Here is a 144,179-nt window from a genome sequence, read left to right as displayed (position 1 = left end):
ATGGGAAAGCAGAAGGGTTTGTGGATCCGTCCTAATCTGCTGGGCCTTATACCTTTTATAAACACCACCGATTTCCTTCACATAAAATGAGAGAGCTAGTATCCATATTTACCCATTTCCAACTCTATCCCAATCTTAAGTACGCCTCTTTTGGTCCAGACAAGGAATAATTGTGACGTTACAAACCTCAGTCCCAGCAGCATACATTATCAGGACGGTAATGTATTGAACATAACCAGGGGAAGAGGAGAAATCACAATTTTTACACCGCCCATCTCCCTTTCAGGGGCCAATACTTTGCAGAACAAAAGTCAATGTCTCAGCCCAAATCTTGTCTGACAACGCGTAGCAGCCCGTGCTATTTTGGGTTCTTTGTGGTGCCAATCTCCTATCTCTCCCGTGACATTTTTTCAAAGAAAGAGTAGATTTCCTAGAGACTCTGCCCTTTGCAACTTCCACAGTGTATTCTTGCACATAGAGTGCAGACCCTCCTCCTCACTCTTATGCCATTGCTCTCTGCAGTGACCTGAGAAAGGGAAAATTAAGACAGCGTATCAGGCTAAGAGCCCTATCTTTAGCTGGTGGAGTGAAAGGACATTATACAAATGCTTAATTCTCAGTTACACATTTGGAATAAAAGGTGCAGAACCTGGGAAAATTCTGTCCACGAACTACGCTGTAAACAAGAAGAAAAAAATATTTAAATTGCTGAATAACATTTGATAAGGATCTGTTTCCCAAATCAAACCTGGCAAGACGGCTTTCAGCTTGTAATATGTCCAATTTATAATAGTCTCAGAAGTTATTCGCCAACGCCACCCTTTAATCATCCTGTGTTCTGCTGAGCATTAATTTACAGCTTGTACAAAAACTTGCCTTCATGCTTTTAATGTCCCCATTTTAGATGGACTGGCTAACTGGCAGGCCACCAACTTCACATTAATTTGCCGCAGTGTCTGAGTGTTATCTGGGCCTGCTTTTATTCAGGGTGAAAAGCTGAGTCGTTCTAAATAACGCAGGTCTAATTGGCGATGTTTTGCAGTTAATTTCCATAAAGAGCCTAGGAGACTGTCACCTCAGCTTGGGTGCACAAGGTGCCGGAGCTGGAGCCACGTACCTCAGTCAGCCGTTAATCAGGAAACACACTTTCGGCTGCTTCGCAAAGGTCAGAGGTCAAGGAGGAGGGGCCGACACCATATCTGCACCAGAGCGTTATAATTGCAGGAGTGTAAATTGCTGCAGAAAAATGCGCTGTCTCTGAAATCTAGTGAAAATGCATGGGGTGGCTCTGTCCAGAGGGTATAATGAAGGACCAAGTGTCTCTTTGTGTAAGCAGAAAAGTAAGACTTGAGAAACTTATTTGGCACGCTTTGGATATAAACCAAAAAGTGGAATTTCATGACTTGCTTTCCTTTCTGCACTCAAATAATTCACAGAAGATGCTCAAAAGCAGCAAATCTTGTCAGAATTTCAATAAAACATTGCAACATTTGGATGAAACATCTTCAATAAATCATGACTGTGAGCCCAAGTCCTCTGGTTTCAACCTGTGAAAGCAGCACTGCAGCTTCGATTAGAGTCTAAATTCTCCGCATCACTGAGAAGATGCATTTTCCTTTGGTTTTCCGTTTGTACTATACCCTTGTTTGAGGGCGGATTCTTTCTCCTAATGTGGCGTGCTTGATCCCACAGCTGTGATTTTTCGGCTGCCACTTAGCATCCAGTGGCTCCAGGGCCATGAATAGAGGTGGTCTCAACAGAGTCGGGCCCCTTCATTTTATGGCTGCCTGCCTGTGGTCAACAGTCCTCGAGATCACAACAGGACCACAAAAGGAGGGGGGTGGCATCTGAACTCAAGATCCCCTACTCCTATATTACATAAATTCATGGAGATATATCATTATTTCCTTTTATGTATACAGATTCCCTCTCTGGTATGCTTAAAAATAAGATCTGCAGTGCCTATTATATGTTTACCAGACTATGAATAAGTGCTGAATCAAGTTTAAATGCAAAAATTGCAAGTTTAAAGAAGTCAAAACCTGACTTTTCAGTATGCAATCAATATCTTAAGGACGCAAGTAGACAGGTAACTGCTACATCAAATCATAACCAAGTCCTAGAGGTATGCTTCACAACTTCCTAGCAACACTATCAACATGAAATTCTGCTAAATCTAAGAGCCGTTTTCTTATCACTGCTTCCGCCCAAAAAAAAAAAAAAAAAAAAAAAAAAAGCAGCACCGCCTAACTAAACTGGCCTTATTTATTCAGTTTAAAGCGGCCATAATGGGTCCATGGAACACACTAACCCCCAGTGGTATACTTAAGTGGCTCACAAAGAGATGCAGAGGATGGTGCTGCCAAGAGTGGCTTTATAGGGACAATTTAACATAATGGTCAAATAAATACTGGTGTAAAAAAACACCTGTGAACAGCGGTGGCAGGTTGACGCCCATTACTGTATTTTTGTGTGACAGTTCGGCATCGTACAACAGATTTCATTCCATTTCGCTAAAGTAGACGGCAGCTTTCCGGGTTTTATATGCTGAATCAGAAATGCGGTGCAGCTCACTGAACCCGGCAAGGTGAACACGCAACGGGACGACGTGAGAAAATAACGAGAACTTCTACTCTTAGTTCCGTATTATTCTGTAATCATTGTTCTCTTGGTAATTCCCCAGCAAAAGTCGCAATTTGAAACATCAATTTGACAACATGAGATCATGTTGCATTGTTCTCTGCTGGTTCAAAAGTTTACGTCACACCCAGTTCTGCGATGTCAGAGCAATCACATAAATACCAAAGTCGCATTTAGAACACAAGGTGAGTGCTACGTAATAAGGGGAACGTGGTAATTATGGTAACCGTCAGAGGACATAGACTTGGCACTAGGCTCTATGTGATTCAGTAAGAATTTAACCCTTTTATACGTCCTTTACAGAAGAAAATACTCATTCATTCAAATCAAGTGCTTCAGCAGATAATTCAAATATGTATATATGTGCCAAAACAGTTTAGTGTTATTGTGGTTTTTCTTACAAAGGTTGATAAATGTTGCTTTTAATGATCTTTTAGTGGATGACAAATGGAAAAATGACACTTTCAGACTGTGCAAGAATGCAGGTTAAAACAGATAAACAACACTTAATGATACAGGCTCTGATTACTCTGTTTTCGTCAGGATTTTGGCACTCAGCTCAGTCTCAGGAGGTTCAGAGTGATGACTGAGTATCTACAAGCTGTCAGGGTGGGCCAGAATTATCGAGCAAAAACTGAAATCAGTGCAAAGCCAAACGGTAATAACGGCTGTCATTAAAATTTAGACTTTGCATTAGTACCATATTTTTATTTTTATTCTTCTTACCAATTGTGTTTGTTTTTGAGCATTGCTACAGGCTACATTAAAAGAAGCAAAAACGAGCTTTAAAAAAGAAATAAGTGGTTTTCCTGTTAGAAAGTATCTTTAAGTAATCAATCATTCACCTTCTGATGCACAACATGGTTCAAAAGTGACTCAAATCAAATGGAAACTTCTGCCCCACGCTGAGGGTCAAAGGGTTAAAATATCACCTATGAATGCTTTTTAACAAGAATGAGCTATTTTAAGTATTACAATCCAATTTTCCAAATTTATGTAGCATTTTTCAATCTAGTAATAGTCCGACAAGGTCTAAAACTTGTCTAGATAGTTAATTTTGGTGATTAAGTTCATTTGTGGTTAAAATTCACGATTTGCAGTTTCCTAAATGTAAATATTTGTAATTTTTTTTTTAGCCATTTTGGCATTTTCCTCCATATATTTGGAGTTTTAACTGCTAATGGGATAAAATAAGACATTTAAACATGTTTATTTGGATTTCTAAAACTATTTCCAGTATCTTCTGGCATCTCATGACCCACAAACGATTAACTGATGAATCAAGAAAATAACTGTCAGTTTGAGTCATCATGGAAAAACTCCTACTTGCAGACCTAATGTGTCTCTATAATAGATTAAAGCACAACAGAGGAAGCTAAAATTGTATCTGGCACGATATAGAGCAAATTAACAGGTTGTTCATGGCCATAATTTGACTTTAATGATAGGTTGTTACTCATACATAAAGTGTGAACTTATTAGAAAACATCTAAAAGGTACACCCTGTGCCTGTTGTTCCAAAAGACGTTCTCCGATTTCAGTTTATACTATGTTGCATAATGGTGACTTTAAACAATAGCTCTTGTCAGAATTCTGCTATATGAAGTTGCCACGTAACCAAAGCCCGCTCCCACTGCTTGTCATACTTCTCCCACTTTGCATAAGAGGAATGACCCTCGCTTCACCCTTGTAGCAGGGTGTGATCTGAGTGTCCCAGTCGGACCTGTCCTGCTGAATGCCTTATGGCAGGTTGTTTGTGAAACTCTTGTGTTCCGTTTGTTCCCTCTCCCCACCCTGTCCTTGTTGACAGTGTCCCCATTGTGCATCTGAAGGGCCCTGCTTTGCTTTGCTTGCCTCACTGGAGACAGTGTTGGTCTGGAGAGAGCTCGCACACACCTCTGCTCATTCTGTGAGAGCATCTGTTGACTTACCTGCCTTTTATTTAACTTTACCTGCCCCTTAATTAACTTTTCTTGGCGGTTTAACATGCAACACATATGATGTCATCTTTTAAACATTTGTGCCGGTGATATCAGCGCTTAAAGAAAGTTATAGGGAGGTAAGATTTAATATGCAACTCACATTTAAAGCTAAATATTTTTGGAGCGGAATGATGGCGCTAGAGTAAAATATGACCACTAATTCAGGAAACACTTAAAATTGTATATCTGGGTTTTATAGAAAGTGATATCATACTTTTTGCATGTTACATCATCTTTTTGGTAACATGCACTTTTAAATTTAACATATGCAATTTTACAGTATGCATATTTTGAAGTCTTGGTTCAGCATTTTCTTCATCACAAGGAATGCATGCACATAATTGATTGAAATTTATAGGCTGCACACAAAACAAGACCTCATTGGATGTTCCCTTATGGTTCCCTTTTACATGCACATAAATCGGTGATTTGGGGGGAAAAAAGGCGTTGAATAAAAATTCAATACAATCAAATCTCGCTTCATGTCTACATCTAGCTAATCCCCCGACCAGACTCCCCCCACTCAAAAAAAATCTCCTGTTCCTAACATCAGCAGGGAGCGTGGCTAATTTACGAGCGTGGGCAATGCCAACATACTCTCTGAGGAGGGCCCGTTTTAACACCTCCAAATGCTGTAATGCATCCCAGCTGACCTTAATTATAAAAGCATGTGCCTCCCCTGTGCTCCCCCTCCCCTTCCCCACACACACACACACCCACACACACACACTCAACCACTCCCGCCCACCCCCAACTCCTCACTATATACAATCCACAAGGCCGGGGGTGTGAACCAATGCTCTTACCTGCGGAGAACAACACAGCAGCAGCTACCGTAGCAGCTCAATGTTAATAGTTGCATCCTGAGAGGAAATCAATAAAGCCATAAAGGGTGATATCACAGTGTCTGGGCCCCCACGCACACATTCTTCCCATCTCCCTCTCTCACTCCCTCCCTCGGTGGGACCTGTTTATGAGGGGTTCTGGTGGATGGTGGGAGCAACTGAAAGGTCAGTGGTATGAGGTTTTGATCCAGGGATGAGACACCCTCCTTGGGAGTGTGGGCTAAATGGTGGAGTGGGACCCCTGACTCATCTGGAGAAAAGTGGATCTTTTAGAGGGCTTATAGCTGCTGTGTGTTGTCAAGGTAGCGAAGCATTAGTGCCTGTAAAGGCCCATCAATGCCGCCTGGTTACGATCAGAGAAGAATCCCAGGAGGTAAAACGAGGCCTTGCTAAACTGCTGATGAACCGAGGGAGATATTAAAAGGCCGACTCTCCCTCTTCTTCTGTCTGTATTGCAGATTTTTGCCCATAATATTGATATACGCACAGCACGGGGCCCTAGCATCATTGGGCTGATAAACTGCTCATACAATAGATAATCTTTTATGTACCTCCCGTGCACAGCACAAATATTATGACTATTAGTACATTAATTAACTCGCTGGCCTGGGGGTCCTCTGCCCAGCCAAGGTTAAGAGCTTCTTTAATTAAAGATCAATACGGTTTTGCAGTATATTTCTACAGCACCAAAAGAGACGTGGAGCTCTTAACTGTCTGCATGTCAGAATGATATAGAAGTTCACAAGGTATAGACAGAGATTCAAAGTGCAAAATGAGACCATTTGCAAGTACAGAACAGTGAGCTGATATATGTCAAAGTCCTGAAGTGATAGTGTGACAGACGTATTAGTGCCTTTTTTTATGGAGTGAGTTATGTTTGGAGCAATAATGTGAGTTCCTTTTCCAGCAAATCTAAACTCAATCTCAGACATTCAAACTCTTTTAGGTCAGAGCTAATGGTAACAGCAACAATGTCCAGACAATCTTTCAACCTTTGTTGATATTTGCCTGTCTAACACCACTTACTAATACACCTGTGTATTCAACAAAGCAGGTGAGCAGCCACAGCGAAGGTGGAGATCAAAGCCCAGACTGCTTTCTCTACTGCCAGCCAAACATGTACACCTTAGGATTTAGTCGTTGTTTGTAGAAGGAAAGATGGCAGGGCCCAAAGAGCACACCTTCACGCTCAAGGCTCCAAAGTTCCCCTTAGATCACTGTAATCCGCCTGGATTATGTTTGACAGGACAGGGATCCTCCTGCTGGTCTGCACCCCTGTCCGTTCCGGAGTACAGCCCACAAAGGGTGGCTGCAGCCAAAACCCTGACCCTCGACCCAAACCGAGCACCACCCTGGCTCTATCCCTAAGCAGCTTTGAAAATATGGACCTCTTTAATTTTAGGACCCTCACAATGTATCTGTAGCAAACTGTATATACAGGTTTTTTTAATGTCAATTTTGACGGGTTGTTTGCATTGTGAATTTTTCTGAAATTTACCGATATGCTTACCTTGACAAACCTAATTTCCAATTACCTAAGGGGAAAAACGCATGCATCTTCAACTTGCTGTGTTCATTTAAACACAGCATGAGCTTAATATAGCCTAATATATTTTATATTATATAACAGTGTATCTATACCATACCCAAAAACATGCAATGCAACAACTCAACCTGCAGCAAGGAAATACTTTGTTAATTTTATGTACCAATATTAGGGTCAGACTTGATCCAGAGATCAGTCTGAGGTCCTCATAATTGGCACCTCACTGGCCCATCTGCAAAGCACACTGTAGTGACATATTTTCACATGTTGTGTATTGCAGGCAAGAAATGAGGGTTGGAACCGAAGGAGGGCCAACACGATTCAGATTTATTAGCCTGTGATACTCAGGGGAAGCCACATACACAACCTCTTATACATCCTGAGCCTCTCATTTACACTATACTGTTGCACTAACAACTCCGCTGGAGATGCGATGGCCTCACTCATCAATGACTGACTCGGGCTTAACCCACCTGGGTCTCTCCGGGCCTGTTGACCAGTCTCTCTTCAAACCTTGCTTCCGCTCCCTCCCACCACCGCCCACAGCCCCCTTTGCCACACAAGACTAAGACAGGTTAAACAGTTAAACACCAGCAAATCCAGCACTGCCCTGTGGGAAATTTGCTTCTAATCCCTAACTTATAGGCACAGAATCAAAGCCAAAAAGCCTGAGCAACAAATCTGATCCTCCCCCTAACAATCTTGGGCCTCTTGGGAGGGCAGGGAGAAGCTCCACAGACAAGGCTGAGATGGATAAATACCTAAATGATGAGACAGTCTGGGGACAGGGGAGTAGCGTCTGGCTATGGCCGTTCACCTCCAATTTGGCATCCGCGCAATGAAAGGCAATTGGGCGGCAGCCCCCACACAGCAGCCAGTCCTTATTATTATATGTTGAAGTGTGGCTTGGGCAATGATTAATGACAGTGTCAGGGAGAAAACAAAGCACAGCGCAAGTTATCTCCAATCCACCTGCTCCTGTGGCCCGATTGGAAGAGAATGGAAAAGAGTGTGAGCAGAGGCTTGATAATGGGAAAGAAAAGGGGAAGAGAATGGAAAGGAGAAAGAAGAGGAGGAGGACAGAAGGGAGAGTGTGGGTTGGAGGGTATAGCAAAGACACCACAGCAAGGTGAGATTAACTTCAAGAGACAAACTAAAGGTATAGAAATATGAACACAGGAATTTACAAAGAGCAAAAGATTGTACATACATTGTATATTACAAATTCCGTTTTACTTTCAAGATCAAAATCATTCCAAGCAACCCCACGAGGATGTATTCTTTGTGTCTTTAAACTAACCAAATGCCAACTTGCAGGTAGTTTCCATGTGAGGTGTGAACATGTAGCTTGTGGCTTGCCTGGGTGATTGATTTGACAGACAGAGTGGACTTTCATGGCGTCTGTGTTTGTTACATCTAGGCCCACTGTCCCCTGCTGTATTGGTGTTGACATTTATGAGACATGTCGGAGGGGGCCTGCTAGACCTCACTAATGAGAGAGCTGTGGCTGACAGCGGGTAGCACAGCCTGACACTGCCATCCAGAGGACACTGGAGATAAAGCAGCCATGGCACGGCGCTCAATTACCATGTTTACACTTGTTCCACCTCTGGGATTCTTTGACAGTGTACTAAATTGTGACGTCTTACAGATAATTCAAGGAATTGCATTTAAACCGAGCTTAAAAAGAAAACATACAATAAACAAATAATTAGCTGTAGATCTCTTCTGTGCAACCAGCCAATTACACACCAGTTACAGAGTGTGTATGCAAGTATGTTCTGCCTTAAATGTGAGTTTATGTGCCTGACTGCCAACCTCACCGTCCTCCAAATCAGGTCACCGTGTGGCAGCGAGTTGCAGGCATCACTGCTAGTGGAATTGGACATTGGCTGGAAAGTGAAGCCACCCTAGATAATGTCACGGTAGTACAGTATTTTATTTATGCATGCAACTCAGCCCAGAAAGCCCTTGCTCGCTCACTAACCCGGGCAGAGGGGAAAACGGCGATTAGTAACCTGCTCACATACAGAGAGCCCGCACTATAACCAAAGGGATTAGGACGCTGTCTGGTATCAGTCCCTTTCAACGAAGAATCAATGCAAGAAACAGTCATTTTTCCATGTTTTAAGCCCCATCAGATGACAACGTCTGATCCTTACTGACAGTAAAAAATGACAACAAAGTCTCTGAAACTACCAATTACACGGATACACAATTGCACAACAACTATTAACTCCAGCTAAAAATATTTAAAAACCAGGGATTTCAGTCCCACCTCCAGGGACTGTCCTTAAAAGCTGCTGGAAAAGAAAAGATTAAATGAAGACTCATTTTGACCCATGTGTGGACCCCGTGAGTCTCTCCAAACCAGGAAATGAAAATGCACCACCCCTGGCTCCACTAATAAATGTCTCTGCACTTTGCCATTCTGAGTCTGTTGTGCCCCCTAGAGTGCTGCAACAAAAACATTTCAAAGCAAAGCATGGGGTAAAGCTATAAAATTCATCACCATAAAATACTTAATTTCAATTGATATTGATCATTATTAGTCATTTTATTGACCTATTTATTTTTAATAAAGATCAGCAGAAGAAAAGGTTTGTTTTGGATTTAACCACTTTGTTGTGATTAAGCCTACTTCATTTATCATGAAATACAGGTCATAATAATTTTCATATAGTAAAGAATTAAAATAAATAAGGATGAAGGAATGATCTTGGGGCTGCACCGTGACTCGGTGGTTAGCACCTTACAGCTAGAAGATCCCCGGTTCGTGTTTGCATGTTCTCGCTGAGCATGCGTGGGTTTTCTCCGGCTTCCTCTCATAGTCAGAAAACACGCTCAGGTAAAGTGATGATTCTAAATTGTCCGTAGGTGTCAATGTGAGTGTGCTTGTTTGTCTACCTGCGATAGACTGGTGACCTGTCCAGGGTGTCCCCTGCCTTTCGCCCCAAGTCAGCTGGGATAGACTCGAGTCCCCAACAAACCTAATGAAGAAAAAGTGGCACATAGACAATGGATGGATGGAATGATCTCATCTTGATATAAATAATGCAAGTAAAATCAACTTTGAAGTAAACTGACCTCATTCAGAATAGCACTAAGATGCAATAAAATAAACACCATTAACAAAACTATTGAACTTAGGAAACAAAATGTCACAAATTAAGTGCAGCATAAGTGTTTGGAAATGGAATACCATGTCTGAGGTGACCGAAGTGCATATATATTATATGAAGTTGGTGAGAGACACAAGGTCCCAAAAAGTCCATCTCACAAGAGCAACTGCTGGGCACCACCATGCCGCAGACCAGCACACCTTGCCAGACCTGCACAAAAGCCACGGGTGACGCAACAGAGGGCGAATAGGCTCCATGAACAAGGTGATAGGGCAGGCTGCTATGAACCAGGAAGGGAGCACGCTTTGGATTTGTTCATGCAGCTGAACTTTTTATGTTTTTACATCGCAGTTTTCAACTAATGCATTTAAGTGAAACTCTCCAACATTCAACGGAACAATTTTCCTATTGCTATTCATGAAGTGTCTGCCGCTGGTATACATCGCTACCATTTTATCGCCCAGGCCTAAAAGAACACCCATAAATGTGACAAGGAATTTATGTACAATGTGCAAGGTACTTCATCACTGCTACAGCTCCATCAAAACTTGCAACATTTCAATTGCATCTTCAAGACTGGACGTTATAGGTCTTAAAACATTAGACTGTGCAGAGTGGTGCACAGAACCTGCTGATTTTAAGGTCCTGCACTTCAGTAAATATAACAATAGCATCCAAATACAAGTATAAAATGTACATGAAAGGCCCCACATTCACAAATGGCTCCCTCAAAATGCATTTGTTTTCATTAGACAGACAATGCTGATGACTTTTGAGTTATTTAATCATTAGGATCTGTTCCTACCTTGACCAGGTGTAAAGCACAGCAATAGGCTGAGAGTAAGCAGCCCTCACAAAAAGGCTAGACATTTCTAAACATCAAGAAAACCCAGATTTCTCTGTAAACAACCTGTCAATCATTTCCATTAAAAATGTTTTGTCCTTTTATTTTTTGTGAACAGTATTTTTTTTTTATGAGATTCCTCCAACTGTATGCTTTATTTGACAGTTCCAATCATGTAACAGTGCATCTTTCAGCTGTGGATGTGGCAAGGGTGTCTTCCCTGTGTAGTTTTCCCAAAGCACTGTAATCTGTGGAGGAAACAGTAGTGTTTTAATGAGAAGCCATGGTCTCCTCTTCTCCATAACAGCTCTTGTCTGTCTGTAGCACGGTGCAGCACAGCACAGCATGCGCCAATGAAATGTGGTCTGTCTATGTGGGATTGCAGGGGCCCCTTTGAAGTACTGAGCTGCGGCTGTTTCCTTTGTGTGTAACAACACTAAAAATCAAACCTAAAACCAAAACACCCATAAGAATACCTGAAAGGGGTACAATATAAAGAGCCATATGTATATGATGCTTTACACATCTCTCCTTTGTTTCATCCCCTCCCCTCTGCCATGATTATGCATGTCTTCTGTGAAGAGCTGCACTGCGTCTGGAGAGCCCCTTGAATGGAAACTGTGAGGTACAGAGAGGCACATTAAAATCCTCTAACGCTCTGAAACGAACAACCTAGGGACAAAACATGAATTCCATGCGGTTTCTCCCCTTGTAGTGGTGAGGCGCAGACAAGCTCACATTTAGCACTGGCTGCCATCTCAGACAGTGGGTCCAGTGGGATATGTAGCTATGTGTTTATCAGAGGATGAACTTCCTCTTTTAATGTGGCGCGCCCCCTCTACCCCCAACCCACCCCATTATCTCCTCCCTCCTTTCCTTGTTCCTTCCTCTCCCTCCGTCTCCTCTCAGACTGTAGTTGAAGGTGAAAGCGCCAGAGTTCAGAGAGCAAAGAAGAGCAGCCATCGCCTGAGTAAAGCGAAGCTCAGCTGTTTGGGAGCTCAGGGTTTTGTCCCTGTGTTCATGCTGTGGCACACTTACAAGAGAAAGAATGTAGGATGCTTAAATATAGAGATTATATGATTGTGGCCTACATAATGTCTGTGTTTGGCAACTCAGGCTGGTAACTGGATAAAAACCTTGATTTTTTTTTTTTTTGCTTTTTCCTACACAGTGATGAAAAACTTTAAATTAATTACTATCACATCATAATATTACAGCTACAAAATATGACGGGAAACATGATGAACATGGAAGAAAGAAAGAAAATCCCCAAAAGAATATATATCTACATATATGCACCTCTAAAGTCTTTGCAGAGTGATGCTGCAAAGTGATGCAAGCAAATCTGAATATTCTATAGGGCTGCCCCCTGTAAGTCAATGAGTCAAATCACCTGTCTGACACTGGCCCTCAGTCTAATGAGACTCTTCAAGTCAAGCAATCATTTATTTAGTCAGTCAGAATGTATTACAACAACGAGATAAAATAGATAGAAGCTTAGAAAAATGCACTGGGATATCAAATTTCAAGATTTCTTTCTGCACAAAAGAAGATCCCTGTGACATTTCATCCACAAACAAAATGATAAAAATTGAGAGGACAAATTGTAACTACATTTTTCTGACCAGTTTTGCTAATTGGGATTTTATTGATTCATAATTGACATTTTAAAAAAAGAAAAAGAAAGAAATAACAGGAAAACATAAGCATTTCTTGTCAAAAAGAGAATGCAGACTTTTTGGCTTTCGTGTACGTTGACTGAACATTGTATGTGGCCCATTCTGAGCCAGGAAAAGGCCCGTTTTCAATGAGGAATTATAAGTAAGGTAAATTCTAAATGCATTTTTATATTCTAGCCGAGCTAGCTGGCGCACTTGCTTTCGGATGACACTATTAACAGACTTAAATGCAACTCCTTATGTGAGAATTTGCTGATTATTCAGCAATAATGAAAATGGCAAATCATTTGAAACAGGTAGATTCATGTCAGTTATTTCATAGCAGGAAACACTGTGAATTTATTTCTATATTCATTTACATGTTTTTAATGTTTAAAGTGAATTTAAAATTAGGCTAGAAAAGTGTGAAAAGCTAAAAAAAAAAGATATGTACTGGCTGTGTAATTTTTCTGACAAATACATATACCAGTCTGACAAGATGTGCCAGCAATCTTCTATCATATGAATCTGTCTTTTATCATGCTTCTATAACTCTGTTGCATTTATTTACTGGATGTTAATGTATTTCAAATCATAACTGAAACTCATGGCAATGGAACACATACTCAAATCTTCTGATTAAATAGCCGGATTTGATTCAACTAAAAACATTTCTTAGGATACAGCCCTGATTTTACTGCTGACTACTGAGTAAACTAATGAGTGCACAGCTTCAGACTGGCTCCATTTAGTCGCATAACCCATTTCGCTGCCATTAATTAAAAAAAGCACCTTACATTCACTGTCAGTCATACGACCGGATGTCACAGGTTCTTGAAGGCAACAGATTTATAAACTCAACTTAGCAAAGAAGCAGCTAGAAAACAACCATGCAGACATTTGTGAAAAGGAAAGCTAATGTTACTGCTACAGTAACATCTGATTATTGGGCAATGAAATGACAGCGGTATGTATAGAATATTTAATAGTTTCACTGAAATGTATTAGATGCAAATCGCCATGAAAAACACAATGCGAGTTCAGCTGCATGAACAAATCACCTTAGGGATGGTAGCGAGCGACCACCTGCCTCTGGTTGGTTACCAACACCCAAATCCACCGACCTCCTGGTTTAGGTTGCAGCTGGCGGGAATTGCAAGACGGGCTTTGCAGTCTAAAAACACCCCTGACCTTGTGTTCCCCACAACCTCTACCTAAGTGATGCACTCCCCATACAGCTTTGCCCTGAAGGTTGATGGACTTAACCCCTCTGGTGATACCCGGTCCAGGCCAGACACTTGGAACCTTAACCTCAGCGTGGTTCAGCAGCTTCACTCTGGATGTCCCCGTGCACTTTTAAGTTTCATTGTCTTTATTTTTTTAATGTGAATGAGATTGAGATGATCTTTTTACCTCTATTTTTATTTACATGTGCATTTATTTGTCTTAACTGTTGTTTAACTGGTTACATTCAAAGTAAAGTAGTTAAATTCTAACTGGCCCTTCCTTGTTCTAGTCTTTATTAAAAACTGGTCATTAAAATTACTAATATTTATCGATACACTTGAATGAAACATTTTATCATGATATTCTTTTCCACCTGTATCATCCAGTTCTAACGAAATGATGGGGTTGCTATCAGAACAAATTAAGTTCCATCTATATCGTTCTCTGGACAGTCAATATAGAAATACCACTATACTACTGGTGTACACTGTATGAATGTCCCAACAATTCAACTTCTCTTCTCAAGAAAATTCCAGACAGATCCCAGCAGGATTTTAGTGAAGAAGTGAGGGAAGCATCTTCTAAACAAGCTGCTGCTCTGGAGAGAACAGATAGCTGCTGTAATGTTGATGTAGGTGAGAAGGACAGACAGAGCAAGAACAGTACAGTTCAAACGGTCAGAGTTTAGAAATGATAATTTGATTTAGTGAGGATCTGCTGTATCACTGCAGAGCAGAGGAACATGGACCGTCAATACATGCAACTTATGTCTTACTAACTTGTTGTGTTTTGTAAAACACAACATTGCTTTGTCTTTAAATTGTATCTATTACCCTACCAGTTCTACAGTTAAGATGGAAATAATCAGAGCATGCAGCTTTACATGACAATTTAAGTGGTGCTCCTAAATTTTGTTCTGGTGCTTCTAACATTTACAGCAAGAAGTAGCGTTGTTATGAATGTGAAACGTTAGTTTGGAGCCCTGGAGTGTTCATTATATCGGCACATGGGGTAAACATGGAGATGATTTAGTAATTGATATTTACATCATAATGCATAAATAAATAAGCTAAATATTTCATTGACAGCATATCTATATACTGTATAATAAAATGGTAAGTTTGAGCAAATATGAATGTAAAAACTATCATTAGTGTAATTCAACTCAATTTCAATGACGCTCTCTAGTGGACATTTTGCCTCATTGCTGCTAATGGTACTGAGTGAAAGATTCAGACATTTCAGGAAGATCTGGTGGTATAAAGTCCAGGAACTATGAAAGCACAACTGAATATCCAACTGAATTTAAAGAGCCATCTTTGGTTATTTTTGTCACTATGGATGAATGAATGCGTAGCAAAAAAACAGCCATGTTACTACTTGTCATTGCAAAGTGTAACAAATACCTCCTAATATAAAACTGGTTTTACATAAGGCCCAGCGATACGCAAAAAAAGACTTTTAATAATGAATCATTTAAAAATTAGCATTCATTAATCCAAAGCCGTTGGACATGCTCATCTATTTTGCTGGAAAACCAGAGTGTGAAGCCTTGTACGTAAAGGTGTCTTTGCTGCTTATCTTCAAACTATAGGCTGTACATGATGATGAATAAAGTGCCAACTATAGGTTTCCAGAAGAGTGATTCTGAAGTTCAGCGTGTAGACCGTCGCCATTTTAACAGCGCCTGACTCCAGGCTAACCCAAATACAAGCAAAGATGTGGAGCGTGAGTGAAGCTGAGGAGGCCCATTGAGACATCTCTGAACCAAAGACTGTCCAGCAGCACCCACCTGTCTCTCAAAGCAGCCAAACTCTCAACTATACATAACCTTAAGACATACAACCATTTGAACAGGTAAGTTATATAAAAACTCAGCCCACGTTTAGTCGTCATGAATGACAAAATTGGCTACAGAGAGTGAAATCATTTTTTGGAGCAGCTGAACAATCAATCAATTTAAATCAAGATCACAATATGAAACAAGACAGTTAAATCACTGAGGTTTTATGATGCACATTATGAAGCTGATGCAGGGTCAAACTGTCATGCCAATGGTTGAACAAATTCATGCTGTCTTTGTGTGACAGTCGTGCTTTTGATGGCATCTCATTGCATGTTTTATATCTACCATACAATGAATATTAAACTGAGACTTAACTAAAACAAAAAAAAAACGCATTGCAAATCAAATCATAAAAGGAATATCTGCCAAAAAATAAATAAATACATATTTTCCTCAAATCATGCAGTTCTAGTGTAAACATCTTAATTTCTTCTGTAAAGTAAAACATGGGGATTGGCTCACCCTTATAGAGCCTCAACTGGCTTCATTCTTCAGTCCCAGAAGTTGCCACCTGCCATCATTCCAGCCCGTACATTTCAATACTCAACTTGTTACAAGTAAACTACAACAAGAATCGAGAACCATGGAGCATCAGCGCCTCTGTGGCTGCCCAGTCAAATTCAAGGGATGAATTAATTACAAACACAAACGGCAACATCCAAGTCTCAGATTTATGGAGAAGCACAATATTTCAAACTAAAGTTTTAAATCAAGGCTAAATATTTCAAAAAACCATCATCAACCTAATTTTAAAAGCTTTTAAAAAACAGAAATAATGCCTCAGACCTCATAGTGTATGTCAGCTTTAAAGTCTCGATGCCCCAGGGGTAAACAAAACAATATTTAAGCCTCATATGAATCCAAATCTCTCTTTTGGTAAACAAATACGCACCCATTCAAACAAGCTCTCTAAGTGAAGCCAAACTGCTGCCACCTTTGTGCTTCGTATTTGCATATTTTTTTGGCAAACAAATTCCTCCCCTTAATTTCATTGAAATCCCAACAATTCCCACTGCAGACGCTAAAAGATGTCACATTTAATTCCTTACACACACAATTATTTTTCACATTTTTCTTCATGTCAATCATAAACCGTGTTGGTGAGTCACGGGCATTCCTTAATGCCATCGGGATATCAAAGAAAGTTAACAGTTAAAGCAGAAAGAAGTAAGCCTTTGCAGACTAATGCATTACAGTCCACTGGCGATTTTACTTGCGAGACCAATATTTGCACTAAATCAGTCGATAGTTCAGTCAGGCTGCAAGTGAGCCACTGCCCCAATTTTGCTTCACTATAAAGGCCCTGCAGACAAATGTAGGTGGCTGACTAGATTTCTTCTCAGGGTAAAGTTACACTGATCCATGTACAGAACATGCATGAAAACACCAGTCATTATACTGACAACAATAAAAAAAACAGTTGTCCCAAGTTTAAAAAAAAAAAAAAAGTAAGATAAATGCCAGTCAGGCACACAGTTCTGAGCAGAATAAGTGAAAGTATCTGTGTGGCTGTACTCCGAGTCTGTCAGAGCTTTAATCATCTATTTCACAGGAGTATAAAAGTATTTTGAGTAGAGCTGCAACAGTTAATTAATCAGTCAATTTTAAAAAAAAGGACAAAACTTTAATTACCCTAATAATTCTCTTTCAATCATCAAATTAATTTCCAACTATTTTGATAATTAATTGATTGGTTTGAGCATTTTTTTAAGAAAAAAAAGTAAACATTTCCTGATTTCAACTTCTTAATGTTTTATATATTTTCTGTGTTCTTAACATTTCTGTGGCAACAGACTGGATATCTTTAGGTTGTAGACAAAACAAGACATCTGAAAACGTCCATATCAGGCTTTAGGAAACTGATCCACAATGTTAAATTGACAATTAAAATAATCGTTAGGTGCAGCCTGAGTTGTGAGTCTACAGTTTACTCAGCTTTTGCATGCAGAATTACAAAACAGTCACAATTTGACACAACTTTATATGCAATGTAAATGCCCTATTGCACATCTGGCTCACTGCTGACTGAGGGAGCAGTGCTGATGTCTTTTTAAAGCAAAGACAAAGAAAATCAAGCAAATGAAGGAAGCACGTCACAGCAAACAAGCTATTAGTCAGCAAACTCGAGGATGCAAACAGCTCTCTTTTCTTCACCAACATCTAAAAACAATATTTCTATTTGTGGCATCTACAGTCAGCCAGGTTGGAACACAGTAATATTATTAAAACACTCAGCATTCCACACAGTGACAACCTTCTTAACCTTAAGCTCATAAAACAGAATGAAGTCGATGTGGGATGACTCAGGCATCAAAGCAGACTCACAGATAACAGTCCTGTCTGCATCTTCTCTATAAATACTTCACCTGGTTGCATTTTCTCTGCATCTTTCCTGAATTTAACTGATCGATTATTCGGCATCTGGTTCGCTGATCCTCGCCCTCCTCAGCACCAAAGTTCAAAGAAACTTGCAGAGGCTTGCTCATCAGGCTATCAAAGTTTACTTGGAACAAACATACATAAAACTGCAGGAGAAGTTGGAATTTTCTTTGGCATAATAATCAGCGTTATGATGCCAGATATTCATGTAATGGGCAAATGTTTTGCCAAGAAGGTGCCACAAACTATCTGAGTTGACGGTGGAATCACAGTTCCAGAGCATCCACATGTGCTCAAACAAATACATATATCTGGGATAGACACAGTTGTGTTCCTTTCCAGCTTGGTGTGTTAAATGACAGTGACACTCATCCCTTCATGGCGACAGGATGAACGCATCAGTGATCAAAGCACTGGTGACACGCCTTGAGGAGACATACGTGTGTTAGGGTGTGGGCTCCGTATCTGCAAAACAATTCGAACTAAGTTTTTCTCACCAAACATGTGTTTGCCTCTGATAAAGTCATCTGTCTGTCTCTCAAACACTCTTTCTTATTTGTGTCTGTGTATTGCTACTATATGTAGAAAACTCTTCACTGGGCCCACAGTCACCATTAAGACAGTGACTGGATATGAAATTATTCAGTTTGCCTTGCAAAACTAACTGGTAAATGACTCCAAAAGTAATACTCCATCAAAAATCTACCTTTCACTGAGGTGACTAAATAAATGCTCTTAGTAATACACACACTGATCACCAGCTACTGCAGCCTCAGTAGCTCCTGCTGCTAATAGGTTGTTTTCTGTAGTGTCGAGCTGCACCTCCAGTTGTCTCTTTTCAATACGCTTAGATACACATTAGACATCAGTCTGTTTGACAGATCAGTAGTAAGATGCTTCTAATTGCTGGTAATTGTTGTTAACTTCACAGAAATCATAATGTTTCGTTTTTAAAAATGACATTTTTTGTTTACCTTTGAGTATTTATGAGTTGACTTTTTTTTTTAATTAAAAAAAGGAGCACTGCAGACAGACTGCAGACTTACTTAAGCAGACAGAGACAATAAAGACACAAACAGTGTTCAATAAAAGTTTGTTATAATTAAGCTGTTGTACTTAATCAGTTGCAAAATAACTTATTTATGGCCTTATATAGGTCTATGGGCCATCCTGTTCTCTAAATATCAGTACGGACCACTAAAAATGTATGTAAGTCAACAACTGCTCATGTCCAGTAAGCTTGAAAAGAGTCTTCGAAATAGCTGTGTCTCTGAAGTGTTTTGAGTTGAATTTAGAATTTTGCATTTTTGTTGTTGTTGGATAAAGTGCAGACCCATGACTTAGTCTTAAATTTCCATGAAAACAACTACAATTATTGTCTGAAAACAGCATAACAGGTATGAAAGTAGTTTATAATGTGTTGCTGGGGGATGCCATGCTAGCTTCTAACATAGTTTTATGTACAAAATTAAAGCTAAAATTGAATCATTTCACAGTTACTGCAAATGCATTTTAGACTATGGCTTGTCTTCAGTTTTCTTACTTTTCTAACATTCATAATGCCCTTTTTTTTTCATATCACACTGTGCATCAGAAAAAAGGCTGTAAATCCGGAAGAGAAGCTGTAAGCTGTCAACTTTTTTTTCAACACAAGGCAAAATTTAATCAACTAATTGATTGAGCGCTGCATCACATATCAGCAGTGACAGCTACCCAGACTGATAAATCAGTTTCTTCATGCCTGTCAGAAATCATAGTTAGACATTTTGGACCACACTGCGGAGAAAATTAAGAATACAGCATTGTGCTGCCAAGGCATCACTTTATCAAGATTAACTAGGTGCTTTATATTAGTAGCTTTATTAAATTTATGAAAAGCACCACTTTTTTTTTAGCATCAAAGTCTGATTACCACAAGGCATGTACTTTGGGCAACTTTTGCATTAATGTGAGCCAGTTAAGGGCATAATTTTTAGTCAGACACTGGGTGAGCCTCAGGTTTGTCTGAGCTGCTTTGACGTTCCCCTCACTAACTCCAGCTTCAGACCACAATTAAATCACTGAAAAATACCCGTATTGACCCGTCATGTTCGTAGAGGAAACTGAACATAATTTACCGTCAGAACCTGTGTCCGTGAAGTTACCGCAGCTGTGTCATGTGCGTAAATGCGCACTTCGCTCACTTTAACGAAGCACTTATCGTTTCTGCTTCTGTGTGATGAGCCAACCAGCAATGAGCAACAAACAGAACTTCAACACCCAAACACATGACGATGCTCAAGCAATCCGGCTTTACTGAGAAAGCCTGACTTCAGTTAGCCTAAAAAAAATGGACCAGGAAATATGAACACCACGGCGGGTGCAAGCAAACCACACAACGACTGGAAATTTCCAAGGCAGGCAAAAGACAAAGGATGTTGCATATTAACTTAGGCCAATGCTACGTGTGAACTTACCGCTAACAGGCCCAACAGAAGCCTTCTTGTTGAAGATGATTCACGGATACAAGCCAGCTTCTTCAGTTCAGTAAACGTCCTTCTCCAAAATATCTGTTTATAATTCGTATTCCACTTTAGTCCGATAAGGATTTTCGTACTTTGTCATGTCTTTTCCACCTTTTTCTTCAAGGCAGCGTCACCGTTTGGAGGCGTTGGTTCCTTCATTTGGTTCACTAAAGTCAATAATGTTTGGGGGACAGTTCAGAGAAACATTGTTCAACGAAGGTAAAACAGGTGCCATGTAAAAATGACTTTAAACGTGATCTCTATGTTGTGTTCTTTCTTTGTATATCCTTCAGGGAGGCCTACAGTCTACAGCAGGTTAAGGTTACCTGTCCACAGGTGGGAAGACGGCGCCATGACACCTACCCACCTGGTGGCCCAATCAAAATTGAGAGCTGTGCACGTGACCCGGAATTGGGCGGCTGTTTTTAAAAGACGACACAAAACAGAAGAAAATACAATACAATCATCTGGACGTGTTTCTGACATTTGGAGAGACAAACTAAAGGAATTAAATTGCATCTATGCAGATTTGGCACAAGGGAGAATATAAGTGACTGTCTGGTGCTGTGAAGGTTGGAGAGGCCTTTTCAAAGTGGACAAACAAGTATCGTAAGTAGCGACCTATAGTCTTTGAGAGCAAGTTTTCTCAGTAATGAACATTAATAAAACAAAACTGTGCACAAAGCTCACACATAAGCACTTAACTGACATGCTGAAGTTGGCTGCTGCTCAGGACATGATGTCTGATATTGATGCACTTGTGCAGGCTAAAAGATGTCAAGTTTCAGGAGCAAATACGAAGCAAGAATAAATCCTGTAAAATGCTGCTTTAAACATTGTTGCCCTAGGGAAAAAAACAGTTGCTAAATGAAAACTTGCTGTAGTAAATACTATGAAATTCAGTGTTGGTCATCAGATTCATTACAAAAGTGTTTGGTTGAGTGGAATATTATTTCTAATGGATGCATCCATGTTATGTATGTAGTTTTTTATGTATATTTTAGATATACATTTTATACATAAACAAGGCAGGTGACAACTTCACTTTCTTAACTATCTGTATAAAATAGCTGCTACTTAAGACTTAAAGGTCCATCCATCCATTCTCTATACACCGCTTTATCCTCACTAGGGTCATGGGGGGTGCTGGCTCAGGCGAAGGCAGGGGACACCCTGGACAGGTCGTCAGTCTGTCAGATTTAAAGGTGTGCAGAGTTAATTTAGGTGTTAACAATTACTTTCCAGATGTGGAAAACGGACTTCAAAAAATTGCTATATCTTGATAAGATTGATTTTTTTTTTATTCCAGGACTATGTTTTTAAGTTACACATACCTGTGACTAAATATGTTGTGCCATTGTACAATGACTGTGATCAGTTTTAATGCATAATGCACACAAATAAATGTTAAACAGTCATAGTGTTGTTGAAATTGCATTTACTTTAATCTCTGGTTGTTTCTAATATAATTTTTTAAAAGGACAGTTCATTACATATAAATATTTTTCTAATATACTTGTTCTCCTTTGCACTAAAAAAGTTGGAAAAACTTAGAATTATTGTTTCTTCTTGGTAATTATGCTATAAGTTTACTGGTCCGGCTCCTTTGAGATCAAATTAGGCCGTATGCGGCCCCTGGACCAAAATGAGTTTGACACCCCTGCTCTAAATGGTGAGGAAATGTCGCCATATGCTTCCATTTCTGTGCACTTTTTTTGACAGTAGTCATTTTGACATGGCAAAGCAGGATATGTACAGGTGTGTTAGTGGTGGCTGGATTTCCTTCAGGGAAGCTCCTGCTATTTTTCACTCTGATTTCTATCATGACTTCCTGGGACTCCTAGTTTACTGTATGAACCGTTGCAATGTTCTCAATTCTTTCTGTGCTTTTCCTGCTGTGATAAGTCAATATATAATATCTGCTTTGAATAGGGTCTGTATACTTTAGCTTTGCAAGCACAGGGCCAATGTTTTAAGATAAGATACACCTTTATTAATCCTACAGAAGGGAAATCTGCAGTGTTACAGCAACAAAAAGGATCGTCCAAAACATCACAGAGAAATTAAAAATAAACTGTTGGTATTTTACAAATTCCATCATATCTAGAAATGCAGATATTGCACAGATTCCTTTGACTGTGCAAAATTACAATACTGCACAGTGTTATTATATATCTAGAAAAACGTTGGAATTGCACAGATTTTTCTTTCATTCGTAGAAAAATACTTCTGTTATTATTACTGATATTGCATAGATTCCTCTATATGTATAGAAAGCTTATATTGTACAGAACATTTTGATTGTAAAACATATTCATATTGTACAAATAGAATGTGCTACTAAATGCTAGATTAAATGTGAACAGAAGGGAAGAAGAAAGGCTTAGATTAAGGAAAGTCAGACCTGTGAAGATAAGTGAGAGTGATGAAAAGACCCGGTATGGACAAATTTACGTGGATGCTAGTATCAACAAGTAATTCTCACTACTAGGTAGTCAAGTTAAGAAAAGTTCCTGCAATATGCTGTAAAACTAGTAGTCGCAACAGTTTGTAATATTTTCTAGACTGTGCAGTATGTTTTGAACATTTTTTACTGTCATTGAGATATGTTCTGTGCCTTGGCTTTTGCAGTATAACCACTGTGCAATCTCACTGGAGCAAAAAAGTATATTCAGAATTCCAAACAGTCATGAACACATGATGAAATGGAATTTGCACCGTAGAGCTTGTATTTAAACTCAAAAATAAGCACTAAAGTACATTGTCCATATTAGGATACTGACTATTACTTGATCAGAAAACACATTCATGAGGTCAGGCGACTATTGATCAACTTTAACAAATAATCTGCTGAGTATGCATTTAGATGTGTTTATTTATTTATTATATCAGTCTATAAAAAGAGTGAAAACTGTGGAAAATGATTATCACACTCATGGATTTTAAGATGATGTAACTGACCATCAAAGTGACAAAAAAAAGCAAAAAAAAAACGTTATAACTGAACAAGTTCAACAAAAAAATATTTAGCTTTGGAATAAACAATTATTTTAAAATCAAAAAGGCTGACAATGATATGGGAACTCTGAATTAAATATTCAGTTAAACAGCTAATCGCTGCATGTTTAAATCACATAAGTTTCCAGAAATGGTTTCAGACAGGAAACAGATTTAATGTATGCTTTATTTATCTGGCAAACTATTATCTTGTGCTGCTTAATATCAGTGAACTACACAAACATCCATTCTCTATACATGCACAGGGAGAACATGCAAACTCCATGCAGAAAGATCACAGGACCAGGCTGGGATTTGAACCGGGGATCTTTTTGCTGCAAGGTGAAAGTGCTAACCACTATTCCATTCTCTATACACCGCTTTATCCTCACTAGGGTCGCAGGGGGTGCTGGAGCCTATCCCAGCTGATTCGGGCGAAGGCAGGGGACACCCTGGACAGGTCACCAGTCTGTCGCAGGGCTACATATACAGACAATCACTCTCACATTCACACCTACGGGCAATTTAGAGTAACCAATTAACCTCAGCTTATTTTTGGACTGTGGGAGGAAACCAGAGTGCCTGGAGAAAACCCACGCATGCACAGGGAGAACATGCAAACTCCATGCAGAAAGATCCCAGGCCCACCCCGAGATTTGAACTGGGGATCTTCTTGCTGCAAGGCGACAGTGCTAACCACTTACTCCACTGTGAAGCCCCTACACAAACATCCATATACCACTTTGTCCTCACTAGGGTCGCAGGGGGTGCTGGAGCCTATCCCAGCTGACTCGGGCGAAGGCAGGGGACACCCTGGACAGGTCGCAGGGCCACATACATAGACGAACAATCACACTCACACCTACGGGCAATTTTAGGGTCATCAATTAACCTCAGCATGTTTTTGGACTGTGGGAGGAAGCTGGAGTACCCGGAGGAAACCCACGCATGCACAGGGAGAACATGCAAACTCCATGTAGAAAGATCCCAGGCCCACCCCGGGATTCGAACCAGGGATCTTCTTGCTGCAAGGTGAAAGTGCTACCCACTACGCCGCTGAGCAGCCCCCTACGCAAACATGCCCTTCTAATTTTGCATGTAGTTGTTGTAAAGACATCATCAGCCACAAGGGGGTGCTAATAACTATTATTTTACTACCCTGTCTGTGGCGCTAAATAAGACTTTATTGGTAAACTTGGGCTGGTTTCATTTCACTGTCATTCTGCTTTGGGGCCATATTTCAAACATGTCTTAGCCCCTGTTTTACATTCATGTTTGGTGTCAAATAAGCAACTTGAAGAAATTCTATTAATTATAGTTACAATGCAGTCCTACAGTATAGAGCAGGACCTTATCCTAACCTGACCAGCTCTCTCTGGAGTCTTTACTTGACCTCCTATTAGGTGGGACCTGAAGTGAAACAGTCTGGATGATAAATTTGCCTTCAGCGTTGCATTTTGTTGCACATTACATTTGCAACAATATCTGCAGCCACTTGGTGGCAGCACAGGCCAAAATAAAGCACTGACGAGGAATAGATTCAGATTTCACCTAGCAACAGGGTTGCTGCTTGTTCATTCACACACCTACATAGTTACACGTGATCCCCTTCCTCTTTCACATGTACAAACAATCCATTACAAGAGCATCTCAGGCAACTCAGGTACAAGTACATGTAAATATATGTATATATGTTTTTGCGCAGGCTGAGAATTACTTCACAAAGCCTTATTCATCTGCAAAACTGTGGTATTATATATGCAAATAAACACTTGATCTACATACACATAGATAACAAACAAAATCATTTTAATACATGAACATCATACTATACAAGTAAAGCAGGCCGCAATGTTAAGAAGAAGCTGTGTCCATGTGACACCAGGGCCCTGTCATACAGCCCAGTGCTACTGTCAGCCCACATAAAGCCACTTTCATTGTGAATGGAAACCCTTTGATTTGGCTTTCAGGCCACGGTCAGAGTCAATACAACTGTCTCTAATTGCAGAATTACTCTAGCCACTTCCACCCCTTCATCTCCCACTTTCCTCCATTCACCCTCACACATGTCCTTTTTTTCTCTCACAGACACTGTTTGTCCCATTTGAAAAAGGCAGTCCAGAGATCCCAGTGCTGTGGAAGGAGTCAAAAAAAGCAATGCAAGAAATCAATTGGCTCTGCAAGTCTCAAGACTGCCATGCATTAAATTGTCTCTGAATGACAACACTACATTGCCTGTCTTTTTTATACTTCCTTTTTATAAATATAAAAAGTAAACATAAACCTTAATATATTTGAATAGCACAACTGTTTTCCTTTCTCTAAAATCCTGCCAGGGGACTTTTGACCAAAAGCATGTGATTGGTTTTGTGGTGTCATCATTCCCTAAAGTGGCTGAATTTACAGAAAGCAAAGCTTCGGTGGTTTTTCATTATGTTTATGGGAATAAGTAATAGTTGTGTAAACCTTAAATCATGTTTGGGATGATTCCACTCAAGCATTTTTTTATTAATATGGCTTTTTAGCGGGCTGAACTTCACCATGGCAGTTCAGTTTGTGTGACAGGAGGAAACAGACTAATTAGTCCAGATCAATTAAGAGACCTAGTTTTCCAGTCAGCATGCGTGCTGGCGGGTGACAGACATATAAACTATAAAAGCCAACTTCCCCATACTTCCTACGCTCTTTAATTAACTCTTTGATCTGAGTGTGTGTCGTGAGGTCAGGCCAAAGGCAGCTTTGAGGGCCAAGAAGAGAATGGGCATGTATGGATTCAAAATGAAAGTTTTGATCCTTTTTTGCTGTCATTCTAGTGTATTTTAAGCCATCTACTATATTTATACAGCATGTAAGATCAGCACAATGCATGTGGATACAATATTCAGTTGTTCTGCAATGTGGCTGCATCTCACATCTACATTTCTATGCCATGTAATAAAACTGCATGACACTGACTGGGTCACTCTGGTGCCGTGTGTTTAGGACTCGACCTTCAGTGGGGTGCACTGAGATTTGAAAGGGGGCTGAAGTGAAGGGGCTGCAGATCTGGCAAGTTTTAAAAGGAGCAGCAAGCTCGCTTTGTTGGTTGGAATTTGCAGCACCATGGAACGACTTAATAACAATGCGTGAAGCAATGAAAATTACACAGTTCCCGCTCAAAAGGAAAAATTAATTGCTCTCAGGTTGCACTATGGAGAAGTTTGTTCATTCAAGCACTTGTGCGCACACACACACACACAAGAATACACACACACTCCTAGGCAGGCAGAAAAGCACATTTTCACCCTCCTCAACACACACTGATAGGACACATAGGTGCACGTGGAACTGTGGCTGTGAGCAAAACCAGGCCTTAGAAGTGTGTGTGTGTGTGTGTGTGTGTGTGTGTGAACCTGCAGCTCTCCTGTGCTGTGCAGTGAAGAGAAGAATTAGGGCCTGGGCCACATTCCAGCCCTGCCTCCCTGGGCGAGAGACAGTATTCAGCATTCCTCTGCCTGCCTATCAGTCCAGGTGCATTCCAGAACACACACATACGCACACACATTCGCAATTCACATTTAGACCAACACTACACAGTCTGACAAACACACATTTATGCACAGTCACAAATGCAGCGTGTGTGGGCACGTACATGTGTGCATACAAGCGCTTACAGGTGATAATAGAGGACAGTTATGTGTATATTTTGACTTTTTTTTTTTACAAAGCTTCATGACAACATGACATGTCATGCTACTCTCTGTGTATACACACACATGTGCTACCTCGCTGGCGTGACTAAACGTAGACTTTAGACTAGCATATCCAGTGCAGTGATGTGCGCTACATTATGTAAAAACCTGATCTCTGCTTCTTTAATCCTTGTGTGATTCAATGATTTTTAAATGCATGGATTTTTTTTTTCTGTTTGGAGGAGGCTGATCTATTTAAAGAGCAGGGGTTGAATACAGTGTGAATGTACAGCCAGCCTCTTTTTGAAGTTCATACGGTGCTGCGATGCACTGTGAGTCACTCATGACAGTGCAGACGGGGGTGGAGTGTGTTAGTGTGTGTGTGATGCATGTGTGTGTGTGTCCCCATCCGGGTCTTTCCTTTCATTTACCAGAGATTTGTTTCGGCTCTGTTCTCTCTAGACTTGACAAGAATAAAACAGAAAATGCCAGGTTGTCTTTAAGTGAACAAACCCAGCACCAATTGAAAGAGTGTGACAAGAATCACCTCTTCTCAAGGGTGAGGAGGTAAAAATGGATACTGGGAGAGAAATGGTGAAGCTGCTGAGAGGAAATATGCCGATGCTTTCACAGATTCATTTTAATCGACGGGTTTGGTCAAATGTAAAGGCACAACAACCCCCAGAACAAAAGCTCCATTCAGTGTTAATGGGCTGCTTCCCTTCTACAATATTCCTCCATCCGACGGAGAGAACGGCTGCTGGTTACGTGCTATTTGACAGGACTCCAATGCTTGACAAGTCCTGAATCACACCATTACTCTTTGTCATTCCTCCCTCACCGTTACGCTCACTTCCCCTATTCTTGCATTCCCTGTCGCTATCCTTATCCTTTTTCTCCGTCCTCCTCTCTCATCCTTCACCTCCCTCCCTTTCTTCCCCTCTTTTTTTTTTTTTACATCCCAGTTCATGTCTGCTGGTTGCGAGCCAATTCCCGCCCTTCTCCCACTCACTCAGCCCCCCCCCCCCCCCCCTTCCCCCCCGCTCAGCCCACTTCTCATCCATTTCCATGTGGCGACTTTTCATCAGTGAAGTGCCTTCCTGGCCCGACTACCCCCACCCCACCTACTCCCACTGCCATTCACTGAATGGATGCAGCATGAAGGAGAAAGAGAGAGGCTGAATCCGTCCTTCCTTGTTTCCTTTAAGCGCCACCCCCTTGGCTGTCGCAGAAGTGGTATGTTCCACAGTCGAGGACTGCAGAAGTTGAGAGAGCACATTGTTTGTAATCTGGCATTGCAGGGGTCACTTCCTGACTCGTGTGTCCGCTCCCTGAGCCCCACGCCGCTCCCCCACCCCACCCCCCACCCCCCCTGTGTGTCCATCCATTGGCCAAGTAGCCTAGGGCTTTTGGACAAGCCCTGTTCTTCCCCTTTTGTGTAGGAATGCTCCAACATCTGAAAACAATCAAATAATCTGGGCACAATACGTCTCTTTATGGAGGGGTGCTGGTGGTTCCCAGATGAGCGGGAGGATTAAGTGGAGGAGGCCATAGGGGAGAGAAAGCGAGGGAGATGGGGGCTACACAGCTGAGGAGGGATGGGAGGTTAAAGGGAAGGGGGAGTTATTGTTACAAGAATTTCATAGCCAAATGTGTGTGTGTAGAGATTGTGAGTAAAGGGATGTTTTGGGAGAAAAGAAGATACATGAACACTTTTAATAAGAGTAATACGAGGAATGGTGTCAGACTCAGTTTGTCAGTCACTGATTCCTTCTCATCTGATGTGGAAAGGAAACAGAATGAAAAAGAATCATGGTTCTGTCTTTTTTATTTTTTTGCATACTTAAGGTATAGGCACATGACAACAGTTTGCAATTTTAGGGAAATAAGCTTCTAAAGTGAGAGTTACATGATACAGTCTATGACGATATGAAGGAGCTAGTTGGCGTTGCTGAGCAAAATGACTAGAAAACCAAGTCCCCAGAAAGGACACTGGGTTGAGAGGCCTTTGTGTTGCACTGGGCATACTGGGATACCACAACTTCCATGTGTATTCCCATGAAGCCTAGTGGCCCCAAGAGCATTTCTTTCAATATACAATCATTGGAGAAGGTTTGGATGAACTTTTTTTTTCTCTGAGGTGACACAGTACGCAGTGGTTAGCATTGCTGCCTCGCAGTTTGGAGGTCCTCGGTTTGAATCTCAAGCTTCTCCATGTGGAGTTTGGATGTTTTCCCTGACATGCACGATAGTTGAACAGGTGGTTCTAACTTGACCTTAGGCATTTTGAGTGTGCATGATTGTCTGTTTCTCTGTGTTGCTTACCTGTGCAGGGTGTACACTGACTCTCAGCCCGTGTCGGCTGGGATAGGCTCCAGGCCACCTGCAACTCTCCACAGGATAAAACAGGCATAGCATATGAATGGAGTTTTTCTTTTGCATTACTAACCCCCAAAATTCCATTTTAATTGTCAGAACTGAATCCATTTGCTCCAATGATTATTCATTTCATCCCACTTGTGTACACAGAATGCCAAAGGTAGTCAACTGGGTTAACCAGTAGGACTCTCCATTGCACATGCTCCCAACTAGCTCAGCTGAAGGAGAAACTAACAAACATGTTCTATGGGCCCAAAACTGAACAATTTTCTGTTTTTCAATCTTTATACTGCTGGTGGTAGTTTTGTTTTTGACATAAAGTCTTAAGAGTGGTATCAATCTTTTCATTTAACTATTAGCTATAGCGAATGTTTTTCAGCTATTTTTTCATCTTTATTGTAACAATAAGAAATTGTAGTAGAGAAAACTGCTTGTCTAGCCCTCTTTCCTCTGTCTTTTCTTAGAAACATACATGCACACAGGCACCCACATGAATGCACGTGTCCAAACTACTTCTTCTGTCTCTCGTGCTGTTCCTCTCATCCCCATGAGAATGGTAAATAGTCATCTGTAACTTCCCCTCCAACATATTCATTAATCCCGTCTATCCTGTGGGGCTGGATGATGATTACAGGGAAGCCAACTGAAGCCGCCCAAATAAACACCCCTCAGGCAGTAACAAAGGCCTGTCCACCTCACCCTAAACACAGCTTCCCCAGCAAGATCAGGTTTCAATCAAGCCCACGCACAACATACAAACAATAGGAAGTAACGGAGTCTTGAGCGCCGAAAAAGCCAACTGTGGCTGAAACCAATTTAGTTTCCCGTTTTTGTAGTCGAGACATTAGCGACTGCCACAAATTTACTGTACAACAGATCTTGAGTGTCAGCTGCAATCAGGCATGGTTTTAAACAAATAGTCGATCTAAAGCAGAGTGATTCACTGCTCAGCCTTAAAGCTTGTAATCTACAACATGTACATAGATGCTCAACGTACAAACACACTCTACGAAACACACAGTGTGTTTTTTTTACATTTACGTGGTTTAAATTCTGTCCATTTAAAGGGAGTTTTGGAGGACGTTTCTGTCGAAGGCTTTGCAGCCATCATGACCTCCCGTCTGAACCAACATCCTTGTGTATGGTCACAAGACTGACTCGAAACTTGGCACTCACCTACATTCAATTCTTTGATAGATGTGAGTCAGTGCAGCTTAAATAGCACTAAAGTATTCAGAAGACAGTAAAGCAATATAATAAATGTTTTCATCTTTAGTTCCATGCACTCACACAGTCAGAAAGAGAGAAAGAAAGAGAGACAGCTAGTTCACAGCAGATCAAACATGCCTGAAGGCCCTCACACTTCCTTCCCCTCTAGCCACTACACCTTTTCTACTCACCACCCTGCAATTAGCTTGCCTAAAAGTTGCAGGCTTCCGAGGCCAGGCCCACACTAATCATAGGTATGCATTGTTGTGTTCAGCTGCCAGGCCTTTAAAAATCAGCACCTCTTGTTTAAGCCACACCTCTTGGCCCGGATTGTTAAGATTCTGCTGTCGTCTTCCGATAGGTCTCACAGATAAACCGGAGAGGATCCTTTCTCGAAACTCTACTGCTGTCTTTTTGAAGAAGAAGAAGAAGAAGAATGGGGGAGAAAACACACTTTGCCACCCACCAATAAAGTTACAGTCAGCTGAATATTGGCGAAAAATAACTAACTGATTGGGGAAAAAAAGAGGGATGTACAACAAATACATAGCGTCAGAGTAGGTTGTTTACTATGAGCTGTCATCAGCTGTCTTTGGTCATTCTTTCTGGAGACCCCCGGGGTCTCTGCAGACTGTCTGGTGGCAACTACATAGGCCTTCCCATACTAACTGTACAAAGAGAGGCCTTCATTTCTCCTCTCTTGTGACCAGAGGTTGCCTATGCTGCTGAGAGCTGGTGATCACATCACCTGTGTTTTGAAATCATCATCTGATTCTAGTCATTATGGCCCTAAAGTAGAAATGAATCTTCTGTGCTACAGTGTCCATAAAAATATGAAAACAATAATGTATTTGGACAGTGTCGGATCCATGCAAGTTGAATTTGGACCCAACCAAAGAAAACCCACATCTCAAAAAGCTAATGTTTCTCTGTGCATGATCCTTTGAAAATTTAATGCCGCCTTAGTCTTAGAGCTTATGACTGGTTTCCACTGTATCACTCTCCTTTCGTGCCCATATTTGTTGATCCTGTTTCAATGGTCTGTGACCTGAGTTCTGTCTGCAGAGATCAGCACTGCAGTTTCTTTCCCGTTTTTCTAGATTTTTTCTCACAATAATGCAGCTGAATCTGCTTCTGGTCTTTCTGGGTCTGCATATGCAGCATTTATTCTCAGACACATTCCCAGTATTCTTTAACGTACTCACAATATACCCAATGTAGGAGGATGGATGGTTGAGTTATTTGATGATCTGACAGGACATTAGCGCAAACAGATAATGCCTGGCCTTTTCTCTTAGCTCCTTATAGTGTAGTTCATCACATTTTTAATGGAAAATGACAAACAGAACTTGTCCAAATACTCTGCTTATGCTTATTTGATTTATTTTTCTAACAACCGAACATCAGTTTATCTGACATTTAATGAACTATAGTATGAGCATTATGAGAGTTACCTGATAGGTTCATGGTCTTAATACTTTTGTAATCTGCTGTATTGCTGTATTTTACGTTTAGTTCAATAATCTCATTCTGTTCATAGCACCTTGCAAACCTACACACCTGCACAGATCTATACAAGTGAATTAGACTTCCTGCTACAAAGTCATTAGTATGGTTTAATTTGTACATTTTAGGTCTCAACTGAAGTCCCAAGTCAGAAATCAAAGGTTTCACCATTTTTAAGTTAACAAGAGGGCAGAACAAGCAGCAAGAACAAAACGAAATATGTTTTCAAAGTTTGCAGCAGTGCAGTAGACACATAAAAATTGAAGAAACATGACATAAAACAAATCATGTCACACTATTGTGATATACAAATTGATTCAGCCGAGTTTAGTGAATGAAATTTGTGTTGAGCTTGTGCTGACAGTACTGGAATGCAAGAGAATTGTGATGACTCTAATTGCACATAGTGAGTAAAGTCAAGGGATGCCTCTGTTAGCTAAACATCCTGTTGCCTTGTACGCCACACTGTTTGGCGTCCAGTGTGTGAAAAACACAGGAAATGCACTGCGGTCATCCACATTTGTGAGATGAGAAAGAAGACTGACTTCCTGAACTCTAAATACTCTAAAGGATAAAGGCATGCTAGTGGGAAAAAGTTCATGGACCGTGAAAGATGGAGACAGTCTTCTATAAGTGATTAGCCAACATGAGGCTTTATGCAGATTGTTTGCTTAAATGAGTGCACATAACATGCTTCCCAGGCTAACATTGGTAGTTTAGATGAGAAAGCAACTCTTAAGGGACGTTTTATCTTTGCTGCAAAGTGGTCACTAGCACCGCAGCGCACACCTCAGACAGAATATCTCATCAACTACTAAATGAGGTCTGCAATATGTGTCAAGGTCTGCACATGTGAGTGTCGTGCACGCATGGGTTGTCTATATACAGTGACACAGAGGGGTGTTTTATATGGCTTGCAACATAAGGCTGTGGCACAAGCTGTATGAAAGCCAGAAAAATACAAAGAAACTTCTCACACAACATGCTGTCACTATGACAACCAGGCAGAATCATTTAGGCTGATCTCTTGCCTTTCCCACACAGCACAAAAATCCAATAGCATTTAAGTCTTACGCAACCAGGCCACCAATTCACACTGCACACTGCAAGGCTTTCTAACACATTTGCAAATAAGATTTTTTTCCCCCCTCCTTTTTTCTGGCAACTTCTTAGATTGTTTCATTTTGAAAGGTGCTACAGCTGCCTGGAAAGAGTTTGGGGGTGCAAGGTGGATGTGTGTATGTGCATGTATTTTAGTCCTCAACTCAATCAAATGTGCGAGTGTAGCTGTAACCTTCGTTTTGTTTCTTGAACAGTAATCTCATGCCTAGTTTATTTACTGTCACTAATACCACGCTGCCACCCCCAACTAGCAGTGTGAAAAATGCCCTCATTTTCCAAATTGCATTTTCTCAGCATTTTCAATGTATGTTTGAGTTGTTAATCAAATAAATATAATAATGAAAAGAGCAACAGTCTGAGATTGAAATACTACATTGGCTTCAGAAGGTGAAGGGGTCTGATGTAATTCCACGTGCTGCATGCAGCAGTCTTGGCTGTGTATATCTACAGCACTTCCCCTCAATTTCGTATCAGGATTTTTTTTTCTTGAGTGGCTCGATAGCATTAAAACTGCTTAGTGAAAAGGTATAATAAGAAATTGTTAATGGCTGAGTGTGTGTGTGTGTATGTATCAGCCAAGTCCTTCCTCCAGATTATTTTCTACTTTGCGTGCTATCACACAGACGCTTCCCTCTTGTACAATGCGTGATTGAAGGGAAACTTCTTTTGGAAGTGCGGGGACTACTTTAGGTCAACTTTTGGAGAAGAATCCGTCAAATTCATAGAATTCGGCGGTAAAGGAGCACAGTTTAGACCATATACGCCATTAGTTTCTGAATATAATATAACTACGCGCTGGGTGAGCTTATTTCACCGCAGGAGGGCTATGTTTTTACTACGGTCGCGAAGGATCTAATTTCTCAAGCGAGGGTCGACACATCCGCCCAGTTTTCCGATGTTTCATCCCCCCGAGTTGAAAATGGAGTTCGATTAAAGCAGATGTCCACCAACTTCTCAAGGAAATTTGAAGTCCGTACGCTTTTACTTCACGCGTCGGTATTAATATTGAAAACAGCTGAAGGCTTTTTTCGGCTTTTGGATGCCTTTGCTGCAAATTACTCGGACACGTTGACGGAGCAACGCGCACAGCGCTTTTTCAAGTGTTGTCCTGGACCTGAAGTTGGGCGAATGGATGCTCGACAGCCAGCCATAAAATAACCAGCCAAACGATACAGTCTACAGCCAATTTCTACATTTTTTGAGGATCATACTCATTTTTGTTTTCTTTGCCAAAGCGGGGATCTGTGTTTGTCGACGAGGATGATGCCGATGGCCCATTTGTTGTGGTCGGATTTTACTTCCAGGGAGGATAAAATGAATCAACGGTTTGTCATTCCTCCTCGCGATTTAACATTAGTCCCAGACAGCAGAGCTAACGTTAAGCTAGCTTCACTTGGTTTTTTTCCCCCCACAGGGACGCTTTAGTCAGGCATGCCCTTGTTCAACGTTTACTTACTATCCAGAATAGGGGGGTAATTTCTACATGTGAAGGAAAATGGTGATATTCGTGGTATTTATCCCGCCGTCACTGCGTCGTCCATGCTATTGCTAGGATTTGGATCCCCGTGAGGAAAAAAAATGAGTGAAGATTCAACAAATCCAAACAACGAGTGAGTGCTGTTTAGCTTTATATTTTTCACCTTGGGCACACATTTCAGCAATAACTACTCGTGTATTGCTGTTTATAGCATATGCTTTACACGCTGAGCAACCACAGCTCCCAATGACATTTCTAACCGTGCAACGCTGGTATTTTCATCATCTCGCTTAATATCAACAAAAAGGTTTGTTTTGGGTTTGGATACGTTTGTAGGCAAATTAAAATGCTTCTGTTATAAGAATAGAAGGAGCACTGTTTGAGAGACGTGAACACAGTAAAAAAAAATAACCTCCCTCTTTGTGTATTTGCTCTTATAATGCAGCTAACTAACATATAAGCTGTGAGAAATTCATTTTTAGACTGCGTTTGCTAATGTTTGCCTGTGTTTGATTCAATTGGGTGGGAAATTAAATGCCCTGGATGTATATTAATCTGCAATAGATTGTCAGTTATATGTGACTCGGAGTGGACTCTTAGACAGTCTAAATATAATTTTATATGCATGGCCTGTTCAGTACATCATGATCAGATAGCGCATTATATTGACAACCCAGTTCTGTGTGTAACTGCTGTCCGCCATGATTTCGGAACATACTCATCTATTAAAATCTACACATTCATGTTGTATTTCAGTCCGGGCCCGTCTTTAATGAAAGCTCTTTCGTGCTTATTGCGGCATTGAAAAGCTCGAAGATGCCATTTTTTCTCAATCACGCTCATTTACATATCACAATCTCCATTCATAAAAAAACGCTTAAAAAACGGCGTCGCATTCACGCCCGGATCGCCAAAACGTGCGGGCAACCGATTGGTATGTGTGCAGTTGTGCTTTTGTGCACGTCGCGTCCGTTTCCAGTTCGCGTTTTGGTATTGTTTTAATGGGCTGATCCCTTGTGTGCGCTTGTTGACAGTCAGTGAGAAATATCTGCTTCGGGAGGTGCTGCGGTCACATGATCCCCTCCATTCATAAAGTACCTGCCTGCCCATTCACAGCACTGTACACTGTTTCGCATTGCACCGACGATCACACAATGAATTTTCTGTATTTGGCCGCACAATTACGTCGCATGTAGGGCACATGTGCTCGACTACTGACCGTTTGTTTTACATAAGCGTGCAGTTTAACCGCCGTTTCCTCGCCATCTCGGAGGATTTTCTTTGATAATGTATTTGTCACCGTGGAAGTCATATGGCCCCCTTTCAGCCATTTAGTGTCATGCTTTAATGCTCGAAACACCCCATGTTTTTCCCCATCCATCTAATTGTCGCCTTAATGGGTTGATTGATTGAATGCATGAAGGTTTTGTCCTTGAACTACACATCTGTTTTTTATGTAACATATGATATGGAGTTCTTTTAAATTACAATTAAAACCAATCACACACATATTGTTCATCTTTAGCTGTAGGTCTTGATTCAGCTTAAATTGTGTACTAACATGCTCGATGGTAAGACCTCTTATTTGTCTATTTTTTTGTCGTGTTAACCTATAGATAAAGAAATTGCTGTTAAAATCAAAGCATTCCTCAATTTGATGTGGCTCCCTGCAATAACCTCAGAGACTCCTCAAGGCCCCCAAAGCCCCACTTTGGGAGCTACTGCAAAGGCTACATATCATCAGTGGTGTGTAAGCTACAGTATATGCTGGGTTTGTTCCACACTACATGGATGGCAGCAGCTAAGATGGCGAAGTGATCCAACATTGTTGCTATGATTCCACCACCTTTCTGGCTGTTTGTATGATCATAGTAATGGAGCAAACGGAATACTGAGCATAGCCGAAGCCATTTATTCTTTGCTGAGAGAGTCTCTTTATTATGCTTTTATAATGACACATATATTCACTTATTTTTTTAAGCATTAGGGATAATAATCAATCTGCTTTTCACAGCAGTTTTGTCCTTTATTACACCGTGACATGTCCTCTCCTCCATTGATAAGATAAATTTTGCGTCTTTGATGAGTCACTTGCTAGATCTTAAAAAAAAAATCTGCCTTTTCTATGGTACATAGAAACTGTGTAATCCTGGTTTCCTAAGCATGTAGAAACCATAATTAAGGAGAAAAAAAAAACATGTTTGTCCTCTTGTAGCTTACATTTAAACGTTTAATTTGAAAATCTCCCAAAAATTTGTAACGAGACAGCCCTGAAGTGGTTTTGTCTGAATGATAGGTGGTAAGCCAAGCTGGTGTACACACAGCACACCCTTTGCTGAGAACATGTTACTGGCCTTGGTGCAACGATGTTCACAAGGCTGAAATGACAAGACGCACAGAAAGCCTTGTAGATTTTGGTTTTCCGTCTTGTCTGGGTTGTGTGCTGGTGTGGCGTGATGTAAGGCTAATGTGAATCCTGTCGACGAGAACTATGGTCACGCTGGGAGAAGTGGAAGATTTGTGGGAAGATTTATGAAAGAATGTGCAAGCAGTGTCTCTTTGAATGCCACATTATCTAAGAGGATATTTATCGTCATCAAGCGAATAGCAAGTTTGAGATGCAGCTGCATGTATATCCTTTATTTTGTGTTACTTGTGCTTTTCTACATAGTCCAGCATGGAATGGTGTTGTCTTATTTACACCTTAAATCTCCTGTTTTGTGATTGTGTGACAACTCAAGATGGCTTTTTTTTTTTTTTCGGTTTTCAGAAAAATGGACTGCCATTAGATAGCTAGAGGTTCCTCTTGTCCTTTCTCAATTTTTAATTTATCAGAACAGGCTCTTCATGTAGATTTAGTCATTCTGGGGCCCCAGAGTTCGATTTTGCTAAAATTATTCAGCGCCCTCCATCCATTTCTATTGCAGCAACGGTCAGTTGCCTCAATTGTTCCTTGGTAGATTCCCGTATGCACTGTGTATTGTCTGTTTGCCAGTTCAGGTGAGCTTCCGTGATTCCTGTCTTCTGTGTCCTCTTCCTATTCTGGGTGATTGATTTGACAGCCAGCGTTTTATTCTGCCAATGTGGGGTGTCGGTGAATCTTATCACCTGTGGGCTGTTTTGCATACCCATTCCTGTTGCAGAGCTTTCCAAACACATTCCTCCTAAACAACCCTCATCATGTCCTGAAACGACAAAGGGAGAAGCTACTTCAGCTGTTAGGGCTAGTGCTTTATGGCCCTGGGTAATTGCCTATATCCTCTGTGGCCTTAGTTAAGCTAAATAATTTCCTGGACCTTTTTATTAGATGTATTATTTGGGGTTACTGCCAGTTGTTGGATATGACCTCCATGAACCTTAAGCTTTACTAGCTAGCCTAGTCTGAGCTGAAGGCACATCTTACCTTTGAAAAGTCTGCTGAGCTGAACATATGTTTGGTTTTGCTTCTGTATTATTTTGGGGAAGTGTTAGTTGTTACTTGAGTGGTTTAACAGTTGCGAATGTATGAATTTCTCAAAAACGTGTGAGGGCACTTGCAACTTCATTTTACATTATTGCTTGCTACACGTCTTCTCATTTTTTAATTTAGATTTTGGTGTACGTCTAAGGTGTGTGCATATTATCCCAATTACAAGCTCTTTGTATTAAATTTCATTCAGTTTGTCTCTGTTTCAGCTTATTTACTGAGGTTGAATGCTTGATAGTCCTGTAAGTTATTTTTCATTGCAGGTCATTTATATCCCAGTTTCTGTTTATTTTATTTTAGGCTGTTTTAATGTTTGTCATTAATGACAACGATCCCTCTGTATAATCAGAGGCTTGGGCTGTCTGTAAATGAGACAAGCCAACAAGCCTCAACATAGTTGGTGGACTGTTCCATTCCCATGGCCAGATTTTGGGCCCGGATTCTGTGTATTTTAAACCTGAGCCACTTCCCTCTTATGATTTTCATTCCTCTTCAAGTATTTTAGGAGTATGCATAAACTGGCGTAAATGTCAGCAGTGTATTTGGAGCATTTTTCATATTTTTTAAGACAAAGCCCTAATGTGGATCCACACTGCGTATGTAGGCTCTTAAGCCAAACAGTAAACTTGCAGTTTTTTTTCTTCTGCTTCCATCATAACGTTCCATATAAGAGGCTTGTCTTCATTTCTTTGTCAAGGAGGGCCTCTGATGTTCACAGACCATATCTTAATGCTTGTAAGAAGTGCTTTTTTGCACTAAGTGTCTGAATTGAGGATTTTGTTTTCACTTGTGCTGCATGGCGGGAGCATGAAGGCTGGGCCTTGTTGTGAGCTCTTTGCTGCAGCTGGGCTAAGATGTTCTTTCCTGTGAGGCCACAGACATAAAGGGCACAGATGTAAATCCTAAACCTTGTGTCTTTGATTGAGTTTCCAAACGCTTTGAAAACAGGAAGGGGTTTCTGCATGTGCGTCGTGCACAACTCGAGTGTTTATTTCTCTGAAAAACATTTGGCATGTGTATGTGTTCAGGGAAAGATAGGGCTGGATCCTAGATGAGGAAATTTTAAGCAATGTAACATGTTATCAAATAATTTATTTTATGAGTCAAGCTTTCAAATACAGTTTAAAATTGGACGCCTGTCCATGCATTTAGATCTGCTTTATAAAATTTTGATCACATTTGGTCCTCTCTAAAATGGCTATCGTCATAACTCAGAACAGACTTTTATTGGTTGGGAAAAATGATTCCTGATTTCTCAATTCCAAAAGAGGGATTCAGTGGAAAGTTGCCTACGGGAGAATGTAATTGATTTATCAAGATGGCCTAATAGTTTGGGTTGTTGACCATTTATGGTGATGGTAGTGTTATGGTATCCCCATCAGCCGACCATGTTGTGAACCGTTTACTACTTGTCATAGCAGTGTCTCTTAACATGCATGGACGCGGTCCTGGTTTGGTGGTTATCCTTTCCGAGTTGCTCCTGAGATGCGTTGATGGCTTCTCCCACAGTTAGATGGCTGCCTTGTCCCTCAGCTCCTGTTTCCCCTCAGTTTCAGAGTAGCTATGATGAGTAGATGCTGGGTCCTGGGGACTACTCTTACATCAAAGCAGACCAGAGACGCCGCAGCAGTCGAAATTTGTGGTTCCCCTTTTTTTTCCTTTTTTTTTTTTTGTATGGCAAGCGCAAGGTTTTAATTTTCCAAATGCTTGTGGTTCAAATTAAGATCATCTCAATATGTGGCTTTGATTGATGTTTGAGAATAGTTTTTTGGCATTTGATACAATATGGAATTCTTTTGATTTATAGTACCACAGCACAGCGGCACCTAGAACTTGCTGTTGGGGTTGCAATCCCAATCCAGTAATAGAGGGGTTGGTTTGAAAATCAGTGTTAGAAATGCTGTCTAAGTGAGCAGTTGTGACATTCGCTGTACTGGGTAGGTCTATGTATGATTTAGGCTATAGCCTAATTTTGACCCACTAACTGCTGTCTGTGACAGATGCCACCAGACGTGACTATGATCAGTTAATTTGTCGTCATAATAGGTAGCATTTCTGTAAAAAAGATGGTGGTACATTTGAAGTCAAGATTCACTGTGTGTGCAGCAGCAGAGTAGGCTTGTTCTGTTTTTTTTTTCTTTTCCTGAGTCAGTTGGTAGCTAAGCTGAATGTTCTTGTGAGGGAGATGACTCACCAGCAGCCTGAGGTGTTGAGAGGAGATAGGGCAAATTTCTCTGTCGCTTCTCTTTCTATAGCCAGTGTATTAGTTTTCACTGCAGCTAATGTAGGCAGGCTTGTGATGCTGGCTTGATGTTTCTCAAAGCATTATATTTCAGTTTTATTAATGGCTGACCGACAGCGCCTTTTAAAGTATTTTGCTCTGACCTTATGTCATAATTTGCTCTGCATCCATGTTAGGCCATGTGGTGTTTGTTTTGGGTATGTCTGTGCCCTTGAGTTTGCCTGTGGTTATTTAGGGGATTTGAACCGTGGCTAATTGGCTAGCTAGTTTGCACCGTTCAGATTAGATGCACTGCTGGAATCGACGACTGAGTCCCAGATTGCATGTTGTTTATTTCTTCAATGAGGCATGATCACAGTGAAAGAACGTGCACTACTTTATCATCTTATAACTTTAACTCAGAGTTACAGTTAATTAAAGTTTTTTTAATTGTTTGGTTTAGACTGAAATATTTTTGGTTGATGAAACTATTTTTTTTCCATCGCTGACTGCGTTTAAGTATAGCATACGCTTTATTATATGTACCCATGTGTGTCTTTGGCTAGATTTAGCTGTATTGAATACATACAGGCATATTATATTTAGATGAGGCTGAATTTGCTAAGGATATGTAAAAATAGCACATTTTATCTATGGTAACAGCTGTTGAAGACAGCCATACACTTTAATAAGTAAAGTGAATGAGTCACACCCAGAGTTGCTTTTCACGCCGTCCTCTGTGGCCCAACCTTTCCTTGTGATTGCTTTCCTTTCTGAGGATAATCTATCGAATCGGATTGGGATAAGTAGCTTGTGTTTATTTTCCCAATGATACTTTAATGATTTCCCCCCTCCTCAAAAGTCCTACTAGCCAAAGTGGTCCAGTGGAGCTTGACCAAGCTTGACAGCCTTCGTCCGGTTTTGATATAGGAGAGAGATGGGGAGGAAAGGGGGCGATGGAAAAAGAGGTGGTGGTGGGGTTTTCTCCCCTTTTCTGATGCTAATGAAAGGAGGAATGGTTTTCCAGCTTTTAGCTTGCAGAGTGTGTCTCCCCTGCAGCATGCTCCACTGCCTGGACATTGTGGGAGGACAAAACTCCAGGCCGGGATCCAATAACGTGAAATTTCAGCAGAGAAGCGGCCATTGTGTAGAGAGAGGCAGCCAGGAGGGGTTGGGTGGAAGGGGGAGACAGAGTGGAGGAAAGGGAGGGTGACTTGGCGAGCACCCAGGGCTCAGGCCACATCCTTTCTCTCTCCCTCTCCTCCTGCTCTCCCTCTCTTCCTTCTCCTTCCTCTCCCCCTCCTGTCTTTTTCTCAGTGCCCCCCCTATTCCTCTCCACCACTCCTCGTTGGGGTGGGAAGCTTAGGCCTAAGACGGGAGCAAAGCATGATGGCATGCTGGAACCCAGTGAGCCATAGGCCAGAGCAGCAGACAAACGGCCACTTTGTCCACTTTGGAAATGGTTGTCCCAGGATCCCCCTTCTCCACCACACACTGGAGCAGCCGGCCTCGAGGCCCAGGCCTGCCTGGTCTGCACGTGCTCCCCGATCATGTCTCTCCTCTCCTCTCCTCTCCTCTCCTCTCCTCTCCTCTCCTCTCCTCTCCTCTCCTCTCCTCTCCTCCTCCTCTCCTCTCCTCTCCTCTCCTCTCCTCTCCTCTCCTCTCCTCTCCTGGGGGTATTGTAGTAAAATTGTTTACAAATAAGTGTACTGCATTTCAGTTTACACGTTTTCACAGATTTGAGAGCAAAATCCGTACATGTGTAGTGTGATTTGTAAATGTGAAAGTGAATCTACAAATGGGTTTTCAGATTTGTACTCAGATCTGTAAATCTGTACACAAGTCTTTAAATGGGAATTAAATTTATAGTAGATGGTCTTTTAATAATGACATTATGTTCTATTGATTATGAGTGACAACTTCAAGTCAGGCATATCTGAGGTGAAAATAAGAAATTATTTGTTTGTTGTAGTCACCACCACTGCTCTCAGTCATTCTTTTTATATGCAAACACATGTAAAAGTCTTAATGTACCCACTTACTGACATTTTTCGTTTCTTTTTACACATTGACAAATCTGAGTACATTTTCAAAATCTGATTACACATCTACAAGTTTCTTTACGCATTGACAAAATTGATGCCCACACAGACAAATTACACATGCTACACACATACAGGTTTAAATACACTTTCACAACTCTTCACGTGCATTTGCACATAATATTGCTACAATACTCTTCTATTTTGTACAGATTTTAGTAATGATATTTTTGTTTCCACTTTGCTGTAAATGATACTTAAATCTCTGATTCTGTATTTTCTACATTCTAGAACAGATTATACACATCAATTATGTGGACAGAAAAAGCATGGCTTTTCCCTCAGATATCGGTGGTGGGAGTCGTTGATTGTCACCTTAGTCTCCACCCTGTTCCTATCCACAGCCGCCTCCCCCTCCTCCACAGTCCTCTGTTACACTTGCACCCCCTCCCTCTGTTTTTCTCTCCTGCTTCGGTCGGAAATGAAGTCAGTCATCCAGCAGAATAACTTGGAATATTTGGAATTGGGGGCTCCTTTCTTTCTGCCCCCCCTCCCCTACAGGCCCAGGCCAGCTGATCTGCTTCCGCTCTCAATTGTGTGTCCAGTCGACTGTGTGCTCCCAGCAAGAGGCTTGGAGGCCAGCCTTTGTCTCCACCATCCCACTCTGAACTTTGTGTGTGTGTGAGTGATGTGTGTGTGTGATGTGTGTGTATCCGATCTGTGTGCGTGTCTGCATGATCAGTGGGATATCTTTTGGACCCCCATTTGTCCTAAAAAAAAGTAACCATTTTAATTATGAGGGGAAAAAGAAGAAAGAGGAACGAATGGAACTATTTAATTTCTCTGTTGTAAAGGCTTTGTCAGATGGCTCTAATACTTGATGGTTGACTTGCGATTAGTTCTTGATCTGCAAGTTTTTGATATGTACTGTCAAGATTTGAATTGAGTTCCTGCATAAATAAGTATCATTTGTTGTTTTAGGTGTGTCTGTGGTTTTTAAAACAACGTTGTCAATAGTGTTTTAGGCCGGATGCAAACATGCACATATGCATAGTTCATTTAACTTCCTCTCTGGGCCTAGCCCCCCTCCCTGTGAGTGTCATGGTTGCTGGCATGTGTGTGATGGTAGGTCTGAAGGGTCAGGCCCTGGTCATTGTGCCCTGGTCATGGCTGAGCGACACCACCGCCTGCCTTCTGTTCACCCCAGGGACCCCTGTCTGACTGACAGCCCCTTCTGCACCCATCACCCGCATCCTTTATTGGGGCCATAGAGGGGTGTAACAGCAGCAGCATTTTCCTCTTTTAGTGCCTGCTATACTGCTCAAAAACAATTTTTTTTCCCCTGGTGCGGCAGAGGTTCTCATGCACTACTTTGGCGGCCCTGCTGTAACAAGATGTAACCAGAAAGGGTGTTTCTGTGAGGTTGCAAGGGGAAGTTAGCTGTGGTTGTGTCAGTGTCCTGCAACAAGTTACTGTTCAAATAAGCCTGAGGCTGCACATTAGAAAGAAAACTGACAATTGTGCTGTGAGGACATTTAGGTTCACAAAAGATACACATTGTTGGTAATTCAACAAAAATATGTGTCTCTTCTTGTCCAGCCTTCTATTTCTTTTTTACTTACCCATATTTGTTTGATTGGCAGAATGTTTGCTTATTTTTGGAACAGTTGAATCAGTAAGTGGCTGTAAAATCACAGTATAATCTTTGAAGTGTCCTTGGAATTGTGATGATTATAATAAGAAAGTAAAAGTCTTCCAATGTTGTCCATTTTTTTGCACCCTGATTGGCAGAGCTTGCTGAGAATATAGACAGACTGGCACGGCATCAGTTTCCAACAGGCAGAAGTGTGCACAGCTCTACCAAATTAAACACCACCAAAGGATTTGATAGCCGTTCAGTCTGACTAAAGGATTGTTTGGTTGTATTGATTTGTGACTAATTATGGGAACATCAAAAAGAGAACAGATAATAAGGACATAAAATATATTTAATAAATTATGGAAGGATATATATTTCTTAAAGGGGAACTTTGGTTTTTTTCAACCTGGGGTCTGTTTTCATTTGTCATTTCATACATGTGAGTGATGGAGAAATTAATTTTCGACATAGCTCCAGTATTTAGCCAGGCAGGCAGCTTAGCAGCTCAGCTAGCAGCTCGGCTAGCGAAAAGAATGGGGCAGCTGGCCCCCCCGCGTCAAAGTCCGCCCTAACGTGCTTTTGCCCCACACTGACCGGCTCAGATAGTCTCAATGAGTGTCCCACAACATACTAGAGATGAGAAGTGAACGGAAACCTCCACATTACCTGGCGATCGCTCTTTGTTGTGGTGTGTATCCAAATCTCAGGACGCTAGAAAGCAAATCTTGTTCCAAAATCGCGCGAGAGCTCACGCCAAAACACTGGTTTTGGCGTGAGCCATGCTATTTTCCTAGTTACGTTTTAAAACTGTTTATTTGGTTAAAAAAAAGTTTACATTTGTTTTGCAGTAGCTTATGTTAGCAATAATTCTACACCCAGCAGTTATAGAGCCAACATCATCCTTAATTAGCAGCTTTTCTGGTTGCCAACACAATACAAGTCCAATATTCACTTTTCTTTTACATCATTCTGATAGCCTAGCCGCGCTAGACCCAGTTCTGAAGACACAAGGGTCGAGGAACTCTGGACAGGGAGGGAGGCGGGCTAAAAGGTTGTCTTTCAAATCACTCTGCAGCGGTTGGGTAGGTATACAACCAATCAGCTTAATGAATAGGCTGACAGAGTTCCTAAAGTGCCGGAAATCAGACAATGCGGGAGTTCGGTGAAGCCTTATTTATACTGTCAAAGCTCAAGTATATTACAGACATGTTAACAGAAAGATTATTCAGACTCTGTGCTAATGGAGGTCGTTTTTGTTGTCGACCCTGGCAGAGAATTAAATTCGTTGCTGTGGGTTGTCTAGGCTAGTTGTTTCCGGTTGTTTCTGTCAGAATCGTTGCACCTCTGTCGTCACTTAGTTACGTCCGCCTTCTGACTCTACACTTCATGGTGACTCGTGGGCCAGTTTTAGGAGCATCCAACCTCGCGGCTTACCGAGGGTAACGAGACCGACCCTGGCAGAGAATTAAATTTGTTGCCATGGGTTGTCTAGCGTGGCTAGGCTATCATTCTGAGGGAAATGCCTGGCTTTTTTGCTACTAAGCACTACTTTATCATCACTAGTAAGTCACTGTCTGTCTGTCCACGATGTGGTATTCATCAGTTCGTATGACTCCTTTTACATTGCCATATTGTTTTTTTATACCGTTGCTTTTGACACATCATTACAAAAATGTTGTTTATCACCATAAGGTCTTCTATTAATCATAGTTAGTTGCAAGCAAGAGGGCAAGGTAGCATATGTTGTTATGAATAAAAAAAAATCAATATTTTCATATGTTTTGATGAAAATGCACATATGTTTGAATTTAGTCAGTTAAGTAGACAATCTTGTACTTTTGAGCATGTCTGAACAACCTAGAATTAAGTGTGCGGTTTTCAAAAAGCCAATCTGGTTTGTAGGTCAGTTTATTTTTGACTGACTCATTTATATCTATTTATCAACCCTTTGAGGAAGCTTTGGTCAGCTATTACCAGGTGCCAGGATTTGAATGGCTTCCCAAAAAGACAAAGATATCCTCAGATTTAATGCTCACTGGCTCTGAGATTAATTACTAACCAATAACCTAGACAGTGAGGTTTGCCAAGGGTGTGGAAGGCAGCAGACCAAAGGTTACCCTTATGTAGCTGGCCAAGAGGAAAGGCAGGAAGGGGGAGGAAGCAGCTATTCTCCTTTTGGATCGAGAGCTTCAAGTTACTATTTTTGTATAGTACATGTTATTGTTAGTGACATTTCTTTCCCTCAGTCACTGCTTCAGATTTGGCCACAGGTTGAGAAGAAATTCTTTAGAAACGTTTCAGACTCTGTGACATCATCTTCATTGGTCAACGAGGATGTTGGCCAGAGAGCAATGTGTCACAGGGAGACATCCGGCAGTCACATTCTTAAGTTCTTCTGCCCATTTCTGTCAGCTCTCTGATCTTTCCAAGTCTTTAATATGTTACCAGCAGTTTGTGCAAAACGCTGCCCTCAGCAAGCCCTGACCTTTGTCATTTCCGGTGGCCCAATGCAGTGTTATCTAATCAGGGAAACATCTGACTCCAAGTAGAGAGAAAAGGAGAGGATTAAATGAGAGACAGATTTAGAATTACGGTGTGTCATAAATAGTTATTGGAATTATAATTTGTCATAAGTAGTAAGTATATTCTTATGTAATATTTTATTGATACCCTTACACAGTATAGTGAATTTGAGTTCTGATTTGTATCAAATTTGTGAATAGAAATCTTTTGTTCTTACACTTTGAGATCGTTTGATATTTGAATGATGGCACATGCATTTTTTTGTCATTGTATGTAAAGAAGAAAAAAACGCCTAAAAACCTGAAGCTCTGTGCATTTTTGTACAAACTGCGTCATGATAGCTGTCCATAAACTCGCTGAAACTGAATAATTCACTGGATGAGAAAGCAAATAATCTACCCTATGCTTCATTACTGTTTCATAAAAAACACACTTTTTGTATCTTTTCCTTCAGTTACATAGATAATGTTAGGTATTACAAATGACTGATCTACAGTGTTTACCCTATGATTCAAAGGACAGTCCGCGATGTGAGCTGGAGCCTCCGTCATGTGCTGTGTTGTTTAAAACCACCTGCTTTAGGGGAAAGGTTGGAAATCAGCAGTGATCAGAGACTGAACTTGGCCCATGGTCAGTCACCCTCTGGCTAGGGCTAAACATGCACTGATAGTTCAGACAGCTTATAGTCGATTATATCATGTCCCTAAAACCAAAATGTGCAATCTCGAACCTTACTTTTTCAGTCTTTCTGTTTTAATAGATGCTTGTAGGCTAGCTTGTTTCTATAGTCTTTGCCTCCACCAAGATTTCCCTCTAGTTAAGAGTAGTTATAGTCTGATGTGCTGTGTTTTGAACTCAGTTTACACGTTCAAATTGTTGAACAAATGTGATGTAGTAATTGTGAACCTATCTTCTCCCTTTACCTTGTCTGTATATTTTGATCTTCACTACACATTTAATAACCATATTGTGCATGCTAAAGGTACTGTATTACAACTTGTTTATCCTGAAATTTAGCTGTGTTATGTGGGCTGACATTTCATGTAGGCTGATGCTACATAGTTCTCATTATGCTTTTGTAGTCCAGGTTATATACTCAGATCCTGAAAGCGAAAAATGTAAATATGATAGTTACTGCGGATTCTGTTCACTAACAGCGTTATTTTCTCTTTTATCCTTCTCTCCTTTTTCCTTGCTCCCTCTTTGTTTTCCTCCCTTTTCCTCCACAGTGACAGTTATGCGCGTGTGAGAGCAGTGGTCATGACTCGGGATGACTCCAGTGGTGGGTGGCTTCCCCTGGGGGGCGGAGGCCTTAGCTGTGTCACCGTTTATAAGGTCAGCCGGGCGGAGGACAGCGGCAGCACCCACAGTGGAGGCAGCGGAGGAAGCAGCGGCAACCTCAGCCCCTGTAGCCCAAGTCCTAGTCCCAGTCCCACCCCCAGTCCCAGTCCTACTGCTGTGGAGTTCCACATCAAGGGCGAAAGGCTCAAAGACAAACTGGTAAGGGAACCTTGAGCCCATATATGGGAGTCCTGTTATGTGCTACTCTGCATAAATTAATAATAATGCTGGATATATAACCAGCTGCTTGTTGCGCTGAACATCTCTCCTTAGCTGTTCCTTTTTATGCCCATATACATGTCAGAAATGCTGCGTTCTCTTGAATGAGATCAACATGAGTCCTGCTTTCTTGGTCTCACTCACACACTCTCACACAGGAAGTGGTTGTTTGGCTTTCCTCCATAGCGCAGGTATCTGAAAATAGGAGCAAACTGCGTGATGCTGTGATGCATGATGACATCATCAGGGAGAAGGGCACATGACTCAAGAGAAGAGAATGTGGGATGAGGGATGTGGGAAACAGACAAAGAGCATGGAAGGGACCTGCAGGATGGAATAGGGGCTGGAAATTCACACTCACTCTGGTTTTCCATGAGTACACAAGTATTTGACTACCTATTTATAAAAATTTCCTCTTCTTTTTTAAAGTGTGTTATAAAGACTGTATGTGTCAACAAACTACATTAGGAAAATATATCCGGGTTAACCTGGTGTGAAAGTACAAAATCCGAAGCATGTTTGTGTGTGCAGCGCGCTATAGTTAGTATGATAAAACTGAACATAGGTAGTGTCCTGTGTCTGTTGGTATTTAGACACCAATAGACACAGGACACTGAGTATATGTAGTTTCTGATAAACGGTTAAACAAATAAAGCCATTTAAATTAAGATGTATGCAGAAAAACTATGATCTAGCTACAAAAACATTGTGTAGTATGGCTTGCTCTGTCAGTTACTTTCATAATATATTTATATGTGGATTACTTTTTCAGTTTTAATCAGAAAATGTCAATGTCCAACAAAAGGTTTCAGAGCCAAGGGGACATATTCCTATTTCTTTTTTTTCTTGCTACAAATCTATTATCTACTTGAACCATCAAAATTTTGAGATTTTGCTTGAGAAAAAAACTCAAATCATTAGTTCATTATCAAAATGAGTAATTAGGTTTTTGTCAATCAGTTGATCAATGAAGCCACTAACGCCCTGAGTGCAGTGTCTTGAAGATCATTATCATACTCAAACTGTATTGCAACTGTTTTTCCCAACCTCTTCACACACATTGCATATCCGTTTTGGATGCAGTGGTGGCTGTAGCTACACAATATAGTAATATGATGCTTTCAATGATTAATTGTTATCAAACCTTTTGGCTGATTTAATTCAACAAAATAAAGATTGGTATAAAATCTCATTTATAAGGAGCAGCAAGGGCTTGTAAATAATAGAGAATTGTTATTTTTGTAAATATAACGGTGGAACATGTTTAGTTCAGGCATTACTAATTTTTTAACCATTGACAGGTTCAATAGGTTCTTGCTCTATACACCTGTACCCTGCATTATATCCACATAAAAACACAGAACTTACAACTGTATGTCTTTGTCTGTTTCTTCACAAAGAAAGTAACAGTGAAGCTCCACAACATCCAGTCATACTCTAATCTGTAGGGCTTTTACTATAGTTGCTGTAAAGCTCATGACCCTCTTGTCACACTTCATTCTGTGGTGTAGATGTAAAACAGATCCAGTACATGCACTGGGATAATCCTGTATCTGTGGTAATAAGAGTGTAAATCTGTTTGTGTGAGAACGAGAACTGTCTGTCACATGCCAGACGACAGAGGAGGCCACCATGATGAACAAAATTTGGTGGTTCATGACGATATGACGTTAGAGGCTTGTTACAGCAAGGCGTCTAAATCACCTTTTTTTTTTTTTTTTTAAATCTTCTGTGACGGAACACATTTTATGTGTGTTTTGTGTTTACGGCGTGTTTGTGTTTTGTGCGTTGCTATCCAAGCATGTGTGTGGCACAGGAAAGGGTGTGACGGGAATGCTGTTGTTCACACAGGGTATAGACATGGTTCAGAGACCCCAGCAACTGTTCTGGGATGTGGTAAAACACCCCTGTCACTGCCAGAGTCCCCAGCCACCACAACAAACACCCAGCCATATGTAGGTCTGTCGAGATGCCACCCAGTGCCAGGGTGTCGGCATCAACCGCAGCGCTACCGACAGTCTGAGGGCATCAGAAGAAGAAGCAGAGCGATGAGTCCAAGAAAACAACAGCAACAAACAAAACCACATAAGAATATGTTAGCCATAGTCAGGAAAGACACATGGCAATATCAGCACTTGTTACCACTGTATTTTTCTTAACAATAACATCAGTGTTTTGATTTCAGAAGTAAATGAAAGACTGTAATTATGTTGTATGAATGAAAAGAGGCTTCGGGAAGAGCTCGTTGAGTGCTTGATTTATTTTGGTATGTCTAAAACACAGAAACGATAAATGGTCTACCACGTTTTGTGATATATATATATATATATATATATATATATATATATATATATACGCGTGTATTTGTCTTGTCAAAGGATACAAGTCCGGTGCTTTTATCCATCTGGAAACAGACATAAATTTTTTTTAAAAAAGCGATGACATCTCACATCCCTGACAGGAACCTGCGCTATACAGAGGAAAAGAGATCAGAGATGCAGTTATTTTGAAATCAAAAAAGACACAGCTTTGGCTGTTCCAAATTAGTTGATTGGGATGCATGAGATATGAGAGGAACGAGGGGAGAGTAGTTTGTAGTCAAAGAGCAGGAAATAGAGGTGGAGCCAGAAAGATGGGAGACGGAAGAAGAGAGGTGGAGGGGATCTGTCTATAAGCGCAGTGATGCGGCACAGAGTGTACTGGTGATGACTCAGCTGGCTCTCCATATAGCTACCAATCACTCTCCTTCTTTCCCCCTCCCTCCCCTCACACTCTCTCTCTCTCTTTCACTCTCCCTCTCATTCTCTGACTCTTTTAAAACTACAGATCTAATTGGTTGCTGATTACTTACCATACTGGCTCTCGGATTATGACAAATCTCCAGCTAAGCTCCCTGCCACTCCACCTCTCTTCCTGTTGTTCGTAGTCTGCCACTCCCTCTGATTGATACAGCTGTGAATGTGGTGTAGTCCAGGCTCACTAGAAATAGCTCTGCCTTCAGGCTAAGGCCTATTCGATACAATTTGTCTCTACTGTTAGCATTGTCATTCGATTGTTTTGGCTTTGTTTTGGCTAGCAGATATACTTAACTGCTTTTATTTTTTGGACAAGGGGGAAAAGCTGTTTATCAATTTCAGTGTGTCCTACTAAACCCTCAAATCTCAGTGTTTAAATATCAGTGCTTACCCTTCTTTGTGTTGTGTTTTTTCATGCAGTGACTTCTCTTATATCCTCAAAACAAACAGATGCATTCCAAGACAATTAAGACGATAACATATTCTTTTATTTCACGCATTTTTGTTGAAATGACTCAGGTTGTCATTACGATTTTTTCAGCAACAATATTGTGTGCTGTGTAGCCTGATGTCTTTCACCTGGTTTCTTCCTCCTCTCACACTGTCTTCACTGCTCTTTGCATGTCTCACCTCCATCTGTCTTTGTCCCTCTCCTCCTTTAACATCTCCTGCCTATGTTCCCTTTCTGTCTCTCTTTCTGTCAGGGTGGCTCCTCCTCCTCCTCTCTTTTCTCTGAGCACATTGTGGAATGCGGTGTTAAGTATCATCCTTCCATGCAACTGTGATACTTCCTCCTCTGTCGGCCTTGCTGTGCGCTCACCTTACCTGCTCCGGCTCCATTCAGTCTCGCCTCCACAATCACCCCCAGAGGCACAGCGGACCCCTCCTCCTCCTTCTCCTCCTCCCTTCCTTGCCACCCCATCCTCTCACATCCATCCCTCCCTTCATCCACTGGCTCTGGGTAAACACACAGTCTTAACCGTTGCCCTTCCTTTTCTTGTTGGAGGCATGTACGCAACAGTGACATGAGGACAGACACTGTGAGCTACGTTACGGCACACTTGCATTGAGCGTACGAAGCAACTCGCACAGACAGAATGAAATGTAGACCTGTGTACTCCCCCTCCGACACACGCATATCACATATCATCAGCCTCTTGTACAGCTGCCACATATCAGCCTCCTAAAGTGAGCATGTTGACTGTTATCCAGATCCAGGGGGAACTGTGCCATCTGCTTTCAGCCATCGAGAATCGGTTTTGTGACTGTTATCCTCCGACAAGGCGTTTGCGCCGCGAAGATGCACGGTGAAGCACTTGGGTCATTGAGCTTTTCATCACACCAGCTCCTGTGCTCACGCGTTCTCTCACGCAGACCACCATGCACACGCTCGCACATTCACACTCCGTTAAGCCACCTCTCGTGCACGTCAATAAAAACCTCAAAGACTGTAATGGCTGTCTCTCATTTCATTTAATCTGCCTAGAGGAAGGCCGGGAGGCGGCCCAGTAGCCCTGATTAATAATAGGCTTTGGAAACACAGGCTCTCTCTGCCATACACTTGGGCTTCCTGGCTCCAAAACACCTCCACACACCCACACCCTCCTGCCACCGCTGCTCTTCAAGTTTAACATCATCTGTAATGAAAACCCCACCATTTAGAATGTGTTTTACAAATTATCCCTAAAAGAACGTGAAATTATTGGGTTTAGGGTGACCTTTTTTTTCAGTTTCTATTTTAGAAACTCTGGAGTTACCGTATGTGTAGTTCAAGATGCAGAAATCTTCTCTCATACTCTTCCTTTTTTTTTTTCTTTGCTTGTGTTGGATTGATTGAATGTGACGCATTAAAACGGCTTAGAGAGTTAGATGAAGGATTTATATGCGTGTTCCCCAGCGAGTTCCATCCTCAAACCCATTAAACCACACCGTTTAAAGTCTGCATCCAGTTTGTATACTAACATCATGAAGTGCAAATATACTTCTTTTTATTCAGGCTGTATGTGTGTGTGTTTTTAGGTGGTACTGGAATGTGTTCTGCAGAAAGACCTAGTCTACAACAAAGTCAACCCCATCTTCCACCACTGGAGGATCAATGACAAGAAGTTTGGACTGACCTTCCAGAGTCCTGCTGATGCCCGCGCCTTTGACCGGGGCATACGCCGGGCCATTGAGGACATCCACCAAGGTGGGTGTGTTGCCATGGTGTCTGCCTGTGTGTGTGTTTTGGGTGTTTAGAGCAGGTCAAACCAAAGATAACAGCAGCAACTAAGCAGAACGTACGTTAACTTACAAATCAGTCAGCCAGCACTGACTATTGTTTCCTTATCAGAAAAATCAGTGCAGCCCTGAGTATTTTTGTTGACTACCCTCACTGCCTTCTACCCTCTCAAACTAATCAGCAAAACATCAGGTTTGTTTGGAACTGCCTCCAACAGTTTGCACTATAGTACGTGTACTGGCAGCCATTCAACACATGTAAAATAATATATGTGTGTGTGTGTGTGTGTATGAATGCTTTCTACTGGTGGGCTTCTACAGCCTTTCTTCCTGCTTGTTTATCTTTGGCTCGTAATGGCTGACCTGGCATCTGTTCTAGGAGAGATGTGTAGCGTTGATTAGCGTTGATGACTCCCCCACCACTGCTACCTGCTCACTCACCCAAGCATGACCCCTCCTGTGTTATCTTATCAGTCCCAGCTGCCCAGATAAGCTTGCCACTTCCTGTAGAGACTGGCAGTGCAACACTGTGCCCAGACAGCGGGTGATATAGGACATGAGACGATTGGAGCATAAGGAGAAACACGTAGAATGGATGGCAACCTGAGATAGGGGCCGAGCTTTAGTACGAAGAAACTTGACCACCAGCTTTTGTGCTTTTTGTACTTTGCACAGTCTTGGTAGGTAGGTTTGAGGACTGGCTAGACTAGTTGAGGAAAAAAAAAGCTGGCTTTGGTGTGGCTATGTACAGTGTGGCAGTTATGCTTTTTTTTTTTTAAAGAGCTAAGCTAGATATTAGTCTGGTGTGAAGTTGAGTCTCTTAGTTGAGTTGGCAGCTTTGGGTCCTGATAAGCATTATTTTTCTGTACAGTGCCAGAGGTTGCAAAGTCATCCAATTAGAAGGAGAATCGCCAACTCAGCAATCTGCCACCCAGCCCCGTGTTACACAAGAGGCTGGCTGGCTGGGGAGCTATAATCTCCTTTACTCTCTAGACCTGGGAACCCTGGGGAGCATAGAGAAGGTACAACAGAACATATCATAAAAGCTTATCACTGCTGGGCATCAGTTGCTTCTTGCCCACAACCATTTATCTGAGATTTGAACTTCCTGGGCAGAAGTCCACATGGTGTCTGGGTTAAAGGCAACCATGGACAATTGCAGGGCAGGCTTTGCGAAATGCTTTTCCTCTGAATTTTGAAGAAGCAAGAGAACAAAGACAAATGAAAACTATAAACTTAACACTATTTTATAACAATGTCATATTGAAGGTACACCCCCTGTCATAAGTTTTAGGACAGATTCTAATTTATTTGAATGAGAAAGTGTTCTAAAACTTTTGACAGGGGGTGTAATTTTTCTGGGCTTATCAACTGGTTGGCCTAAAATAGCCAAAACTTCCAGTTTCCTGTTGGGGGGGATTTTCCACCACAGATATGCCACCTTTCACAATTTTTTTGACATTTTACAGACCCATCAAGAAAAACATTGTCAGTATAATTGAAAAGAAAGCTAATAGGTAGTGCTAGTTCACATAACACAGTGCTTTGTAAAGAAGTTTGAACATCTCTAGTAGCAGGGCATTGTGATTATACACCTTCACCTCAGACTGTACGGTTTTGGTCTCCAAGTAAAGAATTCTATTCTTTTGTGTGAATGTCAGCTACAGCAGGTGATGGTGGATTTCAACTCCCTAGAGCCAGCCCTTCTCTCTCTCTCTCTCTCTCTCTCTCTCTCTCTCTCTCTCTCTCTCTCTCTCTCTCTCTCTCTCTCTCTCTCTCTCTCTCTCTCTCTCTCTCTCTCTCTCTCTCTCTCTCTCTCTCTCTCTCTCTCTCTCTCTCTCTCTCTCTCTCTCTCTCTCTCTCTCTCTCTCTCTCTCTTTCCACTCATGTCTTCTCCTCGCTCTGTTTACTTCTTTCTTCTGGTATCTACTGTGTTCTGCCAGTGTTGTGTAATGCTCATCTCTTCTCTCATCTCACCCTGACCGGTCGAGGCAGACGGTCGCCCACCCTGAGTCTGGTAGCATCTGAGGTTTCTTCCTGTTAAAAGGCACTTTTTCCTCCCCACTGTCACCAAGTGCTTGCTCAAGGGGGAATTGTTGGGTTTCTCTCTGTTATATTGTAAGGTCTTGACCTTACTCTATAAAGTGCCCTGAGATGACTTGTGCTATGATTTGGCACTATATAAATAAAATTAAACTGAATTGAATTGAATTAATGCCTCTCCTCGGCACAGGCGGGCGAGTTCTTTTGTATTCCTGTTGCATCGTTCTGCTGCTGGACTGCTGCGTGAATGTGTGTGGGGAGAGAGGAGGCAGCAAGAGAGAATATGTTTGCCTGTGTGTATGTGTGCACACGTGTGTGTATCAGTCTTGCAGTCCTCTGTTGCCATGGCAACGCCAGGCACATGGCTCAGGCAGCTTCGCGGCCCAGCACTGCCAGAGTCGTGCTGCAGGAGGCCTCTTTCTCTCAGTTGTGGAGAAATGCATACACGCACATATACACAAACACCTTTCTCCATGTGATTCAGAGACAGACAGACAGACTGATGGACAGACTGTGTCTAACACAAGCCCAGTGAATTCTTCTGTCCTCTGTGACAGAGACAGCGTTACCATGTATCGCTGTATTCTCTCTCTGAATGCAGACAGGAAGACTGACACCTCCGTGCTTCAAATGAAGCCTCAGTGATCCTAATTAAATGAACCAAAGTATAAAAAGAACCTCTTGATGCCCCAGGTACAAACAGTTTCCCCCTCATCCCAGTGGAAATGGTTCTATCCCTGTTTTCTGCAGCATTGCCTCAAGAATTTTTTTCTTCTATCAATTTTCTTTAACATTTTGAATATAATGGCCGCTGCTACTTTCAGCGGAGATGCTGTAGTGTTGTGTGTTACCTGAAGCTGGCTAAAACTACATTATTGTTTAGGTTTAGTTTAGTAAATAGTGTTTTATTTAAAACTTGACCTTGTGTGCAAATGTAATTAGATGTGCTTTAGTATGACATGCATCATTCTGACCTGAGATAGTATCCTTTATGTAATCCAATTTTTTCTCAAACCATTCACCTAAACTGTCATTTAGCAGCAGCATTGCTGTTGAACTTGAAGCACATACTAGTATATGTCTGCTGTTTCTAGAGGCAAAAAGGTGATGCCTAACTGGTGGTTTTTTATCTTCAGTTTTGCTGATTTTATTCTCTTTTGTTCTTGGACTTCATTACATCTCCAACCGTATGTAGCAAAATTACAAATTGCATTGACTGTCATTACCATCCGGCTTGGTAAAAATTGTTTCAAAGACTATACTGAGATCACAGAGTTCTGACATCTGCACTAGTTTTTACTCAGTCTTTTGAAAATCAGATATAAATATCAATACTTACCGTGCTGTATGATCTCACTCTGCAGAGGGTGTTTTGGTTTTTTTTTACCCACAAATTCATACTAACCTGACATCTTGACTGAATTCAAATTGCTGGCATGTATGAACCCAATAAAAGTAACAGTGTATATATCGGATTATAAAAACTAAATCTGATACACTAGTACTACTTCTGGGTAGGTTTTTCATTGAGGAAGCCATCTCATAAACATTAGTGTTGTGAATATGAATATTTTCACCTTGCTTTATTAAAACTTCACTTCATGTAGAAATATTAGTAAAATTAGTGTCTGTCTTCAGATAATGGCATCAACAGAGCTCGTTTTAGGCTGTGAAGTAAGAAAAAGTGGTAACATGGTCAGCCTGATACCTGAAACATAAGCTCTGGCTCCAGTATCAGCAAGCTAGGTGTTTTGGATGCGGAAATGGCACGTGGCATTTTAGTCGAGGTCGGGGTTACATTATTCTAGGCATGCATATTTCATTAACTTCTGTGTGCCCCACTAAAACAAAGCAGCTTTCGTTTCCCCATTAGGCAACCGGCAGAGAGAAGCAGAAGTCTTGACCTATTCTGGCCTGACAAGAATCAGCCTTGTAAATCTCAAACATGCTTAGCAGTGGAGATGGCATCCGTTGACATTGAAGTAGTTTTGAAAGATAGAAGCTGAGGTTTAAAATCAGAATTTTTTGTTGGTTACATGCATTTGTGCAAGGAAGTTGATAAATGTACTGGATACTGGAGTTTTGAGTTTTTTGCCCTCTAGTGGTTAAGTTCCGTAAACAAGTCTTTCCAATCTTTGGGCAATGAAGTTTATGTATCCAAAATGCTAAAATACTGCAATGTGTAAGTGCAAGTGCTATTATACTGGTTTTGTAATGTATAAACGCAAGTATGCCTGTCTTGGTCTGGGTGCATAAACAATAAAGACAGTCCTAAAATCTTTTCTCATTTATGTCCACCCTCTCTTTCAGGTTGTCGGCCTTTTGGAGAAGGGGATACTCCTGAGGATGGACTACCGGTGAGTGAGCGCAAAGCATTTCTGGATAGCAAATGTAGTATGAACAAAATGTGTGTGTGCATACTGGCAGGACATGTTTGTCTTGCTGACTTTGTGGAGTGGGTTTACTCTGTTTTCTTCCTCACTTTTAAAGAGCAGGCAGGTCATAGCTAGAACTTGAGCCATGTGCTTGAGGCTTGATGCGTCTCAGCCAGGTGCTGACAACTGCCTTTGTTTTCTAACAGTTGTTCTTTGAGATTTACAGGTGTTTAACCAGTGCCAGCCAGACCCTGAGGTGAAGCTGGGTGCTGGCCAGCAAATGTGATAGAGCAAGCATAACTGTCTCTGTGAACCTAACCTAGTAGCTGTCAGTCTTTTTAGGATTGATGTTGATATAATATCGCCTCAGGAGCTGGTTGGTAACAGGTGGATTCATGTACATTGTGATTTTGATGTTCTCCAACTTGAAGAAGAATACTTCATGAAAGAGGCGTTGTGACCATTTTTCTCCTTCAAAACAGCACAGATTCTCCTCGGTACAGTTGTGTGCATTTCTGAAGGTACTTAGCAGGTTTTTCTAAATATCTGTACATGTAGGCTGTCTCCGTTTCTTCTGTTTGACAACTTTCCATCTGTTGCAGGACTCCTTGTTTCTCTTGTCTCTGAAGATAGATCTTTATTCCTTTTGACTACATGTTTGGGGCTGTCTTACACTGCAGAATAAATTCTGGACAAGCTGACACCTTCCTGCTAATAGGGTTAGGAGCCGGGCGTTTGGCAGGGTTTTGACTGTCAACGTGCTGTTAAGAATGTTGTGTTCTCTTTAAGAGAGAAAGGCAGCAGTTATATAGTTCAAACCAACACGCCCATGTTAATTTGTTTTAGATATGAGGACTTTTACAGGAAAGCCAGTCACCTGTTCTACTTATGATGGTAAAGTAGGTGAAAAGGCTCCTTTGTGAAAGGAGGGGCTGTAATGTACACTTAGTGACATGAAATATAGAACCTTTCTGTGCACTATAAAGCAATCCAACCTAACAGACTTGCATTAAAGGCTACCTTGGTGAAACACGTGTGCTGATTCAACTGGTGTTTCTAGTTTTTGCTGACTCTGTTTATTGAAAATGCCCCACCAGTACAACACGCTGTCCATATGAGCTGATTTTTGATATCATAAAGCACTCCATGTGGCAATAGTTTCTAGCTCCGAGTTCATTGCACTTCCCAGAGGCTTGTCATTATGTCTGACCTGCCTGGTTTCTGACGCCCTGGATGATCTGGACTGGAAGAGCAGCCAAAGAAGGAGAGCTGCGTTCCTGTTCCTGTGGCGAAGTTCCTCTTTAAGGAATCAGCCCGAACATACAGGAAATCCAATGGCACCACTGTTGCTAGGCAGCAGGGGGTGGAGGGGGGGTGCAGCCAGAGAGGGGTAGAAGGGGGTGTTCACAAGGTTCAGTGAGCCACCGAGGGTGTCACCATGGTGATTTGGCATCCGAATGTTGCGGTCGGAGACCTGGGCTACAGAGAAAGAGAAGTGAACCAGAGGCAAGTGCTGCAGCTCGAGAACCAGCAAATGCCACCACACAGCAAGGTGTAACATTAGCTGAGCTGCTCGATGGTTCGTCATGAAGCCACACCACTGTGTGTACAGACAGAGTGCTTACTAAAAACAAATTGTTCTGATCGGGCCTTTAGTTTTTGCTATTGGTTGGGCCTTTGGAAGCAACAGATCTACCTGTAGTAGTTGTGACCTGACATACCAGAGTCACATCATCATCAAGCCTTGTTCAGGTCCTTGATTAGACTCAGACATCTCTAAAAGTCTTTTGGTGTTAAAATGTACTGGAATTCATGCTAGCCTTGTATTGTTGTATGTGTGAGGAGAGTTGTTCATGCATTAGTGTGTGTGTGTCACTGTACATGCATTGAAGACGGTCTTCTCCACCCACATCCTGCCCACTGAGGCTGAGCACCCACATGTATGCCCTTCACAAGCTTACCACATTCTTCCTCACTCAAAAATACACTCACAACACACACAAACACACACACACACACACATGCATGTACGATATACACATGCAACATATTTTACCCATAAAGAAAAGTGGTTGCGCAACACCCTACTCAGCTGTGATGACCCACTGCCGGGAATTATGCTGTACGCCACAGTCCTTCCGCTAGTACAAAGTAAAGTGTGTGTGTGGGTTTTTTTTTTTTCCGAATGCCACAGGAAAACATCCGCAACTAATTTAGCACTGGCAGGAAGTTTTCTCTTATCAGTTTTGTACACATTGGTTTTGTTGGCCAGTTGATTTTTGCAACCTCACTCAGTCTCTGTGACTGGTTTGGTGTGGCTTGATGTTTCTCTATAAAGAATCTTGAAAGCTAGGATGATAGTTAGCCAGAAATTTGGTATTTTGGCAAATGTGCTTATTGGCTTTCTTTGCTGAGAGGATTGATAACACTTTCATCACAACATCCAGCAGTTAGTTAGCATAGCTTAACATAAAGCCAGCTAACCTGGCTCTCTCCAGATGTTAAGAAGACTGAATTAGATTTTTAGATCATTTCTAAAATCTGTTGCTAAAATTAGCCTCTTGAATTTTTATCGTTGCTTGGCAACAATGTCCACTGCTAGTGTGATAATCGTAACCAGCTTGATTTTTACTCCTGAACATCAAACATGTTTGATATTATTGGGGGCATTCTGTGAACAGATCAGGAAGTTTTAAGACTTAATCTGTAAACTTCTCTCATTAACAGATAATCTAAACATCAGCTCAGACCATATTTCTCCTTCAGTTGTCAGGAGGATTGAAATAAGTCAGCCTGAAGCACTGGTAGTGTGATTCTGGCCTGTAGTGTTGGACAAGGGCAAGCTAGCTCTTTTCCTCTGTTGCCAGTCATTTTGTTAAAGAAAGCTCAAGGCCCACGAGCTGTGGCTTAGTCTTTGGCATCCCAGTATGAAAGTAGTATTAATCTTCTTCATCTCACTCTTGGGAAGAAAGCAAGTTATCTCATTTCCCTAAATGTCAAACTGTGCTTTTAAGCGATGCATGACTTGGCTGTACTACTTCTTTTTTTTAAGTTGGCAAGATCCAGAGATAAGCACTACTCATGATTTCTGGAGTGTGAGGAAAATTTATACAGATGCAAACCATTTTATGTTGGTATTGGTAATGTCCAAACGTGCACATTGTATTTAGTTCTCTGGTCTCTTATGTAGTGCAGAGAGCTGGTGTCTTGAGTAAGATCTTTAGTGGGCCGACCCCAGCCTTCCCTGTCCCGAACCCCTGTGCCTTTGAGGGCGGAAGTGCACGGATCCCTGATGTTGGTATGGAGCCAGGTTGCCCCTGGCTCCCACCACCTCCATTCCCCCTCTGTCCCTCCCCTCCTCCCCTCTCCCCTCCTCCCTCACCCCGCCACATCTCTAGGGTCAGATCAGCTCCAGATTGGCCCCCACGCATGCCTTTGAATGGTGGGGCTTAGGCAAGCGCTTTAAAAGGAAGCCCAAGTCTGTTTCCCATTTCGCCCCCCACCTCTCCACCCCTCGCCTCCTTTCTCTCTTTCTCTCACATACACACACACAGCTGTCATCTGGCTTTTTAAGTTCTGTGCTGCATTTCTCCAGCTGGAGCTGGTTTATGACATTCCCTCGGCAGACTCTTTGGCCTCTCGCGCTCTCTCTGTTTCTCCCTTTCTCTCTCACACACAGACACACACATGAATACAGCACAATCTCATTTTTTCCTGTTCTGTTCTTTCTCTTCCCTCTCCCTCCACTGTGTTCTATTCCTCATATTCCCCTGCAGACGCCGTGGATGTGTGTTACACCACTTGGTATGTTTGGAGGCAAAGAAGGAGCAAAGTCGCACACATACACGCACCATGTGTTAGCAGTCTGGGGGGGTGGAAGAGGACGGGAGGGGGGAAGAGAGGGAAAAAAAGAAGTCAAAGGAAGCATCTCTTAGCAACCACAGGACAGTAATTACTGTAGCAGCAGCTGGGAGCAAACCAGATTTCCGCTGTGCGTTAAAGCACTGGCGTGGGCTACTTTACACACGGCACTGACTAACCAGAGCCAGCAGCCTCCTCCACACGCAGAGAAGAGAGAGGGAGAGAGGGTGGGAGAAGGAGAAGAGAGGAGGACTAACCCTGCCTTGATGAGGTCGGGATGTGTGTGGGAAAAGAGGGACAGCTCGCCAGTGTGTACAAGGCTCGAATATGGTTGGATCGAACTCGTGTGAAGATACCTCGACATGTGCTCATCCATGTTTGTGTGTTTTCGAGTGGGCCTTGAAGAGAGAAATAACCGGCTTATTTGGATCTTTTTCAGACATCAATTTTTAGATTCATATTAAAAATGCTAATATTTAATTGTTTTTGAAGCATGTACAAATTGGCACATTTTTGAATTGGGGGTTTAGGTGTGTTTAGTTATGCTTCCAATTTAATCAACACCAATTCTCGTTATTTCCATTTAATTTTCATGTTCCGCACACTAACCTGAACTTGTGAAGATGGTTGTACTGAAAAAATCCTGCACAAAACGTCACAAGGCTCTTCATGTAATAAACGACTATCCTCCCCCTTCTCTCATCACCTCTGCATGCATGAATCATGAAGTCGCCAATGCTTTCCATTTTGTTGCTGAGTGCTAAAGTATCAGGCCTTTTCTCTTGGATTTTCTATTTATTTCATTTCTGTAGATGTGTAGAAATATTTTGTCTTTATTTAATGCCATCTGTGGCATTCACAAGATGTTATTTATAGACGTCTCATCCTGATTGATGTCGACATTGATCGTTCCTCTTGTAATTATGAGATTATTTGGCGGGAGGTGGAAGGAATGTTAGCGTACATTCCCTTTTCTTTGCATGGTCTCCAACATTTTTCTCGTTTTAGTTTTTTTTTTTTTTTTTTTCCCTTTGCAAGAGCCTTTTTTTAGGTCCATGTTTGTAGATTTTGCATCAGTTAAAATGTTTGTGGGAACACATGCAAGGCTGATGGGAACTCAGAGTTCTTAACAGAAGGGCCTTGAGTCATCACCACACAGCACAGTCATTTGGCCGAGCGTGGGTGCAGGATGCCCCCTGGTGGTTAAAGTGGAACACACACAGCCTACACACCCTGAGTCAAAGCTGTTGTGGTCATGAAAACTGAATTGATTGACCGTTTGTGGTTTTGACATTGAAATAGTAATGCAGAATGTGAGAATGACAAGTGTTTTGGGCTGGAACTCTGTGTATTTACGCTGTTTGTTTGTTTGTTTGTTTGTTTTTATATATAAATTCTTTAAAACATTTGATGCTACCTCGAGACTAAAATGGAATCTTTAAATTTTTTTTCTAGATGCTGTGACTGTTTAACAAAAAATGTCAAAGTATTGTTGCATCTTCAGTGTTTAAATCTATCATTTTTGTCAATTAAATCATGAATTAATCAGCTGTTGTACCAAATAGGTGTTTTATGTTCTTTGACGTGTCCAGAGAATTTCTTGTGTTTCTAAGTTTTATATTTACCTGATTGTGTGTCTCCAGGTGTGTGATGAGCCTCCTTCCATCTGTACCCCAATGAAAGAGCCCTTCTCTCCGCTGAACAATGTTGTCTCCACCGAGCCATTCAGGGGCTGCTACGTCCGTGCCCAGCCCTTCGACGAGTTCCCCTCCAACAACCGCCGCTACCTGCCTCCACAGGTCTGTCTTTCCTCCACACAACCTAACATATATAGCTTATGAGATACAATTTTTTTTTAATAAAATATTTTTTGTGTGTAGATGCTACCACACAGTGTTGTTTTGTTGTTGAGCAATCTGGCTAATTCTTAACTTTTTCCTCTTTCTCCTCTAAGTCAACTCGCCGTGTCAGTTTTCGCGTGGACGAAGAGGAGATTGTTCGCATCAATCCACGCAAAGACGTGCTCATCCGTGGCTATGAGGACTACCGCCACCCTGTCATGTGGAAACAAGAGACCGACCGTGAGGACCTGGACTTCCCCACCGCCTTTCACAAACTGGACAGTAAGAAGTGCGAGTACCTCTTCCCCGACGGCCCCGGTGGGGACTCCCACTCTGGCCCCGGTATGGGCATCGGAACAGGCATGGGGCTCGGTCTGGGCAAGGACACAGCCATCAAGACTCAGCCGTCGCCCCTGCTGAAGTCCAAGAAGGGCCGTCGGCGGCGAGAGGACGGCGAACGTTCGCGCTGCATCTACTGTCGGGAGATGTTCAACCACGAAGACAACTGGCGGGGGCAGTGCCAGGACGCCCCCGACCCCATTAAGCAGTGCATCTACAAAGTCAGCTGCATGCTATGTGCCGAGAGCATGCTGTACCACTGCATGTCTGACTCGGAGGGTGACTTCTCAGACCCCTGCTCTTGTGACACATCTGACGAGCAGTTCTGTCTGCGCTGGCTGGCCCTGGTGGCGCTGTCCTTCATTGCGCCCTGCATGTGCTGCTACCTGCCTCTGCGCGCCTGCCATCACTGTGGCGAGGCCTGCCGCTGCTGTGGGGGCAAGCACAAGGCCGCGGGGTGACCCAACGCCGGACACTGGGACACCCTCAAAGCTAGCTAACAAAGGAAGTGAATAAAAGCGGAAAATTAAAAGCCGACATCCTTTTTTCATTCCCCTCTCAGACGGGGTGATATGTTGTTGATCCCCAGCTCTGAGGGCTTTTGGAGATTTCAGTTTGTGTTTGTCGCCGACAAGCAGCAGTGGAGGACAAACCATATGCTTTGTGGGGGCTCTGAGCATCAAGCTAAGTTCAGGAGCTTAATCTGAGGAGAGGAGGAGGAGACGACGTCATGAATAATAGACTCGGAGATGTTACTACACACACCTGAACACACACACACCTCTCTCACATTCACACTCATACATCGACAAAGCCAGGCCACAAATATCAGAACTCTAGTACAAGTAATGTGTAACTTTATGAAGGAAAATTGTCTTTTGTACAGAGAGTGACAACTTAATGACAAAAAAGAAAACAAAACTATTCTGCGTTGAGAAAAAAAGTTCTTGCTGTTTGAGTATGCTAAAAGGGATATGTTCTTGCTTTTTTTGTGAATTTGCAGTTGGGTAACAGTGGCCTTTCCTTCATGGCTTAAGCATTTGCTGACAATGTAATTACTAGACAGAGAAAAGTGCACTAGAAATGGTATTCACCCTGAGTAAAGGTAACCCTCTCAAATTCTTGTGGTATATTAACCACCATGATTAGTGTAATCTTAACATTTGAGAGATGTTGCTGTGGAGGATGTAAGGCCAATTGATTTCCTTTCCATCAAATGTTTAAAATAAATTAAATAGTAACAGCTTGTTTTAAAGGTACAGCTTGACATAGCTCTTAAATTTGATTTAAAACATGTTAAAAGTGTTTTTTTGCCTTCTTGAGGTGATTTTAGACCATTTGTTTGCATTCCAAAATAAAGGGATCGATTCCACGATTAGAAGGGAAAATGGTAATGACTTTACCATGTTGAGTTCCCCCAAAACAATTTTACCACCTCAAGAGAATAGCATGATTAGAACCTCTTGAACCAGTTAAAGTGAAACCAATACAGGACAATTTCATTTACTTCAGTGAATCTCAGTTTCAGTCCAGTTATTTACTGCTGTTGTGAAATTGACGTTTTTGTTTCTTCATTGTTATTTTTCCTGCTCATTTTTCAAATTAGTTTTGAATCAAAGGTTGAAATGTTGCTCAACCAGCAAGTTTTGCTTTGGTGAGGTAAGGGGGTTACAGTGCTCCTTGGTGAAATGATGAGGCACTTAAATTATGCTATTCTTTGAAATGAGAACCCCTCAGATTTTGGGATTCGTCTGTACGTAAATTTAACTAATTTAACATCTACTTTGGCATGGGGGAAACCCCTCCTTAAAGCACTGCTCTCCAAGCTTTGGTTGCAGCACCCTCTCCAAATTTCTATGTTTGTCCCATGAACCTTTTTGTTTCTTTTTGTTTTCTTCATGTTTCCTGCATATGCTGTGTAAATGTAGTTTTACATTGTTCCTCAGAAATTAGTCCACTCCTTCCATGTGTCTTCATTTAACAGGCCCTGAATGAATGAATGCATTGTTTTAGGAATGCTGTGTATCTTGGCTATAAAAAAAATACATACAGGTGTTATATATGTGTGTGTGTGTGTGTGTGTGTGTGTGTGCATAGGTCTTCATATGCAAAGATGGTTTCATGTCATGTAACGTCAGCACTGACTGTGTAATTAAGGCTTTGACTCGTAACAGTACTTCCAGCTGCTTGTTTCTCAAAGCATCTTGACTGTTGACTTCAAAGTGAAAACAAACGAAATGCACTTGTTCGCTTTTTTGCAGGTAGATGAAGAAGATTGATTCCATTCTCACGCCTGTATGCTAAATATGAAGACTGCTAGCTTGGCTCTGTCCAAACATAGCCGAGTCTGACTGCCAGTACCTCTAAAGTTAATTAATTAACATGTTATACCGCCTTTGTTGAATTCATTAGAAGAGGGTGGAAAAAAAAAACAGTTTATGTAATTACAGGAGGTTATGTGTGGAGCTATTTCTTGGACGCTTATGGTGAGTTCCTAGAGTCCCTTTGTCACCATGAGATTGCCAGGCAATCGGCAGCGACTCCGGGAAGTCGTGGTGCCTGGCCAAAAAGTAGTCCCACACATCACCCCCTCTATAACTTGTCATTTTTACACTTGATTAAACAAACCAGCTATATGTGCTAAAAGCTCTAGAGATGCTGCCAGGTGGGTTATTTTACAGAGCCAGGCTAGCTGTTTCCCTCTGTTTCCAGTCTTTATGCTAAGCTAAGCTAGCCCACTTCTGTCTGCAGCTTCATATTTAGCAAATAGACATGAGAGTGGGATCAGTCTGCTCCTTTAGCTCCTGGTATGAACACAAATAAGGGCATTTCCCCAAATGTCAAACTACTCCATTACCATCCTTTGGGAAACGGGGTCTAGGTAGACTGTTTTTTGAGTCTTACTGTTTTGGAACCACAATGCCCTCCCAGAAGAGCAGAAAATTCTCAAGTGAACCAATACTGACTCAAACTATTCTGAACAACACTTGGTTAGAACAAAGTCCCGACAGTAATAACAGTTCAATTTGGATGTCTGGCTGCAATAACTGAAACGCTCCCTAACTACGGCATTGACTTGTTTCAAATTCGTGCTAACTGTAAAACGCCTCAGTTTTCAGTAGCAGATTTGGTACAACATCCAAATGCTGTCACTAAAAGATATGCATCTTTTCTCACCTCCTGTCACTCCAAGTTAAAAAAAAAAAAAAACAGTTGTAGTGGCACCTCAGTCTGAGTACAGGAGAAACATTCATTTTCCTAATTCCACCCTGACCAATGCTCCCTTTACTTTCTATGCAAACTTTGTAACGTGGGAAACACATTGACCTCTCTGCAGACTGAGTCAGTGACGGGACAGGACACTTTAACTTCTATATAGGTAGACGACCAAGCCCTGGTACCAAACTCCAAACACCTGTAAATACGTAACACTATATTTAAGTACTGATAAATAATCCCAGCTTTTTTTTTTTTTTTTTTTTTTTTTTTTTTTGTCTTTGAAATTTTAAAGATAGAGCTGTATTTATCGTTGCTGTCAGCATATACTGTAGCTTCAAATGACAGCATTTTGTACATAGGTCACCTTTTAGTATTATTTCACATTGAAAAGTAGAGGGCGTTTGTGGTGGAAATGACTATTGAGCTTCTAATAGAGTTTCTCTCTAGTTTTGTACGGTAGAAGGAAGGATAGCGCTAACACGGTACAGTAGTGGCAGTCCACTTGTTTCTAAAGTTTGATATATAAATATATATATATACGTACGTACATATAAAGCTGCTAGATACAATCACTAATTTTATTGTGTTGACAGAGAAAATCAGCTATGAACGACTGTTAAACCCTAACTCTCCAACAGCATATAACAGCGACAGTCAGTTTTCAAACGTTCGATTGCTCTGCGCGATGAAGTGGACACTTGTGCATGTGTGTGGGTGCGCGAGTGTTTCTATATATGTGCGTTCTTGTGTGCCCACGAGTGTGTCAGCGTACTGTATGTATGTCGGTTTCCAGGCTAGCTGGGCGGTGTGCGTGCGGGGTTGGTGTGTAACCAAATGTTTTGGTTGGTTGTCATATTCTCCCATTGTAATCGGACGGCCCTGCATTTTACTGCAAGCTGAACCAAGGTTTGATGAACCTGATTAAAACTTGCTGGCTGAGAAGCAAAAATGTAGGACGTGCATTTATACAAAGTGTAGAGAATGCTGAAATAACACTTCTCATTCTGCATTAACCAGCACAGTGCAACTTCCTGTCATGTACTGTATTATATATGCAACATGTGTCTGTCCGCTTTAATATATATATTTTTTTGACCTGCATTATATAAGACTTCAGTTTTAACCACTTTGCTGCTAGTCTTTTATCCTCTTTCAATCTTGGAAATTGTGCATATCTTTGGGAATGCATACAAGTGTACATTCTTGACATTGTGTAGATTAAAAAAAAAAAGAAAAAAGCTATATAAACCTGTTTCTCTTCAGTGTATTGTTTTAAAAAGGTTACTTTTCACAGCAGTTGAGTGGTTATGTTTCAATTCTCCAATGCTTTGGTGCACTGATGATACTATATGTAAGCTTTTTTTTCATCTTTCAGCGCTTGATGTAACATTTATGTGATTAGTTCTAAATAGTGGAAGACATTTGTGTTTTGAAACTTGCAGTATAAATGGTACTACTCTTAACTATTCTGTAAACACTGCCTGTTTTCTTTCTTTCTTTCACTCTCTCTCTTTGTGCATATTTCTTTTCCTGTGCATCTTTTTTCCCCCCCTCTTAAGTTTCTTAGTGCCATCGGCTTTCACATCCTGACAACCTCAAAAAAGTGCCTCACGTCCATCCTAGTTTCCATCTTACAATTTAACATCTCTCATTCTGGTTTTATTGGTTTCTACGCGTCTGGGTATTTCTTCGAGAATACCAAGTATCTGATGTAAAATTTATAGTACCAATAACTCATGTCATAGTTGTATTTTCTTTATACAGATGTAGCTTGTTACTTTTCATAAATATATAATGTAAATATGCATACATATGTTTGTAACTGTTTTTATGTTACATCATACACTTGTAATTTGACATATCAAATAACATTATCATAATAAAATGGTGAGTTTTAATCTTTTGTTGTGTGGACTCGATGGTGTTTCTTTTGGTAGTTCAGCTCAGAGGTGTGCAGACCTACCTGAGTGTTGCGCAGTGAGGCTTAAAAAGGAAGTACATATGCTCAGATCTACTGTAATACTGTATTCAACTCTGCCCATGCAGTTTTATTAAACGGAACTATTTAATTTCAATTTTTACAATAAACTAATTTAAAACTTCACACACTAGGAGCACACTGATTTCCTTATATGCAGTCTGGACTACCTTAAATAATGCTCTTCCTACAATAAAATAATGTTTAAAGTTAGAAATACTACATATAATTTCATGACATTCAAATAAAATGTTTTTGTTCCATTATAAAGCTAGAAATATGTGTCATGCATATGATTCAGATGCAATCAGAGTGTGATCAGACATGATGTGCGTCTGAGAAGACTTCCTGAAACCAACCTTTTAGGTCAGCATTCAAAGATTTAAGGTGGAATATTCCTGGGTTATTCCATATCACATCGACAAAAGATGGTTGCACCACCATCTCAGATTGTCTTCATTTTTTGTTATTCTGCAGAAGGGTAAAAATGATTGAGAAACCCAAAGTTACAGCCTCACAGGCCCACTGGTTTTCATTTTGCAGCCTGTTGAAGGAGGGGGGGTCCTTAATTTTTAAACTCCGTCTGTCATTTTTTGATGATTTCAAACCCTAATAACTCAGGAAGTACTCAATATATCTTCTTCAAATTTTCAAGTTCTTATAAATGTACATAGGTGCATAAAATAAAGTGGTCAGACAAGTGTTATGATGAAAATCTGTTGAAGCACAACCATTTAAAAAGTGCATAGGATTACAATAAGCTCTAAAATGAAATCATTTATTAAGTACTTAACATTACTCTGCTGGGTCAGGATAGGTCAGATTTTGTTGTCTGGGTCATTAGCAAGTTTTTGATACATTTATGGGACACTAAATGTGCCTAGGGAGGGCTAGGGAAGCTGTCAATCACAGGTCGTTTGCCAAAATTCGCCATATTTAAGCTGAAATTACTCCATGTGGACAAGGTGGCACATTTTTGAAAATTTGTAGGTTTGAAGATACACATGAAACCTTGTAGAAAAACTTAAAATGAACTTTGGTTCTTACTGTATTCATTCTCCACAGCTTATACCAATAAGGACGTTTTTCTCTTTCAGGTGGTGCTGGAAACATAGTGAACAAATCATATATGTTCTTATGTTTTGCATATATCCCATCAGATTTTGAAATGTTTAAAGTTCTCTTTTTTTCAGGTGGTGGTTGTGAATGTGCATGTGCTAGAAGACTAGTTTGCTTTGCATGCTAACTTCAGAGAAAGCCTGTGCTTTAGCTGAAACTAGTGGTGATTGGGTAGAGCATCTAGAGTAGTTGTTGGTGGTAATGCATTACAAACAATAAAGATGGCATCTATATGTCAGATAGGGAAGCTTCTGAAAAACAGCCATTTGTTGGTAAGGTGTGTTTCAGAAGATGATGCTGTCTTCTCAGTACAGGTAAAACAGCCAGGTGGAGACTGTGAACATTCCACCACAGTTAGTGAACCAGGTGACACTACAGAATCCACAGCTGAGTCAGAAGACATATCCCCTGGGCAGTACGTAGCATGTCTATATGATGGCCAGTGGTGGCTTGGCAATGTCAAGTCACATTCCTCAGAGCATTATGATTTTGAAGTACAATTTATGCACCCGCATGGACCAGCCAAGTCCTTTTACTGGTCAAAACATACAGATGAGTGCTGGGTGCCCAAAGAACATATCCTGTGTGTTGTTAGTCTAGCCGTGCTAGACAACCCACGGCAACGAATTTAATTCTACGCCAGGGTGGGTTTATTTACCCTCGGTAAGCCTCGAGGTTGGATGCTCCTAAAACTGGCCGACGAATCACCATGAAGTGTAGAGTCAGAAGGCGGGCGTAACTAAGTGACGACAGAGGCGCGACGATTCTGACAGAAACAACCGGAAACAACCATAGAAACAAGGATAGACAAGAAGATGGCTGCGCACAATAAACAGCAGTCGTTGAGCTCCATTAGCACTGAGTCTGAATAATCTTTCTGTTAACAAGTCTGTAATATACTTGAGCTTCACCCATTGACAGTATAAATAAGGCTTCACGGAACTACCGCATCCTCTGATTTCCGGCGCTCTAGGAACTACGTCAGCCTATTCGTTGCGCTGATTGGTTGTATACCTACCCAATTGCTGCAGTGATTTGAAAGACAACCTTTTAGCCCGCCTCCCTCCCTGTCGAGAGTTCCTAGACCCTTGCGTCTTCAGACCTGGGTCTAGCGCGGCTAGGCTACAGTAGTGTGTTGTCCCAGTGCCTGATGCAGTTGGTTTAGGGAGGCGTTATAGGTTTCCTGATGCAAGCATTTTAAAGAGAGTTGAGGACTTGTGGAGATCAAAGTCGAAAAATGTTGTCTAAATAACTTCCATGTCTCTAATATGTTTAATTTAGTGACATTTGATTGTGTAGTTTGTGTTTAGGTTGTAATTTGTAAGAAACCACCAGCTAGTCAAAAACGTCTACCCCTGTACACTTTGTACCTCATTTTCAAAATGTTGACAAGCAGAACCAAAGTTCTTTTGTAGTTTTTTTTAAAGTTAAGATAAATATTAAAAATTTTGCTAAGTATGAAACTTGTACAACCTTGTCCACAATCTGAAATTTTAGTTCAAAAATAGTCATTTTTTGCTAACGACCAATGTTTGAGACATTATTGCAAGGTTGTGAATAACATTTTCAGTACTAGTCATGCTTTGATACTTTATGTTGTATCCTACCAAACTGAACCATTTTTGAGGACCAGATGATCTCTCTTGACCAGGAAATGCCAATATGAAAAGCTTGTCTGAAGAATTTTTTCACATATTGAGAGGTCTGGTATACAAAATATATGAGACATATACCTTACTTGAAGCTCAAAATATTATGTAATATATACATATTTTTAGTCCTGAAAATTTCAAGCAGATATCTTGAGAGGTTCCTGAGACATAAAGTTGTGAAACTGAAAAAAATTACAGACGGAAACTTAAAAACATGACCGTTGCCCCTTTGTGGGCCTGTAGAACCATGAGGATTGGGTTTAGGACCTCAAACTTTTGGCTTTCCCAATGAAATGTGCCAAAGAATGGTACAAAAAATATGAAGCAATTTTGAGGTGGTGGGTGCAACCACTTTTCTGGATTTTTGTCTATTTGGTATGGAATGACCCTCCTTTAAACCACCTAAATTTCATGTTTTGATCATTATCAAGTGAGAAACCTCAATCCTGACTCCTCATAATGACGTTTGAGATTTCTGCTGCTGTTATTTGTTTAGTCCAGACTTAATGACAGAAATCCACAACTGTAATATTATTTCAGGACTCGGTTATTAAATGTCAAAACAATCCATGTGACTCTAAAAACTCAACAGCTTTACAAACTCTAAGACTAAACTCTCCACAAGGTTCCAAAATAAGTTGGACTTCTATATGAGAGCTTTAATTATTCTTCATCTACTTCCTGAAAAGTTTGGTCAATAAAAAAAGACAAAAACAAATATTTTCAGCTGAACTGAAGACAGACTTTGTGATTTTTCTGCTCACATGTTGTGTTGTTGTAAACTTAATAAATAGCCGCCTAACCCCTTGGAAACCAACGCTTGTCCTGTTTTTTGTCACTCCTGGGCGACCCCAGAAAGCCGGGTCGTAATGTTTTTTGAGCAACACACCAGGTATCAGAAGGTGGTTTTCAACTTTCTTTGTGAACTTTGTGCTTCAACTTTAAACTAAATTTACTTCACTAAGCCAGCCCTCTGGACTTCCAGTAAGCTGTGTTCCTATTGGCTGTCCAGGTGGCTGCTTGGTGTTATCAGGAACACCTGAGCAGCTCAGTGTCTTCCTGCTTTATTGCAGTCAAACATTTCCTCTGCTTCTCTTCACTGACTGGGTTTGGCTCCATTGCCTTAGTTTAGGCGTTGGCTTGCAGCTTCCAGCAGTAAAATCGTTTTTAATGTGTTTCTTGGTGTGTTTTAGGGCTTTGTACTGGATAGTTGTCTTGGTAAATGTGGTTCTTTAGCCACAGTTAGCACATGGTGCTAACGTGTGCAGTGATTAGTGGATTTGGTGCAGCTGAGTTGTGTCTTTATCTTGGCTGTAGTGAGTCTTTAGAGGTTTTTGGTCAGACACATTCTGTATTCTTGTTTGTGAACCAACGTTGGTTGTCCAGAAGGTAAGAGTTCCTGTCCTGATTCTCTGTTTAAAGAGGTTCTCTGGTAGGCTGCAGAAGACTTTAGCGTTTGGGTTGTGCTAGTTTGGTTTTTGTATGGTTTCATTTGGACGACTATCTTGAGGCCCTCCATGTGGTTTAGTGAAGTTTTCTGTAACAGTTCTCCAAAGCAACCTGTAGCAGAAGAGACTTTGAGAGTTTTTAGGAAGTTCTGGAGACCAGACTTCAGAGCAGCAGAAACATTTGTCAGCAGTTTGAGCAGGAGAAGGTGAGCTTCAGAGTAGACATGAGAAGGAAACCTTCTTGACCCGTGTGGTGAGGTCCTGTATGAAGAGTTTGAGCAGGTTGTGAAGAGTCTGTAGTTCTTTGGTCTGAAAGCACCAGAAGAGTCGACTCATTAAAGGAGAAAACGGGAGATATTGTTGGTTCTTCTGTCACTCTGCAGTTTCCTTAGACTGAATATCAAGTTTCTATTTTAAATGATTTACCATGTGAGCCCAAGAAGACTTCAATAAACTCCCTCCATCCCCTGGATACATATTTTATTACCATGTTAAATCTTTAAGTTTTAATCATAGCTTGAGCATATTTTTTTCTCTTTGCTTGTTTAGTTTTGTCATCTGTGTGAAAGGTGCTCAACAAAAAAAGTTGAATTGATAAACTGAATAACTGACTAACTCATGATTGCGACAACACAAGTATTTTCATGGTGATTTAAGAGTTTGTTTCATTTTTAAGGTTGGGGTTGAAATCTTGACAGAAAAGCTCAAAGAAACTGCATTTAAAAGCAATTAAATCAAAGAAAAAAACATTTAACACAAAACTTTCAAAAAGAAAATTAAACATTAAATGTAATTCAATTATTTTAAATGGACAAAATATTTAATTAGATTATTAAACAGAAGATACAAAACATGTAATTATGAAATTAAACATTTTTTGAACAAAAATATTAAACATTAAAGATGAAATATTTTAGCTCATTAAACATTTAAAAAATACAATTAAACAAGAAGAATATTAAACATTTAAAATACAAAACATTTAATTGGATTATTAAACCTTTAAAAAGACATTTATTGTTTAATTAGAAAATTAAATGTTTAATTAGAAAATTAAATCTGAAAGAGAATAAAACTTTAAATAGGAATAAAACAGAAAACACAATGAAGCATTTAAAAAGAAAATTAAACATTAAAAGGTGATCAATCATTTAAAAAGAAAAACCTTAAAGATTTAATCTAAAAATTAAACATTGGGAAAGAAAATGAAATTTTTCAAACAAGCTGATAAAACATTTGAAAAAACAACAATTAAACATTTAAAAAGACAAAACATTTCAAAATCAAATCAGACATTAGAAAAGAATAAAAGGTGAGAAAAGAGCAAAACTAAACATTTAAGAAGAATCAAACTAAAGACAAAACATTTGAAAAGACACCAGTTAGACTTTAGAAGATCAAATTAAACAGAACAGAAAATTAAAAAGAGCAAAAACAGATAAAGGTCTTAAAGCGTTTTCTAGTTTGAAATGAAAACATCAAGTTGTTTCTTCAAATATTTCCTCTTTCTGTGTTCTTGGTTTGATTGTGGACAGATTTACTAAGAGCTCATTTCAGAAAACTGCTTTCCAGATAAAGTCTACCAGTAGTTGAAGGCATCGATCAAACTAATGTTACCTTCTGATCTCCACAAACTTTACTATTCAGTGAAGAGAATCAAAGTTTGTTCAGGATTTCTAAGGAACCCACAGGTGAAGATCTGAGACGAACTCAGATCAATGGTCTAAATGTGAAATCAAGACTCATGGTCACAAGTTTTAAGGCTTCTGTTAACCAGAAAGTTCAAACTAACAGAAATACTGAGAAACTTTTAAAACTTCAGCCCTCAGACTGTCTAAAGGTTCAAACTAACAGTGAACTCCTCAGAAACTTAGAAGATATCAGTCCTTGGACTGTGAAAACTGTGGGACTTAGAAAATTTCAGCCCTCAGACTGTGTGAAAGCTCAGGTCCTGAGGAATCGGGAGGTGTGGAGGCTTTGGAAAGTGTTGGAACTGAGGCTTCAACCCTCCAGCATGAAGGCTGAAGTCCAACCTCCTGAGAAAAATGGTCGAGAAGAGACTTGAGTTAAAAAAAGAACTTGAAAATGACAAAAAAACGATGATAAATGCGCAAAAAAAGAAGTACTAGTATCTGAGCAAATAGCTCAGGGGGTAAGTAGGGAGACTACCAAGCAGAAGGTAGTAGGTTCAAGATCTACCACAGGTGTTTTTCTTTGATTATTTTCATCAGGATTTTCCAAAACATTTAAGAAGGGTCTTGTATTGAACCAGCAACCTGCAACTCTACAGGTAAACCCTTAACTCACTGAGCTATAGCACAGATAAAAAAAACGTGATTTCGTCATCCCTTTGTCATCTTAGTTTCCAAATGACCACTTGGGTGGAGTCAGAGAGGAGAGTAGGCAGGGAGGTGGGAGGTGCCCTCCTCCCTTATTAATGCAACAATTATTTCACATCAGTCAACAAGAACCATTGCCATTATTCAATGACACATAGCACATAGACATGTATGTGTTTTTAAATACCTAAAGATTCTTTACATGCACTTTTGGAGGTAAAAAAAAATGGACTTTAACTCGAGCTCATTCACTTCTGCAGTTTGGTGCGGAACCAAAGTCGCAGAACCTTCGTTAGACAGTATCATGTTTCCCTTCGGCTCATGTAATTTACCGGAACACAACGAAAGCATGACAGCAGTGGAGAAATGAATGGGTGCTAAAGCTGTTTGTGTTGTTGTGTGCGTCATGTTTTGAACAGATAAACAGAAACAGTCACGGATTGAGAGATGGAGTGCGACATTCTGGACTCTTTAGAGCAGCTCGGGTAAGCTAACTCACTGTTAGCATGTTGAGCTAACGCCGTAGCTTTGCATTCATCGTCCACATCCACCGTGATGTTTTTAGCCTTCGTGCTCTTAAAGAATAAAGTCGCTGCTTATTATAATACCTCGGTCTAACACCTGGGTGTACGTGGTGCTTATTTTTTCGCTCTCCATTGGTATTCTCAGCTATGACGGTCCTTTGCTGGACGAGAAGGCGCTGCTCAGAGCCGCAGAGGGAGGCCTGTCCTCCCCGGAGTACGTGGACCTTTGCCAGTGGCTGTCATCCAGGTTACAGCCGCTGTGTGACCTGGAGGAGAGCATCACTTCCGGTCCAGGTGAGCCACATACTCTCATATCTGAAATTCAACCTCAAAAGTGTGTTTGATCTTCCTGAAGTAATCAACCTTTTTTCTGTGTGTGTCCCATAGAGGACATGGACAGCCTCCAAGTAGAGATGAGCGGTTTGCTGAAGGAGCTGCACTGTCCTTTTGTAGAAGTCGTTTCAGGGATTCTCAAGGGCACTGAGCGAAATACAAAAGAGCATCTCAAGTTTGTTTGTATGTAGTCAGTCCCTTTAATCATATCATTGTACTATGAGCTCTCAGTGTGGGAATTTAAACTTTGATTTTTCTGTTTTGAAGTGTTTTTAGCTTCTGAGCTCCAGGCGGCTCAGATTGTGAGGAGCAGGCGAGACTGTGAGAAACCACAAGACAAGAGTCCAGTGTACCAGGAGCTTCAAGTGATCTGTGAAACGCTAAAACTGTCAGAACCCAGAGGACAGGACGCAGCACGAGTTTTCTCTCAAGTACAAAACAAGGTGAGGCTGTTCACGTGTTGTATGCAATATGTATAATGCAAATTTAAATATAAGAGCCCTTTACAAGCTAAAAATAGGAAACAGACTAACAGTGGTGGCCTTATGTTGGAGGTGATATTGTGCTTCTAGTCAACATTCCCAAATAAAAGCAAGATTTACTCAAAAATCCACAAACCAGCTGACTCATAATGAACTGTATGTCTTTGGGGACTACAAGGGGAAATTGTCTGCTTTTAAATAATAGAAATCAGACACTCACCAACACATTAATTATATTGTATCTATATTATATACCGTAATTAATCCAGACTAGTAATGAAATATTGAAACAAATTAAACAAATTCTGATAGACAGATATGATGCATCACTTTGTAAAGAGTAAGAAGATCTAGATAAACATTTTGGCAAGGCTATGGTAATATGTATACAAAATCCTGTTTGTATTTGCAGAGAGACTTTTTTTGTGACTGTACATATCTAAAATAAACCTTGATTAGGTCTGCTGGTTAATTAATAAAGGATGACTTTTCTGTCACATGCCAATAACATAAAGCCAACATTTTTGATTTGAACATATTATGGCAAAACATATGAGCATGGCACTGTAAACTGGCATTAATAAAGGATATTTATGACCATTTAAATCCTTAAAATTTATTACTAAATGTTTATGTCATATGCAACATGAAAAGCACTCAGAGAGCGCAGTACTCTGCCAAGGCTGCTCAGTCGTTGCATCATTTCCGACGGCTGAAATCTTGCAGTATGTTGAAGCATGTGTGCTGTGTCAAATGAATATGATCTGTCGTCGTAGGTTGAAAAACTACTTGCTGATCTTCCTAGCGCCTCAGTTGGAAACCCAGTGTTGAAGAAACCTATCGACAGTGAACAGTGGGTACGTAGATGAGCATCAGTGTTTATGTTTGCTGCTTAGTGTCATGGCTGGTTTAGTTTTCTAATGTTGTGTGTTTGCAGGAGAAGCTGCACAGCATAAACGCAGCTCTGTCGTCAGAGTACGAGTGTCGTCGTAGGATGCTGATCAAACGTCTGGACGTCACAGTTCAGTCATTCGGTTGGTCAGACAGAGCAAAGGTACGATCATATGATTGAAAAAACTATTGTCTGTGTCCTCTTATTAAACTGAAGAGCATGTGGTAGAGGTTCTTCAGTGAGTGATAGTTGTGAACCAGCCTGAAATTAACCACGAAATTGAATCATTGTCTGGATTTTGCAGTTTTCCTCTGTAATTTATTAAGTGTGTGTGTTTATTTGAAGGTGAGGGTGGACAGTATGGCCAGAGCCTACCAGCCTAAGAGACACTCTCTGAAGCCTCAGTCCACCGTAGACATGGCCGAGCTTCTGGCCGCCAGAGAAGACATCTGCAACGTGGTGAAGACCAGCAGCGGCTCCAGCAGAGAAAAGACGGCTTGTGCTGTCAACAAGGTGCAGCAAGCAAATAAAAGTCAAAACAAAAGGAGTTTAATTAAATAGTTTTCTTCATAAACGGCATGTTCCTTTTGTTTACGTCTCCACAGATCCTGATGGGAAGAGTGCCGGACCGAGGAGGACGTCCGTCAGAGATACAAGCGCCGCCTCCGGAGATGCCGCCCTGGCAGAAACGACAAGATGGTGGAGGAGGAGGAGGGTGGGGAGGACGAGGAGGAGGAGGATGGGGACAAGGAGGACGAGGTGGTGGAGGAGGTTGGAGAGGAGGAGGAGGAGGAGGAGGAGGATGGGGACAAGGAGGACACAGCAGACATGGAGATTATGGTGGACATGGTGGATATGGAGGACACGGAGGCAAGAGAGGACGGTACCAGTATTAGCTTGTTGACATTTTTCTCATTGGTGTTTGTGTAAAAGCTGATCCAGATGTAGTTTTCCCTATGAACTCAGCTCTTTTTTGTATGTTTTCTATGGAGGAAGAAAACCTTTTTTATCTGGTGAAAAACTGGCAGCGTGAGGCCGTAAATCATCCTCTTTGGCTGATTGTAAAGCTCGACTGTGATTTGAATTTTATCAGTGTTTCATTTATTTTTTTTCAATATTCTTATTAGTGAATGCAGCAATAATATGAATTTTCTGTCAAATAACTTATCGTGCACATTGAGCCATAATGTCCCAAATTTAAAGTGCACACTAATTTCAAAGTGTGTTAATGCTGAAAAAATGAGAAAATGAGGAATACTTTGATCCAGATCCACAGGAAAAGAGGGAGAGACTTATCATGGATGTTAGTTCTACACCTGAGAAAACCAATAATGACCTTGAATCTTTTCAAAAAACAAATGGTAAAGCTTGTGTCAAAAACAAAATACTGTTAAATTTACTGTTAGTTTGTATTATGGTACTGGGACAGATGCTTGCATCTTCAGTGTGTTTCAACATCTATTTTTGAACGCTGAAATACACAAAGACACGACATACTGAATGCTTGCAGAAAAAAATACGAGTTTTTCCTTAAAAGATTTGCTTGTGCACCGACGGATTTAGTAATAAACTGAAAGGATGACACATTTTACAAGACCTCTGAGGACCTAAATGTTAGCAGCACATCCCACAGATGCTCAGTTAGATAGAGATCAGATCACATGTTGAACTTTGTCATGTTCCTCATATTATTCGAGATCAATTTTGGAAAGGTGGCAGTGCACTTTAACCAGCAGAAAGAGACCGCTGCTCTCAGGGAACACCATGAAGAGGTGTGTGTTTTCTGCTACAATGTTGCAGCTGTCTGACATCTTTCTATTGTAGCCAGAATTAAAGTTTTAAATAGTTTGTGCCAGAGTAGCTCTTCACATCACACAGGGCATTGAGCCTGTCGCCAGTTCCCCATTGTCCTTCCTTAGACCTTCTGGTAACCTGCCACTCTGCCGATGCTCTGACTCCTGTCACCTCAGTCTGGCCCTTGTCAAAGTTGTTACCATTTTTATATTGCCCATTTTTCCAACCTCCAACCTCTTTGAAATCACATAATGTTTCATGCATTGTAATGGAGACCTACACAGCATTATGACCACTGACAGGTGAAGTGAAAAACATCCATCATCTTGTTATATTGCAACATTATGATGGGAAACCTCGAGTCCTCTCATTCATGTGGATGTTTGACATGTACCACCTACCTAAACATTGCAGGCCAAGCAACCGAACATGCCCCATGGCAACAGCAGTCCTTGATGCCAGTTGCCACCCTCAGCAGGGCAATCCACCCCGACACACTGCTCAGGAGTGGACCGGAGAACACGACAAAGCTACGCTGTTCACCCAGGTTCCACACTCTCCAGATCCAAATCTTATAGAGCATCTATTGCAGGATAAGCCTGATCTAGATATGTCCCAGAATTCTCTGCCACCATCCCGGTGCCACAGAACATCCCCAGAGGTCCTGTGTTTTAGCAGCATAAAGGGGACCAACACAATATTAGGCACGTGGTCATAATGTTTTCCCTCATTGGTACCACTTTGTCCTAATAATGGGCTTTAAACTTCGCAGTCTGTAGTGCAAAATGAGCCACCATCTCTTAGTGGCTTAAGCTTGTTTGTACTCGTGCAAGACAAGGTGACATACCTGTGCAGAGGATTGTGCGTCCGGGTTGCATACTTCAAAATCCGACTGGATGTAGTAGGACGTCTGGGTATTTTTGGCACCTTTCAGAGGACACGTTTAGTCTTTTTCTGGCATGATATATGGTATTGTAGTATGGATAATGAACACACCCTCACTGTTCACTTTCTGCCTCGCTCCTTCACAGATGTCACTTTAATGAGATGATCGATGTTCTTCACTTCACCCGTCAGTGGTTTTAATGATGTGGCTGATCTGTTTAGGTTGTTAGAGTGGATGGAGTGAGTGAAACTGCTGCTCACATCAAGGACAATGTAAGGATTGTACTAAAACATGGATTTTCAGCTACTAAATCATACTGTAGCTCTAATGTTTGATCCTTCAGTGTGTCCTCTACATCAAAGCATAGGAAAGAAGTATCACATTTTACATTTCCTACTGGAAAATAGAAGATTTCCTGTAACATCTTGATAGGGATTCTTTCAATAAATATCTTTTCCAATTCCCTCATGTTGATGTATTTCACAGCTACACAAAGTAGAATGAAAAATACAGGCTTAATTCTACCACAAGGTGGCAGAATGGACTGATAGAAACACACGAGACAAAAGTTATTTCCAAATACTACTTCTTGGCTGAAAATAGTTTCTACACACATTTCTTTCCAATGGCATACCATGTTTTGTTCAATAGATACAGTTTATACATAGTTTGTACAATAACCAATAGTCATTAAAGCAAAATTTTACATTGTGTACATTATGAACAGCATCCCTGTACATGGACAAAACGTTTACACCTGGGCACAAAAACCATTTTCAGTCTCCAAAGACTTAAAGCATTACGCAAAAAATAACTAAAAATCTAAAGGAAATTCAAATTATAGGTCTTAAAGAGACCCCAAATAAAACCGCAGCATCAGATAAGATGTGTTTTTCTCCAGTTAAGATCACAGCCCACGTCTTTGATGGGGGGGGGGGAAACAAACTTGTCAACACAAACATCAGAAGAAGTAAAATTAGGATCACTTCACTTTGGCCACATTGGAAGTTGGCACCGTCAATTAAAAAAATCGGCAAATGAACATTGTCTAAAAAGAGCTTCTAAACGTAGTGCCTGTAAACATTGTTTCTGTGCAGATTCACTTCATTCTGACCTCTACAGACTACTTACAGCAGCAGTAGGAAGCAGATGCGGCCAGACTCCACTCAGACACGATTATGCAAGCGTTCATTAACAGTCACGTTTCGTTTGTTTAAGTAGGAAGCGTGTGTGCAGAAAGACATTTCTCACTGGAGGAAAAACAAGCGAGAATACTGAAACTGGAGATGTTCTGTCCATCAGACTTTGTGCTTCACATGATGCAGAACACTGGACACACGCTCCTGGTTACATCTGAATGCATGTCCTCCTATTTCTATCTCATCCCGCTGTAACGTCTTGGCCCAGCTTTCATGACATTAAGGCTCTGAGCTGAATTCACTGATATTGTCTGTTTTTATCCTTGTGTTTTGCAATAAATGACACTAAATGAGAAGCATCTCTTGCATATTTAGACAAAATAGTTGAAAATAAATCAAATACAGCACTCAGAGTTCAACAGTTTAAGATAAAAATATTAAGAACAGATGTATAAAATAATTTCTCCAGTTTTAATCGAACCAGCTCCCTTCCCCCAAAACAAACCTGCTGACATTTTCTCTTTATTGAGCTTCTGAAACCCGTGTAACGTGTTTCCACTTCCCATCAATCCAGTGTTTTACAAAGACCAAGTCATTATCGCACACCTCTCTCTCTCAGCGCCTTGTTTCAGTTAAATAGATAAGGGTTTTTAAAACAAGACAAGAGAAGCACACTTTGACTATTTTAGATGCTAAACTCATCCGCACCAGTCGTACCAGTGTCCGTGGTATAAATTAGCATAATTCCAAACAATTCCCTATGTGCAGCCCCAAAAGTCACATGATCCAAGTTAAAACTGTAGAATTATCAGCTCTATAGTCACACCTTCATATGAACCTGTTCTTCATTTTACAACCTGTTCTTCATTTCATAACTGTAGAAAATTCCTTCATAATCAGAGCCAATAAAGCAACAGCAACCCACAATAATCTCTTAAAAAGTGAAAATAAATCAGCTGTTGTTCATACACATCTATGATAGGTTGTTTTTTTTTTTTAATGTAGCTTAATATTGGTTCATTATGTACAGCAAGGTACTGTGAAAGTGCTGGGCTTTATTAAGCAATAATGTATGTAAAAAACTATATATAGATAATACTGTTTAGAGGCAGGTCTCAAGTCTTTAAAATCCTTCATGTGGCATTGTCTCGTACACGCCAAACCCTCAGCTTTTGCCTGATTTAATACTTTGCTTAAACAGGGTCCAAATTTTGCCCACAATCTTTTCTAACTGATTTGAACAGCTGCGTCGTTGCAGTGTAGTCGGGCATAAATGCAAAATCCACCCTGCAATTATCTGTGATGTGATGATGCAGAGACACCTGTGATTAGATCAGCCTGGAGTTGCGGAGGTACTGAATGAGGACCTTGTAGATGAAGGTGTACTGAGACAAGGTCTGAACCATCATCATCCTCTGAGCACGCAGCGCCAAAAGGGCTTTTGGGACATCCAGCGTCTGAAACGAGACAACACACATTTTTGTCTTTAAACACCAAGAACGTGTCCACCAGATGTGGTCACAGCACAGGTTTTCGGTTCACTTTCATGAGCGGAACGTTACCTCATTGTGCTCGAGGCAAGCTATCATGATCTCAGACAGGATGACGACTCCAGTCCGACCCACTCCAGCACTGCAGTGGACCAGCACAGGGAGGTTGGTGTTCTTTGGATCACTGATGCTGTTTGTGTGTCTCCTCACAGACTGGATCTCCTCCAGGTAGGCTGGAGAAACATGAAAACACTCATGAACAAATAAAGCAGTTTCTGGAACCATAACAATTTCCCTAAAATTCAAATCATATTGTCAGATGCAGCCTTTGAGATGAAGGTCAGGTCATTAAAGCAGAACCACAACAAAGTGACCGTGATCCCACTCACTGACGAAGCCTTTGAAGTCCTCAGGACAGCCGTGGTCAGGCCAGTCTGTGTACTGCAGGTGCCAGACGGTCCTCTCTTGTCCCGTCAGGAGGTGTTTGATCTTCAGGCCTGTGGTGGCGTAGCAGCCGGACTCTGTGCGGAAGCGTGTGGTGATCTTGAAGCGGCCGTACGTCACTGTGTTGTGCCGTGAGCCAAGCCGGGGCCAGTACCGGAAGCTCTTTTCTCGACCGCTCTCCTGCAGGAAGCGGATGACGTTTGACGCGTCATTGTAGGTAGTGACGACACAAAAATCTGGAGCTTTAAACAGAAAATCAACCCACCTCTTCAGCAGTAACCATAGCGATGATGGAGACGCCCTGCTCCCAAACCATCTGCCAGAAGTCCTGACACGTGTTCGACAGCGGACCCTGCGTGGCGATGTAACTCCACTCCTGTCCACTCACTGTTATCTGATGAGACAGGAGACAACAGGAGTCATTTCAGTCAATTCAGTCATCAATAACTCCTAGAAACTGAGCCAGACATTCTCCTGATCCTAAGACTGAGGAATGAGGGAGTAAAAGTGACTAAGTCGTTGCCTTCCCACAAACCACTAAAGCCCCTTAATGAGCAGCATCACTGTTATTCAGGAGCAGCTGAAATCCAGGAGAGTATTTGGATGTCAGAGCTGGACAATGGGATGAATACAACGTTGTGTAGACTGGTAATATCCTTAGCTGAAGCCATCTGGCTAATGATCGTGTTTATATTGATTTCTCTAAATTCCCCGTCCTCTGGCATTTCATTAGAAACTGCAGTTCAGCTCACATCTAGGACTCGATATGGCTGTTTCAGGTGTCTGTCTTGCAAGATGGGGATATTGTTATATATTAAACCGTGCAGCGCAACTCAAAACAAGTTTGTTTTCTGAAGTAGTCAACAAACAGTACAGTATATTCAGTATGGTTTGAAAGGGAACGTGCCCAGTCATCTGGTTTATGGGCAATAACTATGAAGTGCCACAAACAATGAGTCTGTGTTCCTACAGGAATATTACATCACGATTGTTGGCACAATTCTCTGGTGTAAATGCACACATCTAGGGATTTTAGTCTAGGCTTGGCTCTTAAAGCTGTTACTCACTAAGCTGTTTGATGCATTATGTAAAACACTTACAATTGTTTTGTGTATGCTAGACAAATAAACCTGCCTTGCCTTTGAGAATCAGCTTTTACTTAGTAGCAGAACGTCACTGTCCAGTCTGTAGCGTGGTCATGCTAGCAAACTTAATTGCGGAATTTTACACTGAAATCAAACAGTTTTTAGTGACTTTTTTTAGTGTTTGTCTTACTGATGAAGTCATCACAAGCGACTTCACTGATAAAACCTTACATCAGGGGGATCCTAAGAAAGAAACCACATCCATGTGACTTGCAAAGAGACAGGTATTACTACACATCTTCTGCACAACTTACTCTAATGTGTGACGCATTGATGTAGCCTGTGTTGTTCTCTTTAGTGGGAACCAGCTCTACTCGGGTGTCATCATAAGGCAGGACATCTTGGAAGCGGTTTTTGTCTCCGCTTTCTGGCTGCTGGGCAACGGTGCACTCCCCTCCTGGACGTCGCTTTGGGATGCTCTCATACTCTTTCAACAGCTCACCCCTGTCCATGTGCTGCTCCAGCACCTTACACTGACACACAAACAGGAAATACACCACTGTCATTGATGACACAGTCCTGATTCATGAACAACTTCATCCTTTATAAGTTATTTTTATGCCAGACAGTTTAATTTTACAAATTTATAAGTTGTGTTGCGAGATGTACAGCATCATCCCTTGATCTTTGACCAAAACTGAAACAGTAGTGATATTTTGCAAGCATGAATATCTTAACTAAAATTAAAAATCATACATTAGAAAAAAACCTGCCAAAGTGGGCCACAAAATCCATAGAAAGAACAATCTTTTTAAAAGAGATTATTATAATGGCACAACCACTTCTATTTGTAATTTACTTTCAATTTCCATTCCAGCTGTGCTTGCTATCAGAGGACAGGGTTAATTGTAAACTGTTGTTCATGGTCTTCTGACAGGACCTTCAAATTATTGATGCACTAGTGCTTAAAATAGCTGTTTGAGCTGATCCTGTCCTTTCAAAGAATGTTGTTTTTGTGAAAACATCTGTAACACTGAAAATAAGTAGCAGTGCAGTTAATTCTCAAACTGTCACAATACCCACATGAGATGCATTACTATGCCAAGATTTCAAAATTTGATCTTCACTAGAGAAAGTCCACATGGAAAAATAAAACAAGTGACATCAGGAGACATGCTCATAATAGAAGTAAAGAAGAATGAAAACCACATATACATGCAAATGCACACTCAGTGAACTACAGGCTACGGAAAACGATTCTTGATTAGTTGGAGAAGTGTTGGGAATTTACTTTGACTGTCAAAGTAACAAGGCTGACCAGTTCAGTTGTGTGTCAAAATTGGGTAAAAGAACACTGACAAACACTTTTTCCTTCAAAACAAAACCACAGTAGAAAAGTAGCACAATGGTCCAAACAAACACTAGAAAAAAAACTCTCTCTACAAACATGCTGTTCAAAGAGCAAAATTATAAGCAACATCAAATAGTGAAGTTTCCTACCCGCTCGTCATTAGAGGCACGTTCAGGCTCATCCTTGATCTCGTCATGCACTGGCTGCCGGGACACTGACAGTCCGTTGAGATGGGCCACTTTCAGAGGACCCATCTTCTTCACCTCTGACCTCGCTCCTTTCTTCATGCCCTGGTATGACAACAGAGTCGAGACAGAGAAAAAGAGGATAAACAGAAGTGAGCCTCAGCAAGAGAGTGAAGAAATACAAAAGGGGAGGGACAGCACCGCCTTGCTGGGTGTTCTCTGGGAGAATGTCACCTTTCTGGTTTCCCAAGGTAGTGCAACGACATTCTTTCGATATGAGTTAAAGTGAGTCTGTTTGCGTCATTCCACGCTGGTTACTGAAACTTCTTCTAATTCCTTCTACATGTACACTCATGTGATCATGAGATGAGCCAAAGATGTCAAGCTACTGAGAAAACAAAGTGCACACAACGCATCTGATCTTAGTAAACATAACACAGTACAGCTACAGATCAGAACAGAAATGGAGGTAGGTATACAGCAGCTGACTGACAGTTTTTTTCTGATCAGCGATTATTTTTTAATCAGGGAAAGCGACTCTGCTCTTTAATGTAAAATTACCTCTGTGCACTCCCTTTTTAAGTATGCATTTTGAAATAACTCTGTCTTCATTGTCAACATGCCTGCTCCTGCTGGATTCTAGCAGTGTTTGTGTATCCACACGCTACGTCCATATCCTGGCTCTTTCCTCTGGTCAGCTCTACCTCCTGTGTCTATTTCCTCCAGGCTTGCTTATATTTTTAGCCATATACATAATTATGTAATATGTTTATTGGCAGTTCACTTTATCTTATCAGAAAAATAGCTAGTTTTAGGGGTTTGAATTAGATACATCCACACCGAGAAACAGACAGGAGGAAATCTCTGTTCAGAAGAAACCTGGAATTAACAGCATTTTCCAAGTGTCCACAGATGTTAGCAATACTGGGAAAAAACTGAAGACTCCACATACCTAAGATGTTTTAAATCTGCTCCATACTGTCTCCTACCTGCTCTAGGTAAATTAGCAGTGGGTGAAATAACCAACTTTGCCTTAATCCAAGTTTAAAGAGAAATGTATAAAGTAAACTGTAGCAAGGCCAGGTGGAATATCTCTAAAAATATCAAGTATATTTTCTGATGTAGGTTGAGTTAAAAAGCACATTAACAGAATGGGTCCAACTATAGAACAGACATGAGGAACATTACTCACCGGAGGTGGTAAACCCTCTACAGTTTTCTTCCCTGGAGGCACGTCAGACACAGGCCTCTTCTTAAAGTCTTTCTTAGGCTTCTGCTTGGCCTGGCCACTCAGGTCTCCCTCTGAGACTGAGGGCATAATCCTGGGCTGTCGTAAATCTGACAGCAGGTACAGGGGCTCACTTTCCTGGATCAGGGGGTGAACCTTGTAGGACAAGGGGCTGGTTATAGAGGGGTCGAGGGAAGAGCCTATGGGATATGCAGGAGGGGGCTCAATGGGAGTCTGTTGCTGAGTTGTCAGAGAGGACAGGGACGTCAGGCTGTGATGCTGTTGTGGTGGCTGCTCAGGAACCATGGCCGCCATTGCCTCCTGAGAAAGTGGAGTATGGCGTCCGCTGTCGTCCTCAAACTCCTCTTCTTCACCGCTGCTGTGAACTAGCATGGTGGCGTCTGAAAGAGACTTTTTGTGTCCATACTGCACGTCCTCTTTAATGTCCCCCCTGTCCTCTGTCTTTGTACGTTCCAAAAACACGTTGAGCTGCGACCCCTGGGAGCGACCGCCACGCAGCACTGGAGGGGGCGTGGCCGTTTCAGCTGCCGAAGACGAAACAGTCCGCTCTTTGACCCTCATCCCCTCCAGACTGTGCGCCAACCCGGCAATTTCAATAGAATTGCGCTTCTGAGCGTGGTATGGGTGTCTGTGTGGGGGTCCGCTGAAAAGAGGCTCTGACACTTCTTGCAAAGAGTGCGCAACAGGCAGGCTGTCCTCTTGAAAGGTCTGGACTGAGTGATGCACACGTCTTGTGATGATCAGGTCTGGATTGCTACTGCTGACGTACAGGTGACGTGACAGATCGGGCGTGCTGTTTGCAGGGCGAGGATGGGCGTATGGGTAGGGTGGAGGTGGTCGGTACACATGTGTTCTCATGATGTTGGGGGCTGGATACTCCTGTGCCTGCTGTAGCTGGACATTTGTGAGCTCTGGGACACTGACCGCTCCCACTACAGGCCTTCTCTCTGTAGGATATGGGTACGGAGAAGGGCTGTGGAAGCTGGAGCCCAGATGGAAGGGATAGTGGTGGTGCTGGGCTGTGCCACCATGCTCCCCTCTAATCTCTGGCTGGCTGTAAACCAGAGGGTCCGGTCTACTGTAGGCATATGAGTTTCCAATGTTCAGGTTTCTCATGGAGTGGCTCTGCCGGTGCTCTTGAGACAAAACCATTCCTCCCCCTGCACCTCGGTTCTTCTGCCGCATCACTGTCTCATAGTCAGGAGTGGCCCGATAGGAAGGTGGGATGAGAGCGCTGTGACGGTGAGAGGGAATGTAATCTGGCCTGGTGATGTCACTAGTAATAGAGGGGTTGGAGGACATGGGTGAGGGCTGAAGGTAGTGCTGGGGATTGGTTAGAGAGCTGGTGCTATGGGCGCTGTACACGCTGCCGTTACGTAAACGCCCTCCGCTGCCATATTCCAGAGGAGAGCAGTCCAGGCTGGTCTGAGAGTGGTAGTAATACCCGTTCTGACTGTTCATATACAGGTTGTCTATGAGAAAGCATGAGCAAAACCAGATGGATAGAATTATGTTTACAAGACAATTTCAATTCAGCTGAAAATAAAAAGCAGGCAAAAATTGCTAGCACTGTATAATGAATTATGTACACATTTACACTTTCTCAGCAGCAATTTCTACACAGTAGCTACCTTGTGATGATGTGTAAGGCTCTGTGAAATGCCCATTGTAGTGCATTTGTGGAGGGGGCATCATGTAGCCCTGTGGCTTTGGCTGTAAATCAACAAGAGAAGAGAAGGATTTAGAAAAAGAATTAAATATACCTGTGAAGTATCAGCCAGCAATGTGGTAAGGATTCATACCAGCATACAAAATGTGCTAGAATTGGCATTTTGCAAGTGGGTTTTGAGGGATATTACCAGAGATATTCTAGTAGAGGATCTCCGTCTGACTGGATTTACAACTGTGGGTTGGGTTTGGCTGGTGGAGGGAAAAAAAACACATCAATCAAAATAGATGACCTAACTCAGCAGCATTACTAGTAAACAGTTCTCCAGCACCTCATTTTGTCTTGTTCTTTAACACCGATGGCCACACAGTAAGGTGCAGACCAGGCCAAGTCTAGCAAAGTTAAGACATTTCACTCAACTCCTCTCCAGTACACCAGCAAACACACTGTATACTGGGTATGTTAATTTTGAATGACTTGCATTTAACAAATGTTATTAAAAGTTAAACGTTCTCTTAATGCATGACACTGAACAAAAAAAGGCCAACAGGAAATATAGTGTTAACTTAGCATGGTAGTGATTTATACCTAAAATTATATGTTACCAAAGAAGTAAAAGAAATCTAAATATGAGCACACTTATGCTGTCTATTTTCAGTATGTGATGGATTTTGGACACATTTAGGCCAACAAGTAAAGAGAGGTTTGATACTCCTCCATAGTGACTAGTCCCTGTAATCAAACCTAAAAATCCATTATAAGTGGATAAAAAAAAAACAACTAAGTGCTTCCCAACTAAAGACACATTTCAGATATAGAGAGCTTAGTCAACAATGGCAGCATTGTTGGGTCAGCAATCACAAAGGGATGGATAATGGCATCTGCTTGATAAGCATACTGTAGGCGGTGGCTGATTTGTTGCTCACCCCTTATTAGAAGACAGAGAGGGGCGAGAGAGCATTGGAAAACGAGGAAAGGATAGAGTGAGAAGGGACTTCTGGGAGCCCTCAGAAGGCAGGGGGTCACACTCCTCTCTGAAGAGAGAGGAGGAGAGGAGGACAGACATGAGGCTACACCAAAGAGGAGACACATGCATGAGACAACGAGGAACAAAGACACAGGAACTAGGCTAGACATGTTAAAAAACACTTACAGGCTACTCTTGTTAATCTTATAAAACTTGAGTCTGGCCAGACACATCCGGCACACATATTTAGAGGTTTCCATGTCTTCCTACACATGAAAAGAAAGAGAAAAAAAAACTGTCAGATGGCGAGACAGTTGGTACAGAGGTAGTGTTTGCTCAGTTATGTACAAACAAAAGCTTTCCTGTGTATGCCCTGAAATGCTTCTATGCTGTTTCAGCTAATGGTATGCGACTTCATAAACCACACATACTCAAACAACAGCCACACCCACACATACACCCACTTCCACACACACAGTAGTGCATTGTTAAAACCAGCTGATGGCAAGCTCCGTGACAGAGGACATCTCCAATTTTGCTAAATCCAATAACAGACAGCAGTGTCCCTTGGGATGGTTAGAGGAGAGACAGAGGAACGGCAGCAGAGACTCACAGTCTGGAACTGAACACTCTCCTCCCTGTTGGCTAGCTCCAGGGCAAAGAAGGACCTGTTGTGACTCATGTTGTTAATTTCATGCCACCTACACAGCCAATTAAAGTGGCAAAGAGAGAGAGGGGGAGAAAAACACATGATGTCATAGTGGTCACAAAACTTCACAGCATTTTTAAACAGACTGTGGCACTGCATCACCAATGCTCGACAAAAATTACACACATGGGACACAAAAGTTAGAACTAATACTAGTATGTAGATAAAAACTGGGTCAAAAAATTGTAATACTGATTTACGAGACTGACAGATAATGCTCACCCAGTTCTTATCAACTATCACAGTCTACCTGACTCACTTCCTTTCAGGGCATTTTCAGGTCTAGAGAACATTAAGGAAACAACCTTAACTAAGAATAGCTGGGAGCTGTGCCATAAAACACAATCTATCCTGACAGATTTGATGTAATTAATGCTCAGAGTCACAAGTGAGCGGCTAATGCTTTTGTTCAATGATTCGTGTTTCACCTTTTAAGCACTGTAGTAACAGTCAAACATTTTTTCAGGACTTACCTGAATAACAGAAGCGGACGCGTGTTTTTGTGCTTGACAAAGATGCCATCGAGGCAGGACCCCAGGGTAACATCTGTGCCTGTACTGTCCTGTTCAGATGATGGGAAAGAATAAGGGCATTTCTTTTTTCTACGTTCTAGTAAGCCAATGTCATGTTTCCTGGGCGTTTGGGCTGGAACTCATACACCTACCTTGGCTTGATAGCTTTCCTGGCCATATCCTTCCATTTTCTCCACCTCCTGCATGTACAACATCTCTGCCTCTGCGGCTGACAACCCCCTGAAAAGGACAAAATGGTAAGAAAAGCATTTAAGCAACCAACAGACAAAACTCGTTGAACCTGTGAATAAAAAGCCAAGACAGACTCAAAGTTACAAAAAAAAGAAAGCTGAGAACAGCGACATCATAAAAAAATAAAAAAAAAACTGATAAATTCAAGTGTGAGCAGTGGTAATTGGTGTGTAAGTGTTGTGCAAGGTATGAAAAATGACAAGCGAAACTTGAGGAGACATAGGATAAATTCAGTCAAGCTGTACTTCATACCCACACATAAGTTTAGGTGTCCTACTACCTTTTATCTTTAGTGCTTTTACTGCTACGGTTTAGCTTCAGTTTTAGAGCCTCAGTCACTGAGGAGCCCATGTTGGTCACACCATCAGGTTTGGAATGTCTGAAAATAATCAGGCTCTGAAACTGTCATCAGCTGACATTGTCTAATGACAACTTGCTGTAAAAGACTGAAGGAGTCAATTATTGCCAAAAGAGGTAATGGAATTCCAACAGGCTGAACTGCCCGAACCTTTGGAAAATTGTGCTTTTGTTCATGTGTTTTAACTCATTTCAAGTCTATTTCCTGCAGTGGTGTATTTTACTTCAAAAATTTAAATATGTAATAAATGTGTGACATTTCCTTGCAAATCAAAAACAGCAGATTTTCTGGATACATACAAAACATTTAAATCAGCAGGAGATGGTGTTTTTCGGCAGCTCATGAAGCTGTTTGTCTGTTTGTCTCTGGACACAGAACAATCATACTGATGCTTTGAAAACCTGCTCACCTAAAAGACTGATAAAGAAGAGCCACTTTCTGAGTGGCCTCTTCCAGCACTCGCTCATCCTGAATCCAGTCCTGCAAACACAGATTTAAAATCGATACAATCACTCAGATGACCAAAGAACATCTGCAATTTGTTGCAAGTCGCATTGTGAGCATACAAAACTAAAGGCTTACAATAGGGAATAGTGCAAACTTCTGGAGGAATTCCTGGGAATCATATCGATTGAAGTCCCCAAAGTCAGCTGTGGACAAGAAGAAACAATGCAGCATACAATACAAATTAATACAGTAAAGCATACTTCACAAATCCTTTTAGATGTCCATTTCTGCATTTAGTACATAGCGAAATAGACAGTGAAAAATTGCAGAATGGTGTAATGCCTTTTGGAAAGCTACAGCATATGATGACATGATTGACTAATTTTAGGAGAGGAGAGGTCCATTTGTTATTGCTCCAGCTTGTGACAACGTAGATGTTTTAAACCGTTACAGCTTTAGGCTGCCTTTTGGCAACATTCACAGCTATGTTGAGTATCCCAGGGATCAGCAGTGCTTACAGGCTACAACTGACTTTCAGTCCAGACTATTCCTGCCTGCAACACAAAATGGGGGCTACACAACTATATTTGCAGCACAGTTACCAAGTATTCATAACAAATAAATCAATGGCTAAATATTCCGAGCACTTGCAAAACATTTCAAAGGACTTTTCTTTAGGGCACATATTGAAAGCTGGACTGGCATTTGAACACGGCTGCAAACGCAAAGTGATCTCAGTTGCTCTGCTATGCTAACACCCAGGCCAGTAAGTTGCAGTGCCTGATATAACTTTGCCAGCAGCGTTTGAGATTCTTCCGGCTGGAAGAGGAGGACGTGTCAGAGCTGAAGTTCATGCGAGGAGTGTTCACATTCACACACACCTCTGCCTAATTTAAAAGACGGGTTTCGGATAGTGCTCTTTACAAGAATCTTGAGAATGTTTGTTTCATTGCTCAGATGAGCGGCTGAAGAGACTTTTCAGGTGAACAGCAGTTGATAATTAAAAGGGACGGGGGGGGGGGGGGGGGGTAGTCAAACAGTTTGGTTTACAACAATACATCTGTAACTTCATGTTCCATTTCAGACCCAAGCTTTGAGAAAAAGAAATAAAGTTTTGTGTGCAAAAAATATTTCTGTTGCTCTCATTAATAGTGCAAAGTAAATAGCTGGCAATAGTCTGGCTTCTTGCAGCAACTCTGGCAGACTGGCAAACTTAAGCTTTAATGAACTGGCAGTCTCCTCCAGAAAATAAGGTAATTGTGGTACATTTTCTCCTCTAAATATGACAGGTTTCAGAAGGTTTGGACAACTTCTCTGGGATTGCACTACCAATTACTTGGCCTGTTACTTACAGCTCCTAAATTGCACTAAGACTCATGCTAAGAAACACTAGGATTGGCAAACTGTCATTTCTGTTACAAGGATAATATAATGCAGTCATGTTACCTTGCACTGCCAGGCTAGCTAAACGTATAGCTTGCTCGAGCGAGCATGAGATCCTGCCCTCTAGAACATCCTTCTTCAGCTGTAGGTAATACTGATATCTGTGGAGAAAGGGGTGGTTAGTTAAGAGGAAGGAACAGACAAGCAGCCAACAGCCAAATATGGCAATTTCATTCAGGTTTGCACTAACATTATATTTAAACTTCTTGGCCTTACATTTAGTACTAAAAATACATAGAGGTAAAAAGCCTTTACAAACTGGCACCTGATACAAAATCTATAACTGTTCAAACATTTAATGTGGCTACTCAAAACTTCGTCTCACATTCATTTCAGATTTGAAACATCTTTTTATTTCACTGACAAATAGCTACAATACTGATAAAATTAGTGGCTTATTCCTGGTACGGGTCACCTTGTGATCTCCTGTTGCAGTTGGGCGATACTGGGTATGTAAAACACGACTCCAAAGTAAACGGTGGGCTCCAGCCCATATTTGTCTAGCTGCTTCTTCAGTGGCTTCTCCAAGTCAATCCATCTCTGTTGGTTTTGCTTGTTGAAGTACCACAGACTGAAATACGTTATCTAACAAGAAAAGAAAACAAGAAGACATATTACCTTCAACACTTGTAGCAAAAAACAGCAACGAAATTTAGAGCATTCTGTACATCTTAAAGACTAACTCAGTTTTACCCCTTAATAATTAAAATGAACACAAATTTACCATAGCATATACAGTATTATATATCAATTTAAAAACAATATTATGTGACAGCTTAAATTTGTAGGTCTTCTTTTAATCATCTATAGCGTATCTGAAACATTAAAAACTCCAACAAGAAAAGTTGCAGACTTTATATGGTTTTATCTTGTGACTGTCTGAACATCGCCCACTGAACACTGGTAAGAGAAGTAACCCCTGCAGGCTTGCTGTACACAATGTAGCTGAAAGAGACCCACTGTGATTTACAGCCACACCTCTACCACAATTTTTAAAGAAAACATTTGCCAACTGTTGTACACCAGACAACATCAGTGATGAATAACCACTGTGTAAACAGTATTCAGACTTTTTTTTTCTTTTTACAATAGTTAGAAAAATAATGGTCTGGAGCAAATAAGACAGCAAATATTCCATTTATCCTAAAGATACATAGATACAGATCACTGTAAAGAGATTTGTGGACCTCATTACATTTTGCCAACACGAGACCCAAGTAAATTTTAACATGCATCAAAAAACACAGTACCTACTAACACCCAAAGCACAAGCCTGCAATCTGTAGTGTTTGAAGTGTTATCATAGACTTTGGTTGTCTGATCACTGAAAACAAATATCTGTCAGTCTCATTCCTAGATCAATTACAGTGACATAACTTGCATAATTTTTTTTATCAAAGACAACCATCTGAGAAAACCACATGATTGCACAATGACCGCTGATGCCATCAAAAACAATGTGGCAAAAATGAAACAAGGGTGGAGGCCTACCACTAGCACTGCTAGCCAGACTGGCTGACAAATGAAACTTTGTTAAATTATAGAGCATGAACATTTGAACATACTGCAGACTCCAGTGATTGTATGTATATTCAGTAGTCTCACTATAAATCTGAAGTACAGTTGAGTGTAAAAGCACGAGGGCTCATATCTTGTCGAGTTCATTACTTAGGGATGGTGTCACCATGTGACCATAATAACACAATGCATACATGAACTTCAGTACATTATTCACGGCTGACTCAGAAATGCTTTTCACTGACAAAACTTTGTATGAGATGGTGCTTGTTTTTATTAAATTTACAAAAACGTAAAACATTTTTTTTTTACATATGTACCTATATGTAAAAATATGTAAGCCATGCCATAATGGGGGCAAGTATTTTGAGAGATGATACTAGTTAACAATGACAAGCTGGTTATCTTGGTTTCTGTTCTGCCCTCCATTGCCAAGTAAGAATGTGACCAGAGGAAAACCTCAACCAGAATACTTTCTTGCTGAAATAGCAAGTCTTAAAACGAATCTATAGGAGCGAACAATCAGTACTTGTATTGCATGAAGGCACATACATACATACCTCTCTTAACTCGAGTCTCTGGGCAACTGCCTCCAAACATTCCTGTCCAGTGCTCTCCACAGAAAGTGTAAACTCAACAAACTCTCCATTGAGAAGCTGAATCCGAGTGACAAGACAGCTCTTGCTTGAAACAGTATACCTTCGAGTCCTTTTGAGTTTTAAGCCAAATGGCAAGGGCATGTTTCACGCTTCTTAAAGAGAGAGAAGGGGGTCTTCACTTAGTCCACAGAGGGTACTTTTCTTGCTGTCCGATCGAGTATAGGGAGATGGTAACGAGTCACGTGGGTCATCATCTGACGGATCTGAAAAGTGAGACAAGAATATCTCAAAGCATATCCATAACACTACAACACACACCAAAACCTAACGCAACAAACGCAGTCTTGAGAAAGGGGAGGCAACACAGGCTGACACACAACTTCCCTGTGGTCACTCTTATCTCTTAAAAATATGCGACTATACTTTGGCTTTTGTGTCACGACACCTGTTATGTCACCGTAAAGCATATGTCAGACCACACAAACACATGGCATTTCCTATAAGTAATCCTCTTAAATGCTGCGTTTTGTTGCCAACTTGACCGTTTCTGTAACAGTCTATGTTTAAAGCTGCAACTCTGGATAACGCATAAAAAGCAACTTTATGTAGAAATTAAAGACGACTTGACCCGTTTAATTTACGTTTAATTTAACAAGACCTTCGAGTCATTCTTCCATGCTTGTGGTTAGATTAATCCTTTTCCTGCGAATAGTCTGATCCAAACACCGACCACAGCCAATACGCAGCAAAGCTACTCTAAAATCCCTGCTCCTTTCCACCTCAACTGTGCATCCTTCAAGTTTCAAATTAACTACATTACAGTTTAACTTTCCAGAGTGCTAAATCCATTCATTTCAGCGTGTTCCACATGGTTTACTCGTTCTAACAAGCTACAGCTCATTTTCACTTCCAACACAGCCACAGCATAAACTACAGCTGCCGTTAAATTAGCTTTAAAGCTAACATGCTAACACAGGTTCCAGCAAATAGACGACACCCTAGGGAAGCTGACGTCGCCGGTATATATTTTGGGGAAAAAAACATTACCGTTAGCCACCAGATGCTATTTAGCAGTCCAAGTACTATTCCGTCCTTAGGGGCTCCGCCATCAGGAGCGCTGAATTTCTGCTTTTTGTTGGAGATATTTATCCGTATTTAGTGGACGCTTATTAGCCCGTAGTTTGTTTCAAAACTAACGTAGCACCCCATGCCTCTTGCTCCAACAGTTCACTCAAGTTCCAAGCGTGTTTCGCTTCCTGGGATTGGAAGAGCAACAAGTGTTTTCGGTCTACATCCGCCGCTCTTTTGCTTTGATACTTTTAGCTTCTGTAGATAATTTATCCACGATTTGCACGTAAATTAACTTAAACTCTACTTTGAAATTACACAAACTTATATAGCTAAGCGTATTGTCATGAAAAGAAGCTTCAAATCCATTATAGTTCCACTCCGGCGGAGGAATACGCGGAGGTTTTCAGGGCAATGACATCAGACAGCTGGAATGCCGAGCGGTGAAAATGCCAGAAATGGGACAGCTGTCAGGAACTGCTGGCCACAGACCTGTCTGTTTACCTTTTACACTGACGCAAAGCTCACCCGGCAGCTGAAACCGTAAACACTTAGAATTGTATAATGATTTAAGAGTTCCCCTGTTTATTTGTTGGCAAAATGTCCCCAGTCAATATCCTCACATGTGGTTCTGCCTGCATATTTGCTGGTGATTGTAGACTGAGTGATTAACAGTTTGTAATAACAATAGTCTAATTAATCAGATGCAAGAGAAGAAGAATAGGAAATTTATTGCAATTGAAAAGACACTTTCTGGTGACAGTCAACTCCTATTAGCTACATGTCAGAGGTTTATGTCAACTCAAACACATTTAACAAATGTAGGCTACATTTTCTTATCAGAGATTTGTTTCTACGGTCTGAAAATGTTAACTGCAGCTACATCACTTGCAATTCACTGTCAAATGAAAGGATGCCACGAATTCCACACATCTATCCTTTTGCAAATCCATAAATCATAACACTATGGGGTAATAATTTTAAACTTCAAGAGCATCATTCTGAAATTGGGTTGCAGCATCGGTCATGTGTAACCATTTTACAAAATAAGACATTCCAGTCTCTGGTTTACTTGTGTGACATTTTCATTGCACGCTTTTGTAAAAAATATCTTTTAAAAAATCCAAATTACTACAACACCTTTTCAGTGGTGCTTACAAAACATGGAAAATAGTGTTTATATACAAAACTAAACTTTTAGAAATTCCACATATTACATTCATCTCTGTAGCAACAATATTCTGGTAACCAAACACCCCTGAGCATTCAATCCCTGAATACAGCAAAAGTTAGAACTCATCATCACTGACAGAAGCGACTGTATTTGTATGTTGCTCACTGACAGTCTCTGTATTTTCACAGTGTGTATTGCTAGACACATGCAGCGACTCTGACAAACGTCTTCCCAGATCCTCCAGCTCCTCACATTGTCCATCGGAACGGTTCTCGGGTTGTTCTTGATCGTTTGTGTTGGCGTACTCATGGTTTTCATTGCTGACACAGCAGGTTGCAGCTGTGTCAATGTGCCGGAAGTCCTCCTCACTGTTTCCTGTGTTATCGGTAACGTGCTCACTCAGCAAAGGCGAGCCCTTTTCCTCATCCTCATCACCCTCCTTGTGGTTTTCATTTATTTCAGTTGCCAAAGTTGTTGTTTCCGGAGAATGAAGAGGTGTAGACAGCAGCAAGGGATGAGCATAATCTGGACAATCGTAGCTTTTGATCAGTGACGCATAAGGGAACAAGTCATTGTTTTCTTTGGTTTTTACTTGTTTCCCCCCTGATTCCAGATATGGCAGCAGTGTATCGAGCAGATCGTTCTTTTTTTCAAGCTGTGTACTGGAGATGTTGGCTGGTTCTTCAAAATCTTTACGCAGCACTTCCAGAAGATGGCGCATTTTACCCTGAAAACAAGCAAACCATAAGGTGCATGAGAAGAACTTAAGAAGACCTAAACAAGAATTGCTCAACAGATTTGGTGACATGTATAAAGTTACACACTGACCTCATCAAGCTTATGTAGATTCATGTCAATATGTCGGTTTATCACCCGGTCTAGGACCCTTGTAGAGGACAAAGACAAGTACGCTTCAATAATTATCCAGGAGTTTAAAATAAGCCATCTATGGAACAGACTTGTCATTTTATGAGAGACATATGAATCTGTAATCTGACATTAGGAAGAGAAATGTTTGAAATCCCGACTACTTTATAGAAAATAATCAACAAAAAAGAAAAAAAAAACCTTTCAGAGATATGCCCCCTGGACAAGATATCCTCTGTTACAGCAGAAATGAATTCAAGGTACATCAATTCTTCTTCCCTATTGAGAAACAGATGAGAATCATTTCTTTAACAGAGAGTACATTCTTTTAGGAGGTTCACTAAATCACCAGTGTCAAATCTTGACACATATAGAAACTTACTGTGTCACCAATCTGAAGCTGGACAGGTATTTGACATTACACACAACTTACTCTGCCGATATATTCCTCAAATTGGGAGATTTTCCTCGTTCTGGCGAGAACCTAAAAGATGAGATTCAGATTCTTTTAGAACTTTAACCAAGAAAATACACAAAGTACAATATTAAGAATCAAGAGTAAATTGCAACAAGCTGTTTCCACTTCATGAAGTCACCTTGGTGAGGAGTCAAAGAAGTAACGCTCTCTGCTCTTGGCTGCTCGACTCTGATGCCTTGATGATGATAAATATGTGCCATTGAACTCATCCTCAGACCACTCATGCTCTGTAATAAATTCCTGCAAGCAACACAGGGTGGAAAATGAAAAGGTATATTCTATTTTGTCAAGGTTTTCTATTGATTCGATACATACTTTAGCTTGTGCGACTGTAAAAGCTTCAGTTTCACTTCGTTATTAGCATTTCAAAAGGGACAATAAGTTACATTACTGACCCTGAGTCACGAATTCGCCCAGAAGGCAATTTGAGGAGATCACTATAATAGGACTATTCAGTATCACTTAAACATTTGTCTTAGTCATCAGATCTGATCCTCAAAATTACCTGAGATGGCTCATCAAATTCCCGTGTGTGTTCCTTGTTTTTTGTGCTGCATAAAAACAACAAAATTAAAGATGTAATAAGACATTTCCTACACACCCTGAAATGTTTTAAAGACACATCTCTGTTGCTATACTTTGAGACTCATTAAGACATTTACTAAGTACCTTCCATGATACGTCTCCTGTCGCTTCAGTCTTGAGCTGCCACAATCCTGAGTAGGTTTCCCTTGTGGTGCTCTGTAATAGCGATATTTTGACAGATATGAACTCTTATCTGATTTCAGAGTCTTGGGAGTGAATGGTTTGACTCCGGTAAAGTGCTGTGAATGTTTCTGGAGCAAGTCTCCGCTGTAAGTCTTCTGGACAGGGTCCTGGAATGTCTTGTAGCAACTCTGATCTCCTGAAGCTCCCAGTGAACATGTCGACTGCTTTCTCCTAACAGCTGCCTCTGGACTTCGGTACTCAATTTCTGATGCCGGGCGGATGTGATGAGAATTGACTTTACAGGATGGATAAACTATCTGCTTGGCATTAAAGCTGGTGCTGAACCTCGGACTGGACACCATGGAGCTCCTCGAACAGAGGTAGGGGCTGTCATCATACTGCACAGATAATCTACTCTGTAAAGCAAACATGTATTTAATGAGATACTGTGCAGACTGAAAAAAAACCTGAATGTCAAATTTTGTGGGGTTTGCATTTAAAGCTTTACATCTGCCTGTAATAACACAGGCAAGGACACGAGGCCTACACTTTATTAAAGATATGCTAGCATTAAATGAAACAACGACAAAACACGTCAGAGACTCTTCTGTCGTTTCTTACCTGGGCTGAGGAGCAGGAAGTTCTGCTGGTCCTCTGTGAGAGAGACTGAGCAGAATGGGGACGACCCCCTTTCCTCAGCCGCTCCTGTCTGATTTGGTCATTGTCTGTAAATAGGTAATTAAAAACTGAACAAAGACACAGGATGGTCTATTCTGCACAGTGGCAGCAGAGCAGCTCAGTATTTCACCTACAGTAACAAGTTTTAATTCAAAATATGGTGCGTTCAAAGTATCCACATGTTGTTCTTCAAAGTAATGCAATAATATACTACATTTTTTTCCTTAACATCTTCTTTAATTGCCTTGCAATTTATTTAATTTTCCTGGAATGACTTTGGGCAACCGCAATTCAAAATGCATACTTACTGCACTTTATTCTGCAGTCTGTATACATCAAGTGAGCAATTGTGATCATGTACAAGAAGAAAATATTCTCAATGGAGATGAGAACTGGGGGTTGAGTTTCATTTTATATTCAAATGTGATGGTAATATATAATTTAATGTCTGATACTTACACTTCACACTATACAGCAGGCTTTTCGGTACTGAGGCATCAACGGCAGCTGCAGAACAAGGTGAAAAATGTCATTATAATTGTCACTCAACAGCGATACATGTTTTAAGCACCTAAACATCTAAGTCACTGTAAGGATCGTACTGTAAGCCTGCCATGTAGCTCACCTTTCGCCGAGTAAACTTTCTTGTAATGAGACACCATGTGGTCCTTAATGATGGACTGTGTCAACTTGCTGGAGGAGCGAGGACAGAAAGCTAAAAACACAAAACAACATAAAGCATATTAAAAAATGAAGCTCTTATCTTATAAATGACAAATACTTATTAGAGTGTATTAGTACTCACGGCTACTTTTTAGACTCTGTCCTCTTGTAGAGGGACTGCACCCCAGTCCAGATGATACACTCTCTGCAATGAACATAAAGGCATGTAGACCAGCTGACTCCTTAGAAAAGACTGTTTAAATTATCAAACATATATATATATATATATATATATATATATATATATATATACATATATATATATATATATATACATATATATATATATATATATATATATATACATATATATATATATATATATATATATATATATACATATATATATATATATAACATGTGGTGCACACAGCTTCTCGATTGTGGCATGTACTATTTGTTTACACTTTTGTTTGCTGTACATTGAACACCTTCTGGGTTTTTGAATGTTGGTTAGTAAAACAACAACAAAAAAAAATTCAAGATGTCCCGCCAGTCCTTAATAACCTGTAATGACAAGGTTTGCATGTTCTGATCTGTACTGACTACACAATCTAAAACATATCTAAAAAGTCGTTGAAGTAAATTTATAAATGTTGTTAGGTGCACCTTTCGTGACTTTTTGCACCCCTCTGTTTGTTCCTAAGAGCTCTGTAACGGTAAATTTCTCCTTTGCGAGATCAATAAAGTCTATCTTATCTTATCTTATAATACAAAATAATTATGAGCATGTGCAAAGCAACAAGTATGTGTTATCGGTGGACATTTTTTTTCTTATTTGGGCGTTTAATGTGTTTCGCAAATTACGGGTTGTTGACGTATTTTAAGATTACAGTGATGAAAGAAACGAAATATACTATGGTAGAAACGAAGATAATTTCACCTAATGTTAGCTGGCGTTAACTGAGGCATCGTATTGCAAGCTAATGTTCCTGTTTTGGTTTTACACTGAATTTTTTGAACCTAATGAGTACAGGCAATGTCAGTAGTGGCCATCGTAGACTGACTTGAAGCCACATTCGTGAGTGATACAGTCAGCATGAGTTTATCTTTCACTAGCTGTCTAAGCACAATTTTAATATGCTTCCATCTGCAGATTAGCTCCACAGCTAGCCAATGCTAATAGCATTTGCATACCTATTCTCGAGTCCATGATAACGCTACACTCAGCGTATCCCATTTTCCGCAGAAGTATTCCGATGCAGCGACGGCAGAGCACGGATATATCCAGAAACGTCAGTGTACTTCACTGTAAACATGTTGACGGAAAAAAAAAAAGATCAATTAACGTAAAAGTAGCAGCCTAAACTAGCTTAAGCAGATGAGAGGCGAAGCAACGCTACTCCGTCGCCATGCTGGTTGCTATGATTCGTCATCACGTAAATGCGTACGTGAGGATGCACCACAGACATAGACACACACACACACACACACAATTTACTGTGCATTGCTTGTCAAGCGATAAATGCAGGAAATAGATGTTGCAAGAAATTCTTAATTGTTTTTAGCAGACGTTTATTATCCACAGAGGTTATTCAAAGTCCTTAATAGGCAAAGTCAAAATAAATAAATATAAATAAAATATGACAAAATACAACACAATGAACTAAATTAGGCAAATGAAATAAGAACAAACGTTTTAAAAAATAAAATAAAATCAGCACAGACAAATTGAACAAAGTGCACAGATATTGTATGGAATAATTACAAACAACAACTGAAACTGCTGAAAAAGACACAAAATCAGAAAATTAACATGATTAAGACAAATGATGTGTAGAGTAAAGAAGGAAAAAAGACAAGTTTAATAAAAGTACAGGCAGTTTAGCCAGACTTTACAAAAATAAATCTGATTAATTAACAGGAGGGGAAAAAACAAAACAGTCATTAGCTTGCTGGCTACAGTAGATGCGGATCTAAATTCCAAGGGGACTTGATTCCAGCAGTGTGCAGCATATTGACAAAACGCCGTTTCACCGAGTTTATTCTGGACTCTGGGCATCACTAACTGACCAGTTTCTGCAGATCTGAGAGACCCTATAGGATTGTACTCAGCAAACATATCTACAATATATTTTGGGCCCAAACCATTCAGAGACTTAAACTGAGTTGTATTTTTACCAGGGCAGAAATGTAAAAATCTCCTCTTGGTGTTTGTCAGTATTACAGGAGCAGTATTTTGAATGTTTTGCAAATGTTTAAGGGTTTTATTAGGTAGGGAAGTTGGGACTGCATTACACTAGTCCAATCTACAAGCTATTAAGGCATGGATTAGTTCTTCTAAATCCTACTTGGACCAAAAAGTTCAAGATTCAAAGATGATAGAATGAGGATTTAGTCACAACTTCAACATAGCAGCTAAAATTTAGATCCTCTTCAATTAGTTCCAATTAGATCCAATTCAATTAGTGGCCAGGACTCAAGACTTACTTCTTAATTGCCAAATAGAATTCATGCCAGCCTCATCTTTAGTCTGGTGAGGTAGGTTTTGATGCAATCCATTTTTTTGATTTCATCAAGACAATGTAAGAGCCCTAGATAGATCAGGATATTGTCTGCATACCAGTGACAAGCAACCCTGAAGTCTTCACAAACTTGCAAAGGGAAAGCAATACAGATTGAAAAGAAGGGGGGCAAGAACCAATCCTTGTGGGACTCCATATATTATTGGGGGTCTTTCAAGTACATATGTGTATATAAATAATCCTTATATATATATTCCTATCTTTTAGCTGTAATCAGACCCACCAGAGGACCATTCCCAGAAGTCTGATCTAATCTTTCAGTCTTTATAGGAGTACCTAGGATATCTAGCATTTAGGTAAAATGACAATCCTGTGTAAATATCTGTGTTTTAACACTAAGGGACTTCTTGGTCTGAACATTCTGCATAAGAAACAGACCATGTGGAGAAAGATTGAGGCAAACAATGAGGTTTTATTATAAGTCAAACAGTTTTTCATAGTTTTGTCTGTTTTATTTCCATAATGTCAGATTTTTTTAAAGATGTTTTTAACTCCTCATGCAAACATTGATGTAAAAGACAGTTTTACTTGTTTAATCGTGACCACACAATTTCATTTTTCATTTTTCGCTGCAAGCACAGCCAGCAAAAACCCATAAAGCACAATAAAAGCCCATTAAGAGCAAGATTACACAAAAATTTCCCTGGTAATTGCACTGATGCACTGATATACAACTGTTATCCTGAACCGAGTAGACACCAATGCTATTAAAAATGTTTGGCTATTTAAAAACAACCCTCTTAGTGTCTTGCTTGTAAGGGCCTCTGGGCTTCTTGAATCAAATGTCATTTCCCTATGATGCACCCCCTGAGAGAAGATATAGGAATAACTATGACTGTGATTTTATGTTGTCATAAAGTGAGACCTATTGGTAATTGTGTAGAGATAACTGAAGCTGCTACACTTCCCATCCAATGAATAAATATTGAAGTGAATGCGTTACCGTTTTTTTTGAGATGTCAGTGCAGACAGTTAATTATGGGACATTTTCACTGCAGATATTTTAAACTGTCATAACAGAAAAAAGCACAGATATTTCTGATGACATTAATAATGCATCAGTTCTGTTCAGGTGTCCCTGTAAGCCAGCAAGTATGAATAAAACAGGACCACTAAACAAGAAACTACATACAATTCTGTCTTGTGTCTTATATGAAAGGGTCTGACTGTGCATGTCTGTGCAACTTCCACTTTGATTTTGGTGACGTGAGGTTAACGTATTACATCTCAGTCCAGTTACTGACCTTGACTGAACCAGGCTGGTTGTCCGTGTAGCTAATAAGAGCAGGACTGTGATTATTAATTCAGGATCTGTATGATGTTCTCCTCGGTCCTAGACATCTACCAGATGCACCAAGGCCATTATCTTCTTTATTACTGCACAGCTGGAATTGACCATGGTGTGCCGTTATCGAGAAAACCACAACCCTCGGTGGCTTCATTTACGACAATGTGGCAGTGGAAAAAACTGTCCAAGTGCAGCAAATAGAAGTTATGATTTTAGTGACTACGCGTCAACCATGGGAACATTCTGTCAGCAGCATATTGTTAATTCTGCCATGTTCCTTGTATTGTGTGACAGACCTTTTAACCTCTTGCGTCATTTGCCCATGTCGTGGTTTCTCTTAGATGTGCCGATGTTGAATAACACGTCCGGTGACACTGTTGCTTTTAATATGATTTTATTATAAAAAGACAGCATCTGAACAGGCCCCATGGTTTGCCTGTGGAGGTTCACAGCCAATACGAACATCTCTCAGAATGATGAGCTAGAGGTCATTTTATACCCTTCTGGTGAAGGACATGATCTCAACATCTGACGACTGTGGTGAGAAACAGGATGCACCCCTAAATCAACATAACACAGAGTTTCTCTTCTGGGATAACAGAAGGCACTCACTGATATCGGTTAATTTATGGAAACCTAACGTAACATATGGCTTCCCTTCAATGACAGGCCCCACTTCACTTTACGATCTCCCAGGCACAGAAGCCACTTTAACACAAACAGTCCCAGACAAAAACACATCTCAGGTCAGAGACCACCTGCTTACATAAGGAAAAAGGAAATGTATGTTTTCCCACAAGTTACTGGTCAGATACTACAACAGACAAAACAGATTCCATTCTATTAACTTATTAAGTAACACATGTCTCAGATGAGATACTACACCCGCAAAAGATTGTGACTTTCAAAGTGGTAATGTAACATGCAAAATGTGAAACTGGCTGGACAGTGTTGTACTATTGGATAGTATCAGTATCCGCTTAACGGACGCAAACAGATGCAAATTGATCAATTAATGCTTCACACTAAAACTTAATGACATTAGATATGAACGTTATCTGAGCCAGTAATGTTTTCTAATGCGAGTTAAGTCTTGTTAACTCCAGTGAAATCCTCTAAAATGAACAAAGCTTAACTTGCATTTTATAAGTACAGAAAATAACAGGTATTTTACATTTTTGCTAAACTGAGGAACAATGAAGATGCAGATTCAGCCTGTATAGTGACAATCCAGTAACGAAATGTGTCTGGACACAACATCACACTTCTAGTCTTTGAGGCCGTGTTACACTTTACATGTCATTTTGCTGTCTGAATGAATCTAATGTGACTTTTGGTCTTGTTATTCACTAAATCTCAAAGAAGATTTTATGCTGTTTGTCTTAGCAGGAAAGGCACAGGTAGAAAAAAACAACTGGTTATTGTTCTGAATAAAACAGCAAATAGCGGGCAGTTACACCTGTGTTCAGTGCCCATGTGCTGAATTCTGCTGTTATCTTTTATTTTCAATGCTGTTTTACTTGCTGAATCCATTTACTGCACAATGTGCTTGTTTGCTTGTTTTTTTTCTCCTATTGTGTTCTGTTCAATTTGTGCTATAAAAAAACTCAAAATATTTGTTATTTTGCACTTGCACCTTATAGTTTTGCGATCATCACTGTATAATTATGACAAAACTAAAAAAGACTATTGCTATTTTATTTAATTATTAGGCATTAAAAAATGAATAAAATGTCTATTGAAATCAGTGAAATGATAAAAATAAATAAATAAATAAATAAAACAGAATTAAAATAAATTATGAATGAAACAAGACATTAGCCACATGTAGTCTACAATGAAAAGTCTTACGTTTTGGATGAATTTCATCATTACAAAGGGCAAAAAGTACCCATTAGCTGGGATGTACTTACATTTTTTAAAGTAGCCTCTTTATAAACTGTCTCCTACAGTCTGCCCAACCATCTGACACAGTACACGGTTCAGGAGCCTAACCGGATGAAGGAGGTGACGTGTTTTAACAACTGAACTCAATAAATAATTCATTTTCCCATACATGTGAATGATGTAATGGTTAAAGTCAGGCGCTGATTTGGTGTTTTACATCCCCTACTTGCCTTCCTGCGCCATGTGCTCAGTCGCCGGTTGCCAAACGATGAGAGGATAACCCCGTTTGGAGCCAACATACAAGAGTGAGTATCGATTTCAGCAATTCGTGGAAATGTAGCTGATGCAAAGCTCGATTCACATTTACAGTAAAAGCAGGTGGAGTGGTGCGCTTTGGGTGATGAAGGGAGGAGAGCTTCATCTCCCGTTGTTCTTGCTTGGCTGGTGTAACGCGTGCGTAAAGTTGCCTGGTTGGACGCGCTCCGGCTGTGTTTTTGGACCGGACCACTGCCGTGTGTGTGTCTGAGAGTGAGATGGGATGTGGTTTGGACCGACGGTCTCAGTGAGAAAGGTGTCACAAGTAGCTCAGTCTGTCAGACGAACGTCACGCGTCCAGGCGAGGTGGAGAAAAAAAGAGGAGGGGGTACCGGGAGGGCAGACAATGCGGTTCTGCGACGCGCTGATTCCTCTTTACAATTTACACCCACTTCCACGCAAACAAGATGAGGATGCGCCGAAGATGCCGGAGAGGAATTTCTCGTGATTTTTGTGTTATTGTGTGATTTGGCAGTCGTGCTGAATAAATTTAGACTACTGACATTTTGACTGAGAACAAAAACAAAGATGAAATTTCCGATAGAAAACCCGAGGAAACAAGTTAACTGGGACCCAGAACAAGGTTAGTGAATTATGTTTTCTACTAACTTTAAAATATCTGTAATCTAATAGGGGGCTACTCCTAATCTCAGTAACATCTCGTGGAGCAAGCTGAGACGCAATCGCATCAGACTACCTCTTTCACCGACTTACAAAGCTTTCATTTGTTATTTATTTGCGTGTTGTTTTTTATTAGTAGAGACGTTTCTCGTATTTGCTTCTGCAAAACAAAAGAAACATTTATTGAAGACAAAGAGGCTGGGGTTTTTATATTCTCCATCCTTCCTTTGCTCAATTGAAGCTGCAATACAGCGCTGCTGGATGCAGGGTTCAATAGTGTCAAGCGAGCAGAAATAACAACGAGTGAGACTGTAGAAGTTGTGAAAATACAAGTATTGAACTTTACTGCTTTCTCTACACCAGGTTATACTTTCCAATAATAGTACTTTTACATGATCCATAGTCTCTATTTAAATTAAAAATGCTGAAAGATGCTGTTAAAATGCTGTTAAAAGGTACAACGAGGAACAGGCTGCGTAACCTCATCAGCAAAGTTTTTATTTTGAAATAATTTTTGCCGGAAGGGTTGGTCTCCATGTGTTATTCAGAGCGACTTGACGCTTCATTTTGAGGCTCAGCTGGTGAATTTAAACGCCTACAACCTGTCCAGTACATTCTGGAATAACTGGGCCGAGAGCCAAACTTAGCCAACCTGAAATTCTACATGTTTACTATCACTAAACTTAGGTTGTGGAGTTTTTTCATCTAATTCCCACACAAAATATGGAGGTTCAGCATTCTGAAATGTTGACAAAAACAATAGCGACATCACAAATGTACCTCATCAAAGGCACACACACACACACACACACACATATATATATATATATATATATATATATATATATATATATATATATATATATATATATATATATATATAAAAGCATTTCCTCTGTTCTGACCAGACATACTGGAGGCAGAGAGTGAAGGCTAAAAGAGAGCATCCGAAACTATCAGATAAAAAGCCCCGCTTTCCACTCAGGCCTTATTTAATTTGCAAAAATCAATGTGGAGCTGTTTCTGTGGCTCGGAATGGATCTTAGATTAATGGCACATTGCCTCAGAAATGTGAAATGCAAACCAAACTGTGTTCATTTCAGTTTGGCTTTTTATTGCATGATCTAAATTATAGATTCTTAATAGTTATGTGTAATTATTAATATTTTTGACACCTAAATAGACTGAACTGAATAAATATGTGATTTACAGCTTTCTCCCCTTATAGCTCCTGCTACCCTGCTTTATAGCTCATTTATTCAATTTCACTCACGAGAGGAGATGAAAAGCAATTAAGGACTCAGGAAGAAAAGTTATGGACTTCTTTTGACACTATTTGCAATTCATTTACCAGTAGGTGCTCTTCTGCATCCATGGAAGTGACCTCACTAAATACAGCATGAGGTACTGATCACACATCTGTTAACTGCTTCACTTCTTGGTCTTAATTTTCTAATTCATCTCATGTTCTAAAAATAACTGGCACCGCCCTTTCAGAAACATATACTATAACCTGAAAGGATTCGCTTTGCACCATGCCTATAAGCTTGTGGCACCACTTTGCTGTTATTGATTCACTCATGATAAAGGGATTAACTAACTAGATTCATAGCTCCTGGATCAGAGAGTCAGACACTTCCTGGACGTCCTTGACTCATCATTTGTGTGTGTGTGTGTGTGTGTGTGTGTGTGTGTGTGTGTGTGTGTGTGTGTGTGTGTGTGTGTGTGTGTGTGTGTGTGTGTGTGTGTACACTGCATTTATTTCACCATACCCCATAAGCGATGCTCATCCCATTAAACAAAAGTGAGCCTCCATCAACCAAATCCATTTCTCTTTCCTACCTTTGAGGGTTGCATCATAACAGACCACAGGCTCCGCCCATGGCTCCGAGGCTCTCCATGTACTCCTATCTGAGAGAAGCGGGGGCGTCCGAGGTGAAGGCCAGAGTTCTGGAAAGCTTATACAAGGCTTTATATACATTAAGGGAATCTAAATTTGCCTGCCTCCTTGGTGCTGTTTGCTTCATGGTTGACCTGCTGCAGCACACATACATTTATTACAAAACTCACCGAGAAGACAGTGGTCAATAGTGGTACTTATCCCTCTCTCATGCCCTGTTGGAAAAATTGAATCTTGCTTCTCTGCGAAGAGAATAACTCAATTTTCACCTCCGCCTAACATCGGGATACTATGAGGGGTGTCAGTGGAGTGTTTCTAAATGATTGTGTGATCTTCATCCAGTCATTTAAGGCTGCTGATTCACTTTTCCAGATTTTTTCAATTAATGTTATTTAATGATGAGATCATAAAAGTATGAGTTTTCATGATATGTCACTTTTTTTTATGAAAGAAAACTATATATATAAACTAAGGACATTTCTAAGTGACCCCAAACTTTTGAACAGTAGTGTATATATATATTGTTTTGTTTTTTACAGTCAATGTGTAAATTAATGTACTTTTCTGTGACTTTACTAGATATTATATGAAATCCAACATAACAATTTTAAAAATTATTTAGCATTTTTGTAAAAAAAAAGTTTTTTTTCTGATTTAGATTCTATAAAAACAGTCTAAATATACAATCATATGCTGTTAAAGAATTAATTAACATTTGTAAAAAATATATCATTTTTTTAAACTTTTTTTTACTGTTAGCATATATTCATTTATATTACTGTAAAAAAAGATAGAGTCATTTTCTGTGATTTTAGTAGATAATATAGGTAATTTCAACTAATAAACAGATAAAATAACAGTAAATAATTCAAAAGCATACTATTACAAACTAAAATAATGTGGATTTTTTTGTCCAGTGTATTGTCTGGTCAGATTTTTAAGGGTACAAAAAGTCTTGCTGTGGTTCAGCTGCACAATGTAGCTTTGTCTGTTGGCTTTATTTGCCCAGAGTCAAAGGGAGAAACTGCTTTTTATAGCTTCATACAGGAGGCAATAGACTTTTTTAATTGCTGTGATGAGCTCATGTTTATGTCGGGATAAAGCAATGCCTCCTTGCTGTTATTAGATGTGAAATGTAGGTCATAGGAAAGCTAAAAGGTGGGAGTTATTACTGTTATTAAACTCATATCACACATTAATTTTAACTTTCTCATTATCTGTCGCCACAGATTGGTTATCAGAGTCTGAGACAAATGACACACGCAGGGATCTGGAAAGAAATCAGCACAGCAAATGAAGAAAATGTCCCTGTGCAGTCATTTCAAATGCATTTCTTAAAGCTTAAGCACCACTTACAAAACAACTGGCAAGGCTTGTTCGCCTACAACAATCATAAGACAAAGGGTAATGTTTTCTGTCTTGTTACCCTTAAACAAAAAAGTAAATAACGTGCATTTATTCTATCTTCTCTTCCGTGTCACTCTCTTTCTTAGTGGCGGTTCAGACCAACCTGGTCCCTCCTAAAAAGGCCCAGCCGGGGGTGGTGAAGTCCAGTCTAGTGCAGGCAAGCGTGGCCACCATGCAGAACCCGATGGGCTGTGACCCAAAGGCCAATGGTCACTGTCCGCTGCCTCGCCTGTCCATCTCCTCCCGCTCCGCTAGCATGGTGGCCAGTATGGACGCCAGCTTTGACGGCTCGACCACGGTGCTGCACTCAGTGATGAAATGGAAGACGGTGGTGGCGGTGTTCGTCGTGGTTGTTCTCTACCTGGTCTGTGGAGGTCTGGCTTTCAGGGCTCTGGAGCAGCCGTTTGAGAGCAGCCAGAAGACCAGCATCACCCTGGAGAAGGCCAAGTTCCTGGAAAGATACCCATGTGTCATTCCTCTCGAGCTGGATGCCATCATCGAGGTGAGTGGAGATGAGACTTAGAATTTATTAAACAGTGTCAATTTGTTGTGTCCTCTTTCTACATGTTTGACAGCTTTGCATTTAGTTTGTAGGGGGAAAAGTGAATGAAAGTGATCTGATAAATAATGATGAGTGTCAGTCTATTCAGTCTGTCAGATAAGGGAGGAAAGTCAGAGGACCTTTATAGCGGCAGTTTTTTTTAGATGTGATTACATCAGGGGTAATTAAGATATCTTGCATAATTAATTCCTGTTTCAATTAGCTTGTCACATGATCCTAAAAAGACTAAATTATCACTTCCTACACTTCCTTTCCATCCTTTCAGCAAATGAGGCCTTTGAATCACAATAGGAAATTTAAAATTATTCTCACTTAGATCATTTGTATTTATGACAAACTAGTCTAAACTTAGAGCAACTTACAATAAAACTTTTATAATAATGGTAATGTATCAAATGACAGTGTAATAAACAGTGACAGTGAGAGAGGGCTCACTCATAGCAATGAACTTACAGAGACTTATCAGTAGAATCTGCAACTTCATGGAGCTTTATGTTGAATTTCTGATCACTTCAGCAGCAACACAATGCAAACAACTCAGAGATCATCACATGTGACAATAAGTGTTTATACATGGATGCTGACATGATGAGTAACCCTAATGTTTGCTGCCAGTTTAACTCATTAATGAAGATAACGGGAAGTTATTCATGAAGAACTTCAAATTAAGATTGTGTAAGTGCTTCACTTGGAGTAGTTTTGGTGCTGTTGCTGCAAAAACTGGAGCTTGAACATGATGTTTTTAGATGAACAGTCATCCATAATCTGACTCCACTGCTTTGGTATCCAGTGGTCGGAGAAGAGTTTGTGTGCCCACCGTTTCCATTTTTACTGAACAAATTGTAGTATCTTGTGTCACATTTGTCATCCTTGACTTTTACTTTAGTGCTACACTATTTAGATGTACTTCATATCTAAATGTGAATGTGGGTGAGATGCATACTGTACTCACATAATTGAAGGTAGTTGAGATTTTACAAGGGTTACACTCAGATCAGTCACAACTCTTTCACCAAAAGTGTTCTCATGGCAAAAATAACGCCCATTTACGGACTTAAACAACAACAAAAAATCATTCGCTTTCTTCTAGCAATGCGAATGAGATAATAAATGGATTATACTGTGTCTAAAGCACCATCAGATGACAGGCTCTGAAGCATCTGAACCCCCGCTGCTTCACAACAGGACCGTCCTCGAGCCACAAGCACAAGAATAACTCTAGGGTCACCACAGAGATAGCCCTTATTCTCAATGACACTTCACATCTGTTGGAAGATACACCACAGCAGCGCATGCGGTATTATATATATTACATAACAGTGCATGAAAGTAATCTCTGAGAGAAGGGCAAGTAAGAGCCTTCTTCCTATATGGCATTTATCCTCTGTGAGAACGGTCAGTCGCAGTGACCTTTATGCTGTAGTCACAACAGAGAATTGTAATCGCAGCTCTATATCGATTTTGTTGTTCAGTTTGTGTGTAAAGAAAAAGTAACACTAATAAAACAGACCTAGTTTTTATACTTGTAATAGATAGCTCTTTTGAGAAATAACTAAGTTGCATCTTAAAACTCTCTATAATAACTGTATTAGTACAGTGTGAAATTCCAGAGTGCTGCTTTAACAACGCCCACACGTTTTAAATAAGGAAACTAGCTCATGGTCATAACAGCAGGGTTGTATTTATTGTAAGAAATATTGGAAGCCAAGATTTTCTTCTTTCTATCAGAACTGTGTGTGATGTTGCTTCTGGGCAATTTTAACAAAAATGTTATTAAAAATCAGGGTTTTGAAGAACCAGGATCTACACAAAAGTGTGTGTCCATGAAGTGAAATACATTTTCGATAGGAATTAACTATCCTGTGTTTGATATCTTAAATATGAAGGTGTACACAATTGCATGTTGTTCAAAACATGACTGATATCACCTGATACTGTGACATATTGTTGATTTAAGCCGACCCGTAGCACACTGTGTTCCACATTTTATCAGCACAGCTTGTGAAACTTTCTTCCTCAGTCAATACTTGTGTTCAGTGGACTAGATAACAAGCAGGTCGACAAAAAGAAGCATTCACATCAGACTGCAACTTAACCGTGCGTTTTACAGTGTCTTTTTCCACTGTCAGCTGCTTTATAACACAGAGCGTGACGATGCTTCACGCTGCTCTCTGGCATCGCACCCAGAATTATCGGTCAGGCTTTAAGGTCACTGCATCAAACTGACACGTACAACTGGAAAAGGGATTGGAAAATGATTTGAGACTCACCACTGTGCAGTTTGCTGAGTGAAAAGTTTGATTTGTGAGGGGATGCAAGGATAGAACATTGCTTTATATCGACTTCAGATTTTCAGCAAGAACAGATAGGGACATTTTGTTCCAATAACAATCAAAAGAATTGACCAACACAAGAATTAAAACATTAGTATCTAATTAGCAGAAATAAAAAAAAGCATCATACTGATGTCAAGAGAGCAAAAAAGACCTTTTTGGAATAATGTTCTTTCCATGTTTCCTTCTTGTAAACTGAGAATAGTTAGGACAAGACTCACATTAGTGCCACAGTGGGCCCCTGTGATTCTCTTAAGTTTGAAATATCCCTAAAGAGAAAACTGTACGAATGGCATTTGATGTGCTCCACTTTCCACTAGAACGCCTCCATTTGATGTTAACATCTTCCAACCTGCTCTGGTGAGTAGTGGACTGAATATCTATTTCTCTCCTTCTCCACGCCCACCTGTGTTTTTTTATTCTTCCTCAAAGAGGCATCCTTGGATTTTTCCTCCCTTGCGGTGCTCAACCTATGAGCTTTCAAAGGCACTATCACGACTTTGTAAAAATCAATGACAGTGTTTCCTAAGGAGAAGTGTGGAAATTAAAACCTTTAGCATGGTGTGCCTGGGGTCCAGAGGGAATCAATTATTCATCGCACAGGCCAGCAGTCACACAACTCCTGCTGCTCGGAGCACAAGTACAAGCAGCAGCAGCTGAATCTCTAGACTAGATTGTCTTCTGGACAAATGATCAGATTCAGGCATTAGAGATATAAGATGGCAAATCAGTAGACCTCAGAGATAAGGAGCCAAGAGGGTGAAATTTGAGAAAATCGTTTACAGTATTACATCTGGCAGATTTTGTTCGGTTTTTGAACAACGTGCTTATTTGCTGTTTTGTAAAACTGTCATAAACTTGTCATATTTGCTTTGAGATATAACCTGTTTACTAAGTGCCTGCTTTGATTATACAGTAGGCATAGTTTATATAAGTACAATTCATTCTGAAAAGCCAGCATATTTCAGAAGCCCCTATTAAGTTTGTTTTAACATTTCTGCATGACTGTACAAAATGTCATAAAATTTAAAGTTCGACTGCATAAAATCCATAGAAGATGTGAAAACACAGATATAAATGAAAAATATTCAAAGGCTTGTGACCTGTTTGAATGAAATGTATGCTGTAAAATACGCCAGAGCTACAGGGCTCCAAAGATCGCTGGGTTTTGACAGCTGTCTGGCTGACTTTCCATTCATTTCTAAGGGGATTGTTAATACAGTTTTTTTTGTTACGAATTTCATAAAATGACAAATCATTACCAAAAGACAAAGCACACCATTCCTGATCAAGCCACATGTTTTGATATATCATTTGTACGGGTTTTCTTAATACTGCGGGGTGAAAATCTTGTTGGAGAAATTTATAATAAGACAAAGCCCGAGCAACAAAAATGAAGGTGCTTCAGTACTTATGCATTGCCACACTTAATTACTGTACAGATATGTAACGTGCATTTTTCTCAGCTAAGTCAATGCAAGAAAGTAAACTGTCATTTCCCCTGAAATGTCATTTTCTGTAAATCAGAAGAGATAATGTAGATTCCACTGAGTTATGAAGATATTTCAGCACTAAGTGTTGCAGAAATAACAAATACCAAGCCATGTGTCAAGCTCACGCTGACAAATAACACAATTTTTTTTCCCCTCCTGCTATCTCAAGAAAAGGCCTTCAGGACACGCTCCTTCACAAGTACTCCATCAAAAAGCCTGTCTGGTCCTCTAACAGGTCCCTTTATCGGTCTGTTCATGCTGTGTCAAGCCTGTCACTCAACTACTAGAGCTTCTGTGGGGACACAGCAGTGGTGACTCACTGTTGTCAAACTGTTTGGTGGAGGAGTTAACAGAAAAAATGGCAACCTTGAGTAGCATGTACATGCATGAGACGGAGGGAGGAGACAATATTTTACAGAGGCAGCTCTCGTTAAGGTGTGCTCCACAGCGTGTGTTGCCGTAATGTGTGTCAGCTTGTGTCTCGGCATGTCTGTTGACCTCCTCATGTCTGCCTCGGTATCTGTGTTGTCCACACACCCACTGGCTGCCCACGGAGACAGCAGACCTAATTTGCTTTCCAGTACCGTATGGATGACTCACGCTGAGGCACAATGTGAAGCCACGCTGTTATTGACACCAGTCAAACCCCATTTGTTGAGGAGTCACTTTCCTACACATAAGCTTTTGACTTGACTGAGACACCTGCAGTAAAACTACGTCAGGATGTGCAACCTACACCATCATCATTTGTACCAGTATAGATTATTTTCTTTGGAAATGATTCTGAAAAAGCCAAACCTCCATCTGTGATGGACCTCAGTCTTCCCATATGGCAATAAGCTTCAGGGCTTCAAGGTGATTTAAGGTATAGCTATAGATATTAGTCATGGTGAAAGTGCTGCAGAGGAGAGTGCTTGGCACTGAGTCACAGCGAGGTTGGGTGAAGGAGAGTGAAGCACCATGCTGGCTGGATAACTGCCGTCACCTGCTGTGGGGCAGGAAGGCACATTGAGAGCATAAAAATCTGCAGTGAGTTTGATTGCTCTCTAATGATCCTGCAGTGAGAAATGTGAAAGCACACAAGCTGTCACAAGTGCTCGGTGGCAACTGTACGTCTGCAAGAGTGTATGCATGCTGATTCCTTGGTGGAATCAAAATAGAAGATGCTGTGCGAAAGAAAAACACCATTTGTCTTGGTAATTAATGTGCCGCAACACAAAATTGGCATCCTCAAAAGTGCATGTGCGAAAGGAGGGTTTTTCACATCTCTAATGCAGCATGAACTTGGCTGTGAAAAAGGCACGAGACAAAAATAGACCGCCTCATAAAGAATTCAGATACATTGTGCAGCTATTTATAGCGCTCCCTTGACTCCAGAATTAGGCTATTTGGGGTTTTATTATATAATTACCACTTTGATATTTCCCCCATAAAGTATCTGACTCTGCTAAAACATGTGAAATAGCATTATTGCAATTGGCTAAATTTAGATGCAAAACCAGTCTCACTGGGGGGCTGCGCTGATGGAGCTGAGGTAATCACATGCAAGATTATGAGTAGGCATGTGCGGCGATGCGTTCAGAAATGGTCCTACGCTCTGTCTGATTTGAAATGTATGTCACAAGAGTTGATGCATATTTTATTATATGGACGTGCATCTCACTAAAAGCCTGCACGGGCAGATTGGGGGGTTGCTTTGAATGAAGAAGCTATAAACCTCATAGGAATGCTGATACATTCACTGAAGCCATTTCTTACCAAAGACACTCCTCGCAGTGACTTTCATGTCAGCAGAAATGTTTAATGAAACCCACAGGCAACATTCTGTACCACAAATTTCTATACAGATGCAAAAATAAATGAAGAAACTGAAGAAGCTTCTTGGATGGGAGGTTTATTGAAGCTCCAAGGATTACCATGACCTCGATGATTGAGAATCTGCACAGATATATCCTCACAAAATGCTCATAAACGGGGAAATTAGAAAGAATACAAGATACTGGAATAAGTTTTCATGGCTGCGTAATGGAGCACAGGAGACCATCAGTGAGAATAATGATGCAGTGAATGCTTTCCAGACACGAGGCAGTCTGGGAATATAGAAAAGCTGATGGACGAAAGCAAAAGGGCTGAGGCTGAAGAGAAGCGAGATAATGATTTTTGAACTGCAATTGAAGGTCTTTGTGGATTTAATCTACGGGTGGAGAGGAGAAACGGCTGCATTCGAAGAGACAGACACGGAATAATTTAAACCCATCTCGTGCCATATGTTTGTGCATAAAACAAGTCAACATTAGCAGTAAAATGGGAAATATGGTGTGGTTTTCAGGCATTAGGTAGATTTGTTCATGCACTGTGCAACAGCAGTTTTCCACCTTTCATTTAGACATTACTTGCACATATGTGTATTTTGAGAAAGAGGCTATTTTGTGGATACAAAAGGCTGTGTTCTGGGGCAGCAACCCCAACAAAAAGGTGCAAGATAAATCCGAATTTAGAATTCAAATAAAATAGGAGAAAATGGAACTTTTGCTAAACTGGTTATAAGTGATAAACCTATATACATCTAGCCAGAAGGGGTTGCAAACAGACATTGTGTTTGTTGTAAGCTCACGTGCCAAAAAGATTGGGATTGCTGTTGTGGATTTTAGCAATTAGAGCTCGATACATAACAGATGCATGCAAAATGTTTAATAATAAAATTGCTTTATTAATGCCCATTACAATTCTCATTCTGCTAGTTTCTAATTAGTTTGGACTCCGTAATTTAGACAAATAGTGTTTTGTTAAACAGTAACACAGTATAATAAAATTCTGCTGAGATATAATTATACCAAAATTATTGAATTAATCATAACTCGATCCACAAAGCTCCGCTGCTTGTTATTGCAGCCTTAGAATAATCAAATTCCCCATTTGATTCACATCCCTCCACTACTTTCAGGACTTTCTTAGCTTTTTTTCTTGTTCTCATTTTGTTTGTTATCTGCAAGTGACTTTCCAGGTTGATGCCGAAGATAGCAACACTTGATCCATCCTGAGTTACCTCACAAGTGTTATATAATCAGTGGTAGGGGTCACTCATGAATAATTAAAAACATGTAACAAACACCGATACACACAAACATTGATGGGAGGTGGGTTAATTACTCTTTCTGGTCACACAGTCAGGGTTTTGTGTAGCGAAATCAAAACAGCCATGTGCTTGTTGAGCTGCCATCAGATTAGCTGGCATTAAATCATACCTCTTGATTACTCTTTGTATAAGAATTCAGTAGCAAAATTGGAGGCAGGTGCTACGAAGGGTTTTGGCTGCTTCTCGGTCCAACAGTGTGTCTCTGTTTATTTGGGTTAGATCTTGCTGTGAAGCTGTAATACCTGCTTTTGTTGTCATTGTTATTTATGCTTTTTTATTTTTAATCTTTCCAGCATGCCATAGACGCTGTGAGCCCAGGAGTGAGGCCTATTGGAGACACGTCGTACAATTCAAGTAACTGGGACCTGGGCAGTGCCTTTTTCTTCGCTGGAACTGTCATCACAACCATAGGTGAAAGATTTAAAGTCTCTCTCCTGGCATTATATAAACCCATAAAATCATCTCTACTCATCAAAATAACACATTTACACGTTTTTTCCCGCATCAAAATAACGCCTTTGTGGCTTAGATGCAACTCTACACTGTCGCCTCCGTTAGTATGCACAGATCTGGTGTCCATGCCTCTTTCTCCATCCTGCCGCTTGCTGCAGCTTAAGCACACCAGTTCACCAATGATTCTGCTCAAACACTACAAAAGTACTCTGCTATCCAATGAAAAGTTATGACATTGGAATAATTCAGTCATGCATGCATGAATCAGAAACTGATTAATGACACAGACAGCCATGCCTTACAGGACGGGATTGGTTCCTTAGGTTTGTTATGTATGGAACCCTGATTGTATGAATCCATGTTTTTGAGACTGCAGTCAGTACACTGTAGCTCTAACACAGAAATGCTCAGCCAAGGTGGTCATGGTACATAATATGTCTTTTAGCATTTAAAAAAAAACACCATATGGACATGTAAACAAGGTAAAAATAAATAAATAAAATCAATCTTTAAAGAATTCTCTCTTTAATACACTAAAATTAGTTAAACCTTCTATTTTTGACAGTCAATGCCCCAGAACCCCCAAACTGCATAAAGAACAATTAACATATATATGCAGAAGGTACCATGGATTGCAAGTCTTCTCTTCTATGTACAGTCATAGCAGTCAGTGAATGCTACAATGCTGCCCTTTCATTGTTGTTCATATTATCATGGAAGAGAGATGGTGCTAATACTGCTGATCAGATGTTGTCCAGCAGTCAAAAACATTTTACTCAAAGTGTTCTGTGTTTAACAAATGACCTGAGATAATAATTCTGAGATAATATTATTAATAACACATGCATTGCCCTCCAAACATGTCTAAGCAACAGAGTGAAATTTTCCTTCACAATCTCTCTATTTGTCAAAGATGTTTTCTCATTGCAAATCCCTGTAAATGTGCGTAAATCGCTCTCTGTTATTGCTGCCCTCAGGTGAGTTTGACAAATTGCTTTGCCCTCATAAGGTGATGCTAAATGATGCAAAGCCCAACCGCTGTGGAGTTTAACAACCCGTAAAGCTCTCCGTTCTCAATAATGCTCAGAGAAAAAAAAAACAGACACTGCTGGCATTGATGATGTGGTTTTACTTTAAGTCTTTTTCCTTAAAAGCTTCTGCGGCTTTTGCAAGAAGCACATGTTATAAATAATTTGCGACTGATCACAATTCTTTGAAATGGGAAAGTGAAGCTTTGATCTAATGAAACCATTAGATATACTTAGAAGCCATAATTGTAACATCAAAGCTGATGAAATAAAGTCTGTTTTCTTTCTACTAACTGCATGTACCATTGCTTAAGTGACTGGAAAAACACAATGTCCCTGACCCGTTATTATGGTGCGGTTCACAGATTTAATTAATATAGCATTTGCTGCTGAGCTGTGGCTTTCAGTGGCTTCATTTACTTCACTGCCTGGATAAAAATTGTTGTCTAATATCAGAAGTTAAAATCCAAAACCCAAGGCACCCAGGATTAAATTCAGAAATAAGAATGCCATTTCTGAGACAGCATCAAATGAATCTAAATACAAACCTCTATGAAATATTCATGATCCAACTCAGCTTGATGTGAGAAAACTAGAAGAACAGCATGAAGAGATTGAAAGAGAAGTAAAAGAAAACATGGTACAAGGACAGACTAATTTTCTGGTCACAGCAGGTTAAAAATGCAAACAGCTAAGTAAAATATGCAATATGTTGTGTCTCTTGTTTCCTTGGCATCTTTGTAGTACCTTGTTGTATCATTGTATGCCACTGTAAGGTCACTGTTAACATAATTTGCCTTACAGGGAACCTAATTATTGCCTCTCCTGGAGCTTATTTGAACCATGCTCCAGGAACTGAGAGGTATTACATAAGTCTTCCATTGATTAGGTTGCATAAGGAAGCCTTGATTGTCTTCTGCTTCTCATCTTACTCACCACCTCTTCTCAGCCCCGCTCTCCGTCTTTGTTTTTCCTGTACTTAATGTCATGTTGCCCGACTCATTTTCCTTCCTTTTTTCTTCTCTCTTCTTCTTTCTGCTTTCACTGTATTGACAGGTTATGGAAACATAGCTCCAAGCACGGAAGGCGGAAAGATCTTCTGCATCCTTTATGCCATATTTGGCATCCCTCTCTTTGGCTTCTTGTTGGCGGGGATCGGAGACCAGCTGGGGACCATCTTTGTGAAAAGCATCTTGAGAGTTGAGAAGATATTCAGGGTGAGTTACAAGTACTGCAGCGTAATGTTCTGTCTTTGTACGAGTGTTGTGTTGCCTTGGAGGTTTTACTGCATTTGCAAGTGTATTAAAAAAACAACATCAAAAGTATTATTCTGAAAGTTCCCAAACAACAAGTTATTTTCAACTTTTTAGTTCATGTTTTATTTATATTCCACATAACCATATCCACTCTGTTTCGCTGATTGTCTCCTTTAGATAATCTTGTATTATGTCTAATGCCACCTCGTATTCGGTTTTCTCAGCAAAAACACAAACAGATCAGTCAGACAAAGATAAGAGTGACGTCCGCCATCCTGTTCATCCTGGCCGGCTGCATTGTCTTCGTCACCATCCCTGCTGTCATCTTCAAACACATCGAGGGCTGGACCACGCTGGAGGCGATCTACTTTGTTGTGATCACTCTCACCACAGTGGGAATAGGAGACTATGTGGCAGGTAGAGTCATGCAACAGAAGGCTGTTCACTCACAATGGATTGAGACATTCGTGACTAATTTCTGATCATGCCGGCACTTCTTCCTTTTCCACCAGGTGGAAACCGCGGGATCGAATATATGAAGTGGTACAAGCCTCTGGTGTGGTTCTGGATCCTTGTAGGTTTGGCGTACTTTGCCGCCGTCCTCAGCATGATTGGAGATTGGCTCCGAATGCTGTCCAAAAAGACTAAAGAAGAGGTGGGTTTCTTTTGGTATATTGGTCCTCGCTATATCAGAACAACAGAAAATAAACCTCATTTAGCTGCTGTCTCTGCTACCCCTACTGTTTACCCTCTTGTTTTTCATTTTTGATTGATACTTAGACCTTCTTTGAAGATCCTCTGACAGGCTGCTGGTGCTTTAGAAGTTGAAGATGTTGTTGAATTTTAAGTCGGAAAATAATGTATAAACTAAGCCTCACCTCAGTGTACTGTGAGAGAAGTCCAAATTTCTTAACTGATCCCAAAAAATCTAGAAAACAATTGTGTGGTGTTCAAGACGAAGCTCTAATTTCCTAAGACTGATAAGAATGTGTGAGCTAAGCCTATAGCACAGTGAACTGTTTTTCATTTTAGATGTTAGAAAAGACTAAATTTCATAACGGATTCCAACGTAATATTTCCAAATAGGTAAAAAAACCAACAAAAAAAAACAGCTGTGGGGTCACATTTTCTGGGAATTTACCAGTTTTTGTTGATGAAACACTGATTTGGTATATTTGTTGCCCTGCCGCATTAACAGTATCTCCAAGTTACTAACTAAAAGATTGACATCAGTCATATTATGATCCTTTCGTTTTTGCGCCCTCGTCACAGGTTGGGGAGTTTAAAGCTCATGCAGCTGAGTGGAAAGCAAACGTACGAGCAGAGTTTCGTGAAACGCGGCGACGTCTGAGTGTCGAGATCCACGACAAGCTCCAGAGGGCCGCCACCATCCGCAGCATGGAGCGCCGTCAGCTGGGCCTGGAGCAGCGAGCTCACTCCCTCGACATGCTGTCACCAGAGAAACGGGCCATGTTCGCCAGTCTGGACGCCGGCCGTTTCAAGACTTCCTCCCAGGAGAGTATCGACACCAAACTGAACAACCTGAGGCTCAAGGGGGCCTGCGAGTCGTACGAGCATCAGGGCAGCGAGCAAACACCGCAGACAGCATCTTCCTCGGAGGAGAATCTCTTCAACCTTCGCTTCGGATCACTCACCAAAATGGCCAGGCGCAACAAGAACCGTGAGCTGAGGAGGAACATTCCTGAAGACTTGCGGCGGGCGAGTGTAAGCATAAACAATGGTAGCGGCATGCTGGGAGAGGAGAGGACGGAGGAGGAGGAAGAGGATGGGGAGCAGGATGAAGAAAACAGGGAAAGGAAAGAGGGAAACACCAGTCTGACCAACCTGTCACAGTATGTGATGGATCGCACCAAGTTAAATGGCTTCGCACCAGCACGGGACAAAGACAAAGAGAACGATTAGACATCGAATGAAAGAATACTCGAGTGTAGAGTGCAGAATGTTGAGACGGAGTGAAAGATACTCAGACTGAGTTACAATAAGAGTGCACGGTCCTTTGAGATGTCAAGAAATGTGCCTTTCTGTTTCCTATGCTTAGATTGGAGCTGCTCCCAGGAAATTCAGTCCCCGTGCCATAGCTATGGGAAGAAAATGTGTTGCCAAAAATGAATAAAAGCAAAGAGGCTGTAGTTAAAATACCTCAATACGGATGTTGCTGTAGAAATGGGCTGCATAAGAACTTTAATTTCCACCGGAGCTGTCTCACTCAGCTCTGTTGTCTTTCAGCCCTCCAGGCTCTTATGGGCCACTTGGGTAATGACCATCTGTTCATGCAGATTCTTATTTTTTAACAATGTGGGCCGGACAGCTACAGAGCTGGACTCTTGTCGTTCATCTCCAGGGACATTATCGATCCACACTTTGTCATCTCATACTGCGGTGGCTATTTTTAGCCCAGCTACAAAAGGGACTACCAACGTTTAATGAATGGAAGGTGGGAGGTTGTGTTTTTGCTGGATCAATAGACAACGCGAGTACTTACCTAGATGGCTTGTGCAATTATTACTACATCATATGTGGCTTTGAAAATGTAGCCCGAGGGAAATGCTACTACATACTAAGAGCTTCTGAGAAAAACAAAAAACAACTATTCCCAGTGCATGGTTATTAAAACACAACCATAGCAGTTAACTGACATGATCTAACTTGAAAGCTTGGAGCTGCAGCTGTAATATCTGTTTTAATAAAAATGAAATGTATGGCTTTTATTCATATTTTTTACTGCGTATCCACCGTAGATGACATGTGATTCAGTAATGATCGCTACCGTTTTGTTAATTGTGAATCAGCACAGGCATAAATACAAGCCTACTAAGATTGTCAGCAATGTTGAACACAAATCAGTTTTGTTTGTTTTTTTATTTTGTGTATGACATATGATCACATACAGGTCAAGAGTATTGAAATGAATTTTAATCAATGAATGTGATGCTATCGATTTTGTACTCACGAAGCATGTTTGCATCTCTGTTTACTCTTTTTTCTATCAGACAAGCACCTGAGTTGTATCTTCCATTGAAATGTAAAATATGAACTAAATAGGTCATGTTGCTTTTTTGTATTTCTTTTTTGAAACACAGTCTAACATCATGGTTATAAACATCTTTACACTGAAATGTCTTTGCTTGCAGCTCTTTCAGGTTTACTCACTGAAATGTTGAGCACCTGACTATTTTTAATTTTTTAAAAAACTTTATTCGCATTTTACTTGAAGCCTACTTTGAATTTTACAGAATTATTAAATGTATCACTGGCGTGCTTTGCATGCATTTCTCAAGGTGAATAACACACATGTTGACTGTTTGTTTCTGATAGCATTAATCTTTCCATGACCATGACCTGTGACACATTAAAATGACTGTTTGATGTGTGCAGTTTAATTTATGAAAAGATTGCATTAAATGTAGTGAGTGCCTTTTTCCAGGTAATAAACATGACAAAAGAAACTGAAAATGTGGGTAATGGCTGTACAAACAACAGCATTTGCATGTCAGTGGACAAGAATAGAACTGAAAGGTACATTATAAGGGGATTGCATGTTAAAGGACATTTATTTACCACAATTAAAGTCTTCATTCCGGTTTTCCAAAGGACAGTATGACTTGCTGTGACAGAAGGAAAAGCAAAGGGGCTAATAATGGCAACAAAGTCGGGCTGCTGGAAGGAATTACGGCTCTGTTTTATAAACATTTGTTTGGTATGTTAACACGGTAGCAAAGAATGAGACGAACATAAAGATAATCATGTACACATTTATTTCAGGGTTTCTTCCTCATCTCCTCCGTCTGCTTCTCTTTCTCTGTGAGCTGCAGGACACTCAGAGATGGTACATCTTCTACTGATCACTATAGCTAATGCATCTAACCTCAGAGGCTCAAGACAGAAAGAGTGATGCCATGGTAACCAGCCTAACTACACAGCAGCAGCTTTTTTGGCCAGTTTTACAGAGTGATGAAAAAAAAAATACTTGAAATATGTATGTGAACAGTCTGCAACCAACAAGATGTGCAACCAAGGTAACCTACATCCTATACGGCAGTCGTTTCAAAACATCGGGGCACAATTACTAAAGCATATCTAGGACTAACTACAGTTAAACATAGATTAGAGTCAATAGCAATAAAGTAAATACAAATTAAAGATGCAACAGAAGCCAGGATGTTGGGCTCAACTTGGACTGAATACCAAAGAGAAGAGGAGGGTCTTTAGCAGCAACCTAAATTTTACAGACATCATCAGATCTTACAAGGAAAGTTAAACCATCCAACAGCATCTCGGTGGCCGACGTCAGGGCTCTAACCCGATGATATCGCGATGTAAGATTTTACAGAAAAAGGTGGCGTCAACACGTTTAAAACCCTAAAAACAAAAATCTTAAAATTTACCCTGAAAGAGACAGAATGCAAATGTAGGGAGGCAAACACTGGTGTTATATGATGACGCTTTCTTTTTCCTGTTAAATGACAAGCAGCAGCATTTTGCACCAGCTGCAGACGCTAAAGACGACTGCTTTTATGCCAACACAAAGGATTGCAATAATCTAACTGACTGGCAATAAGTCCATGAATAACTTTTTCAAATTGTTTGGAGCAGAGATGAGCTTATGTCTAAACGAGGAAGATTTTTACAACATCTCTTCTCAGTTTTTCGTCCATTCACAAACCCTGTCCTCATTAAATGTGCATCCTTTGACTAGAACATTGATAAGGACACAAGTGCCCACGAGGAATTACAGTCTCTGTAAAACAACTGAGTTGGAAATAGTTAAACTTGACCTCTATTGTAATGCACACATATCCTGGTAAAATTCTTCCAGTAAACCAGTGCTGACAGATGCACTTAGCATTTTATGCAGGTAAAAGTAGTTAATAGTTGCTGGCATGTACTCCACACCAAAAGCTATTTAGTGATTTAAAGGGGGACGTGTATTAAAAAAGCCACAATGGGATACAGCATGTCAACCCAGCATTGATTCTTATCCCTTTTCTTTATTTGCTCTTCTCCAAATTTTAAAAATGGTCATTTTTTAAGATAAACATCATCACTGTCAGTCTGCCTCGGTGCTGCTTTCGGGTAATTAAATGACAGAATTCATTATTATGTAACCGGCTCATAGCGTGTTGGAGAATGCTGAAGGTCTCTATTCGTGCATGTCTGCCTCAGAGCCACAGTCACGTGTGTCCGAGTGTGTTGGCGCCCAGTAAAAATCATCCAGCTGACAGCACCGCAAAAGGAATTAACAGAGAGGCAGGTAAGTAAAGGCAGACACATGAATTGCATGTTATAGTGTGTGTGTGTGTGTGTGTGAGAGAGAGAGAGTGTGTGCACGTGTTTATGGTGCTCTTCTTCAAGGTGGTAGTGACGTCAACCTGCTCTTCCCCACCCTCCTTTCCTCGCTTTCTGTTTTGTCAGTCCCTCACTATCTTTCTGTCGTCCATCTTTATCTCTGTACCTCCCCCACACATGATGAATCACCAGGGGATTCTATTCACACAGTTTTGTTTTAAAGACTGCTGTTCATTAGTCTACTTACTAGTGACTTTAGACAATCAATTAAAGGGATTTATAAGGAAAGTGGATGGCAAAAAAACTTGTTCTTCATTTACTCAGGAAAAGCCATCAATAAACATGTATTATTTGCATACACTATTGGTTAAATTATCTATGTGAAAATGCAAATATTTTTTGGACTTGGAAAACAATCCTGACATTTTAATACGCAACAAAACAGCATCAATTAAAACAGAAATTTTTTTTTTTTTTGCTTTGGATTGAATCACTGCACCTTTTCAGAGAAAATTCAGTTTTGTGCTTTTATGAGATAGCTGTTTTTCCATGCTTGAAGACAAATTAGGAGTGAAATAAGCATTCAAAGCATTTCCACCTTAAAACTGTAGCTTACCAGTGACAGCCTCAGAAGCACTGGTTTAGACTTCTGGGGTTTCAATTTTTTCAACCAATACTTTTTTCTTCCACGGCAAAACCTTCCAAATCATTATTCTTCTTCGGAGTAGATTTTCCAGTTCGATGATGTACGCCTGAATTATCCAGTCCAATATTTCAAGTAGCTATTGTCAAGCATAGAGCGGTTTTACAGTGTTTGAGCAGAGTTGTAAGTTAGTGAATGAGGAGCAGGCAGTGGAGAGAAGTAAAGGATTATTTTTATGGAAAAATCTTCTGAATATACAACTCTGATACATAGATTTGTGGTTTTAGGGGTTAAATCAACGACTAGAGAGGGATTTTAAATCAATGAACGATTTGGTACATTAACCTTCAACTGCATCAATGTTCTACAGCAACAAAACATTTTTCATACGCAATTCCTCACAGTTTCTGTTTTTCCTGTTCTTTAAACATTGCATTTCAGACTTTTCTATGAAGAAAATTATGAACTGAATTTTGAATAATATTGCATTTCAGGACAGGAGTTAAGATTTAGAGCCATATGTGGTCTATGTGGACTCTAGAATAAGGAAAGCAGAGACTGTTTCAATTTTTAATGATGGTCTAAACACATAGATACATATATAAAAACGTTTCATTTGCCTATATAGTCATAAACTGTGATTTTACATTTGCAGTCTGTTTGACAGATCATCATTATTGCGGTGCTGGGTCAGATTAAACTACATGCAAACAGCATACATTAAAAAGCAACACAGTGAAAGTAGATGTGAAGTTAATAATTTTGCACTTTTGGTACCCTTATTGAGGAATAAGATTGTTAACTAAATGAGATCAAATTGATCCAGATTTGTTCAGCACAAGTCTCCCTCCCATCACTTTTATCTGTCTGACATTTCAGACACATTAAAAATGTTTGTCTTCCTATGAAACTCTTTGTTTTCACAGTTTTGTGTCGTTAATATGTAAGCTTACATCTATCTATTGTGCTATTCTAAAGCTAGAAAGGGGAGAAATCTATAGAAGGGGGTAGTCAGTTACATCTGGCTGCACAAAAAGCCTGCTTCCTCATGAAAGAAAGTGAGAAGGAGGTTGTGGAAGCATTTGGGCTTGATGGCTGATGAGATGATATGTGATATGATTGAGCCATACAATAGTCATACATTATCGTGTATAAAGACCGTGATTAGGTTCAGGATTTTTGGTTAAAATAGAGGATTTTAGGTGTTATGGGCATCATAATAAGCATAACCTAAGGTTATGTAATAGTCAAAAGGTTAAAAAAAAGAAACAATGGTCAGCTTTCAGTGTTAACATCTAGAATTTTGCAGGTCTATCCATCCACTCCAAGGTCCTGTGTAGAATTTGTTCTTCCATATTTACATCACCTGATGTCCTCCTTTGCTCCCCTTATAATTACCAGTCACTAGAGGTCACTGTCCCATTTACACTTGGATCATAATAAGATGCTTGCCTAATTTATCTTTCGGGTTGTTTTTCATAGAAAGAGTGTTTCTTAATTTTTCATGTATTACATCACGTTAATTGACTTGTGTATTAAAAACTTGAAGTTTACTTTAAACCACTTGCATGTCATTGGCATGTGCAGTTTCCAGTGCTGTTTTAATTCAATTCACACATGCATTACTGATGGGATGTTTTAGTGAGACTGGGCCTTGAATGCAACAGAAAAAAAGCGTGTATTCATTTGATACTTTGGCAAAGTAGTTTCATCCATCTGGCCTTCATCTAAATTGAGACAGACAGTCTGCCAAAAGATAATGAGTGAGACTAACACAACATTCCTGGTCTTAAAACTTATGTGATGCCAAAAAGCATTCCTTATGGCTTCGCTTTTTTTTTTCTAACATACTGAATCCTTAACTGCTGTCATCCATCAAAGCGAAATGCTTGAGGATGTGTGTGTTTGACCGTACAGGCTTGATTGCCTCATTCAGAGAGACTGACACAGCATGCGTGGGCACACATCCTAATCTTAGTGAGGGTAATCAAAGGGATGAGGGGCATGAAATGAATTCACATCCTGTTGCAAACAGATCAAGAAGAGGGATTCTAATGGTAAATTCTCTTTACACACTGAAAAAAATGGCCATGAATCAGCCATGAGGAAGGCCTCTGTGGGGGGGAAACTCATTCCCTATGTTTGCACATCATTTAGTCATGCATAAACCTTAGTTGTAAATCATAACATTCTGCACCCAAACCACAGCTTCTCTCTGTCAGAAAACGAACTTCACCTCCTGGTAGAACGACTAGAATTTGACATCATTCCTGTTACACAGCCGTCCACTTTGCTTGAACCTTCACCTGCTAAGTAGTGTGACTCATGATGCTGTGGGTGGGACTGACCTTGTGTTCCAAATTCAAAATGGAGGAAATGTGGTTGCTATTTTAGGTAATCTTCAAAACAGCATGACTGAAAGGATGCATGCAGCAGAACAGAATGGATGATTTTTTTCAGCTAACAGGGGCTAATATACTTAGTCCAAATCCATTTATCTACATTATGGTAATAAACCTTTCAGCAAAGCTTTCAGTCCCTCAGTGATTTCAGCCTCTTAGTCAGACACTGATCATCACATATATTTAGAATTAAAATCACCAAATTTTTACTTAAAATAAAGCAGAAACATATCATTTAAAGGGGCATATAGTAACTACATTAAAACAGGTTTCAACATCATTCAGTGTTATGTCACCAAAGTGAGTTTACTCATTTTTTCGCGATTGAATCTCTGCTGTTTCACAAAAGCCTGAATACATCTCTGAAGACAACAAACGACTGCACCTGATCTCCACTCTGAGTAGTCTACAAAAGCCTCAGTCTTTGAAATGTTGGAAACAATTTTTGTTTCTGCATTTTACAACTTGAAGCAATCTAAAAGCTTTACTTCAAAAGTGAAAAGGACTGTTAAGTCTTTGTTTTAAATTATATGTCCTAGAGGCAGTTGTAAAAAAATATATAACTCCAAAGAAATAAAGCATGTTACTGTTACCTGAAGTACACCTACAGAAACAGCATTTCACCAAATACGTTAAAATTAACACCAACACGGCTGCACTGTAACACTGAGAGCTGCTACCCAACTTGAACATCTGATTAGAATTTCCCCACAAGCCTTCGAGAGGCTGTTGACAGAACAAGGTTGCTATGAGGAAGAGAGAAGTGTGAAAGCGCTGAGAGCGACAGGATGGATGATGAAGAGCAAAGGTTGGAGAGAGTGCCAGACGGCAGCCTGGAGAAAACCCAGCACGCCTGACATAAAAAGTACCGGAAGAGAAATGTGAAATCTGCCTGACAACGTGTCTGACAACTGAGACACTGAAGTGAAGAGAGGTGTAGCATGATGTCATCTAAACTAGAGAAACTGAAAAATCTGGAGTTTAGTTTGAATGACACCTACAGCAAAACTGGTTTATTAAAAAAATGGCAAATCTGGAGTGACACAATGGCGTAATGATTAGGGTGCACACCACATGTTCTTAGAAGCCCCTGGTTTGACTGTCCAGACCTTTACTGCATGTTGGTCCCCAACTCTGTCTGCTATATTTCCCATATGTACACCACTGTTCAAAAGTTTGGGGTCACCCAGACAATTTCTTGTTTTCCCATGAAAACTCACACCTTTATTCATGTGCTAACATAACTGCACAAGTTTTTTCTCATCATCAATAAGTCTTTCAACACCATTAGCTAACACAATGTAGCATTAGAACACAGGAGTGATGGTTGCTGGAAATGTTCCTCCGTACCCCTGTGTAGATATTCCATTAAAAAATATCAGCCTTTTCCAGCTAGAATAGTCATTTATCACATTAACAATGTCTCGACTGTATTTCTGATTCATTTACTGTTATCTTCATTGAAATAAACTGGTTTTCTTTCAAAAACAAGGACATTTCTAAGTGACCCCAAACCTCTGAACAGCAGTGTATCTATTGTGTGTTAAATAAAGGCAGAAAAGACCCTAAAAATAAATCTCCACTCTGAGTTTGATTGAGGTTCTTTTTGTATGTTATCTCTGACCCTACATTTCTTGTCATCTTTTACACTGTCCACAATCAAAATAATGTTTTCTCTAGAGCACAAGATGGTAAATGTAGCACTTGCTGTGAAAATATGCTACCATTAGGAGGGCTAAGGGCTAGCTAGGCTAAGGAAAGTTTCAACTGTGGGAGCTGTGTGAGATTAATGAACACAAGACAAGTGATGGTACCGGTAATAAATTAAAAACAATCAACAGAAAATACTTGAATGTACCAAGGCAAAACAATGATCAAACTACAAAACAGCAGAAAATCGGAATCAGAAAACCAAACATTCACCTGTCGTTCAATCAATTGAATCACAATACTTGCCTGGGGACCAGACAGCCTTTATATTGTGTATTACAAATACACATAAAGTCAGTCTGGAACTGCTCCATTGAACCAAATCTAGCCCAGAGGCGGGACTACTGATCACAGCTTGAATTGGAGAGAGCCAATCAGCGTAACACATGTATGACACACTAAGCGACCTAACAACTGCCTTTCCGCCATGATGTTTTGTAGTTTGAACAGCTTCCTTCGCGGTACAGGGGTCCTGAGGAAAATCTAAGCTCTCCCTTTCAACAGTGGAGGGCAGCAGTACGCATTCTATCGTACAGCCTGCCGGAATTAAAAATACATCCTTTTTAAAAAGAAAAGCTTTAAGAACTGCTTCTTGTTGAGGTTTTAAGGACAAATTCAGCCCGTGCAAAACAGAGGAAAGCGCACGAGAGAAACCTCGCTCTGTTGCGGTCGCCAACTCGGCCCTGAAGATGACGCATCGTTAACTCCCGCCTCTGGTGCTCTGATTGGTTCGGTCTGATCTGCTCGGAGCTTGAAAACCTGTCAAAATGTGTCAATGGAGGAGGACTAGACCGTATTCCCGTATATCCCTTATAACGGGAATACAGTCTAGCTAAGCTAGGCTATCACAATACAGCAGCTTCACTTTAAACAATATAAAGTGACTATGTGCTTTGTTCAATATCAGTAATGCAATGACAGTTCAGGATTCAGGTGAATGTGGTTCCACTGTTGCCAATGGCGTGTCCAAAGTAATAAATCCATAACACAACTTGAACAATTCCAAACAAAGTGAAACAAATCCAAACAAGCCTAAACAAATCTAAACAAGTCCTACCAGACCACTTGGGAAGGGATGAAGCTGTGAGGCTTGAGCCCTGCCAATGAGTGGGGTAGGTGAAGGGGTGAATCTTGTCAACTGTTTTCCAATTCGTTCCAGGGTAGCTCGCCGCCAGTTCAATCATCCATTGAAGCCTAACCTGTTCAACAGACAGGCTTCATCATTGTCATCAGTCGGAACACTAATCACATATTTCAATTGTTTCTCACCAACGTTCAGCACAATGTTGGTTCAGGTGGGTGGGATCCAGAAATCCTACAGCAGTTGAAGGCCTGTTAGCATTGGCATGAGTATTAGAATGAGCATTAGCCTGATATCAACCAGCTGTCAACATGCTTTACAGGAGTTTGAACTCACTTCCTCTTTGATGCTGCGATTTCCAGGATTCCAGGCTGTGAAAAGTGGATGGTTGTCCAGATCTGAGTGGTGTGGGGTGATCCTGTTGTTCAAGCGACTCTGTGTGAAGCTGATGTGCTTCGAACAAAGGAACATTCCAGGTGGGAGAGAGACTGCTGGTGATTGGTTCAGGTGTTGTGAGTGACAGTGAGGAGGTTCAGTGCTATGGCAGTAACTGTGACTGGCAGGTGTCTGTTCATGTTGATTCCTGATGGCCAACAATGAGCTATTCCAGAGTGAGTGCTACATAAAGTTCAGAGAATCACCAAATTAAGATCATACCTGTACCTGCTCAGTCACATCAAAATGAGAAACAATGATCAAAATATTCCATCCACTGAAGCTGAAAAGTAGTTGAGAACAAATAAATACACCAAACAGCCACAACATTAAAGCCACTGACACGTGAAGCATTAAACACTGATCATGTCATTGAAATGTTATGTTCTTCTTGAAAACTTTACGTTCTGGCATTTATGTGGATGTTCCTTTGGCATGCATCACCCACTTTACACTGTTTTCAGACCATGAAGCCCTCCCCGATGGCAGCGGCATCCCCTCAGCTGACACCCACAATGTGAAAACTGCTCAGTAACGGCTCAAGAAACACAATAAAGAGTGTTGAAACAAGCTCCCCAGGTTTCAGTATGATTCATAAAAGGCCCCATCCCACAGTCCACAGGACCCAAAAGATCAGATGTAGCCAATTGGATCCAGACTCCACAGGGCATCACCAGATGTCTCGTGACAATATTAGACATGTGGTTTTAATGTTGTGGCTAATCAGCTGATCAATTTAATTATGAGCATGAGCTTTACTTGTTGCTTTTTCAAGATTTCTTCTGTGCAATCTCACAAATCTAAGAAAACATGTCTTAAACACTGCAAATTTTGGCTAGGGAGCAAAAGTTTGACAGTGAAAAGAGGCTGTTCTGATCAGGGGTGCAAGTGTCTGATTACAGTTTAATTGAAATATGTTTTTTTGGCTATGTCCTACACATACACACATCTCTTGCATGATACCAGATAACAAGATCGTTAGATTAATTAGTTGATCATTTTCAAAATCAGATACTTGGAATGGACTCAGGAGCCTTGATCCAGTTTGATGCTTTCTGCTTCTGCTCTCTGATACTTATAAACTGTTGTTATTATGGCAGAATTTGTGCACAAAGAGTGGGAAGAAAAACCAATGAAAGACAGTGAGACAATTTGGATTATAGACTTGGAGATATTGTTGCTGGAGGCAGATGTGCTGGACAAAAGCAGATTTATTAAGGGTTTTAGATTAGAATAATGCATAATTTAAATAGATGAAACTCTGTTGGAAAAGGTGATGGTGATAAAGAAAGAAAAGTGAGTAGTGTTAATGAGTCGGTGAGCAAGGAAACACTACTGCTGTGATGTTTTTACTGCAGCAAATTAAGTTCATAGTGGAGAAAATTGCCTGAATCTAACTAAAACTGTACTGAATGACTGTAGTAAACAATAAAACTAGATCAGTCCTATTCTTGTTTACATTACAAATAGCTTATGTAACGTCACTACCACACAGCTCTCGACGGTTATATTTGTCCATCTGTTTTCTTTTTTTAAACATGAGTGTATTTGGTTCAGGTTTTCTCTGCAGCACGTGCGTCTGTACATTAGTATTCCCACAGTCCGCCTGCAAGCATCCCGTGCAAGAAGCAGCTGCCGGAGCTGGGATTGGTCAAAATGTAGCCCTGTCACCTGATTCAAATGCTTGTCTCCAAATGCTTGTTGCATGAGGTGGGTTCCTAACAGTGAAAATCCAGTCAAACCATCTATTATCTCCATTCTAGCTGCTTTTTGCATGTTTTTTTTTTTTATTCCAGGAATAATCATTCAGTTACATTTGTGTGTGTACAGTCAGATTGCCGGGGCAGATTACAGTGCGACTCATTCATCATGCCTCCGGCTCTCTCACACGTGCCTCTGTTGAAATTCTGCCAACATCCAGGTAGAGGCTGAGATTCACTGACAAAACCTATTGATCCTCAGGTGTCTCAATCTCCTGATATGTTTGTACTTTACATATAAAGGAGATTGTCTATTATGCAGTCAAGGGCAATGGAAGGTGAGGAGATCGGCATTCAGATGGGTTTTATAGCCCGCTGCTTCTGCTGATGCAGGTTGTTCAGTGTGAGGTGAAGCATATTATCTGACATGGATGAGTGGATGGAAGAGGGAGGCTGGGCAAAGATTCACATGGAGGCGCACATGTCCTTTCCAGCTTTTGTTGTTAGGAGGGCCAACAGGAAGATGAAAGGAGTCATGCAGTGTAAATACTTGAGTGGCAAAATCTTGCAAGCTTGCCCATCTCTGAAGGGTCATATTATTCTTTCAAAATAATGATCAAAGTGCTCTTTCAAGGGATGTGGTCTCTCACTAACCTCCAGTTTGGGCAGATAAATCTGGTCCCTCCTGAAAGTTATCTTTACTTTAAATGCCTCTGGTTGAAATTGAACTATATGTATATTTGCGCACCACGCAATCTTTATCTGCTTATGGTCATGTTGTCAAAGAAAAGTTGATAGAGGACAGTATTTATGGAATAAAACACTTAGTTCAAAAACACTGAAAAGATTTTTTAAAATTTTTATTTATTTATTTATTTAAAAGATTTATATGTGCAATATGTAGTATAGAACATGCATTTCTTCAACTGTCCACCAGAGAGCTCCATACAGCACTGTTGATGTTAAGACTTGTTTCCCACCTTAGAACAACAATTTAAAAAAACACAATCTTAGATGTATATACCTATAAGTACTGTATTATATTTTGTATGATATTTTAAAAATGTTAGCTACATGCTATTGTCTGCCATCTTCAAAATAAAAACTCTTCATGAAGCATTCATCACAATCTCAACCAAAAAGCTCTTCTGCAGGTGTTTGATTTTGCCTCAAAAATTAAGAAATTAAGCTAAAATTAAATCATATTAGTCAGATGATTCTTTAGTTCTTTCTTTTTGCAAAGCTCTAGCATTTTAACTGGCAGTGTTAGGATACTAAATTGTGAATCTTTTTCTTAATCGTCCAAAACATATGTAATGTTTTGTTAAACAACGATGGAGAACATCACTTAATTTGTGAAGTACAAATACATTCTTCATATGGCACCTGATCCTCACTTCTCTTACTGAAAGTACAAATGGCATGACAAATTTAAAAAAAAAAAAAAAGCTGAAGTGAAACCAGTCAAATGTTGTCACACTGTCGAGTGATAAAAGTCACACAGTTTGTTTAAAGACAACCATTCTTCTTCTAATCACACTTTTCTTTTTCGGTTAAAAGGTTTCAAGAGGCATAAAGATCTATTTATTTTCTTTGGATCTGTTTGAAGTTTTAACAGAACAAACAGTCCAGCTTGGAACAGCTGTTCTCTATGACACACCGCTCATAAAGGCCATATGCTGATTTTAATGAAGAACCACAACAACAGACCAGAGATGGACCTGTAAATCAAACTGTCAGTTGCAGAGGGGACAATGAAAATATTGTAGACTGGCAGTGAGCTGCCATAGAGATTGGCTGAGCTTTAAGTTAGTTGCAAATGCTGATATATGGACTCTTGTGTTGATATATATATATATATATATATATATATACACACTGTATAATATATTTGCCTGTCTGACCTTCCTTGCTTTGTGTTTATTTTACATTGCTGTGACTGTGACTTTTGTGATATATCTAATAATACGAAAGCTGAAATCAGTTCACCTCTCTGTAACAGTTTTCAATACTAAATGCCGATGCAGATGATAAAACGGATTATATTCTGTATTCATACAGTTCTTATGACGAGACCACAACTAACAATGAACTGATTCTTGCCCCTGCAGCCTTTCATTCTTTATTTTCTATGACATAAACTAACCATCCTGTCCAAATGTACACGAGTCTCTCTGTTGCAGTGGGTAATGTGTGTCTTAGCCAGGAACAAGACTGTTGTTGTTTATCTTGAGTAAGCTGCATGTTGTCTTGCTGCTGTGTAAGCTCACTAAAGAACTCTATGTATTAATCCACTGAAAGTCGTCCCCCACAACGTCATTGACCTCACACCAGTTGAATAACATTTTCTAAAATAAAAATAACAGGTAGTTTTGGGGCAGAGCACCACAAACAAAGTATTACAAAACAACAAAATGAATGCTCTGTTGGTGTCTTTAAATGCAATAAAAATAAAAATAATGTGAAACACCAGCAGCTTCATCCTTCCATTTTTATCCTTCCAACTTTGTCACAACACTGGATTTGTATTTATTTTTATGGTAAATGTCTAAATGTAAAGCAAAATTGAGGCAGTTATTTTATGTTGTGCTTAAACTGCTATATCTTCAACTTTGCTTCATTTCTTTCTTCGGAAAAAGAGAACAACTTGACTGACATTCGCCCGCCCTGTTCTAGTAATGAAGCAGTAGAGGAGCGGATCCGCAAGGGTATTGAGACTTGAGATAGCAGTGCTGATCTTGTAGAGATAGAAGACCCATGCAAAACTTGTGCAGTCCTCCACCAGTGCACGGAGAAGCATCATGATATGGATTGGTCCAAAACAAAACACAAGGCAGAGCAGAACTATTCTCAAAAGTTTTGTAATCCGTTTGCGTTCCTGCTCCTCTGTGGCCTGGTTGGATTTCACCTCCACACAAATCCCCCAAGTGGAAAAACACACCAGCAAAACAGGAATTACAAACCCTAAGAAGAAACGCACAATATTGGCACGAGAATGATGCTCTGACAGTGGCATGAAGACATCAAAGCACATTGCAAATGCGTTGCTTTCATGGTACGAGTCTTCCAAGGTGATGGTGGTGGCGTTGAAACAGGCCACCAACACCCATATGGCAACAGTGACCCCTGCAGCAGTTGCAACTTTCCTCAGGGAAGTGTACTTTAACGGGTGAACCACTGCCAGGTAGCGGTCAACAGCAATGCAGCAGAGGAGAGCCTCGGTAGTGTAGAAATTGGTGAAGAGAGCAAATACAGACAACACACAAACGTTGCCTCCAAATGTCCAAACTCCTCGCCACAGGAAGTCCAGCCACAGAGAAAGTCCAATGGTGAAGGTCAGGTCGCTCAGCGCCAGGTTGAACATGTACACACCAAGCTCGTTCTTCTGTCTGATGTGCTGCCAGGACACATACAGGAAGAAGGCGTTGGACGGGATGGCAGTTATGATGACAGCCCCGTAGAAGATGAAAAATGGCCTCCGCCTGGATACGTTGTCAGTCAAGTAACATTCTGAATAGTTGATGGACAGGGTTAAGTTCTCCATTGCTGATGTGGCGTTCATACCTTGCAGTAAAATATGAGGAAGGAATTAAGGAAGGAACACAACGATGTGTATGATTGTGTAAACCTTTAAATTTAGTTCAACCTTCACAGGAAGTACTTTTCAAGAGTTTCCCTGAAGCTTTGTAAAGATAAAGATGTCATCAAGGCTACCTGGAGACTACAAATTATCACAGAAAACTTTTGGTTACAAACTATGGTGAAAAAAATGAGAGCTTATCAGTCAGAGAGAATCTACTGAAAGACGCAACGACACGGTGTTTTGCTGGCATATCTTTCCTTCTGCTGCCCTGATTTTGACAATCAACTGTCTGACGGTGTGAGCCACAACTTTATGATAGAATTAAATGATTGAAGTGGTACCTTAGAGTACCATAGAAATGCAAGTCACATGGTTTATTTTAGCAAATAAATAATTAGCTCATTAACCATACTGTTGAACAATTTCCTGGCAATATTTTATAGGGTTTTTTTTTACAACCTTTATTAGTGCTTTATTTAAACCTGCACAACATGCTGCACACTGGCAATCCATTACCATCAACACTCATCCTGCCTTATTTTTGTCAAAGTTACATTATCATCAGCTGTCTTGGCCTAAAAACACTGCATTCAAAATTACATTCTGAACATATCTGCTATTGCACTTTTCCTGAACACTAAACACAGCAAGGAAGACAAGACACACCCTGTTAGCAAATACATTATCACGTGACAACAATTTAACAAAAACAATTGCCAAAGATTTACTGTGATGGAATTATCTGCTCGAGGACCTAAGCTTTCACTGCTGGTAAAGGTCAAGCATGAATAAACCTTTGATATTGTCCGTTAAATCTTGAACCATCAACCATAGACCTGCATGACCAAGTATTTCAGAGAGAAAAGCATAAACCTTTTTCAAATTGACTGCACTTACCCTTTGCTCAGTTGTATCTCCAAACCCTGTCCATGAAATTCGTTGCTAATAAAAGAAAATCCAAAACCAACGCAGAGTTCATTTATTCAGTTCTCGTTTCTTCTCCTGCAACAATCAGTTTGCTTAAAGGAACAGGAAAGATCAGCAGCTGCCTCTTTGTTGTCCCGGACTACCGTATTTGATTTACTGGGTGACAGGCCACGACAGAACAAACTACCGTTAGAGGATCACGAGGCAGATTGAATTAGAGCACCAAGTTTAAATGAGACTGTGCAGTTTTATGGTTGATGTGGCAACACAGACATGAGGTCAGGTAAAGGAGATGCTGATAATGGTCTGATAGAAGAACACAGACTGTTTAACTAAGTGTCTCCATAGTACAGTTATGAAGTTTTGGCTGGCTTAGCCTGTGTGCCGTTACAGGATGGCAATATATGTTTTTTAGGCCTGTCTTTAAAACACATGTCCATCACCAACAGTAGTAGTAAGGATTGTTTAAAGTAGTTTAAATGTAAGTAACAGATGAGATGATTCCACAAAAATAATGATAAACTTCAACCGTGACTCAGCAAGTGACTATTATATTAAGAATTAAGTGTTTACCTTTCCTAGAATGTAATACTGTAAAAGAAAACGGTAAAATCCTTTTAAAAATGAACCATTTACAGAACCGACCAGTGGACATGTTCATGCCAATTCTTCCAATAACATATCTATTTGAACATTAAAACACTAAATAAAGGCAGCACTATAATGTATAATCTCGTCTTAAATTACATCCCTGATAATAAGTTTTACACTGGATTTGCAGTCAAGCTAAATTGTCTCCCTTTCTTCATAGCTTTCCCAATCTCTTTCTTGGCTTTCTCACTGATCAAACGGTATTTTATAGGATCCAGTGTGGTATTAATGGTTGTGATAGCAACAGTCAGGGCCGGCTGCTGGCATAAACACTCTATGCCGCTGTTTATAGCCACATCCACTAGAGGGGGCCACACCACAATAAGTGTGTGATTCGCATTTTGTCCCTGTCTTTATTCCAAAAAAACATAAATCATCATGGTAACATATCAATTTAAACTGGCTTATTAGAAAACTATACTGGAAAAATACAGGAAAGAAAAAATAAACCAGCAGTCAGTTGGTGACTCCACGCTTCGTGCATAAGTTAGGCTACTGTGACACCACGGCACCGTTTCAAACTTGATCGATTACACTGGTCTGGAGAAGCCACAGATGGAAAAGCAGTAGCACTAGAGATGGCATCATGGCTCCAAAAAGGAAGTTCAGGAGTGGTGCTGAAGGACGAAAAAAGAAGAACATGGAGATGGAAAGAAGAGCCCGAGATAAAGGTTATCATGTCACTCGACTTCACACAAATCTTTCCGATACAATCTCTCTCGCTCGCTCTCTCACTCAAGCGTGTGCAGTGCCCCATCAACGCACTCTAATGCAAGTAGCCTAAACTCTCCAACCTCGCATGCACAGCATGGCTGTCACAGAAAATGGATGGGTGGTGGTGAAAGGATGAAGCTATAGTTTTTATAGTTTATAGTATAGTAGCCTATAGCTGTTCTTTAGTACAATTGTTAACATTTTTCACTATTTATTTTAAACTCTTTGCACTTTTATACTATAGCTTTATTTTCTATTTATTTGTCAGAATATTTTAGTGTTCATTTGTCATTGGCTTTGATTTTTGACCTTGATATATGCAAATTAATTGCTTTTCTGTAAATTTGTTGACTGTATTATTCAATGTTTTGAATATTTTGCACTCTTACTGACCACTGCTATTTGTCAAAATATACTACGTTTTTGGTGTTCATTTGTCATTGTTTTTACTTATAGACCTTGTTAAATCCAAGTTGATTGCTTTTACAGTTTAAAGATGTTAACTTATTTTTTCTATTATTTTGAACACTTATTATTATGGTCTCCATCATTTTAAGGATACATTTTTAAAAAAATAAATATTTGCTGTTAATCATGTGCATGTGTGTTTTAACCCAATTACAAGCTGTGCACGTGATTTGGTAGTTGCCCTGTGCATGTTTTGGGGCCACAAAAAAAATCTTGCTTAGGGCCACCAAAGTCCTTGGGCCGGCCCTGCATAGCCTGCTGGGCCAATGGGCGATTAAAATCAAAGAACAAGAACAAGAAAACTCAAAATAAGTTTAACCCTCGTGTCGTCCTGTGGGTCAAAACTGACCGTTTAAAAGTTTAAAAATGTGGAAAAAAACAAACTATTTTCACAGTGAAACTTTTGATGTCCACATTTTCAACATTTTTGGAAAATCTCTGAACATTTCTTGGTGGAAAAAAGAAAAGTTAAAAATGTTTCTTGAGAACATTCACACAAAAATCAACCAAAAGCCAGCAAATTTTGCTGGATTTTGTTTGAGTTTTATGTAAATGTTCTTAAAGAAAATTATTATTACTTTTAGGATATTTTTTGGAAGATTTTTACTCATTTTTTTGAAAATATTTACAAGAATTTTCTTGCCAAATTTGAGTGACTTTCTAAAATAAAACTTTGAAGGAAAACTTTTAAGGAATTATTGGAATTTTCGTCCTCAGGTTTTGCAAATTTTCAGAAACATTTTTACTTGGGGTGTAACAAAATGGCCAACTCACGAAACGAAAGGAAATACGAAACAGGGCTCACGATACGAAATACTCATGATACGAAATAAAGATTAAAGAAAATCCCCAACAGTAGGATGTTATGAAAAAATCTTATTTTCTTTATTTTCTTCCTTATGCAGACATACAAAAAATAATGCTGCATCAGTACAAAATAAATGCTCTTTGAAAAAAACAAAATTGTAGTTCCCCCCCCCCCCCCTTATTTAGACTACAGTACAAATACAAACATAAAATCTCAATAAAAAAAGTGCTTTGTTTGCTGGTATAATAATCAGGATAACTACATTCTTGAATGAAAAGGAAAACAAATAGTCCTAGGAGCTGCAGTCTAGACCTATCAATGTCTGAACTGTGAACTAGTTGTGGCGAACTGTAGCGGCATATTTTGCACACGTTTTTGTTTTATCCGCAATCTTCTCACCGTTCTTTCGTCGTTTAAATAGGAACCCAAAATAAGTCCACACAACCGATTTATTTGACGAAGGAGCATCAGCTAATCCCTCAACCTCATCTTCCTCCGTTTTGAAGCGAGTGTTTTGCTACGGCAGGTGAGGAGGGTCAAACATCATCAGAGTCAGTGGTGCGCGGTGCCCCTTCGCGTTTTATTTCGAGTTTTTACTTCACCCCTAATTTTTACACCTCCTTCACAGTCCTGTTTTCTGTCCACAGCTGCTGGTTGTCAGATTATTTCCTCTGGCTTTAACCCCCCTGTTGTCCTCATTGATGGCACCAAAAATATTGTTTCCTTGTCTGAGAAAAAATAAATAACATGATATTTGCTGGATTTTGGTTGATTTTTTTTATGTTTTGAAGAAACATTTTTTTCCCACCAAAACATTTTGAAAAACTGCCCCAAAATGTTGAACATGTAGACATCAGAAGTTTCACTGTGAAAATACTTTTTTTAAATCACATTTTCAAACTGTAAAACGGCTCAGTTTGAGCCCCAGCACAACTTGAGGATCAATAAACACCTGCAGTATCCCTCAGCATCTGCGCTTTTCTATGCGCATTTACGCACGAGGTGACACAGCAGCGGTGCCTTCATTAAGATGTGAAGATCAATAACATCCTGTCTCTGCTCTACACAGATTCTAGGTTTATAGGGTTTAATTAATTGTATTAAATATTCTGTGGGTGAATCCTGAGGTCCATCAGAGCTGCCAGGAGACTTTTATGAAGGTAAGCCGCCATAACGCACAAAATTACGCAGCACTGCTTGAACAGTGTTATTAGAAGGACTATAAGATGATTTTAGTCCAATAATTTGCTTTTCGTTGTCTGTTTCCCACTGAGATGCTTCAATCAGAGGGTGATCTTATCAGAAAACGTTCAGGTAGCTTTGAGGCTCTGTACATTTCTGACAGCTGATGGAAACTCATGCACATACGTGGAAAAACGAAACACAGCAATGGACAATATGGATTATAGATTTAGCTCCAGATCAGGACTGGTCAAGCACAGGCGCGTGCGTGCATCATTTAAACCATGGCAACAGAAGGTGACGCGCACCTATAAAAGGCCTGCTGACCTCCAGACGTTCTCTTTTGGCATTTGGACTTCAACCGGAACTTTTGCATTTGGACTGCTGGAAAGCAAGATATTTTGAAAAGGCGAAAAGACTTTGGACACTTCGACCCGAAAAGAAGACTACTGAAAACCATCAGCATGAAGGTAAGAAAATTCACTTCACGCTTTCCTCATCAGCTGATCTTCTCTAAACACTTTAAAAGCAGTTTCAGTCCAGAAATGAGAACCATTTATTGAATGTAAAGTTAGTGAATTAACGCAGTGATGGCCTGCTTTATAAACAGCTTGGCTGATGCTGATGTTGTCTTGTAAAAATGTTATTTCTGCGTTTCATTGTCTAACTGTAAAGGGAAATGTGTTGATAAAACAGTTGTTTTGTT

At 40.4% G+C, this 144,179-nt stretch overlaps 6 protein-coding genes across 10 annotated transcripts; 3 read left to right on the top strand and 3 right to left on the bottom strand.

Annotated features, from left to right (window-relative positions):
- Positions 1 to 34,690: 34,690 nt before the first annotated feature.
- Positions 34,691 to 69,001, top strand: spred1 (sprouty related EVH1 domain containing 1). The gene is made up of 6 exons (XM_022214850.2): positions 34,691 to 35,087; positions 48,075 to 48,345; positions 53,220 to 53,388; positions 57,774 to 57,820; positions 63,343 to 63,498; positions 63,654 to 69,001. Exons 1-6 carry the CDS (start codon positions 35,056 to 35,058, stop codon positions 64,338 to 64,340), a joined length of 1,362 nt encoding a protein of 453 aa, XP_022070542.1. The 5' UTR covers positions 34,691 to 35,055; the 3' UTR covers positions 64,341 to 69,001.
- Positions 69,002 to 75,914: 6,913 nt separating this feature from the next.
- On the top strand, positions 75,915 to 81,008 carry fam98b (family with sequence similarity 98 member B). The gene is made up of 8 exons (XM_022214837.2): positions 75,915 to 76,119; positions 76,304 to 76,452; positions 76,546 to 76,674; positions 76,759 to 76,934; positions 77,750 to 77,830; positions 77,911 to 78,027; positions 78,211 to 78,378; positions 78,471 to 81,008. Exons 1-8 carry the CDS (start codon positions 76,082 to 76,084, stop codon positions 78,759 to 78,761), a joined length of 1,149 nt encoding a protein of 382 aa, XP_022070529.2. The 5' UTR covers positions 75,915 to 76,081; the 3' UTR covers positions 78,762 to 81,008.
- Positions 81,009 to 81,114: 106 nt separating this feature from the next.
- On the bottom strand, positions 81,115 to 97,245 carry ptpn21 (protein tyrosine phosphatase non-receptor type 21). 3 transcript variants are annotated; one of them, XM_022214820.2, is made up of 20 exons: positions 97,010 to 97,245; positions 95,924 to 96,225; positions 94,261 to 94,430; positions 93,849 to 93,946; positions 92,538 to 92,605; positions 92,365 to 92,435; positions 91,498 to 91,585; positions 91,307 to 91,395; positions 90,738 to 90,825; positions 90,311 to 90,390; positions 90,084 to 90,191; positions 89,348 to 89,408; positions 89,120 to 89,201; positions 87,432 to 88,960; positions 86,204 to 86,344; positions 85,018 to 85,236; positions 83,884 to 84,012; positions 83,564 to 83,798; positions 83,247 to 83,407; positions 81,115 to 83,141 (listed from the first exon to the last, which is right to left on the bottom strand). In XM_022214820.2, the coding sequence occupies exons 2-20, from the start codon at positions 96,101 to 96,103 to the stop codon at positions 83,013 to 83,015; spliced, it is 3,726 nt and encodes a 1,241-aa protein (XP_022070512.2). In that variant the 5' UTR covers positions 96,104 to 96,225; positions 97,010 to 97,245; the 3' UTR covers positions 81,115 to 83,012. The 3 variants fall into 3 exon arrangements, with proteins under 3 accessions (XP_022070512.2, XP_051802776.1, XP_022070518.2); XM_051946816.1 differs by lacking the exon at positions 97,010 to 97,245 and adding an exon at positions 96,621 to 96,902; XM_022214826.2 differs by lacking the exon at positions 90,084 to 90,191 and having other exon boundaries at positions 97,010 to 97,244.
- Positions 97,246 to 97,737: 492 nt separating this feature from the next.
- spata7 (spermatogenesis associated 7) lies at positions 97,738 to 103,029 on the bottom strand. Its single transcript, XM_022214805.2, has 12 exons — positions 102,796 to 103,029; positions 101,741 to 101,803; positions 101,561 to 101,650; positions 101,395 to 101,442; positions 100,879 to 100,982; positions 100,219 to 100,673; positions 100,055 to 100,100; positions 99,668 to 99,789; positions 99,505 to 99,555; positions 99,273 to 99,350; positions 99,033 to 99,090; positions 97,738 to 98,931 (listed from the first exon to the last, which is right to left on the bottom strand). The coding sequence occupies exons 1-12, from the start codon at positions 102,836 to 102,838 to the stop codon at positions 98,320 to 98,322; spliced, it is 1,770 nt and encodes a 589-aa protein (XP_022070497.2). The 5' UTR covers positions 102,839 to 103,029; the 3' UTR covers positions 97,738 to 98,319.
- A 4,490-nt stretch (positions 103,030 to 107,519) lies between these two features.
- On the top strand, positions 107,520 to 125,336 carry kcnk10b (potassium channel, subfamily K, member 10b). 2 transcript variants are annotated; one of them, XM_022214795.2, is made up of 7 exons: positions 107,520 to 107,663; positions 111,688 to 112,103; positions 119,419 to 119,536; positions 121,663 to 121,823; positions 122,087 to 122,279; positions 122,375 to 122,517; positions 123,135 to 125,336. In XM_022214795.2, coding segments are annotated over exons 1-7 (1,683 nt in total). In that variant the 5' UTR covers positions 107,520 to 107,662; the 3' UTR covers positions 123,786 to 125,336. The 2 variants fall into 2 exon arrangements, with proteins under 2 accessions (XP_022070487.1, XP_022070480.1); XM_022214788.2 differs by lacking the exon at positions 107,520 to 107,663 and adding an exon at positions 107,708 to 108,256.
- Positions 125,337 to 135,985: 10,649 nt separating this feature from the next.
- LOC110960488 (psychosine receptor-like) lies at positions 135,986 to 143,172 on the bottom strand. Of its 2 annotated transcripts, XM_051955913.1 has the most exons (3): positions 142,691 to 143,172; positions 139,621 to 140,918; positions 135,986 to 138,704 (listed from the first exon to the last, which is right to left on the bottom strand). In XM_051955913.1, exon 3 carries the CDS (start codon positions 138,700 to 138,702, stop codon positions 137,758 to 137,760), a length of 945 nt encoding a protein of 314 aa, XP_051811873.1. In that variant the 5' UTR covers positions 138,703 to 138,704; positions 139,621 to 140,918; positions 142,691 to 143,172; the 3' UTR covers positions 135,986 to 137,757. The 2 variants fall into 2 exon arrangements, with proteins under 2 accessions (XP_051811873.1, XP_051811880.1); XM_051955920.1 differs by lacking the exon at positions 139,621 to 140,918.
- Positions 143,173 to 144,179: the final 1,007 nt, after the last annotated feature.

This window comes from Acanthochromis polyacanthus, chromosome 1, assembly GCF_021347895.1.
Source record: "Acanthochromis polyacanthus isolate Apoly-LR-REF ecotype Palm Island chromosome 1, KAUST_Apoly_ChrSc, whole genome shotgun sequence".
NCBI classification, from domain to species: domain Eukaryota; kingdom Metazoa; phylum Chordata; class Actinopteri; family Pomacentridae; genus Acanthochromis; species Acanthochromis polyacanthus.
This window is presented reverse-complemented; position numbering and strand designations above follow the sequence as displayed.

Excerpts from the sequence above, each read along its gene's own strand:
- spata7 (XM_022214805.2), bottom strand. The coding sequence starts at position 102,838 with ATGGGATACGCTGAGTGTAGCGTTATCATGGACTCGAGAATAG. Across the intron at positions 101,443-101,560 it reads GAAAGTTTACTCGGCGAAAG|CTGCCGTTGATGCCTCAGTA; the intron begins GTGAGCTACATG and ends CTTGTTCTGCAG. Across the intron at positions 99,790-100,054 it reads AATTTGATGAGCCATCTCAG|GAATTTATTACAGAGCATGA; the intron begins GTAATTTTGAGG and ends TGTTGCTTGCAG.
- ptpn21 (XM_022214820.2), bottom strand. The coding sequence starts at position 96,103 with ATGCCCTTGCCATTTGGCTTAAAACTCAAAAGGACTCGAAGGTATACT. Across the intron at positions 92,436-92,537 it reads AGTTTGCACTATTCCCTATT|GACTGGATTCAGGATGAGCG; the intron begins GTAAGCCTTTAG and ends CTGTGTTTGCAG. Across the intron at positions 91,396-91,497 it reads AGGAAAGCTATCAAGCCAAG|GACAGTACAGGCACAGATGT; the intron begins GTAGGTGTATGA and ends TCATCTGAACAG.
- spred1 (XM_022214850.2), top strand. The coding sequence starts at position 35,056 with ATGAGTGAAGATTCAACAAATCCAAACAACGA. Across the intron at positions 48,346-53,219 it reads AAAGGCTCAAAGACAAACTG|GTGGTACTGGAATGTGTTCT; the intron begins GTAAGGGAACCT and ends GTGTGTTTTTAG. Across the intron at positions 57,821-63,342 it reads CTCCTGAGGATGGACTACCG|GTGTGTGATGAGCCTCCTTC; the intron begins GTGAGTGAGCGC and ends GTGTGTCTCCAG.
- LOC110960488 (XM_051955913.1), bottom strand. The coding sequence starts at position 138,702 with ATGAACGCCACATCAGCAATGGAGAACTTAACCCTGTCCATCAACTAT.
- fam98b (XM_022214837.2), top strand. The coding sequence starts at position 76,082 with ATGGAGTGCGACATTCTGGACTCTTTAGAGCAGCTCGG. Across the intron at positions 76,453-76,545 it reads GAGCATCACTTCCGGTCCAG|AGGACATGGACAGCCTCCAA; the intron begins GTGAGCCACATA and ends TGTGTCCCATAG. Across the intron at positions 76,675-76,758 it reads AGAGCATCTCAAGTTTGTTT|TGTTTTTAGCTTCTGAGCTC; the intron begins GTATGTAGTCAG and ends TCTGTTTTGAAG.
- kcnk10b (XM_022214788.2), top strand. The coding sequence starts at position 108,202 with ATGAAATTTCCGATAGAAAACCCGAGGAAACAAGTTAACTGGGACCCA. Across the intron at positions 121,824-122,086 it reads GAGTTGAGAAGATATTCAGG|CAAAAACACAAACAGATCAG; the intron begins GTGAGTTACAAG and ends CGGTTTTCTCAG. Across the intron at positions 122,280-122,374 it reads AATAGGAGACTATGTGGCAG|GTGGAAACCGCGGGATCGAA; the intron begins GTAGAGTCATGC and ends CTTTTCCACCAG.